The 144,179-nt window shown below is 38.6% G+C and overlaps 5 protein-coding genes across 6 annotated transcripts; all 5 read left to right on the top strand.

Moving 5' to 3' along the window:
• The first annotated feature begins 1,077 nt into the window (after window positions 1-1,077).
• Window positions 1,078-66,811, top strand: cdh24.S (cadherin 24 S homeolog). 2 transcript variants are annotated; one of them, XM_041580195.1, is made up of 12 exons: window positions 1,078-1,603; window positions 7,359-7,736; window positions 35,953-36,247; window positions 37,868-37,987; window positions 38,482-38,649; window positions 38,765-38,952; window positions 48,023-48,276; window positions 49,882-50,018; window positions 50,225-50,346; window positions 61,332-61,440; window positions 63,822-64,070; window positions 65,762-66,811. In XM_041580195.1, the coding sequence occupies exons 2-12, from the start codon at window positions 7,509-7,511 to the stop codon at window positions 66,277-66,279; spliced, it is 2,388 nt and encodes a 795-aa protein (XP_041436129.1). In that variant the 5' UTR covers window positions 1,078-1,603; window positions 7,359-7,508; the 3' UTR covers window positions 66,280-66,811. The 2 variants fall into 2 exon arrangements, with proteins under 2 accessions (XP_041436129.1, XP_041436128.1); XM_041580194.1 differs by having other exon boundaries at window positions 1,078-1,530.
• Window positions 66,812-68,831: 2,020 nt separating this feature from the next.
• Window positions 68,832-83,687, top strand: LOC108696851 (serine/threonine-protein kinase N2). The gene is made up of 14 exons (XM_041578708.1): window positions 68,832-68,891; window positions 73,181-73,237; window positions 74,260-74,347; window positions 75,750-75,865; window positions 76,322-77,178; window positions 78,574-78,640; window positions 78,733-78,824; window positions 78,967-79,143; window positions 79,529-79,591; window positions 80,158-80,234; window positions 80,861-81,003; window positions 81,271-81,378; window positions 82,452-82,532; window positions 83,172-83,687. The coding sequence occupies exons 1-14, from the start codon at window positions 68,832-68,834 to the stop codon at window positions 83,367-83,369; spliced, it is 2,184 nt and encodes a 727-aa protein (XP_041434642.1). The 3' UTR covers window positions 83,370-83,687.
• A 4,044-nt stretch (window positions 83,688-87,731) lies between these two features.
• On the top strand, window positions 87,732-99,004 carry LOC121398989 (RAC-alpha serine/threonine-protein kinase-like). The gene is made up of 12 exons (XM_041578711.1): window positions 87,732-87,748; window positions 91,344-91,392; window positions 91,769-91,825; window positions 92,847-92,934; window positions 94,318-94,433; window positions 94,888-95,744; window positions 96,495-96,561; window positions 96,654-96,745; window positions 96,888-97,064; window positions 97,450-97,512; window positions 98,079-98,155; window positions 98,782-99,004. The coding sequence occupies exons 1-12, from the start codon at window positions 87,732-87,734 to the stop codon at window positions 98,943-98,945; spliced, it is 1,824 nt and encodes a 607-aa protein (XP_041434645.1). The 3' UTR covers window positions 98,946-99,004.
• A 214-nt stretch (window positions 99,005-99,218) lies between these two features.
• On the top strand, window positions 99,219-101,879 carry LOC121399449 (serine/threonine-protein kinase N2-like). Its single transcript, XM_041580196.1, has 3 exons — window positions 99,219-99,299; window positions 100,374-100,454; window positions 101,102-101,879. The coding sequence occupies exons 1-3, from the start codon at window positions 99,228-99,230 to the stop codon at window positions 101,297-101,299; spliced, it is 351 nt and encodes a 116-aa protein (XP_041436130.1). The 5' UTR covers window positions 99,219-99,227; the 3' UTR covers window positions 101,300-101,879.
• A 33,530-nt stretch (window positions 101,880-135,409) lies between these two features.
• psmb5.S (proteasome subunit beta 5 S homeolog) lies at window positions 135,410-139,518 on the top strand. Its single transcript, XM_018243939.2, has 3 exons — window positions 135,410-135,666; window positions 137,074-137,380; window positions 138,939-139,518. The coding sequence occupies exons 1-3, from the start codon at window positions 135,487-135,489 to the stop codon at window positions 139,223-139,225; spliced, it is 774 nt and encodes a 257-aa protein (XP_018099428.1). The 5' UTR covers window positions 135,410-135,486; the 3' UTR covers window positions 139,226-139,518.
• Window positions 139,519-144,179: the final 4,661 nt, after the last annotated feature.

Here is a 144,179-nt window from a genome sequence, read left to right on the forward strand (position 1 = left end):
CTCTCATCTTAAAACTGCTGCACTGTAGGGCCTGCAAAGACAAGGGCCAATGGCAGTCTCTCCAGAGTCCCGCTGCCTCCCACCAGAATAGTTTAGTGTATGTAATGTGAGTTTAGTGTTTCTAGGTGACCATGCATTTTCTAAGGAGAGAATGTCTCCTTGTAGCACCATATTCTGCATTTATTTTGGTGTATTCTCCTGGTCATTGGTTTTTATATATCTCCCTGTTACAGCTTGAATGACCTAATTAAGGGCCTTCCAGTTCTGTTAAACACATTTGTTTCACTTGAAGTTGTTTTTGGTAGACGTGTAATATTTCCCGCGTGACTCTTTCTATTCACATATTGTAATGTATTAATTTCATAGCAGCAATACTAAATGTATGAGCACGCTTATCATTAAGCATGCCAATCTGTTCTTTATGCTTACCTTGCTTGATATATTTCTCTTTCCCTTACCTCTCTGCTATCCGTTGTCCTTTTCACAATATTGCATTTTAGTTTTTCCGCTCTCTTACCCTTCCTCTTCCCCCACCTATTAATGCCTATTTGGTCCCATCTGTGCATCCTTAGGCTGATGCTGGAACCAGGGCATAGAATTATATAGTTAGCCCAGATAAACAATGTCAGCCAACCCATACCTCCTGAGGCTTGACTCAACTATCTATCTATCTATCTATCTATCTATCTATCAATTATCTATCTATTCATCTATCTATCTATCTATCTATCTATCTATCTATCTATCTATCATCTATCTATCTATCTATCTATCTATCTATCTATCTATCTATCTTTAGAATAAAGAGTCTAAATACATATCTATCTATCTAGACTCTTTATTCAGTTTGTCTGTGTCCTCTGTAGCTATACGTGTCCTGCTGCTGTCTGACCGTTCCAGGCACTCTGTTTATCTCACTCCCTGTCTCACTGGTTTCTCACTATCACTTTGTCTCTGTCTCTATCTGTTCTTTGTGTCCTCTTGTATCAGTGGAAAAGGAGAAAAAGGAAGAAAGAGGAGGAGAGAGAGAGAGAGAGAGAGAAAAAGAGGGAAAGGGTGGGGGGAGGACAGGGCTAGTGCAGAGGATTTGGGGGGGTGTATGTCAACTCGTATTCTCAGCATCACTCTGCTCTAAAACCAGAGCAGCATCTGCAGAAACCTGTATCATCTCCCTTCCTCTTCCAGTGTGTCTCTCTCGCACTCTGCCATCAGTGTCTCACCCCATCTTTCTCCCACTTTAGTCCTTTCTTCTTGTCTCACCATTTATTTTGCCATCAGGACATCACTCTATTTCCATCTCTATTGCAGTCTGTTCATCTTTATCACATGGTCTCTGCACCAGGCACCCACAGATGCAGCAGTCTCGTAATTTCTTACCTTTTGGAGAACTCTCTGCAGGGATTTCTTTTGCATCTGATGTTTCCAAACATCTCCTTTCTTTATATACATCCTGAGTTGACTCTGAAAAGGTTTCACTCGCATCTGGAGCCATCTCTGCAGCAGTCTGTCTCAGGCATCTGGAGTTGCACGGTGCGTTGAAAAAACTTCTGTTTGTCTGTGAATGCCCAAATTGTGCATATATCGGAAAGTGCTTCTGCTTTGAGTAAGTGCTTATGGACTTTATTGTACGTGGGCATTGTTTATGAGTCTAGGTGTTTGCAATATGTGCCAGAAGAAGTCTAATGAGTGCATGTGTATGTCTGGATAACCAAAATACAGTGCTCTTATGCTGTATATGTGGGTGACAATAGGCAGACTGACCCAGAAGAACGCACACAATCAGATGCAGTGGTGTATGGAAATGTAATTCTGCACAGTGTGTTCATATGCATAGCAGCAAGTCTAGCCTTATAACCACTCTAATTACATTTCTCTTCTCTTTGATATTCCACACAGCCTCTTGGGCTTTACTGTTGGCAGTGAGCAGTTATATGGGGCCACAGGAGGAGACTGAGGGAGGGGGTAGCAGGAGTAGACGATTAAAGCAATATTGTGAGTTACAGGTATGTGAAGGTTGTAGTGTTTAATAGCAGGAGTTATAGAGACAAATGGGGGAACAGAAGCTGTTATGTGGTGGGAGGTGCTACATGGAGCAATAAGATGGGTAATAGTGTAGAATAGCTCTGCTGATCAATGGGAGGGGTTAAATGATGACTGCTTGTATGGAGTAATTATTGTTGCCATTAGCATTTACTGGAGCGCCAATATTTTCTGCAGAACTGAGGTGTAACTAATTTAAAACCAAAAGGGCAAAGCCTCATGTACCGTTTTTTTGTTTTGTTTCAAATACTTGCAACCAACCTTAGTTTTTTTTTAGTTTATTGGTTTGCGGTTGTGGTTTCCATTTTCCTTAATGCCATAGTCTTGGCTTCAAAATTGCAATTACTAAATCAGGAATAGTTCACAAATGTATGTATTTCCATTGGTAATAATTATGCTTCCCCTGTGGCTGCCTCAGATGGCAAGCACTTTCGCCTTGAAGCAGGTATAGATCAATAAATTAAAGCTGCATTTTGTTGCAGTGACAAGGCACCCGTGTGGCTTGTCGCTACTAATAAAACATATCGGTAAAGGGGAGTCAGATGGAATCAAGAAGATTCATTGGCAGAATTTGGTGCAGTCTCAGCTGTGGCAGGAAGCAGGTATATGAATAAATCGGAAATTCAATGGTGGGGGGGCCTAATATAGAACTTCACTGCTGCAAATGGGATGTTAAATTTGTGGCCCTTTAACCATTAAGGACTACACTGATTGGCCGAGGAGGCTGGGAACTGTAGTTTATGGCAGCACTGTAGTTTATGGCAGCTGGAAGGTTACAAATTTGTGAAACACTGGTATTTGGGAATTGGGTTATATGGAGATTATAGAGGCAAATTATCCATTCACTCTTTGATAAATATTTACTTTCCTTTTAAATGAAATATTGTATGAAGCAAATATATGGAAATATTTAGATTTAGATTACAGGTATGTTCAGATATATCTGCATTATTAAATATTAGCAGTAACAATAAAAAGGCTGTAGTACAAAGACCAATCACAGTAATTTTAAAGAGTATTTAGGGCTCCTTTACAGGTAAAAACACAATTCTGGTGCAGTTTAGTACACTGCTAATGGAACTAAAAGATTTTGGGAGTGTTCGTACTGCAACAGGTCTAAACAGATTTTCCCATTTTTAAGCTGGCCATGGATACAAAGATCTGATCGTTCGAATCCTCAAACGATCGGACTTCCCCATCTCCCAACCTGCCATTAACCATTTCGATCAAATAAAGTAGAAAAGCCGATGTTCTGCCCCTGACAGAAATCGTATGAAAGTTATGTCCGACAAAGCTAGTGACAGTCTCCCTCTGAAAATTATCCGATCTGCAATACATGCAGAGAAATTATTGGCAGGCGACAGAAATCTTTTAACCTGTCCGATCGACCAAACGAGCAATCTCCGTGGGACGAAAAATGTCGGGACTCTTCACGCACGGTCTGAAAATCATACGAATCGAGGATTCGTACGATCGGATCTTTGCGTCTATGGCCAGCTTTAGGGGTAGTTAAGCTGATGGGGGGACATTTGCAGTAATGTTGCAACTACCTGGAACTCCCAGACTACTGTTGCTGTAAGATTTTTGGAGCTAAAACACAATTTTACTGCAGTTTTTGTTCAATGACTAAGAATAGGTAAAATAATATACAGCCGTGTATGGTCACCTCAGACCCACAGGAGCTCCCATCTGTTTGAAAACTGCCCTAAAGTGAATAATGGAGACTTACTACAGTTATTTTTAGGTGATAATGGACATACCTCCCAACATTTTGGAAATAGAAAGTGGGTCAAAAAGAATTGGCAATGGACCAGCCCATTTTGTGGCCACACCCCCTAATTACCATGTTCATTTTACAAAATGTGGCTGGTTATGAAAGTTTGAACACATTTCTTTGGTTTTTATGTGTTATTAAAGTTTGTCATGGGAATACGTGTTTTGTTTTTCTCAAAACACATCAGTTAATAGTGCTGCTTCAGCAGAAATCTGCACTGAAATTCATTTCTCAAAAGAGCAAACAGATTTTTTTATATTTAATTTTGAAATCTGACATGGGGCTAGACATCTTGTCAGTTTCCCAGCTGCCCCCAGTCATGTGACTTGTGCTCTGAAAAACTTCAGTCACTCTTTACTGCTGTACTGCAAGTTGGAGTGATATCACCCCTCTCCCTTTCTCCCCCAGCAGTTTAACAACAGAACAATGGGAAGGTAACCAGATAACAGCTCCCTAACACAAGATAACAGCTGTCTAGTAGATCCAAGAACAACACTCAATAGTAAAATCCAGGTCACACTGAGACACATTCAGTTACATTGAGTTGAAGAAACAACAGCTTGCCAGAAAGCAGTTCCATCCAAAATTGCTGGCTCTTTCTGAAAGCACATGACCAGGCAAAATGACCTGAGATTGCTGTCTACATGCCAATATTATAAAGAAACTTTGTATCTTTTTCTGTATGTTCAGTGCTGGAGATCAAAGAGAAAGTCGGGACATTTCAGTCACAAATCCCGGGACTGCGGGTTGAGCTGTAAAAACCGGGACAGTCCCGTGAAACAGGTGGGAGGTATGATGTGAACAATCCCTAAAGAGGCTACATCAAGAGGCTACACGCGGCAATGCGTGCATTAGCACAGGCGACTTTTCATTTTAGCCTATTGGAAAAACCGCTGAGGCAGTTCGGGGAGATAGTCGCTCAGAAGACGAGGCGATTAGTTGCCAGGCGACAAAATCTCCCCGAATCTCCTCGTGTGGACTAACCCTAAAAGTGTGATGAGCAATTTCATTAAACTTGCAAAATAGGTCTTGTTGAAGTTTTAGGGGCCCTAAGATCAATTTGCTGTGGGGCCCAAAAAAAAGAGGGTAAAAAAGTCATACATTATTGCCTGAGATGTGCATTCACAGCAGTTCCATTCTTATTGGTTTAGTCAATGGACACACAGGCTGTTTTCAGCCTACGTATTTGGGCTGATCTCAGACTGTGTGTGACTGCACACAGGCTGATCTTATTCAAATCAATGGAGCTTCTCTCAGCCTGCAAAATTACTCAGGCTGAAAACAGCCTGTGTGTTCATAGCCTTAGGGTAGGACTTCACGAACGACTTTGTCACGATCCGACGCGCTGCGACAAAACGCATGCGACTGTTGGATGCAGACCCAGCATGCAGCCTCTGCATCAGACAGTCGTGTCGGGTCAACGCTGCGAAACCATGCGACAATTCTATCTCTTACCTTATTTTTGTTGCATACGTTTTGTCGCATCACGTTGGATTGCGGCGAAATCATTCGTGGAGTCCTACCCTTACAGTGTAAAAGTGTAATCAGTCTATACCAAAATATCAAAGTGCAATCAGTCTGTACCAAAATCACCAAAAACAATTTCACTAGCTGCATTAGGGAAGCAATAGTTCAACAGCATTTGAATTGCCTGAAGGTTGGGGAACCCTATTGACCCTCAATATTTCTTTGTTTTGTTATATAAATTTCCCCTAATGGACCAAATTGAAACTGGAGGCCAGAGTAATAGTTGGACCTACCCCAGCCCAAAAAATGCTCAAATGTCCCAGGTGTTGGAAGGTATATATAATCTTACATTGCTTGAAATTTTACTCCAGACTTATGCAGCCTCATTTTGTACCTCTAGTAGCTCATTAGCTTAGCAAGCGTATGTCGGGAATATCTAGGCAAGAACATTTCAAGTTTCCTATGTTAAAGTAGTACCCCAAAACCGCTGGATTTGTAAACAGGGCTACAGCATCAGTTTTTGGTTAAAGTATAATACTCTCTAATAATAATTCTATAATACTCTCTTCTGTCTATCAGTATCCACAAAGTAAATGAGATGTGGATAGTATAATCATCTGCTGGAGTCATAGTTGCATAGGACAGGGAAATACAAAAAGTGAGGCACTTAAAAAACAGCGTAGCATAACCTCGGGAAGCAGGAGAGACAGTGTTGCCATGGGACAGCAGGTATAACAGGGCATCTATAATACTATATCAGTGTTACTCAATTTTTAGATCATATAGAGGTACAATGCTCCCTGTAACTGCTTAAGTCTGCTACAGGTTTTTGGGAATGATAGTTCAAGACCAGTGGAAGGACCAACTTAAATAAATAATAGGACACCATCATGTGAGAGTCTATTTTGCCTTAGGCCTCAAAGTCACTAACGAGAACCCACGGTCATTCTCAAAGAAATACATGGCTGGATTCTCCTTGTTCACTATCATATCCTCAAGTCTCTGATGAGATACGGCAGGAGATATAATCATTGTGATGTGCCACCAGATGGCCATGTGGGTCCCTGGAAGCAGGAGAACTTCTGCAGTGAAAGACAAATTGTGTCCAAAGAGATGCCTTCTCCCCTGCACCAAGTTCATGTTTTTTCTGCATTCACTTGTCTCATTAATACCCCACCCTGTCCTTGTGTCCTTTAATGTTTCATATTCTCCTACATAATCTTTTTTTTAATGTATTTCACATTCCCTCACTTCACTTTGTCCCCCTCTGTCTTATTCCTCTCACAGTTTCTCTCCCTATGATTTCTTATCCTCTTCTTATTGCAGTAAAGCGTAAAGTGTTGAACATGATGGGCATACAAAGAGAGATGGGAGAGTGGAGAGCGAGAAGGGAGATGGGGGGGAAGGAGAAAGGCAAAGAGCTGGAGATGAGAGACAGATGGTACAATTTGTATGCAGAGAAATCCAAATGGGGAAATAACTAACAAAGCACAGGGCAAGGAGAGGTAGGCAGAGGAAATGCTAGAAGGCTGAATTTAAGAAGGAAAAATATAGATAGAAAGAAACAGTTTGAAGAGCAGTGGTAATATAAAGAGAGAGACTCAAAGGGAGAGCTATAGTGAGCCATGGAAAGAAAGAACTGCAGACAGGTTATAACCAGAACTGATGGAAAAGCAAGGCCACTTTTGGTCTACAGGGCCCAAACAGAACATAAAAGGGGCTGTAGATAGATAGATAGATGATAGATAGATGATAGATAGATGATAGATAGATAGATAGATAGATGTTAGATAGATAGATAGATAGATAGAGAGATAGATAGATGATAGATAGATGATAGATAGAGAGATATAGATGATGTACAAGGAGCTTAGGAACTACTTAGGCTCAAAAGTAACACTGTAAGGTCTAACATTAAATATTACAAATAAAAAAACAACAAGAAACAGACTGCAGTCCTATACTCTTCATATGCAGTTATCTAAAAACCCTGTGACACACAGACTTAGTGAATAAATGCAAAACAGAGTCACAATGCTTATCAATGTGAAATTTAACACTTGTGTTTTTATTTCAGGGATTTTACAAGTCTTGTGATTCATGGGATAAACTACATATCGATTATTCCATTATTTATCCACATGGAAGATCCCGGGAGCCGTGACTTAAGTCACAACCCTTTGTGACCTCTAATAAATTCTGCAACAGTGGGGTCCTTATATGCCCCATGCCTTCCATCTATTTGTCCTCCTTCTTCTGTCTCCTCCTCTGGGGCTGCCTCTCATCAGTCCTTTTAATGGGGGAGATGTCTCCTGGACTCAATGTTAATGGTGTCCCGCCAGCATTCCTTTCATCGGGTCACAGTCCTCCCCTCAGGACCAAGCGCAGCTGGGTATGGAATCAGTTCTTTGTAATAGAGGAGTATACAGGACCAGAGCCTGTTCTTATTGGGAGGGTAAGTACCTTTTATTTGAAAATGCTAACTTTATTTACACCCTACAGACCAATGTTTTTTTTTTGTTTTTTTTTATCAATGTCTTGCATGCTTCTGTAAAACATCACTAGCAAATTTAAAATGAGACAGAGTCTGCAAATGATACAGGAATGTTTCATTTTAGAAATATAAAGGAAATCTTTAGGATTTATATTTCAGTAAAATATTTCACTTAAGTGCAAAAATTGGCGAATGGCATTTTAGGGGCAATGGCACACATGTTGATTAAGGGTATTTTGTCAATTGAATGATTTCCAGCTCCGTAGGTGGGTCACATAATACACCCCATATCCATTCTAATGGGAACTGCCTGGACCTTCAGATACATTTGTGGGTCAGGTATCTGCTGCTCAAAAACACTGCTGCATTTTTAAGCAACTTTCACCAGACCCCTTGGGTCCAGGTAATTGCCACTGAAAAAGAATATGGGAAATTCCCAACTATTTATCACCCAACTGCTGAAAAATCACTCAAGCCACAAAAGGCCCGTAACTGCTCTTTCCATGGAATTGGAGTTTGGAGTTTTTCTTAAGCTCCTCCCAAGAAGTAAAAATGTGTGAAGCTAACCTCACAACTTGAGAGACCCTACTAGTATGCTTGAATGTTTTATCACCCTAAATCCACCAAGCTCTGCACCTTTAAAAATCTCTAGGTATATGGTTTCTACTTTCCATCAATGTGTTGCTGAGCCCATTATCAATATTATAGAATGGTCCAATCTCAATGATCAGGTAGCAGCCATGTCATTGTAGAGTTAACATGTGATTGAAACTGAGCACCTCTGAAAACCCCTAGGTCCATGTATCTCTTTTTCCACAGTCCCCCTTTTAATAGTTCTACTTAACTAAGGATTGGTGGAATGTGATTGGTCAGATAGGCGGGTGTGTCATTTGGAGGTAAAAGGATGGCTCAACAACTCTGAAAGGCCTAAGGGCAGAGACACATTTGGAGATTCAGGGAGATTCAGTCACCTGGCGACAAATCGTGTTTTCTTCAGGCGACTAATCTTCCTGAACTGCCTTCCCAACGGCTAGAATCTAAATCACCAGCGGGATGGCACAATCGGATCACTTTGTTTTCTGAAGTCGCCCGAAGTTGCCTCACAAGAAAACTTTGGGCGACTTCTGAAATTGAAGCGCTCAAAGTGCCATCCAGCCAGCGATTTAGATTCTAGCCGGCAGGAAGGCATTGCTGGAAGATAAGTCACCCGAAGAAGAGGCAATTTGTTGCTGGTCAACTGATCTCCCTGAATCGCCTGTGTCTCTGCCCTTAGTACATGTTTTGTTGCAATTGGTCATATTCTTTAGATTGCTATGGTTTGATTGATCAAATAGAATGGCAGACTGTTGCAGGTGAAAGGATGGTTCATGAAAAACTAAGTTCACTATTTTGCACCTCTTATTGCTCAAGCATATTTAACAGCTGCTGTGTATATTATAATATTGTTTGCAATAATGGTCAAATTAACCCTTTTGTGCACACACCAAAATTACAGACAACGGTGAGGTGTGAACGGTTACCCCCAAATGTAATAAAAGGCAAAACGTTTTTATACTTACCAACTGTCCCACTTTTTGCGGAACAGTCCCGATTTTGACTGCTTTGCCTGCAGTCTTACACCAGAAAAAGATTAAAAGTTTTTAAAACTTAAGAGGCTTTTTGGCATAGAGCCCAGTATACTCAGCACCTGCAGTAAGATACAATTATAACTATTGAAGATAAGAAAACATACAATTGTGACTGTTTAAGATAAGCAGGTCTCTTGGGAGTACTGTGACTGACAGCTTTCATTAGCAAAACTGTTCTAACACATAAAATGTGACCCTAAATCCCCCAGTAATGTGTTCAGATTCTCCAAAGCATGCCACATTTTGTAAAATGGACATGGTATTTAGGGGGTCCACAAAAATGTTGCCACTCTACATGCGGCACAACTTTTTATCCCTTTTACAATTATGGCAGTCTATTGTACACATACTGAAAATCTTACATTTGTTTCATATTGGTCGTGATATCTTCATTGGATGAAGAAACCAATCAAAAAATTGCTCATTGCATCTTGTGGTGAAAATGTCATTTAGACAATTAATTTTCTGTGAGCAGGTTGAAATAGCTGATCTTCACATAAGCATTAATACTTAACTTACTAATCATGCTGTAGTAGAGCACTTGCATCTGTTGTGTGAATGTTAGTATCACCAGACCTCCCCCGCCCCCCAGTACTAATTATTTGTGAAGGGACATGCAAACAAGAGTATAGGAAAACTGTCTTTGATCACGTACCTTGATAAAATATTCCTCTCAAGACGTATTGATCCCCATTGGTTTCTACTTAATTGGCTTCCTCTGACATGGTTGACTGTTTCTATGGATCCATACTGTGTTATGTAAAGAGGTACAGCACTGGCAAAACCTCTTTCGCTCTTATCTGATTTATCAAGACATTTCTGAGTTAGTGTTACCTAACCCTGCTAACTCTGGTAGTCATTTTCCATTTAAGTAGTCCATTAAGCAGTCTATCAAATCCTTCATGGAAAGATCAAGCAGTAGGGAACTCAAGAGCTTACTTTGCAGCAGTTTGTATCAAAGTAGAAAGGATGCCAATAAAGGCAAGTTTGCCAGCAGGAATCTTTGTTTTATTCGTAAAGGTCAGTCTTTGCAAAAACCTTCTCTGTGCTGATGAAGGTAAGCAAAGCCGATGAAAGAAAACAAACTCTCACAAACCTGGGAAAGATTCATCCCTGACCCCAAAGTTGGTAGTTGTTGAAATAATCCTTGATTTTACTTAACAATCACTTCAGCTTGCCTTCTTTTAACAGGGAGTTCAATGGTAAAACTTCTTTTCATCCCTTCTCATGGATTTCCCTTGTCACCAATATCTTATAGAAGGCATTTTATAAGATAAATGTTTATAGCGACTCTGTGCAATTTGATCAGGTAATTTCTTACATCTTGGCCACATAAGTGCAGCTTTATCATTTTCATTCTTTATATGCTGGTGCAGGGCAGGTCTGGACTGGAAGTCAAAATAGGCTCTGACATTCCAAGTACACAGAGGCCCAAATAGTCATCCACCATCCCACTAAATAGTGACTGTCTATGGGACCTTATAGCAGCACATCTTGCCAGAACTCGCAGATTGCCAGTCCGGGCCTGGTGCAGGGTAAATCTTTCACTGGGAGTTGAAGGGGCAAATGTGCAGGTTGGGGACAAGAACAAGATGAAGTTATATGAAGTTAACTTGTTCAACCTCGTCCCATTCAGCATCCATTGTCCCAAGTAAAGAAATATTCCCTGCTAGAGACCTGTGCTGGTGTTTTTGTGCAGACACATAGCCCTCTAAGAAGTGCTGTTTAAGTTATTTTTAAATGTATTTGCTCAAGCAGTATCTGCCTGTCCCTTGCTGTTCCCTGCAGGTCCTGGCTATATGTACCACTGAAACATGACTATGTAGCCATAGTCAGCTCTTCTCCTGCCAAGGTGTTTAAATTGCCATCATTTTCAGGGAAAAGAACAGCAATGAAAACACTTGGAATTGCAAACATTTCCAAGCAAGTGAAACTCTGCAATTTTTGGAATTTTGTTTGCCAGTGTTTTTCTAGGAAAAAGTTTGGGTTCTGACCTCTGTGTAGTTCATGTAAATAACTGAAAGGTATATCAAGCCTAATGAGGTTGCGTGATCACTTTACTGCCTGGCTCTTAGCTTCATTAATCTGTTCATATCTCAATCAGACACTATGTGGTGATAGGCACTTACATTCTGGGAAGAATGCACCTAAAAGGTTTACAGCTGTTTGAGCTCCGCTGTGACATTTCACACATACAAGAAATAGTTATGAGTGAGTTGGCATTCCTAATAATTGTTCCCAAAGTGCATCCTTAATCCAATGTAATCGTTCCCATGCACCCTCTCAGTCTTTGCCGCAACACTTTGCTTGCTGGAGGGTGCATTTCCATTTAAGGAGTACTGCCATTCAGGCTCTTTGGTGTAGAAGTTTTTCAGGTGAAATTATGAAGAATCTGCAACATCCAATTTTTTTGTGCTTTTCAACACTTTTGCACACTGCCATTGTACTAGGCAATGTGCCCCTATGCAAATATATCTTTTGACCCATATAGTAAGAGGAATGATTTTAAAACATAACCAGTACTACGATTGTGTTCACTAATAGTGACTGTTTGATTGTGCCAGTATCTTTTTCACCCATGGTGCCTTTTCCACTGCAACTGCAGGGGTTGCTACCGTACCTTGGTTTTATTGGCATAAGGAACTGTAGGTTTATTGTGGGCTTAATAAACTTCTGGATAAGATTGCATAAGTAACTGCATAAGATTTTACCAGCTACTCTGGTCTGTATGAAGAGAAGGCAGGACCCCATTCTTTATCTGGCCTTCAAACAAGTAAAACACAAGAGCCTTCAGTTGCTGGAGGGTACTTAAATTGATAATCCAAAAACAACTTGTATATTGCTCATAGATATTTGCTTCTGAACATCTGAGCAGTAAATGTTGCCTACTTTCTATGGGCTGCTAGATGTGTAGCTATCGCTAGAGCTGTAATGCTGGAGATACCTCCAACATTGCCATTGCCCTAACTTTTGCCCTACTGTTACTGCCTACTTCCCCCCATACCTGCATTTTGAAAGTCAAACCCTTCTGATAAGTTATCTCTGACTGTTACTAGTAAAAGTGTTGCTAGTACAGTAAGACTGAAATCAATATGTCCTAAATGTCTTACTACCTACAGCCGCTGCCAATTTTTTGATATCCCAGGACAGTTACCAAGGAACACATCTCTTTGTAGCTTATATAGCTACTTAAAGTCCTAATGGCTGAACACCTTCAAACATACTTTAAATTACAATCGGGTTCCCAAATTGTGGGGCTGATTCCCCCTGAGAGCGACTAAAGCAATGCATAGGAGGGCAAACCTAACTAGAGTAAGAGGTGGAATTAATGCATAAGTGCTGTATTTTTCACTCCTAGGACAAACATGTTAGAGGATACAATAGAGAGATGATAGATGATAGACTGATAGATACAGATAAATAGATAGAGATAGATAGATAGAAATATAGATAGATGATAGATGGATAATGGATAGATAGATAGATATATAGATAGATAGATAGATAGATAGATAGATAGATAATAGATAGATAGATAGATAGATAGATAGATAGATAGATAATAGATAGATAATAGATAGATAGATACAATAGAAAGATGATAGATGATAGACTGATAGATACAGATAAATAGATAGAGATAGATAGAAATATAGATAGATGATAGATGGATAATGGATAGATGATAGATAGATAGATAGATAGATAGATAGATAGATGATAGATAGATAGATAGATAGATAATAGATAGATAGATAGATAGATAGATAGATAGATAGATGATAGACAGATAATAGATAGATGATAGATAGATAGATAGAAATATAGATAGATGATAGATGGATAATGGATAGATAGATAGATAGATGATAGAAATATAGATAGATGATAGATGGATAATGGATAGATAGATAGATAGATAGATATATAGATATATGATAGATAGATAGATAGATAATAGATAGATAGATAGATAGATAGATAGATAGATGATAGACAGACAGACAGAGATAGATAATAGATAGATAGATAGATAGATAGATAGATAGATAGATAGATGATAGATAGATAATAGATAGATGATAGATAGATAGATAGAAATATAGATAGATGATAGATGGATAATGGATAGATAGATAGATAGATAGATAGAAATATAGATAGATGATAGATGGATAATGGATAGATAGATAGATAGATAGATATATAGATAGATGATAGATAGATAGATAGATAGATAGATAATAGATAGATAGATAGATAGATAGATAGATAGATAGATAGATAGATGATAGACAGACAGACAGAGATAGATAGATAGATGATAGATAGATAGATAGATAGATAGATTTTATTCCACATAAAATAACAAAGGCTGATGGGGCCTTTAGATTAGGTACATAATTATCACCAGAATCAAAATTTTCAGGGCTACAGTAATATTTATGGATGCAGTTATAGGAAAACCATGTTAAAAGTATTAGAGAAAAACTATTTTAGAAAAGAGAGAGAAGAGAAGCAAAACATACTTTAAATTACAATCGGGTTCCCAAATTGTGGGGCTGATTCCCCCTGAGAGCGACTAAAGCAATGCATAGGAGGGCAAACCTAACTAGAGTAAGAGGTGGAATTAATGCATAAGTGCTGTATTTTTCACTCCTAGGACAAACATGTTAGAGGATACAATAGAGAGATGATAGATGATAGACTGATAGATACAGATAAATAGATAGAGATAGATAGATAGAAATATAGATAGATGATAGATGGATAATGGATAGATAGATATATAGATAGATAGATAGATAGATAGATAGATAGATAGATAATAGATAGATAGATAGATAGATAGATAGATAGATAGATAATAGATAGATAATAGATAGATAGATACAATAGAGAGATGATAGATGATAGACTGATAGATACAGATAAATAGATAGAGATAGATAGAAATATAGATAGATGATAGATGGATAATGGATAGATGATAGATAGATAGATAGATAGATAGATAGATAGATAGATGATAGATAGATAGATAGATAATAGATAGATAGATAGATAGATAGATAGATGATAGACAGATAATAGATAGATGATAGATAGATAGATAGAAATATAGATAGATGATAGATGGATAATGGATAGATAGATAGATAGATGATAGAAATATAGATAGATGATAGATGGATAATGGATAGATAGATAGATAGATAGATATATAGATATATGATAGATAGATAGATAGATAATAGATAGATAGATAGATAGATAGATGATAGACAGACAGACAGAGATAGATAATAGATAGATAGATAGATAGATAGATAGATAGATGATAGATAGATAATAGATAGATGATAGATAGATAGATAGAAATATAGATAGATGATAGATGGATAATGGATAGATAGATAGATAGATAGATAGATAGAAATATAGATAGATGATAGATGGATAATGGATAGATAGATAGATAGATAGATAGATAGATATATAGATAGATGATAGATAGATAGATAGATAGATAGATAGATAGATAGATAATAGATAGATAGATAGATAGATAGATAGATGATAGACAGACAGACAGAGATAGATAGATAGATGATAGATAGATAGATAGATAGATAGATAGATAGATAGATAGATAGATTTTATTCCACATAAAATAACAAAGGCTGATGGGGCCTTTAGATTAGGTACATAATTATCACCAGAATCAAAATTTTCAGGGCTACAGTAATATTTATGGATGCAGTTATAGGAAAACCATGTTAAAAGTATTAGAGAAAAACTATTTTAGAAAAGAGAGAGAAGAGAAGCAAAACATACTTTAAATTACAATCGGGTTCCCAAATTGTGGGGCTGATTCCCCCTGAGAGCGACTAAAGCAATGCATAGGAGGGCAAACCTAACTAGAGTAAGAGGTGGAATTAATGCATAAGTGCTGTATTTTTCACTCCTAGGACAAACATGTTAGAGGATACAATAGAGAGATGATAGATGATAGACTGATAGATACAGATAAATAGATAGAGATAGATAGAAATATAGATAGATGATAGATGGATAATGGATAGATAGATAGATAGATGATAGATAGATAATAGATAGATGATAGATAGATAGATAGAAATATAGATAGATGATAGATGGATAATGGATAGATAGATAGATAGATAGATAGATAGATGATAGAAATATAGATAGATGATAGATGGATAATGGATAGATAGATAGATAGATAGATAGATAGATGATAGATAGATAATAGATAGATGATAGATAGATAGATAGATAGATAGATAGATAGATAGATAGATAGATAGATAGATAGATAGATAATAGATATATAGATAGATAGATAGATAATAGATATATAGATAGATAGATAGATAGATGATAGATAGATAGATAGATAGATAGATAATAGATATATAGATAGATAGATAGATAGATGATAGATAGATAGATAGATAGATAGATAGATAGATAGATGATAGATAGATAGATAGATAGATAGATAGATTTTATTCCACATAAAAAATAACAAAGGCTGATGGGGCCTTTAGATTAGGTACATAATTATCACCAGAATCAAAATTTTCAGGGCTACAGTAATATTGATGGATGCAGTTATAGGAAAACCATGTTAAAAGTATTAGAGAAAAACTATTTTAGAAAAGAGAGAGAAGAGAAGCAATACTGTGAAACTGCATAAAGTCTAACACACATTTCCATCTGTCCTGGCTTTGCAGCTGAATCACTTAATAGGTGGTATAAATGGAAGTGTGGATCCTAAAGTAATTTTATGGCAGCTGTGATGATTATCCATTTAGGACTGCTAAAAGCTAGCAAACACCATGCCCTGCCTTTGTTAGAGACCTTGCAGGCGACATAAACTACTGCAGATCATTACTATAGTACTGGCATTGAGATCGCACCACAGAACAGCAAACATCCTTCAAGAGAAGCATTAACACTTTTTTCATAATTACACCTATCATTTAATGTAATGAGACATCTTTAACATAAATAAAATTCATGTGTAGGGCTTCCTTTCAAGGACAAACAAGATTTAATAAAGGCAAAGTATTCTGTGCCCTGTTGTCACTAATACTGTTCTCATATAATTATTTAGCCTCTGAAATAGCTCCACAAACAATAGGATGTCTTTGCACAGCATTTTTGTTTGCACTGAGCTGCAAGAGAATATGTTTTGGGCTGGTTCTAGAAATAGGAATTCCTATATTTTAATCCAGGGCTGTCCAGTTTGTGGCCCACAGCCCAGATTTTTATGGTTCCAACCTGCATAAGAGCTCTCTTGACTTCTATGTATGAAATCATTATTTCAACTTATTTATATGGCACTATCATATTGTGCAATGTCTTATAGAGATTATACATCATTCACATCAGTGCCTCCCCCAGTGCCCTATATATATAAGGTGCCTATCACAATGACAAGACTCGCTAGGCTTAATTTCATCATGACTTTCTACTATTTTTTTTGGCATGAGGGAGGAAACTAGAGTTGTCAAAGAAAACCCCACACAATGGGAGAACACACAAACTACTTGCAAATAGTGCCCTCATTTTATTAGAATCTGCTCCCCAAACATGTGTTAATTGGTATTCTACATATGCTGAACTCTTTCACTTCCAGGCAATTTTTCACAAAGGCATTTATTATTTGCCAAAAATTCATATAGTTGTCCATGGCTATGGACTTTTATGTGTCAAAAACTCAGAACAGCAAAAAAACCATATCATTTTGGAAATGTTGCTTCTTTTTAGAATTCATATTGAGAAAATGCCTTTAAGCTCTAAAGCAGTAGTGTAACTAAAGAGGAAGCACAATTTTGCACTGAAGTGGTAGCCTGGGGGGAAAAATTGTGGAGGGGCCCCAAATTCCCAAATTGTGAACCTTTGCTTAACATAGTAACATAGTAACATAGTAACATAGTAAGTAAGGCTGAAAAAAGACACACGTCCATCAAGTTCAACCTTTTTTTTTTTTTATGTGCCTAACTGCCAGTTAACTGCTTAAATTAGTCTTTTTTTTTTACAAAATTCTGAAAATCTATTTGAAGGTTGCATTTAATATATCTTATCTCCCACATGTTGGGAAAAAAAGATGAAAGATGCAATATGCGTAGACTTGTCCAACTACATGGCATGCCTGCATTTATTGTGTGTAGTAAAAGCCTGAAACAGTAAGTTACTGTAACTTCGCAAATCCATATATTTTTGGAAAATATTTAAAGAGTTTTTGTACACAAATACATTAAAACAAAAAAGTGGATCAAATCAAAATTCACACCTTACTATCTCCCATATGCTCTGTTATAGAAAGAAAACCAATATAACTATGGGTACTGTGTCTTCTATATTGTTTACTACCCAATATGCCACATAGTTTAGTAAATGACTTAATAATCTAGTTAATCATCTAAACTTTGTGTCATGTAGAGACCCCCAAAATATAAATACCGGTAGTGCATACCATTATTTATGATTGATGCTTCAATCCAGGTAAACAAAACCACCCTAAGTTTGTGTAAGGTAAGCCAAGAATGCAATATATATTTTGGAAACATATAGAGAATTCAGAGGGGTTATATATTTTTAGGTAGATTTAACAACAATCATTTTATGAACTGACATTAGGGGGCAGATTCACTAAGGGTCGAATTTCGAAGTTAAAAATACTTCGAAATTCGACCCTCGAATTGAAATGGATTTAGCGCTAATCCTGCGATCGATCGATCGAAGGATTTTTCGTTCGATTGATCGATTAAATCCTTCGAATCGAATGATTCGAACGATTTTAATCCAACGATCGAAGGAAAATCCTTCGATCAAAAAAAGGTTAGCAAGCCTATGGGGACCTTCCCCATAGGCTAACATTGACTTCGGTAGGTTTTATCTGCCGAAGTAGGGGGTCGAAGTTTTTTTAAAGGGAAAGTACTTTGACTATCGAATGGTCGAATAGTCGAACGATTTTTCGTTCGATTCGTTCGATTTCGTTCGAATTCGAACGAATTTAACCAATTCGATGGTCGAAGTACCCAAAAAATACTTCGAAATTCGAATTTTTTTCATTCAAATCCTTCACTCGAGCTTAGTGAATCGGCCCCTAGATGTTCACAATGACTCCATATTACAGGTATAGGACCTGTTATCTAGAATGCTTGGGATCTGCGGCTTTCTGGATAAAGGATAATTCCGTAAATTGGATCTTCATACCTTAAGTCTGCTAGAAAATTATTTAAACATTAAATAAACCCAATAGGCTGGTTTTGCTTCCAATAAGGATTAATTATATCTTAATTAATACTTGGATCAAGAACAAGCTACTGTTTTATTATTACAGAGAAAAAGAAAATGATTTCTAAAAATCTGGATTATTTGGATAAAATGGAGTCTATGGGAGACAGCCTTACGTAATTCAGAGCTTTCTGGATAACGGGTTTCCGGATAACGGAAAATATATATACAAATATATAAATGTGGCAATAACCCAACATTAATCAACACAGTACATCATTTTCTTAGTATACAAAAACTAATTTTGAGTGAAGATCCTCTTTAACAAAATGATTTTGCATAAATAATGAATTTTGAGGTAAGACATTTCTTAAACACGTTGCACATTGATGCAAACTATAAAATACAGAATGTCTTGTTCGCAAAGGATAAATTGTTCACACAACTGAAACAATTATTCAAATTGTACATATTTTTCCAATATGACTTTTATTACTTTCCCCCACTTCCTTTTTGTAAAGTCAAGTGTAAAAACTACACAGGCAGGATTTTCCCTTAAAAAGTAATTGTCACATACATAAAAATGATATAGATAGAGGGAGTAACATGGGAAAAACCTAAACTTTATTGGGAAAAGTTCTACATGATTGAAAGAACGTTAATGCTTTATAAAATAAGGCAGATGTTTCTATAAATAAAAAAGAGATCTTCAATCCATATCAATGGTGCACAGCTAGCCATTAATTGCATAATACCCGCTAGGCACATTCCTGCATCATTGAATCTTTAATCGATTTGCTCTCAGTAATTACATACATACATTAGCTATATTCTAAAACTGTGTTCAATATGGCCTACCGATCCACAGAACAGCAGTAACAACCCCATGTCATTAGGTTGATAATGATCCACTGACATTGTCGAGACCTTCTTTTCATGTTCCCATTTACAGTGAAGAGAAGTTAGATTTAAAAAAAAAAATTAGGAATGGATCATTATCGACCTAAAGACATTGGGTTATTTGATATGCTTCAACTAGTACATGATTGTGCACTTCGCTTGTATGTTTGAAGAACATGAGCTAAACCATTATCTGCAATATATATTTTTACATACAGTTTTAGGTTTGGCTTTTGACAATAAGGGGCAGATTTATCAAGGGTCGAATTTCGAGGGTTAATAAACCCTCGAATTCAACCTTCGAAGTAAAGTCCTTCGAATTGGAATATCGAATTCGAAGGATTTTAGCGCAAACCGAAGTCGAAGGTCGTAGTAGCCTATTCGATGGTCGAAGTACCCAAAAAAATACTTCGAAATTCAAAGTTTTTTTTCATTCGAATCCTTCACTCGGGCTTAGTAAATGTGCCCCTAAATATACCTTACTATGAATTCCATCTACCATGGGCGGATTAATGAATATGCTACCCTAAATTGATTAAGGCCCATCTAGCGTTTTCAAAATTAATTTTTATTTTATTTTCTTTAATAAATTACATTTTATCTGCATTGCTAGGCCTGGGTCCAGGCGGGCAGAGTGCATGGCATCACCTGCTGGAAGAATAATAATAACCGGACCTAAGCCCAGCAGCACAGATAAAAAAGTAATAATACAATTAATAATTGAAAAAAGCTAAATCGTGGGCCCTTGTCTTCATGTGCACTCATGAGCCTGATTAGTTGTTATATTTATATTTCTAAACTTTTGGGAGTGGGAGTAGCTTAGCTGGACCTGGGAAATTGTAGCCTAGGGTCCTCTCATTTCATTAATCTGCCACTGCCAACTACTGTCCACGTATAATTTCACCGTTATTTCTATCAGGGCCTGGTCTCCGCACCAACGAATCCTCAGTGAAGCCACAGGGTGAGCTGCCTGTTCACAATATCCTTAGTGCAAACAGGGATTAATACTCAAGTAATTATCTCCATCGCATGCGGTCCATAAGCAGGTCACAGAATCATTCCTAGGCAACCGTATCCTAACTGGGTCATTTATTTTCTGCTCAGTGGGATCATTTTGCAATCCCATTACATTAAAAGATACTTACGTTTTGGGTGTGTATTCCTAAAATTGCACAATGAAAAGTATTTATTTAAATGTCATTGTCATTCCTTCTGGCCTGATAATTAATCATCTGACGTGTGTTCTTCCCTCTGCTATTTAAAATCTCACAGTGTGGGGACATTTTATGGAGAAGCTATTAATCTTGCTCCCCGTTTCAGCTGAACTGAGGCCTACAGAGAATCAGGATTATTGCATCACTGCACGGAGCTTGATGAAGAGCCACGATTAAATTCAGCTCTTATGCAGCAATGCAATGCCATCAAATTTGAATAGGTTTTCTTGGCACGTTGATAAAGGGTATTGTTGTTTTTATTTCTTTTTAACGTATCGATGCAGCAGACTACAATTACTTTTATTTAACTTTTGTTCTTCTAAACATCTAAAATAGACTAAGTGCTCAATATATTAAAAAGTTGGATGAATAAACCTCAAATAAGGAAAGCATTTTTGTTGCTGCTGTTCTGTTCACTAATGGCTGCAATGTAGGATTGCAGTAGGATTGACAGAATTCTGCTTTATTTCTTCATCTTTCATCAACAAGAGCTATCTGCATAGTGAGTGAATGTATAGGCAGGCGACCTCCTGACACCTTGTCCAGTTGGGGTGCTGCTAATTATTGCCCAGAATTCCACATAAGAAGGGTTAATATTTGAACATGAGTTGTTTTGTATTTCTATTTTTCCCAATGGAAAAGACAAAACACTGAGAACTGTCTATGAACAAGTAAATAGTGATAAGTGTGTGTGTGTGTGTGTGTGTGTGTGTGTGCGCTCAAGTGTGTGTGCCATAACCACAATGATTCATACAAAAATGCCACAAAATGACAATTGGGCAATAATCTATAATGATTACTGATGAACAAAGCAAATACCAGATTAAAAAGGGAAGAAGTTAGAGGAAGGAATGCAGAAATGAAAAATTATGGATAGAATGAAGACATAGAGGGGCAAATTCACTAAAGGACAAAGCACCTAACGCTAGCGTTAATTCGCTAGCGTAGCGCATTTTCATTAATTCTGGATTCACTAACGAACACTGGCGTAAATTCGCTAGTGTTACTTCGCACCCTTACGCCTGGCGCATTTGCGCAACGGACGTAACTACTCAAATTCACTGATGCGCGCATTTTTCTGAACGCTACCTTTTACGCCAGACTTCCTTTGCCACCTCAGACCAGGCGAAGTGCAATAGAGTAGATAGGGATTGCTTCAAAAAAAAGTTAAACATTTTTCTAAGTCCCAAAAAACGCTGGCGTTTTTTCTTTTTTTATGGGCGATAGGCTGAAAAAGATCGAAATTTTTTTTGGGGCTACCCTCCTTCCCCCCTACATTTCCTAACTCATGGCAACTTAACTATACAGTGGGCACATGTGTAGGGCAAAATAAAAAATGTATTTGCTGTGTAGTGATGCTACATATCCCTCCATTGTAACGTCAATTTGGCGCTGTATGCAAATTAAGCATCACTAGCGTAACTTCGCTTTGCTTGGCAAATTAACGCTAGTGCAACTTTGCAACCTTACGCTTCCCCTGAGCGCAACTTCAGATTTTAGTGAATTTGCGTAGCGCAGGTGAAAATACGCCTGGCAAAGTGCGGCGAAGCGGACGCTGGCGCAACTACGAATCTTAGTGAGGGAGCAAACATATAAAAGCAGAATGAATATGGGGAGACCATTGGTGCACCCAACACAACCACAGTTGGAAGCTTTCTCCTTTGTGGGAATTAAACCCTAAAAATAAATGTGGCTAAAAATGCCACATTTTATATACTGAACTTATTGCACCAGCTTGTCACAGGGGGTCACCATCTTTCAAAGTGTCTGCGACACTCACATGCTCAGTGGGCTCTGAGCAGCTGTTGAGAAGCTAAGCTTAGGGGTTGTCGCAAATTATCAAGCAGGCCTGTAATATAAGATGATGCTACAGGGCTGATTATTAAATTCTGATGCTAGTTGCAATGGTTTCTTTGCTGCCATGTAGTAATTATCTGTATTGATTACTAATCAGCCTTATATTGTGACATTTATATTCTATGTGTACTGTATATTGTGTCGGTCAATAAGCTCAGTAAGTGACAGCAGCACAGAGCATGTGCAGTGAAATTAGCAGAAAAGAAGATACTGGGGCATCTTTGGAGGCACAGATCTTCCCTAACGGGCTGTGGTTGCCTTGGGCCCAAAACATAATGTACAACATTTCTATCCTACTTCTTTAGTTAAGCTTTAGTTCTCCTTTAATTGAGTGCCCTGTTTATATTTAAGACAAAACATACTCTTTTTCTTTGAAAAAAAAGCACTGTTCTGTGCATTCATTGCTAATGGCTACAATGTAGGATTGCCAACAGTCTAAATGATTTCTTTATTTGTGCATATCAGCAGGATATTGCTGCATGGTGAGTAAATGTACAGGCAGGACACCTCCTGCTACCTTGACCATTAGTTGTGCTGCTTATTCTTGCCAGTGTTTCAAGAAAACGGTTCAAGATTGGACGGTATGATCTCCCTGTATACGGGAAAATGTCCTGCTACAGTTGAAAAACTATTTTATCAATATAAAGGGATGATTTGTGATGAAATCACTTAACTGTGACTGTATTTAGATTGTAAGCTCTGCAGAGCAGAGACATTCTTACCAAGCAATTCTCTGTATATCCCTATATATAATCAGTGCATAAAGAAGGATCCAAGAAGAAGTAACCATGATTGAAAGTGCTTTAAGAATAATAAATGCCACCAAATGTTTCGTAAATTGACTTCCATTCAAATAATGGGGTCGATCCAATTACTTCCTGAGTCTAGAGTGAAAAATAAGTCACTTCAAGAGCTTTATTTTTGTGAACGTAGCTGTGACTCTGCAAAAACAGAATTCAGTGTCACGTTTGACTATGGTGTTTATCAAATGACCCCTAGACCATATCCCTACAATATAATCAGAGACATCAACTAATTGTATGTTTTTATATTTCTGAGACTTTATTTCTTAACATTTAGGGGCTGATTTATGAAAGCTCAAGGTGAATTTTCGAATAAAAAAAAAAAATCAAATTCCGAGCTATTTTTTCTGTACTTTTTCTGTACTTCAAAATTAGATTCGAAAAAAAATGCAAAAATTAGAATATTGAAAAATTCGACTTCGACCATTCGGCATCTAAAACCTGCCGAAATGCTGTTTTAGCCTATGGGGGACCTCCTGGAACCTATTTGGAGTCAATTGATGGAAGGTTCTTTTTGGGAAAAACTTTGAATAGCATTTGATCGAATGCGCTATTCCTTCAATTCGTACGATTTGAATACGGCCAAATACGGATCGAAAACTACCCTATTAGACCAAAAAAACCTTCAAATTAATTTTGGTTGGTCTTTTTGAATTCAAATTTTGACCCTTGATAAATATGCCCCTTAAAGTGAAGGGGGGTTAAGTTTTAAAAAAAATCTAGGACAGGGTCATTATTACCCTAATAACATGGTACGGCTGGAGATAAACAGGAAAGGCACAGTGGAACAGGCAAGAGAAACTACAAAAAGATGACACAAGGACAAGAAGTGTGAATACCCCTGGTGAGCGTTTATATAATATGGTTTGTTTCAATCACTAAAGAAGCAAACACTGTATTAGCATGAAGTAAAGGAAAATGTCTCACCATAGCATACGGATCACTTCCCTTCTGGCTCCCGGAGAAAATTCAGTATTAATCCAAGTGTACAATGAGATCCTCTGCATGCAGACTCCAAAGTGGGTCAATCTTCAAATCTTCAAAGCTATATTGAAAAATTGTTAAAATCACAAAAGTCATGACTTCTGATGAAGTGACTTTCTTTTGTGATTTTAACAATTTTTAAATAAAGCTTTGAAGATTTTAAACATGGCGTTTGATTGACCCACTGTTTAGTCTGCATGCAGAGGATCTCATTGTGCGCCTTGGATTCATACTTTATATAATATGGTGCAAGATTTGACAGTGACAGGACAGACACAACAAAATGATTAATTTGGACTGAAACAGGCATTAGATATTGTAAAGCAGCAAGTGATAGACATGAATACAAATAAACTTTCCATCAGTTTGAATTGTTAGCAAACTTACAAAACAAATGTGAACCAACTATAAATTCAGTGAAGATGAATGTGTTAATTGAGCAGACAAACACCTTGATGCTGTACACAGAGCTCCATCTGCCCAAAAAAATTGAATGCCCAATGGCATCAACAAGGATTAAGAGTCCAACAATTTTTTTCATTATAGAAAAAAACATTCTAAAGTGGAAAATAAATTGTTGCATCTATAATTATGGTTATTTTGTTTTGTTGTAAAAATGAGAATTCCACATTCATTAGTACCCAGTTATTTTCTTTCTGTTGTACATGAGAATGTTTTAGCACTCTATTGGGGGAATGTAATAAAAGTTGAAAAGTTATGCCTCTGTGCGAACAAATTTGCCTTTGTGAGAATTTAATATAGCTTTTGTGAACCCAGAAACTGTTTAGCGACCACTTCCGACAGTGGAAGAAGGTTTGAGAATCTTATAGTTAGCGCCAGTGTGCAGTGAATGTAATAAAACTTCTTACTGAAAAAGTTATGTTTGCTCCAAAAGATTACGACACCTTCAAGCACGTCTTAAAAGTGTGCAATTAACATTTACAATGCAATAACAGTTTAAGGAAGAGTATTACGTTAGGAAATTATACTTTTTATTCTTATTTCTGCTAATTGTTTTGCTCCTTGTGACTTTTATTACACTCCCTCCTATATGAGAACCTGGTGAGGTTAACCACACTCAAGTGTAGAAACTCACCCTTGGCTACAGACTTGTTTCTTTTGTTTAATTCTTGGTGCCATTGGACTTATAGCAGAGGCAAAGCATGGACAGGGATGCCAGCGGAAGGGAGTGAAGTAACACACATACTTTTTGTCGTTGTGTCTCATATGTAGCTGTCTGGCAGTTCGGATAAAAAATTTGTATCCATAGACATAGCATCAAGTTTAGTCTATTGGCAGTGTTTTTCTGTATTTGGATTTATACTTATATTAAAAGTGTCCTTCCCTATACATAGTGGTTTCCCAACTTGAGGTGAAAGTACAACCACCTAGCTGCCACTTTATATAATATGTTCTTACTATGCACCTAATTTATTATTTCATTTATGAGCACTTCACTTCTTAAAGGAGAAGGAAAGTCTGTTTACACATGGGGGTGCTAAATGTTAGGCACCCCCAAGGGATTGTATTGAGTTACCTGAAACCCCAGGCCGGTGCTCCTATCAGCTGAAAACTGCACCGGCCCGGGGTTTTTCTAGCAAGCACCACTTCTTCCGGCTTCTTCTTTCTTCAAATTTCCTGGGGCAAACGCATGCGCAGTAGAACGAAATAGCCGACGTTTTAGTTCAAGTTTGGCTTTTCGTTCTACTGCACATGCACAACCATGCAAAGAAAGAGGAAGCAGGAAGAAGATCATTCCGTGGTGCTCACTGGTATAACCCCGGGCCGGTACAGTTTTCTGCTGATAGGAGCGCTGGCCCGGGGTTTCAGGTAAGTAAATACAATAACAAGGGGGCGCCTAACGTTTGACACCCCCAAGTGCAGGATGATTTTCCTTCTCCTTTAAGAAGTGAAGTGCCCATTAATGAAATAATAAATAAGGTGCATAGTAAGAACATATTATATAAAATGGCAGCTGGGTGGTTGCTTTATCTATACATTTTTATGCACTCAGTATACATGTGATTTTGTAGGGTTATCCCTGGGCCATGTCAGCTAGCCTTAATTAGTTAAGGCAGGTCTGGAATTGTATTGATTTTAATGTTGTGCTGTATTTGTATGTAAATTAAAAGTGTTCTTTCCTATACATAAGTGATTTCTCAACTTGAGGTGGAAGTATAACCACTTAGCTGCCACTTTATGTAATATGTCCTTATTATGCATCTCATTTATTATTTAAAGGGATCCTGTCATCAGAAAACAGTTAATAGTGCTGCTCCAGCAGAATTCTGCAATGAAATCCATTTCTCAAAAGAGAAAACAGATTTTTTTATATTCAATTTTGAAATCTGACATGGGGCTAGACATTTTGTCAATTTCCCAGCTGCCCCAAGTCATGTGACTTGTGCCTGCACTTTAGGAGAGAAATGCTTTCTGGCAGGCTGCTGTTTTTCCTTCTCAATGTAACTGAATGTGTCTCAGTGGGACATGGGTTTTTACTATTGAGTGTTGTTCTTAGATCTACCAGGCAGCTGTTATCTTGTGTTAGAGCTGCTATCTGGTTACTTCCCATTGTTCTTTTGTTTGGCTGCTGGGGGGAGAAGGGAAGGGGGAGATATCACTCAACTTGCAGTACAGCAGTAAAGAGTGATTGAAGTTTATCAGAGCACAAGTCACATGACTTGGGGCAGCTGGGAAATTTACAAAATGTCTAGCCCCATGTCAGATTTCAAAATTGAATATAAAAAAATCTGTTTGCTCTTTTGAGAAATTGATTTCAGTGCAAAATTCTGCTGGAGCAGCACTATTAAACAATTCTTTTTGAAAAAAATGTTTTTTCCCATGACAGTATCCCTTTAAGTTATGAGCATTTCTCTTCTTAACTATAAATTTTTATGAGCTCAATATACATGTGTGATTTTATAGGGTTATCCCTGGGCCATGCCAGCTAGCCTGAATTAGGTAAGGCATGTCTGGAATTGCATTGATTTTAGTGTTTTTCTCTACTTGTATTTATACCTATATTAAAGTGTTCTTTCCTATATATTAGTGGTTTCATTACTTGAGGTGGAAGTATATCCACCTAGATGCCACTTTATGTAATATGTTCTTACTATACCTCCAATGTATTATTTAATTTATGCGCATTTCACTTCTTAAAAAGGAGACGGACTGGCTAAAATTAAGTAAGCTTTATCAGAAAGGTCTATATGAATATATTAGTAAACCCTCAAAGTAATGCTGATCTGAGTCCTCTGTCAAAAGAAACACAAAATTTCTTTCCTTCTGTTGTGTACACATGGGCTTCTGTATCAGACTTCCTGTTTTTAGCATAAACCTCCAGGGTTAGGGCTTGAGCATGCTCAGTTTGCTTCCTTTTCCCCTCGCTCCTCCACTCTCTGCTGTAATCTGAGCCCAGAGCTATGAGCGAGCAGGGAGAGACTCAGTCAGGAAGTGATGTCATTCCAAGCTAATATGGCAGCTGCTATCTTAAACAAACAGAGAAAGCTTCTAAAGCTGTTTACTCAGGTATGGTAGAGCATTCTGCAGAATAAATATAGTGTTATAGCTTGCGCTATTGTGGCTAATCTTTTGGCAATAAACTGCTTCAGTAGCTTTCATACTCCTTTAACTTTACATTTTTATCGGCTCAGTATACACATGTGATTTTGTAAGGTTATCCCTGGACCATGCCAGCTAGCTTAAGTTATCTAAAGGAGGTCTAGAACCACAGTGCAGTAAAGTAAACTGAAACAAAGCCAAATGCAAAATGTCCACAGACTGGAACATACAAAGAACAGAAATATGTAGAGACATCCACGAATGGATGGATATGTAAAATATAATAATGCTTAAACCCCACCCTATGCATGCATGCTATACCAGTCATTATTGATGTTATAACCTTCTCCCCTGGATATTGATCAACTAACATAAGAAATTATCCTAATCAGTCTAAAAAATAACATCTAACCAATTTAAAATCCAACCATTGAATCACTGTGTTAAAGGGGACCCATCACCCAAAAATAATGTTCCAAATCCTATTTCATCACATTAGTCCGCAAAATTAACTTTAATTACGCTGTATAAATTATTTGACTTTTGTTTCCTTCAGCCTAAGGCATAGAGGAGGGGCAGGCAATATTTGATTGACAGCTGAGATTTTTAAATGAGCTATGAATGCTTTAATAGAAAATAAAACTTGGATTTCATGTTTAATTTGAAAAAGACTTTTATTATACAGCTTTTTATGTCTAGGTGACAGGTCCATGTTCTTTAGAAGGCCACACCTTTTTAGTAACGAAAATAATTATATCAATGATTATACTAATACCTCAATATATTCAAAATATGCAAATACGGGCGAGAGTTCACCATGTTTGTTTTCCACAATAAATTGTTTTTAAAGGAGAAGGAAAGGCTTGCAGCACTTGGGGTGCCAAAATGTCAGGCACACCCAAGTGATTGTATTAACTTACCTGAAACCCCGGGCCGGTGCTCCTATCTGCAGAAAACTGCACCGGCCTGGGGTTATACCAGTGAGCACCACGGAATGATCCTTTTCCATCTACCTATTTATTTGCGAGGCTGCGCATGCGCAGTAAAACGAAAAGCCGATCTTTAACTAAAAAGTAGGCTATTTTGTTCAACTGTGCATGCGTTGGCCCTGGAAAATTTGAAGAAAGAAGAAGCAGGAAGTGGAGCCTCAGTGGATGCTGGTTCTGATAAATTTTGCCTCTGCTGCTTACTATGCTTATCCCATTTTCATAATTTTGATATATATGTATATAGATGGCATCCAAGAACTGTAATCATTCCAACACATTACTTATATAAGTGTGTCTGTTTCCTGGAAGTGTCATTATCACTAATTGTGTGCGATCTACTAGGGCTTAACCCAACCATTTCCTTCTTTCATACAGTAACCCATTTCTACGCCCCTTTGTAACTTTTATAGACAGGCACAGAAAAAGACTATCCGGATGATGCAGTATAATGGTGATTTAATAATAGTTGATGCTGCAGCAGAATTATATTTGCTGCTTTTCCATGCTTCGCTTTTTATGGATGCTTAATTTCATTAGTCATTGTAGCAGCTTTATGACTTTAAATCATTTTGCAGTTCTGCTTTTCATACATTTATTTAATTCAGTTTTATAAATTGCAGGCCTGTTAGTTTAGCCTAGGTGTACCTTTATTGCATTTCACCTGCACACTACAACAGGGTAGGCAAATCTTTTAATGGAGAAGTGGCACAGTTATAAAAAAATGCACCCAAACATTAGTAAATGTTTAATAAGTCTGTTTAACAAATAGCTTGCCTTTTCTTTCTAAAACAATTCATTAATATTGCAACCAATTTAATCATGAAACCTAAGCATTTTTAAATTGGTAAATTGTGTGCAGAAGTGAAATAAACTCATAAAACATTAAATTCTTCATAAACTTTTAAGGAACAGAAATAATAAACAACATAGGTTTCATTTAAAAAGTTCAAATTCACAGTGCTCCATATATTTACCCAAAATGCAACTTCCCTCCCCAGACCAGAATTCAAGTGTTATTGTTCTTGTTGCAATTAGGCACTACATTTTGCATAAGGAACAGGAGGCCAAAATAGGGTTAGAAAACAGTGAGTAAGTGGCACAGTTTATATCTGTGACACTTGGGCATGTACACACACTTACATTCCTTTCAGTTGCATGTAATTCAACTGCTGCAACAGTCTGCACGTATAGGTGCAACAACCAAAGGGAGGCCTGCTATGAAGTTTCATAGCATGAACCGTAAGACAACATGAAACTATGACTTAAAGGAAAACTATACCCCCAAACAATGTAGGTCTGACAAGGATGGCTGATTCAGTTAATGCCTTTAAGAATGGCTTGGATGATTTTTTGGACAGACATAATATCAAAGGCTATTGTGATACTAAACTCTATAGTTAGTATAGGTATGGGTATATAGAATTTATGTGAAAGTAGGGAGGGGTGTGTGTATGGATGCTGGGTTTTCATTTGGAGGGGTTGAAATTGATGGACTTTGTCTTTTTCAACCCGATTTAACTATGTAACTATGTAACTATCTCTGTTTGTTTAGGATAGCAGCAGCCATAGCAGCGTGGTGTGACATCACTTCCTGCCCGAGTCTCTCCTTGCTTACTCATACAGTACTCTGGGCTCAGATTACAGCAGGGAGGGGGAGAAGAGCAAATTGAGCATGCTCAAGTCCTAGCCCTTGAGGTTTATGCTGAAAACAGGAAGTCTGATATCGAAGCCCATGTGTACACTATAGAAGGAAAGAAATGTGGTGTTTCTTTTGACAGAGAGAAGCTTTACTTTGAGAGTTTACTGGTGTATTTATATAGACCTTTTTGATAAAGCTTACTTAATTTTAGCCCTTCCTTTTACTTTAAATCATACAAGTTAACATTCAGGTGGTACACAATTACCATAGCTCATACCAAAAGATCAAGCATGGATTACAGGTGTGGGGGTCATGGGGCTCATATTCTGGGTGTATCTCCAGCCAGGGGGACAATATTTTCTCAAATTTTTTGGGACATCCTCTAGCTTCATATGTCCACTTCATGACCATGAATTACTTAGCATAGTATATGACAATTTTAATAAGGATTCTAGTCCTAACTAGGGGGAGTATGCCCTCCACTACACCCAGTAAGCACACTTCCAGCATGCAGGCCCCAGGGAATGCCATCTGCTTTTACAGGTACCCTATTACCCTAGACCAAAACTAGGAGATTTGCGGGCACTCCCAAACCATGTGATAAAATGCAGTATCTGGTTGCTGACATTTGGGGCATCTGGCTTCAGCCGATCTGCCAAACTTCTTTAATTTACTGTAACTGGTGTACAGTACAGTTTGTGAATAAACTTAAGTTGAATAAGTTGATCCCTGTTATAGATCAAGAAATCATAGAGACCCTCCATGGCCTCTTTCCAGTCATCTGAATCTAGTGATGGGACAGCAGCCTGACACCTTTGCTGGGCTTTCTCGAATGGGGCAGGAAGGTAGACTATCAGTGCTCTATAGAGCCTAGAGACCAGTTTGTCTTTTCTATCATCCCATTGTGATTCCTTAAACATGGGGGTTGCATATGTAATCTGAAGGGAAGAGAATTGTGCTCAGAAAAGCCTCTCTAAACTGGATATACCTGAACCATTGGATTGTTTGTTGGGCAGTTTGTTGCTTAAAGTTAGTCCAAAGTAGGGAATTTGGAGTCTACCAGTAGGTCACTAAGGAACCTGATCTTCAATTGAGGCCAGTACTGGAAGTCCTGCAGCTCCCACAGGTGGGGAGGTTTGTGTTCTTCCAGAGAAGTAGGTGAGGGTATTGGATGGGTGCAACCACTTTTGAAAACTTGCATGCTAGTCTCTATGCGAGGTGCGGGGTGTGTTTGGAATTGATCCATAATCCATAAAGTTTCTATAGTGGACATTTCAGGGTGCCTCACGTGAGCCCACCAATTTACCCAGTAGCATGCTGTTTGGATTTCCCTCATCAGGGTGAAACCACATATGGACATGGTATAGCTGGCCTGCTATGTAGTAAAGGAAAACGTGGGGAGACTGAGGCCCCCATCAATGGGTGATGTTAAGTATATTCATGAGAGCCTGGGTGGTTTATTGTCCCATAAAAAGGGGATAAGTAAAGAGGTTACTCTCTTGAAGAAGGAGGGTGGGACCTGCACCAGCAAATTCAACAGCACGTATAGAAATGTTGGCTAATATATAATTTTGTACTTATTTACCCGCCCCCAAATGGTCATCGGGAGTTTAGTCCATGTTGTGAGAGCTTACTTAAACCGTGCCAGGATTAGCTTTAGGTTGTTCACTGTGAAGGAAGTGGTGTCCTTGGTGATATTAATACCTAGGTATTTAACTTTAATTGTATCGGCCTGGGTTGGGAGGGGGTCCAATGGCATGATCACTGATTCCTCTCTGTTCATAGCTAGCCCAGAGAAATCCTGAAATCATCTAGTACTTGCAAAATGTTTTCTAGTGACTGGTTAGGGTCAGCTAGGAACAGCAGCAAATCATCTGCATTAGGGTAGGACTACACGGACGTTTTTGGCGCGATCCGATGCGCTGCAACAAAACGCCGGCGTCAAATCGCATGCGACGGAAATAAGGTAAGTGAATGTATTGTCGGATACAGTCGCAGCATTGAGCCGTTGTGACACAACTGTCGGATGCAGACACTGTATCCAGCAGTCGTGTCGCGTTAGATCAAAGCTTCGACTTCATCCCACATTTCTATCTCTTACCTGATTTCTGTTGCATGCGATCTGACACCGGCATTTTGTAGCAGCGCGTCCGATCATGCAGAAAACGTCCGTGTAGTTTTACCCTTAAGGCACCTATGCAAAACCCTTGTAATGTTGTTATCTGACAGAGCTTGAGGGCTAAGGGCTCTATGGCCACAGCAAGAGGACAAAGGAAAGGCCTTGGAGTTGATATTGTTTACTCTAATTTGGGCCAAGGGGTGAATTATAGCGGCAATCTGGTGACAAGGATCTTTACAAATTAATATAAACACTCCTCTAGAGTAAACTGAGTATGTGGCATGATCGGAATGTGCTACCCAATGCATACCTCCCAACTGTCCCATTTTGAGCGGGACAGTCGCTATTTTGCCAGCTCAGCCCACAGTCCCGGATTGTTACTGAAATGTCTTGACTTTCTATTTGATCTCCTGCACTGAACAGCCAGAAAAAGATACAAAGTTTCTAACTCAATTGGCTTTTGGCAGAGAGCCCAGAACAGCCACCAGGTGCACTTGGATACTTTTGTAACAAATGAAGATAAGTAACAAAATAATTGTAATTGTAACAATTTAAGATAAACAGGTCTCTTGGGGAAACTGCCTTGCAGCTTAAAGGGCAATTCGCCTTCATTAGCAAAACGGTAATAACACATAAAAACCACAGAAATGTGTTCAAACTTTTATAACCTACCAAATTTTGTTAAATAAACATGGTAATTAGGGTGCGTTGTAAAAATGGGCGTTGTCAAAATCTTTTTATCCTTCTTTCTATTTCAAAAATGTTGGGAGGTATGCCAATGTTTTTTAAGAGCTAGTAGTTTTTCTCCTATTAGGTAGGTCTCTTGAAGGAATAGGGCAAGGAGTTAAATAGTTTTACATAATCAAATAGCGAAATGCGCTTGAACTTCAAGTTGAGGCCCCTGGTGTTCCAGGAAATTAGTGTGGGAGGGCCCATGATAGAGGTGGGGTATTTGGTAGTCCTTGCAGTGTCAGAGGCAGTTTACCCGCTCTATTGGGAAGCAGAGAGATTAGGTCCAGGCAGGTGTCAGCTAAACTAGAACCAAACAGGTTGACCTGTATGTGGTCTGAAGCCAGTCCTCTATGAATTTCTCAGGGGCCTTGACCACCACCCCCTCTGGGAGTCCAACCAACCTCACATTGTTGCAGTCAATTTTCCAAATCATTGGCCGTATCAGCCATGCCGGAGAGTTCCTATTTGATCTGGGCCAGGTCTGCAGGTAGCGGTGCAGCAACGTCCTCCAGCTGGGACATGCACTGCTCAACCTCCGTAGTGCATTTGCGCAGCTTTTGCAGGTCTTGACGTATGTGGGAGATGTTGATTGTAATAGTGTCAAGCTGTGCTGTAGTACTAGCTTGCTCAGCAGTTCCTTGTTTTATGGGTCAGCCGGGGCATTTTGGTCTTTGCTGGAGCCTTCTGGCGGAGGGTTTGCAGCAGGCCTGGACTTGTAATCTGGGTTCTGGCAAATGCCAGAGGGGCTGCTGTAAGTTGCCATAGACAGTCACTATTTATTGGGCTGGTGGAGGGCTGTTTGGGCCTCTGTGTACTTGGAATGACAGGGCCTATTTTGAATCCCAGTCCCGAGCTGGTTTGCAGCCTGTTCAGGTTCTGAGTCCGAGTCAGTGGCTTGCTGCAAGGAGTGTAAGAAGCAGTCCAACCACGTGTTGGTTTGTTTCACTCTGTGCTTGCCCATCTTTTGAAGGATTTTGCCAGGTCACAGTTGGGTGTTTCTCAGTGTTCCAGCTGAATAACAAGCGTAGAATGGATACCGGATGGGTCACCGTGCAGGGAGCTCCTTCAATGTGTGTGTGCTCAGGCAGTTTTATCTTGACTCCGCTTCCCAGGTAAACTACTTGTTAGTGTCAGGTAACCCCTGTATAACATCAGGGCACTTTGTTGGATGGACTTTCCTTCACTTTTATGTCACATGATATACTGTATATATACTTCTGTCTCATTGCAATACATTGGATCCGCCCACCAGCATTTGCTAAAGGCAAAGTCTCTGTGAACTAAATGCTTGCCTATACTTCATGCACGCACTGCTTTGCCCATGGTGTGGAGGACAAATAGTCATTAAGAAAAAACAGACATGATGTAATACTGCTGCAAAGAAGTAATTAACAATGATCTATAAATAAAGGATAGGACAGCAGACACAAGACAATGGACTACGTTTAGCTATTAGATTCTCAGCAGACTTGCCCATCAGGTATTTTTCAGGAACAGGACACCTATAGATCTGAACAAATGGATGTTACAGAGAAAATACCATATTCACATAACGGAATTAAAGAGTGTGGAAGTTCCCCTATTTAATAAAGTAGAACTAATTCATAGACATACACTGACATTTCAATTTTGCACTGATGAAGAGACCTTATGCTGTATCTCTCCTTGAGCAAATAGTGTTCTATAGCCTTTGGAAGTATTGTTATAACCTTTTAAAATGTTTCCTACTTTTGATGCGAGACTTACAGTTTTGCATTGCCTTGTAATCTTGTTTTGTTTTTATTTTAAATATTCCTGGTGAGCTATAAAGATAAGGAAATTCTGGTCATACTGAGTGAAGGGTCAGTGAAACAATGAGCATTCTAACATGGTTCTTTTATAGATAAGACACTGGCAGTATATCTGTACATATCTGTACATTTTCCACTGAATTAAAGGAGACATTTTGTGTAAAAAATAAGAATGTACCAGTACATTATAATCACTTAGATAGAGAAGAATTTTGCTTAAAAAAAGTAGTGTTTCAGACTGATTTATTGAATATTTCGGCAAAAACCCTAACAGTCCCTCCCTTCTCTTCTACTTCCTGCTCCCTGAATTCCCAGGCTGTGCAGGGGAGCCGGCAGCTCTGAGCTCACTGAACTGTAGGACAGGAACCAATCAGCAGCTAGCAGGACCTGATAGGGAACTGAAGCCTGTCTGTGCTTGTGTGACTGCAGTGCTGTGATTGGCTGTCCCCCTCCTACTGTGCTTTTGGCAGGGACTGTTAGGACACACCCACCCCTCATTTGAAACATAGACAGGGACCAGAGAACATCTACAGGGAGCTCCAATAAAGGGACTATTTTTAAACATAATATTAATTTTCAGCACCATGTAAAAGCAACACCATATATTACTCATAATTGCCTACACAATTAGGGGTTTTTCCCATTTATCCTACATGTCTCCTTTAATATACATATGGCTCCACAGCTGCATACGGACGCAGACCGAGGTGAAGGGAGAGCAAAGTACCTGTTGACTGGGGAAGGAGCCGGTTCGGTGTTTGTCATTGATGAGAAGACAGGGAACATCCATGTAACCAAATCCCTCGATCGTGAAGAGAAGGAGGAGTATGTGCTGCTGGCGCAGGCTGTTGATAAGCTCACCCATCGACCCCTTGAGCCTCCTTCACAGTTCATCATCAAGGTGCAAGACATTAATGACAACCCCCCTGTCTTCCTGCACCCACCCTACAGGGCCACTGTACCGGAGATGTCCAACGTAGGTGAGGGGTAAATAGAATCTTGGCATAAATGCATTATCTTCAGAGTGGTCAGAAAGAAGCTATCACATCCATATTCATTATAATAATTCAAGGTCCACAACAGAGTGTTAGAAAGCTCCTTGCCTTTATAAAGTAGATAATATATATATAAACACTTATAATATGCATACTGTGGAAATGGAAAAATGCATCCCTGCTTTACATTATAAAGACATCAGATGTTACGTGTAAAGAAGAAGAATATGTCACGAAGAAGTTATGTGACTACACAAAGGCCTTATATACTAGTAATCGTATCATTTCGGGTCAGTAATTTAGGTTTAGTCTTACAGAGAGATGGGTTAAAGATGCATTAGTGGTGACTATAATCATCATCATGCTTTCTTTTTAATGTATTCCACTGTGCTTTACAAAAAATGCTGTAAGTGCTTACAATTTCCCTATGGTCAGGGTCTCTAAGTGATAAATAACATATTGGAATGTCTTTGGAGTGTGAAACACACACAAAGACTGGGGGAACATGGAAACTTCATGCAGATAGTGCCATAGCAAATATCAAAAAGAGAAGTCTGCACTGTGATGTAGTCATTTAATCTCTTTGCAATCCAGTTATTAAATTAATTTGATAATGGAAGGGCAAAACTTTACAAAACCCTCCTTTCTGGTCACTTGGCTGCATACTAATGCCTTCATACACGTTATAGTAATCCAATGGCCTATCTTATATCTTAACCCCCATATGTAATATAAGGCCCTACGTTTGCCAAAGAGCATTAACCTATAGTAACCAATAAGATGTTTGGATTTAAACAGGTGACCAGGAAATTCTATCTGCTATGGGTTGCTGCCCCTGGGCAAACTTAGTGACATCTATTACATAATCCCATTAGAGTTTTAGTTGATGTACTATCAATCTTAATCACATCCATTAAGTGCTAGACTTCAGAGATGGATACGTCTACCATGGTTCAAGTTTCTCTCTGAAAGGGTCCAAAACTTAGCTTCTTTATGGGAAAGTTTACAAGACTGTCAACTGAGTTTATAAAACTTAGTTTATAAGCACGGTTGTGAACATTCCCCAGTCCTCAGTATGTACTGCTGACCATAAGCCTTCGCAACAGATTTCCCAGATGGACATAAACTGCATGTAACAATATTTGTATTCATCCACTCATATAAGTCCCGCATATGATGATGATTATAAGGCTCATATGCCTGTCTCAGGGCCCAGGGTTTAACTAGAGATGACGCAGACCCTGCAGTTGCAGGAAGACCCAGGAATGTAGATGACCCAGTAAGACCCTAAATGAGGAGCAATTTAAATATATCTTGTTAACTTATCAATGTTTTGGGGCCCTAAATTGAATTTGCTGTGGATCCCATGACATCTAGTTAAGGCACTGCTCAGCACCACCCATCTGGCTTCGCTACAAATGCTGTTCAATGCAGTTGAATCCTTAGAATCCAACAAGCTCTTCCTTTAGCTTTTGCTTTAGTATGTATCCCTTTAACTTCAAATTGAGCAACTTGTTAGACATAAACAGCAAGACATAAACTTGGAACATGTTGATTTAACAATGAAGGAATTGGAAGGTAGCTGATAGCATTCTTTACCTACAGGTACCTCTGTGATGCAAGTAACAGCAAGTGATGCAGACGATCCTACTTATGGGAACAGCGCTCGATTAGTGTATACTGTTCTGGAGGGGCAACCATACTTCTCTGTAGATCCTCAGACAGGTAACTCCAAAGGCCTATGTAAGGATATTGACTTATAACAAAGACTAAGGCCATGTGAAATGTGTGTATAACAGGACAAGAAGGTCCCCTATCACATACACATACTCACTGGGGTACATTTTATGAGGAGTCAATAAACAGGCCAGTATATTCTTTGGAGTGTGGGAAGAAACCAGAGTATAGCCATATAACTAGACAATTATCCAACAATTGACACAATTAGCAATAAGATCCTAGGGACTTGTTTGTTGACCTGCACCCTCTCCAATCATGCATCCCATTATTATGGAAACAGAAATGCTTCTTTGTAGACCCCTGTAGCATTATATTTTAGCCTTAATGGAAGGAAGCTTCCAACTGGCTTCCTTAGTCAATTAGCAAAAGACCCAGTAAGTGAGAAATTCTGTTTAAGTTGAATATTTGTCTCTTTTAATGCACTCTATAATCAGGCATCTCCTTCTGAAGCTTCCAGATCATCTTTTGTTTCTTCACAGGTGTCATCCGCACAGCCATTCCCAACATGGATCGTGAGACTCAGGATGAGTTTCTAGTGGTCATCCAGGCAAAGGACATGGGAGGCCATGTGGGGGGTCTCTCTGGCTCCACAACAGTTACTGTAACATTAAGTGATGTCAATGACAATCCCCCCAAATTCCCTCAAAGTAAGAACCACAGTCTTTCCTCAAATTCTGTCACAGGGGAATTAATAAGTTGTGGTTTTACAGGAAAGTTTAGCTATGAATGCTATAAGTGATCTTCATTGGTCTCCTTTCACAGATCTGTACCAGTTCACTGTTCTTGAGGACATTGCTCCTGGTTCTGTCATTGGCCGTCTCAGAGCACACGATCCAGACATTGGAGAAAATGCAGTCATGTCTTATAGTATCCTGGAAGGTAATGCTGGCGAAACATTCAGTGTGATGTCAGATTCAGCAGGACAGGATGGCATTCTGAGAGTCCGAAAGGTAAAGTGGCAAACAGAGATAGTTGTTAGAAAAAGACAAGATCTTTGACTGAAGCAGACAACTTAAGTGTCAGTGTCTGGTATTCGAGAAAGCATTTTTTTATTGATGCAGATGACACTGCGTACGTTGTGTTCAGAATAATAGAAGTCTGATATCACTAACCTGATCAATCACTGTTTTTGGTAGAAATTTAATTTATACATGGCAAATAATTTACTAAATAATTTAATAAATAGTAGGTGTAGTAGAGTAATAGAAAACCAACAGACCCAACAGTCATGACATGCATGCTGCTGATTCTGTGTAATTGAATTATTAATTGAGGCTTTTTCAAAATAACAATAGCTTGTTCCAAATAATAGCAGTGTGGAGTTCAATTAGGGTGGTCATTCATTCTGTAAAAAAAAAAAAAAGATGTCAATTACGGCCCTTATTTAAGGAAGGAAAGTAGAAAATGTTGTGCATGCTGGTTAGTGTATTTCTCTGTAACAAATGGATTTGGGTCATTTCAGACATTAGAAGAACAGCGTACTTTGATTAAAAATTTGATTGGAGAGGGGAAAACATATAAAAAAAAGTGCAGAAAATGATGGGCTGCTCAGCTAAAATGATCTCAATTAAAATAACAACCAAAACCTGCAAGACGTGGAAAAGATGAAAATAACCATTCGAATTACTAGAAGAATAGCCAAAATGGCAAAGACTCCGCCAATGATCAGCTCCAGAAAGATCAAAGAAGGTCTAAAGTTACCTGTGAGTTACTGTTACAATTAGAAGATGTCTATGTGAAGCCAGGCTATCAGCAAAAAGGCCCCACAAAGTCCCATTGTTGAAAAAAAGATGAACTGAAGAGATTACAGTGACTTGCCTAAAGAGAAATGGTTTGTCAGACAATCCCCAAAAACTGAATTAAAGTCACAGTACAAGACAGTGAATTATAGTGGCACAAGCATTATGATATGAGGATGTTTCTCATACTATGGAGTTGGGCATATTTATCACATACCAGGGATCATGGATCAGTTTCAACACATCAAAATACTTGAATAGGTCACGTTGCCTTATGCCTAAGAGGAAATGCCCTTGAAATAGATCTTTCAACAAGACAACAACCCCAAAAACACCAGTAAAAGAGAACATCTTGATTCCAGACCATCAAGATTGATGTTATGGAGTGGCCAGCCCAATCCCTGTACCTTAATCCAATAGAAAACTTGTGGGTTAACATAAAAATGCTGTTTCTGAGGCAAAACCAAGAAATGCAGAAGAATTGTGGAATGTAACAGGTGCCAGAAATTGGTTGACTCCATGTAACACAGATGTGCAGCACTTCTCAGAAATACGGCTTATACAACTAAATATTACTTCAGTGACTCAAAGGAAAGCAAAATCTTGAAACATTTTTCAGTTTATACTGTGAATGTTTGAGTTTGTAAAAAAGAATGCAGATATTGCTATTTTATTGAACAGCCTAATATTCCCTTTTCCTTACTTTCTGTAAAGGGACAACACAATTTTGATAAATTCTTAATGTTTTGATTCGGAATCGAATGTGCAGTGTTCCCTATCGTGTATTGAAATAAAAGCTATTATAAGGATGTTGAGCTTTATTCACTTTATTCACATTCAGCTTTATTTTGAAACACACTGCTTTTATTCTGAACACAACTGTATGCATGCAGTGTCCCATGAGTATTTAGTAGTTCAGATTGCTAGATAAACAGAGACCATGTTGCTAAGACTTATATTCCTAGAATGTTAGCAGATGACCAGTTGATATCTTAAACTTCTGGCAGTGTATGAACAGATTAGGAAGTGATGAGGAGCCACATATGTCTTCACTTCCTGCTGGTCCAATTGTTCTGCCCAAATGAACAGAACAATAAAGAGGTAACTATACAGGTATGAGACCTTTTATCCAGAATGCTTGGGACCTGGGGTTTTTCTGTAATGTGAATATCCATACCTTTAGTCTGCTTAAATATAATTTAAACATTAATTAAACCCCATAGGATCATTTTACCGTCAATAAGGATTAGTTATGTGTTCGTTTTGATCAAGTACAATGTACTGTTTTATTATTATAGAGAAAAGGGAAATCATTTTAAAAAAATTGATTATTTGGATAAAATGGATTCTATGGGAGACGGCCGTCCCGTAATTCAGAGCCTTCTGGATAACAGGTTTCCATATAAAACATCCCATACCTGTACTATGTATGGCTACTCTTATGGTATGCTTATGGTATGCAGGCTAGTTGGCCAGAAACTGTGCAAAATGGCATGCTGGGTATTTGAGAAAGATCAAATGTTTTTGAAGTCCTACAGTAAAAGAAATTCACCTCTGGAGGCAGCAGCCCACGAGTTTCCAGGGGTGCCAAAAAAGCAGAAATTCATATCAGAATTTCAGCTTTGCTAGTGTAGAGACCACAATTGCACTCGCTGCCCTAGCGATGTGCAGGGGCGATCCTGGCCCCTTCGCCGCCTGAGGCAGCTTGGTGTTGGTCCCCCCCTCCTCCCCGGTGCGCTCACCTTTTTGTTCCGGGGGGGTCCACTAGGGCGGCGGAGAGGGCCAGGACGCTAGCGCAGAGAGCATGATTGCTCTCTCTGTGCTAGAAGAGCCCAATTTCTGGTTTGAAAACCGGAAATTCGGCTCTCAAAATACCAGGAGTGGTATTTTTGCCAGCCGTGGTACCTAGTGGGGCACTGCTGCCTGAGGCGAGTTACTCAACTCGTCTCATTGGCGGAGCGCCCCTGGCGATGCAACCCCCTCTACACCCACTCCGATACTCAAAATGTTATGCGCTGGGTGCGAGGTGGGGCGACATCAGAAAGGCTGCCTCAGAGTGGCAAGGACCTCAAAAACGCCCCTGCTACAATACAAATATAGATGAGAGAAGGCATATTTTCTGTATGGCTAAAAATAGGCTCCAGTTTTAACCCCCTCTCTTTGCAACAAAGGGCTTCCCAGCTCAGTATAAGTGTTGCCTCTAAGATCTAAAATTCTTCAATAATGAACAAGGTTCACAGACTAACTTGTGGACAAATGCCCTACATATTTTATTCAGCAGCTGAAGTTGCAGAATCTTTAAAATGATTTAATTTCTCAGGTGAAATCTTGCTTACAAGTTAGTCTGTGTGCCCTATCTGTTTTCGAAGATGCTGCATTGTAAATATAGAGTAGCTGTGGACAAGGCTGCACCTGCAACATCTGACTTGGGCAGTACATTTTTTAAGGAAGAGTGAAAAGACGGAGATGACCATAAACTTTACTGTAGTACTGACCAGGGCTGGAACTAGGTGTAGGCAGCAAAGGCATGCTCAACTGGAGGTGGCAATCAGTAAGAAGGGCAGGCAGAGGGACAGGGAGGCCGTGTCAAAGACACGCAAGTTAGGGGACATGTAGGGGATGAGTAGAGAGTGGGGTTTGGGGATGCCTACATGCTTCCCTCTCCCACCCATCATGAATACAGACCTGCTAAACACAGGTCTCTGTGCTCTGAAACAAAATACTTAAGTACTATTTTTCTGAAGTGATTGACAATGCAGCTACAGGCAAATGCAGATTAGAGTGGATCTGCTTCACCCCGCCTGATTACAAACCACTGGCTGAGAGCTGTGGAGCCAACGCTCCATGTGACCATGCTTTAAAGGAAAAGTCCAGTGTAAAAATAAAAACTGGGTAAATAGATAGGCTGTGCAAAATAAAAAAATATTTCTAATATAGTTAGTTAGCCAAAAATGTAATGTATAAAGGCTGGCATGCATGGATGAACAGAACACTACTTCCTGCTTTTCCTCTCTCTAACTCTGAGTTAGTCAGCCACCTTAAGCGGCCAACATGGGACATAACTAAGGATGGGCACATTTTTTTGCCTTGTTTCTTCGGGGAAATGACGCACATAGACATGTATGGCGTTGTGCGTCAAAAAAAATGACCCCCAAAAAATTTTTGCCCCTAGACTTGGGCGTCGGCAACATTTCACCAACAGCGAATTTTTGCTGAAACTAAACATAACATAACTGTTCAGTGAGATTGCGAATTTTTGCTGAAACTAAACATAACTGTTCAGTGAGTTTGCAATTAATCCTTAGCATGCAGCTCAGATTCAAAAGCAACAGTTATGACCCATGTGGCCCCACTTCAAGTCTCTGATTGGTTACTGCCTGGTAACCAATGAGTGGAAACCAAGAGAGGAAGTAATGTTCTGTTAGACATCCAGTCACTCCAGCCTTTATACATTACATTTTTGACTAACTATATTAGAAACATTTTTTTATTTTGCACAGCCTTTCTATTTACCTAGTTTTTATTTTTACACTAAACAATTCCTTTAATGGTTTGAAAGTTTGGCATTTAAAAAAAAATAAAAGACTGACTCTTACTAGTTCATGACATGCTTAACAGTTGGTTTGAAAGTTGCTCTTCATCTCCTCTTTTCTCATGCCTTCTAGCTTTTCGGACCACCAACTTCAACAAAAAACATTGTTCTTCAGGTTGCCCACATGCAGTATTTTGAACTGTTTGAAATATACTATTTATCTGGTCTTCTTTTTGTTCATACCTTGTCTATGGCCCCAGGCCTTTTGCTTGAGTGTTGTTGTTACGCAGCATTCTCCAGCCTGAGGATAACCTCTGACAGATGCCTTCTCAGTATAGTATAATATTAGCTCTTAACTAAAGCTGCATACAGAATTTTCAACATCTTATCCACTTTCATGTGCCAAATGGATCAGTCCCTAGTCAACATGCAACTGTAATTCCAAGGACTCTTAAGCTTGTACATTCTTTTCTTCTTTTTGTATATTTCCTTTGGAGCAGTTCTCTAAACTGAATTGTTTATTCATGAATGGGTACACTCAATTCCACTGTACAAATCCTGACGTTTGCAAGCCTTTTCATGATGTCCGTTATCCCTTTCTGTAACCTGCTCACGCAAATTCTCCACTTTCCAAGGGTTGTAATCAAATGAAATATTTGAATGGGACCCTTGGAAAGTGGATAATTTGCTCTGGAACTCCTCTCCCATGCACCTTATACACATATTACACGTATAAGGGCTCCTTTAATATTAACCCATGAACAAAGCACTTGTATTTGTCTTTGCTGGGTGCACTCTGCATTGCTTTTGAGCACAAGGCAGAGCAAGGAACAGCTCAGTGGAACTCTGCTTTTATGTTTTCCCGGGTGACCACAAAAAAACTATGCAAAACAATATGGGCACCGGACCAAGATGTTAAGGCATTATATCTGGCAAAATGCACAATCGTGTTACAATATGGGTCCCACTGGAACTGCTTTGTTCCCGTCTACATCTGATAAATGGGCATGAGTATTCTTTCTGTGCCTGCTGTACCACACTCAGACTAAGGATGGATCATGGAAAATAATTTCAGCAGGGTTACCATCAGAAATCTACAAATACAACTAAATGGTCAGAGCCCTCTGTGACAAGCGCAGCAGGCCATTTTGTAAGCGATACTAAAGCACAGGTTTTAAGGGTCATTTACAATGACCTCAGCAGAAGTGCAAGAGCACTAAATGGCCTTGGGTCAGGCTGCTCCCTGCACCTCACACGAGATATACAAATCTGATATAAGGTCCATCTGACACTGCTCCCTAACTTGCACATTTTGGAGCACATAGACCCATGGCAAGGACTGCCTTCCATATTGTGAGTGAGCACTGTCATCTGGCAAAAAGAGAGCAGGAGAAAACATTGAATAATGTGATAAGAAATAAGCCAAAACGAAATATTCTCTATTCTGTACATCTGATTTCATAGGCAGCATGGTGCATGATGCTGCACTGTCCATCAGCATATTCATTGGGTTCTTGAATAGGCTGATGCACAATGCTATCTTAATAAATGTCTCTGCTCGTTCATGCTTGTGTTTAAATGATGTCTTGCACAGTGCCGTAGGTGTCTGCCTCATCTCATTATTGCAGTCCTAGCTCTGTCCCTGTAAGGATTTATACAATGATCATTTAATAGCTACAAGTCTCTCACAGTGCTAAGTGAAATATTATTGTATGCTGGAAAGGTTGGTATATAAACCAAGGTTATAGCCCATTGCCATACCAGTGCCAGGACAGTACAGTTAACCGCATCTGTGTACTTATTAGGAAAACTAGCAGTAGCCTGGATTTAAGTTGTAGTGTGTAGGGTTGCTTTATGATCCCCAACTACAGCATCAATGCAAGATCTAGTGATTTGCTTTCATCTGATAATTCTTTACCCTACCTCCTATCAGTAATGGAACAAGTAGTTCCTGAGAGAAGGTGCAGGCTGTGCAATTGCACCTGCCGCACCTCAAGTAGTTCTACCCCTGCTCCCTTTCTCCACTTCTTATCCTGTGCAGCAGCGCTATGCATCCAATTGTTTAGTATAGTTCTGCAAGAAACAAACGGATCACCATAATAAAGTGCCAGGATGGGGTGGTGGACTATACACTGAGAAACAATATATATGAAGAAGAGGGTAGACACATCTTGCCTATACAGGATTGATTTAGCTGTAGGATAACACACAAGCTCTATACAGAGCTACAAGTATAACAAAAGTTATCCTGGTGCACTGTTTTTTTAAGTATTATGATAAAACATATGTGTAGGCATTTCTATTCCACACCAGATTCCTAGGTCTTAGAACCTCCTCTGTGTTGTTGCCATGCTTTTTTTCTGTTTAGTGACAATAGCTTTTGATTGTTGTTAACTGTTAAGGAACAGAGACACCACTGATTGGACCCTATAGCATATTTTACTTTGGCACATTGGAACTTTCTTTTAACATTGTTAGCCACTTTGCTATACTCAACACTACATTTTAATTACCCCTTTGATGGTTGCTTATGACGCTTCTTTTTTTTTTGTCAGCATTGTAGGTCGGTGCTTTTCATTTTCACAACAAAGTGATAATTGCTTGCCGTGATAAGCAGTTTCTCCTAGCAAAAAAGTGTTTTTTAACTGGAAGACTTTTGTAGTTGTATTGTTTATATTATGTAATACCTTCAGCAAACGCATGGCTGGTTCAAGGACGATTTGGTACCTTTTTTGGCACTCATTTGCAGTAAATCTTTCTTTGATTTCATCCCTTTTGCTGAAGCTTTATTTTGGCTGCCGCTGTGCTTTCCAACTGCAACTGTAAATAACATTTCAGAATTACTGCTCTGTACTATATCTCTTGAAAAACGTCACATTTATCTTTTGGAGAGCCCCATCCCATATTGTCTATTTCAAATTTTAACACCCAGAAATTATTAGTGTCCTCCAGGGTGGGGTGGTTACAGAAGAAAGGCTGGCAAATTAAAATGAATTAGGGCTATTAGTATTCTTTATTTATAAAGCACTGAAATATTTTGCAGAGCTTTACATAGATTATACATCATTCACTGGCACAGTGGTGTTTATAATTTAAAGAGAATTTGTCATACAATAAATGTTTTCATTTACCAGAGGTGTGGGATAGTAGAGCAGTTGGAGGAAACAATAGTATTTTGCCATGAAAATACCCATCATGAGCACTATGCCACCTGCACTGTGAGGGAGTCCCCAGGGTGGGAGACTATGTTAGGGCACACACATGTTGACCAATACTATTTCACACACATGTGTATAACGAATTATCATGACAGTGTTTTTCAAAATGCTATTGTTTCCTTCAACTGGAGTCCAGACTCTATTAGTCTGACCACCGGTGGGGACACCATTTTTGTAAGATATGTGCCTTTATGTTTTTGTGTTTTGGAGAAACAAACACGGCAGACACAAGAACATTTCCTCTCCTGACTAGAATCTAAACCTAGTTATTTTATAGACCGTGTCTATACTACCCTTTTGGTATACTAGGGAAAATGCCATTGTGCCATTATCCAAGACCTTGCACCAACATATTTCAAAATACACAATAAAAACTGGGAAGATAATTGCGGGCTCACCATTCTAGAGCAGTATAAAACCACCATGGGGTTTATTTATTTATTCATTCATTCTCTCACCACCACAACGAAAGAATATACCAGCTCATTGGCAAACTATGATTTTTGATATGACTGTACTAACTTACTATTTATCAAAGCATTGTTATGCTGAAGCCCAGATGCCTCATTTGTCAATTAATTAGCCTTATCATATATCTAATGAGAATCTAGGCCTGACCACAGATCAGCACCTGCTTCTGTGCCAAAGAAATCAGTACAGCAATTGATAGAGAATGCACAGCAGTTACATGCAAACCCATAATTGTTGCTTTGTTTTTGTTAACAATACCTTTATACTGTGTATAATTATATATTCAGAGTTCCTGATGTTATCTTTTTATCTTTTAGCCTTTGTCTTTACTGTATCTCTCTCCACTTTACCCTTATCTATAGTTTTTCTACTGCCTTCTCTATGTGTTTATTATCCACTCATTCATGCCTATTCTCTGCACCTCGACTCATTCCTCATTACATACTATATTAATTGTGTCATTTGCCCATGCTCTTGGTTCCCTACTACAATTGTGCCCATTCCTGCTTCTCGACTTCTTTATAATGAGTTTATTTCCACATTATTTCTATATTCTAATTTTCTTATAATCCCTACTTTCTTATCATCCCTACTTATCATCCCTGCTATCATCCTGACCCCCAGCTTGTACTTTGCTTCTGCATCTCTGTGTCTTTTTCTATGTTTTTTCCCTGGCATTCCACTCTTCCCTGTAGTATGAGTCCTTCAGTTCTCTCTTATTTATAACCTGCTTTTTAACTCTATTGTGTCTTTTTTTTTTTACTAGTCCAGAGCACTGAGTTGCTTTTCTTTATGTAGTTTCACTATTTGCTTTCAAGACCCTTCACATCAGTGCTTCATTTCAATCCTTGTTTTCTATATTGCTTCTTTCTTCTTTCCCCTTTATCAACTCATTCTCTTTTGCTTGCCTTTTATTTTCCACCCACTCATTTACATTTTATTGTATCTTGACTATATTTTACCTTTTCCCGAAATATACTGATCATCCCAGCATCTCCCTGCTCTCACATGACACTACACTGTGTTACTATATTTATATGATCCTTCTATTTCACTTTAGTCCTTGGATTTTGAATCCCAGCGCTCTTTTACCTTCCGTGTTGAAGTAATGAACACTGTGATAGACCCCCAGTATATCCGCCGCGGGCCATTTAAAGATGTAACCACTGTGAGAGTGACAGTTGTGGATGTGAATGAGCCTCCCCTATTCTCACAGGAACTTTATACTATGAGTGTGTTGGAGAATCTTCCCTTGGGAGCCATTGTGGGAGTGGTCGAAGCGCAAGACCCTGACCAACACAGTAGCTCCATCAGGTGCCTAATTTTGTGTTACAGTTTCATGTTGTATAACTATGCTTTTTCATTTACACTAGTTTAAAGCTATGCATTGAGCAAAATACAATGTTCCCTCTTTATACCACCCTTGCTTACTGCCAGGTTAAAGCTCATGATGTGTTTTAAATTATAGCAGTTCAATAAATATCACCTTTCTTAAAGTCACCCTTTTAATAATGCCAGTGGTAGATTGAACAACCATTGTATGCCTAGGTTTGTTCTATTGTAATGGTATGGGACCTGTTATCCAGACTGCTCGGGACCTGGGGTTTTCCTGATGGGGTCTTTTCGTAATTTCGATCTCCATACATTAAGTCTACCTTAAAAAATCATGTAAACATAACCCAGTAGGATTATTTTGTGTCCATTAAAGATTAATTATACCTTAGATGTGATCAAGTACAAGGTACTGTTTTATTATTACAGAAAAAACTAAATAATTTTGAACATTTTTAATTATTTGATTAAAATGGACTCTATGGGAGGTCACCATACCATAATTCGGAGCTTCCTGGATAATGGATTTCGGAATTCCATACCTGTACTAGTAAATAGTGAGAAATGCCTTTTTGTGAAAACTGCCGACACACACATTTGACCATTTGATATTTGTCAAATATTCACTTCCTCCACCCCCCCATGTTTTGACTCAAAGCAATTTGATCTGAGAATTCAAATCACATGGAGGGGCTTTTCAGTAATGCAAAATGCTTACAAGATCAGCGCAGAAAAATGTTTTATACCTCAGTTTTACAGAACAGCATTCCATAACAGTTTCCAGGGGCTGGAATGATTATACTGGAAATTGGGGACCACCCCTGCTTTTAAAAATCTCTAATTAGTCTGCTGATCTGATGTACAGATTTTTCAGTGTTTTTTAAACTGTAAGACATTATTATCCCATTTTGTTTACCTGGCCTAAAGGTCCCCATAGACGCAAAGATCTTTCGTTGGTGAATGATCGATTTCAGTGCAATCCGACCAATCCGTCAAATTATCGTGAGGTTATTGGGAATCGAACGATTGTGCATTTTACGATTTTTTGTCCGACATCTGTCATAAAATTGATCGGCCAGGTTAAAACATTTTTATCAGTCCCAGTGCAATCTATCTATGTTTGCGAGGCCAAGCAGGCAGCTACCCAGTTTTCCTGGCAATATCGCTTGAAATGGTCTTTTTAGTTGATGGACACATCGTACATTTAAATGATTGTTTCGAGATAATGGTGGTCTCACGATAACGAAAAGATCTTTACATCTATGGCCAGCTTTAGGCTAATATTTGCAGCAGCATGTTTGTAGTGTAACCATCTCTTATTCTTGTGTCTGCTTGCTACTACTTCTATCTCCCTGGCAATTCACATAAACAAAGGAAAGGGTTAAAATCAATATGAGCTAGGACTTGAGGTTTCATGAAGGCTGCTTCATCATTCTGCACTAACATTACATGCCTGGGAGAAAAGGTTGATTTGGGAAGTGAATATGTTAATAAACTCCCTATTATCCTCGGTTTTCTCTCTCTCTTAGTCATGCTTTTTTTATATATTATGTTTTTGCATGGAAACTGATCTTTTTCTCCTTACAGCTATTCCATTGATCCCCTTTCGGACCCAGAGGTGCTTTTTTCTATTCACCCTGAGGATGGGACCATACGCACGAGCGTTTCATTAGACCGGGAGGTGAGGGGAGAGCATAGTATCACTGTGAGGGCCAGTGAGTCCGGTGAGTGGGATTAACCACCAGGGAGTGGGAAATATTCTACTAGTGAAATGCACAAACTCATTCCTGTTTTCTGTTTCATGTTCTTTCTTGTATTGTGTGTTGTTTATTTGTTTTGCATGTGTTTGTGGCTTTCCTGTGTTTCTGTGATTTGCTATGTTTTGTGCTGCGTCCCTTTGTTGTGTCTCTGTGTTGTGTTGTTGTTCCAGACAGCTCTTCCCATGTGTCACAAGCTGGAGTTTTGATTAAGGTGTTAGATGTGAATGATAATCCCCCAAGGTTGGCAGAGATGTACAAACCGCACGTGTGTGACCATGCTCAGCCTGGACAGGTGTGTACAACTACACTTTAAAATTCCTCCTACTTTTTTATAAAGCTGCACGTAGCATTTTCTCCTTTGAGATCCACTATTCTTCACATGTATGATCCTCCACCTTTCCATATACTGTAACCTGTATTTTTAACTCACAACACTTCTCATTCTGATATACTCACCTGCTCCCTAGACTCTTCTCCTACAGAGGCATGCATTTGCTGCTTGGGAAATCCCTCCTACTGATTTATGCACCTGCTCCTTAAAATTCCTTCTACCGAGTTCTGAATCTGCGGCATGTATTCTCCCTCTAATGATTTCTGCATCTGCTTCTTTAACTCTATCACTGATATATACATCTGCATATTTTAACTCCTCCCAATTCCCAACCCCTGGTTCCGGCCCTGAGCATATTCAACTAGTTTCCTATAATTTCACCTGATTATATAAGCACATGTATGCACCACCATCCTATTCCCTACATAATAAAAGGCACAGTGTTTGTCCAGAAGCAGTAAGACCTGGGTCAGTGGAGCTGAGTGGGCCCATGGGGTTTTTTACCAGTGTCCCACAGGCCCAGTTCAACCCTGGTGACTAAAAACCTCAAAACAAGCCAACAACAAATAAACTCAGCTCTCTAAGTCCTGCAAAAATGATTTTCATTTGTCAAGGCTGGCAAGTACTTTCAAACATACAGTATAGTTGAACAATGTAACCTTTCTCCCTAACGCCTGTAGCTGGTTTTCACAGTTCCTACTTATATACTTTTTCTTTGATACAAATAAAATCAAATTACCAAAATTGCCATTCTAAGCTTATAGCACTACATCATTTATTTCCCATTATTATAGCATGAAAACACTCTTATGTGTCTGTACTGGAGACCACAATAGGCTTTCTCTAGTTAACTGCAGGCAGCCTTCTATCATTCCTTTCTTCCATTTGTTACGCAAGACTTGGTGCTGAAGAATACTGATATATGTGAAGTTTTCACAGTAATTTGTGGTCTCATTCAAGGAGAACGTGAATTGTGAGGTCATTTCAGGACAGTAAGTCCTGAGTCTGTTGCTGTGGTGGCATTCATTGCACTTTGTTGTGGTGTCTCAAGAAGCCTGGAAAACATAATGCAGATTTTTCCAATATTCTCTATTTCAGCTTTCCCTGAGCAAAGCATTTGCACGCAGCCTTATTCTTTTCTTACCCATGGTCTCAGTAATTTGATCTCCCCACTTTTCCTCAGAATAAAGCAATAAAAGCTGGACATATTCCCCATATAAAAATGACAGTATAACAATAAACGGGTGATGCACAAAACAAAATGGCAATTTGTATGTTAATTTTATGGCACAGCTGCAACAAGGTGGTCAGGAACTGCAAACTGATATTATGTTGATGCTTTGTTGTGCCCAAGACAGGCTGAAGGTTATATTCATCCTTTCTATCCTTTGAACTTAGAACAATGCATTATTTCTAACTGTACAGTCATATTAAAAAGTTTGGGAATCCCTCTCAGCCTGCATAATAATTTACTCAACTTTCAACAAAAAATATAATAGTGGTATGTCTTTCATTTCCCAGGAACATCTGAGTACTGGGGTGTTTTTTTTAATTAGATTTTTAGTGAAGCATTATTCAGTTGTATGAAATTAAATCAAATGCGAAAAACTGGCTGTGCAAAAATTTGGGTACCCTTGTAATTTTGCTAATTTGAATGAATGTAACTGCTTAATACTGATTACTGGCAACACCAAATTGGTTTGATTAGCTAATTAAGTCTTGAACTTCATAGGCAGGTGTGTCCAATTATGAGAAAAGGTATTTAAGGGCTCTTACTCACAAGCGTTTTTACCTGCGCTCCCCTGCGTTCCGTTTTTCTGCATTCAGCCACAGGGGAGCGCAGGAATAGACGCATTACATTTTTTCCAATGGGGCTGTACTCACACAGGCGCGTGTAGGCACCAAACGCAGGTTGAGACGCAACATGCTGCATTTTTCCTGCGTTTGGCGCCTACACGCGCCTGTGTGGGTACAGCCCCATTGGAAAAAATGTAATGCGTCTATTCCTGCGCTCCCCTGCGGCTGAACGCAGAAAAATGGAACACAGGGGAGCGCAGGTAAAAACACTCGTGAGTTATAGCCCTAAGGTGGCCGATTGCAAGATGTGCTTCTGTTTGACTCTCCTCTGAAGAGTGACATCAACTGTCAAAAGATCTGAAAACAAAGATTGTTCAGTATCATAGTTTAGGGGAAGGCTACAAAAAGCTCTCTCAGAGGTTTAAACTGTCAGTTTCAATTGTAAGGAATGAAATCAGGAAATGGAAGGCCACAGGCACAGTTGCTGTAAAGCGCAAGTCTTTCAGGCCAAGAAGAAGGAGCGGCATATGCGGAGGATTGTGAGAACAGTTACAGACAACCCAAATATCAGCTCCAAAGACCTGCAAGAACATCTGCTGCAGATGGTCTATCTGTACATCGTTCTACAATTCAGCACAATTTGCACAAAGTACATCTGTATGGCAGGTGATGAGAAAGAAGCTCTTTCTGCACTCACGCTACAAACAGAGTTGCTTGTTGTATGCAAAAGCTCATTTAGGCAAGCCACAGTCATTTTGGAACAAAGTGCTTTGGACTGATGAGACATTTAGTTATTTGGTCATAACAAAAAGCACTTTGCATGGCATAAGAAGAACACCGCATTTAAAGAAAAACACCTGCTACCTACTGTCAAATTTGGTGGAGGTTCCATCATGCTGTGGGGCTGTGGGACTAGTTCAGGGACTGGGGCCCTTGATAATGTCAACGGTCAGATGAATTCAACCCAATATCAACAAATTCTTCAGGGTAATATTCAAGCATCAGTCACAAAGTTGAAGTTACGCAGGGGTTGGATAGTCCAACAAGACAATGACCCTAAACACACTTGGAAATCTACAAAGGCATTTATGCAGAGGGAGAAGTACAATATTCTGGAATCGCCGTCACAGTTCCCAGACTTGAATATCATGGAAAATCTATGGGATGATTTCAAGCAGGCTGTCCATGCTCGGCAGCCATCAAATTTAACTGAACTGGAGAGATTTTTTTATCTGTTCCATCCAGAATCCAGACACTCATCAAAGGCTATAGGAGGCGTCTAGATTCTGTTACATTTGCAAAAGGAGGCTCAACTCAATTTTGTTATGATGCATATTGCATATTTTCTGTTAATCCAATAAACGTTATGTCACTGCTGAAATACTACTGTTTCCATAAGGCATGTTATATATTAAAATTAAGTTGCTACTTTGAAAGCTCAGCCAATGATAAACAAAACTCCAAAGAATTAAGAGGGGTTCCCAAACTTTTTCATATATACAGCAACATAGGCAGAAAAGAAAAATAACTCATAACTCAATAATTCAAGAGGGAATAAACCTTTATTAGTCTCTGCATATAAGTGTAGGCAAATCAGTGAGTAGTGCAATTATATCACTCAGCATGTCCCAAGAATTAAGAGAGCTACTTTATTAACCTGGTAAATTATGGGATATAAATACCTGGTACAGTGTTATGGCTATAATGTGGGAGTTTCTACTGCAATGACTGCATAATTCTAGTCTACCTACCCTTTGGCTGAGAGGTCACTCTCTCATGTGGCTTCATTTAAGGAAATTTGACAGGGTCAAAACTGAATTCTGAATTCTGATACTACAGGACTATAACAGGTGTTAGAGAAGGTTGTTTCTAGGCAGACTGCGAACAAGAAGGTTGAAACAAGAGCAGAGACAGGATAAAACAAGGACTATATAAATGAACATGAATAAGAATATATATATATATATATATAGTCAAATACAAGAGTCCTCTGTACTCAACCCATTATCAATATATTTAAGACAGCAACATTTTGTGCATACTGCTACTAAAAAATGCCTTACCCTTTAAACAAAACAGGGATTGTTTGTCCATATATTGCAATATATTTAAGCTGGCCAACTACGTCAAAGTCATCCCATATCTGGCCAGTCCTATGCTCAATTTTCATCTGATTCATTAAGAATTCTATTGCTTCATTATACATTTTACAAAGGGACTAGGTATTACCTGCAACTTAACTTGCTGCTTTCAAAGTAAAACTCCCAAACTTGGCTGCCCTTTTATTAGACACCAGTGGGATCACCTGACTATAGCTGGGAAGGGTGGGAGCTACAACATGGAGCTGGTCACTGCTCCTGTATAAACTATAACAAACAAGGGAAAGTTGTGCTCACCACTAATTTTTAAAACCATTAGGCGGGGGTGCAATGAGGCTGTGACCACAAAATACATATAGTCAAATACAAGAGTCCTCTGCACTCAACCCATTATCAATATATTTAAGACAGCGACATTTTGTGCATACTGCTACTAAAAAATGCCTTACCCTTTAAACAAAACAGGGATTGTTTGTCCATATATTGCAATATATTTAAGCTGGCCAACTACATCAAAGTCATCCCATATCTGGCCAGTCCTATGCTCAATTTTATCTGATTCATTAAGAATTCTATTGCTTCATTATACATTTTACAAAGGGACTAGGTATTACCTGTTTGCTTGTTTGCTTGTTTGTTTATATATATATATATATATCTATATATATATATATATATATATATATATATATATATATATATATATATATATATATATATAAAATATAATCCACCAGTATGATTATAAGGTGTTTTTAATCAGATATCAAACACAAAAAAATATACATTTACATGGCTCTTTTACTATGGCTAGACACAAGTACTGGAGTATTAAGAGGTGCAAAATGACACCCCTTACAGTGTTTTACATAGGTGCTACCCAAAATGCAGTGCTATGCGTGCTCCTTAAATTGTTGGCAAATAACATTGTGCTTTGTGCCAGTTTTTGTGCTTATTGTCTTGTCCAACTTCATAAATAAATGCTTTTTTTTTATTTGCAGTGAATGGAGTTACATAAATCTTGTGTTTATTAATACCAATTTTCATTTGACCGCAGTTTCTCTTTTATTTCTGTATGCCAGTAAGTAATACTGTGAATGGCAGGGAAAAAAGGGAAGGTTAACTAATAGCATATAAAAATACTCATTATGAGGACAAAAGTCAGATATGTCTTTACTGCAAAAAGACAAACATTCATATCTTCAAAGCATGTCTGTTCCTATGTGGTGGTGCAGTTACACCCCCTGTGCCACCCAGAATTTATGCCAATATATTAAACAGCTGGTATACTGAACATGGCATGAGGAAGCCAACTGCATCTTAAAAAGTGGAATCATTTCTTTTGCATCTTTTGGAGGATTCCAGGAACATGTAATACCATATGTACTTTACAAAATCAATATTAACCACAAATATTAGGAAGAGAGAAGAATATATACAAACAAATTTAAACAACAGGCTCTAAAGCTATCTTCTTCTAGGAAAAAAATTGGCGACAAGAAGGTATTGTTGCAAGTCAAGAGGTGCATAAGTGCTTTAATGTTAATTGACCAAAAGGACATTTCTTTAAGATTAGTCAAATGATGAGGCTTCTCCTTCATTGAAAGTCCCTTTTTAAGTAGAATGGCAAGGGTGTCTAGTCCTCTCACAGAATAGGTCATACAATAAGAATAGATTATTTATTTTATATAACTCTTTATTTATGGTAATTATAAGTATATACCAACAAATGAATAAAATCATAAAAGGTAAAGAAGGAAGTAATTGAAAAGTACAGAAAATAATATAAACAAAATAAAGTCAAATTAAATCAATGTGTAGTTTGATCACAGTTACATTATAAATGCTATCATTCCTATTCCAGATTAGTAAGAAATTTTCCCACAATGACCAGATGGATGTATGGAGATTGTGTTTATCCTCCAAGAGGGCTGATAAATAGTGCATAGACTGAATAAATTCTAAGTCTGTTGATAACAAGTAAGATAGGAAGGGAGGGAGCCAACCTATGTAGGGCTATGAGCCAGTGTGTGGCTGCTAGTATTTGGGATACAAGTTTGCATGGGTGTAGAGCTTGGTTAGGATAGGGCAGGAACAGTAATGCTGACTCCATGGTTGGTTCAATAGTTACCCCTACTATCTGAGAAGCCATTTTATACACTTCAGTCCATAACTCTAAAACGATGGGGAAATGCCACCAGGCATGAAGATAATGCTCTATGATAGCAGGCATATCATATAATTGGGGAAAGGATTTGAATTAGCCCAGGGAGAATGTCTGGGTTGCCCATTAATGGTTGCATATGACTACAGGAGGTGTGCAGGATACATTTTTGCTTCAGGGTTTTCCATAACTGTAGATGAAACTTAATTACGGGGGTTTATAATCTTATATTTCTGAATCACATCTTGATTGGCCCATAAAAGAGAGGAGACCCTCAAAGGATGAATACTGTCATTTTCAAAATCAACCCACTTGGAGTGGCCTGATTTTAGGTGCCATTGTGTCATTTGTGCAAGCCTTGTAGCTTTAAAATATTGCATCAAATACAGGACCCTCAAACCTCCCTGGCTATAAGACTTATATAACACATTTTTGTTGATCCTGTGTGTTTTGTTGTTCCAAATAAAGTTCCAGACTTGTCTCTGTAATTGGGTGGGGCCTGTGCTATTAATATATTTTGGGAGTAGCATCATCTGACTTGCAGCTATGCAACCCAGCCAAGAAATAGAATAATCCAAAAACCTGTGTAATGTATTTATGAGAGGGGGGAAATTTGCTTTGTACAAGGTGTTGAAGGATTTAGTGATTTTGACCCCAAGGTAGTCTACAGAATGCTTTCTCTAATGGAAGCGAAAGCTCGGTTCCTGGAATTTGAAGTGGTGCTTAGGGATGTTAAGGGGGAGTGCTTCCGTTTTGGAGATACAAACTTGAAGACCCGAAAGCTTATAAAACTTATCCATGGTGTTGAATAGGTTAGGGAGGCTAGTCAAAGGCTTGGTTATTGTGAGTCTAATGTCATCGACGCACATACTCATTTTGTAGGTCTGGTGGGATTTGACATAGCCTGAGATATTACTGTTTTGTCGATTAGCATGGCCAGAGGCTCGATGGCTAGGGAGAAAAGAAGTGCCGACAAGGGTCATCTCTGGCATGTGCCCCTTGCAATAGGGATGGCTAAGGTCTGTCTCCCTAAAATTTAAGTAGGCTATTGGGTGTCTGTATAGGACTCAGATGGCATCTAGGAAATGGCCTGTGATATTGTATTTTGTGAGTATTTTAAATAGATATGGCCAAGAAAGAGAATCAAACTCCTTGTGTATGTCCAGCATAATTGTTAATAGTGGGGTTTTCGTGATGTTGGCATCTTCAATAATGTTGATAAGTCTATAGGTGGCGTTTGTAGTTTGTCTACCTGGAACGAACCCTGTTTGATCTGGGTGGATCAGTTGAGGAAGGTATGTGTTTAGCTGTGCTGCCAATATTTTGAAGAATATCCGGATATCTACATTGAGTACAGAAATTGGGCGATAATTTTGAATATAAGTCCTTATGGGGTTTCGGAAGGAGAGAGAGGTTGGCAAATAACATTTCCTGAGGTAGTGCATGACCTTGTAGCATCTCATTAAAGAGAACCAGTAGATGAGGTAGCAAGAGGCTCTGGAATTTTTTATAAAAGGAAGGGGGAAAACCATCTGGGCCTGGGCTGGAACTGTTCCTTAATTGTCAAATGGCTATTTCAATTTCCTCTATGGTGATGGGAGCATTTAGAGCAGTATTGTCATCTAAGGATAATTTTGGGAACCTGACTTGTGATAGTAGCGCTTCGCTATTTAATAGGGGGTGTTGGGGCTAAATGCATATAGCATTGTATAAAACTCCTGGAACTGAGAAATTATTATTATTAACTGAAATAAAGTGTGTTGCATATGCCCAATGGATTTGTCAGCTTTTTGGTACAAGAGGGTGGTTAGATTCTGACAGGCTTGTACCAGAGCCTCCAAGGTTTGTAGGTTAGGGGTATGTTTATGTAACCGATCTTGGTTTGCCACCTCCTGTTCTAAGCTTATTATCTGATTGTGGAACACTTTATTTTTATGTGCTGCTAAATTTATAAGCACCCCACGAATGGTAGCTTTATGGGCTGCCCAAAGCGTGTTGATGGAAAGTGATTCGTCCAGATTTTCTATCCAATAATTTTCAATGCATCCGTAATTCTGCTACCTGGGAGGCGGTCAGGAAATGAAACGAAAACCAAAGCATGGTCTGACCATGCTATGGCCATAATTTTGGCTTCTGTAACATTGGTGATAGCTGATCCCACTCTAGTCTATGCTAGAGTGGGAGTTATGCGGTGCTGAGTAAAAGGTAAAATTGCTTGCTCTAGGGGGCAAGCATCACTTTAAAGAAAGGTCAGGGAGGCTTTGCTTTAAGTAGTAAGTGGCTGATGCAGATGTTGAAAACCTTATGGAGGCCTACAGGGGGGTGCATATATGTTCATGGTGGTAATAGGTCTACCTAACATAGTACCACATAATAACAAATATCTGCTTTCATGGTCAGATGTTACTGTTTCTGGAACAAATACAACATGGTGATGGAACGCCACTGCCACCCCTCGTTTTTTCCTCCGTAATTGGTAGCAAATATTTGCGGGTAAAATTTGTGTAAATAAGGCACAGGTCCTTTCATGGCCCAGTGTGTCTCTTGCAAGGCAACCACATCAGATTGAGATTAAGTAAAATGAGGCGGCAACTTTCCATCTACTGGGGGAATTTAGGCCCTTAACATTTTGGATAACTATAGTAATTTCAGTCCCCATATTGTATACATCATTATACATTTCAATGTTAGACAGGTGTTATCAGTTATATTCTGTTGCTGTGTTACCATATTATATAAGGTGGGCCTAGAGCGATGAAAATTACAATCAAAGATGGTAATTACTTTCCCTTCAAACTGCTTAGCTAGCATCCAAAGATGCAAATCCATGTTGTTGTTCATATACCTGGAATAAGTCGTAGCGATATGTCTTAGTACTTGGCTGTTGTGATCAAACATGTTAGGTATAGCAAAAAAAAAAGGAAAATCAAAATAAAATGTGACATTAATAGATGATTTTTTTATCAAAAGACAAACTAGATTTATTAGTGCTAGTAGTATATCATTGATTTAAGCATTGGTCTGATTGAAATTTTGCAGTCAGGAAGACTTTGATATATTTTCTGTAGCACCAGCCTCTAGTAACTAAGTAGGGATTATTTGAGCAAAGTGTTATACTTGATGGATTTGTCTTTATAAAAGCTTAGCTACTATATTAACATCTCTGTGAGAGTTGATCTCAGTATACAATGGCATTGTACATAGTGATAAATTCTTGTGCTGCTGGGCACTAAATAAACAATACCTTCCTAACTGAATATTATGTAGCGCACAAGCCAGCTTGTCAGGAGAACAGAATTTATAGGCAACGGCTCTAATGTTAGTGCAGTTCCAAGAATCCACAGCTTTAACCAAGAAAAGCCTCATTATTATTAGTGTTTGTTCTCCAAGGATACATGATGGGTTAGTGAAGGCCAAATAGACATATGAACTGTAAATCTCTTACTGATTTGGTCAATTGAGCATATAACAAATAACAGCCTGTTTTAAAATATGGCAAATGAATAAACATTAGTGTTGGCAATTGACATGCAAATCTCACACATTTTCGCACTGATGTTTAACCTTTATTGAAAGCATTGTTTTGTTAACAAACCATCAGATTGTAGACACTGATTTTAAATAAACTGTTGATATTAGCTAGGAGTTCTGATATTTGTTTTTTTCCGTGTCTAGAAGTGTCTGGAGTGGTTTAAATACCCAGGAATAACACGAGCCGTTAAAGAAACAAAAAACAGAAATTTGCAGTAGATCCAAGTATAGAGCATAAGAGTAAATTAAGGGAATATTAAGGTTACACTTGTAAAACTTGTACTGATTGCTTCCACTTATCCAGCAATGATTAAAGGGGCCGTATAGGCCCTTGTTTGAGACAAGTTCATTGAACAGGGCTTGCATTGATCATACTTTTTTATGTTTTGAATAATGAAAGAAAATGGAATTTTCCAATACACATTAATTGTAATTACAATAATAAATAAATACAATTCATAAATGTGATAATAAATGCAATTACAGTTGAAATTGAAAACAGTATTTGCTTATCCATTTCTTTTATGTCATACTGAATCTCAAAATAATGTAGCAGAAGCCAGTTTTAGTCCAGTGCTGTTTGGTTGGCAATGCAAAGAATATAAACAGTGAGAAATATACTGCTTGCAACAGCAATTACAAATGTTGTAATGTATATTGAAAAGTTGCTTTTACTTCCATTTTCTTGAAGTATGCAAAAAAGAATTTTTGGAGTGGAGTTCCCCTTAAAGTGGAGAAGTGAATGATTCCAAGTAAAAGTGGATAGGGTGGATTGTAATAAACTATCATACGAACAATGCATTTTAGCAAGTTCCTTTTACTTTGTCTAATTGAATATCAGATTCCAATTCCAAATGACCAAATTAATGTAATCTTTAAATTAAATATAGATGTCTGCCTTATGTCAGTTGCTACCCAAATTACATTTTTCCCAAAAACTTCCCAATCAATCCTAATTGTAACAACGCCTCATACAGAGCAATACATCCCACCAGAATCTTATATTTTCCCCTACAGCCCCTGTAGCCACTTAGATTGTTCACTACATATTTATCCCTTACCTAACTCCTTATACCCAGCCATATAACTTTACCACATAACTTTTACTTTATACACCCAGCATCTCTTGTTTGCTTTATCGTTGTTGGAATCCTACTGCTAAACAACTTCTCATGACTCCCTTATCTCCATATAACCACACTACTCATTTCTCTTCTTTATGCTTGCACTGAGCAAAGCTTATACTCTTATTTATCAGCCACTCTCACTGCTGTAACTTTAATTCCCCATGTCTCTTTGTGTTTTTCCCTGTTTCTTCTTGACCTATATTGATCTCTCTCTGTGTGTTGCTGAAGGTTATTCAGACAGTTAGAGTGAGAGATGCAGACAGCGAGAACGGTATTTTCTCTTTTCAAAGTCCTGCAGCTATTTCAGACGGAAACTTCACACTTAGAGATAACAAAGGTAACCTTTAAATGTTTTTTATGCTGTGACTTGGTCATCTCTGATGATTTCCTACATGGTCTGAGTGGGTATATGCACCAAGTGCTTACATTCCATTAGCTGTACATTTCTATGGACATGAGAAGTGGGCAAATCCCAGTGGGAATATCTATATTTAAGCTCTCTCCATTACTGCGCATTTGTCTTCATCAACTTGTATTTCATCTCAATGCCTTGTATCATATATTTTTAAAAAATATAAACTCAGGGCCATATATGGTATGTAACAAATGTAATTGAAATATAAACTGAACAAAATCACCTTAAAGGAGAAAAAAACCCTTAATAAAAGAGATCCCTTCCCATCATAGACCCCCTCAGCCTAGCTGCCCCCCGGGCAAATGCCCCTAACTCTTTACTTACCCCTCTGTGCAGATTCTGTCCAGTGGAGTTCACGGGCGCCATCTTCAGCCGCTTCGGTAATTTTCGTAATGAGAACAGCGCTTCAGCAATTTTCGTGAGTTTCGGCATATACACAGTTGTCGCAAAACAGAAAAATGTTCCAACTTTGCATGTGCCGCTTGGCCGGTCTCATCCCGAAGATTACCGAAGAAAATGGTGCCTGTGAACTCCGCTGGACAGAATCTGCACAAAGGGGTAAGTAAAGAGTTAGGGGCATTTTCCTGGGGGGGGCAGCTAGGCTGGGGGGAGGAGGGAGGGGGGTCTATGTAGGGTAGGGAAGTAGGGGTTTATTTTATTAAGTTGTTTCTCCTTTAAAGGGGATGTAAAGGCAAAAAAATTAAATACAATTCTTACTTTCTTTAATGAAAAAGAAATCTATCTCCAGTATACTTTAATTAAAAAATCTGTATTGTTTTTTTAATAAACCTGACTGTATGCAGTGAAATCCCCCCCTTCGCTTTACTTGCTCTGACTGCTGAGGATAGGAAACTTCAGACGGTCCCTAACTGCTCTGCAGGGAAACGTTAATACTTTCAAACGGCATGGGGGAACCCCCCTCTCCTTTTTTCCCAGAACTCAAGCAGTTATGTTTGTTTCCCTGTAGAGCAGCCGATGACCATGTAGAGATTTGTATCCAGTGCAGTCTGTATATTCTGATTATTAATCAGTCTTGCTACTATGGCAGAAATTATTTGACTTGTGCTGTCTTGATAATTTAAGACGATCCTTAAGCTTAAAGGAATAGTTCAGTGTGAAAAGAAAAACTGTGTAAATAGATAGGCTGTGCAAAATAAAAAATGTTTCTAATATAGTTAGTTAGCCAAAAATGTAATATATAAAGGCTGGAGTGAACAGATATCTAATAAAACAGCCAGAATCCAACTTCCTGCTTTTCAGCTCTATAACTCTGAGTTAGTCAGCGACTTGAAGGGGGGCCACATGGTACATTTCTGTTCAGTGAGTTTGCAATTGATCCTCAGCATTCAGCTCAGATTCAAAAGCAACAGATATGACCCATGTGCCCCCCCCTCAAGTCTCTGATTGGTTACTGCCTGGTAGCCAGGGTAACCAGTCAGTGTAAACCAAGAGAGCTGAAAAGCAGGAAGTAGTGATCTGACTGACATGTTATACATCAAATCACTCTAGCCTTTATAGATTACATTTTTGGCTAAGTAACTATATTAGAAACATTTTTTATTTTGCACAGCCTATCTATTTAACCAGATTTTATGTTTACACTGAACAATTCCTTTAAGCTCCCAACAGAAGGCCAGACCACACTCAGCATGGTCTTGGTCTTGCAAAGATGTTCAACAAAGTAACAAGATGATGTCCCCCTGCGGCCAACTTTGAAAACATAAATCATTTGTTTAATTAGGCTTCTGGTGCAGTAAGTTCATGTTTATGTTTAGTATATAAAATACAGCATTTTTAGCATTATTCTATTTTAGACTTTAATTGCACCATATAAAATTCCATATATTTATATTGCCATGTATTGGTTTTATGTAAATATGTAGCTGAATATAAAAAAAACGTGTTGCGTGAATTGAGCCACATTAAGGCCAGAGTTGTATGCTATCACTTTTTACGGGATTTGTTTTGCTAAGATTTCTCTGCCACCTGACTTCAATGGGTTCCTCCAAGTCTGCGGTGGTGGAAAAACTGGTGTCATTTTAGTCAGTAGCATAGACACATTTATAAACAGATGTTTAGAAAGACGTTAATAAATAGCACTTACCACTTAGTAATGGAGTACTTCTGTGATCATGATGTGTGCCATTAACTCATATATCAGTGGAACAATGCAGTTTGATTAATACTCCATTTGTTTTTCACTACTTTTTACTGCTTTTTTAAGCATAAACTTTTCTACAAACCTGTATGAATATGCTACATAACTGTCACTGTTTTTCCTTCTTGCATGTTGCCATTGATAGATGGAAGTGCTTCTCTCCTGGTAAGACACAGCAGCTTCTGGAGGTCTCAAAAAGACATATTTTTGGTGCCAATTGAGATTATGGACAATGGGAACCCTCCACTGACCAACACAGATACTCTCACAGTATCTCTCTGTCACTGTGAAACAGGTGGGGCCGTCCTGACCTGTCACCTGACTACAGGGTCTGCGGCTGGACTCAGCACCCCAGCTCTTCTGGCCATTCTTGCCTGTGCTCTGAGCCTTCTTGGTAATAAAAACTTTTATATACCTTTTATAGTTCCCAATTTACTGTCACTGACATTGGCCAAGTGTTTTTGTCTTGAGCCATAAAAATTCTATTGCCAGACAAAAATATTTTTCAAGCATCTGCCTATTTGTGTGTCATACCTTCCACTGGCCCTCATTTTATTATACCCCTGACCTTTCATTAGTGCTAATTTCCCACTTTCATCATAAAGCATTTTTGCTTATACCTGAAAATAATATTATATAAAGTAGTATAGTTTTGGGGTCAAATTTGCATTAATGCAAAATAACTATAGTTTCCTAGTATTTCTGATTCTTGGGATAGTCAAAATACACTCAAAGTGGAACGTGGAAATACCTTTCTCTTGTTTACATTTATTGCTGCATAGGAGGTCTTTGTTAACTTTGCTATGAGAGTCGAAGGGACTTCAGACTAGCTAAGCCAAAACAAACACTGCATTATTAAATATCAAAACAACAACCTGAACCTGGGGGTTTATCAACTGTGCCCTTCCTATGTCAAAAAATGTATATTTCAGCCCTGACCACACCGCCTGCTCCTCTCCCATTGAGAATATAAAAATGAGTGATTCCCAATAGAGCGGCTCCCTTTATCCCCACCATTTTCCAAAGCTCTGCTTTTCCTACTCCATCTGCTCACTATTTGTGCTTAAAACCTGGACTTAAAAACTGTCAGTAGCTAGTTGTGAAAGCTGCACAATCTCCTACCCTTCCAGTGTTGTAGGAGAAGGTTAAATCAAATGCATTACATTCATATTAACTGAATGACATTTGATGTGGCTGGGAATTGTGTCATGGTCCCTGGGGCCAAGCATCCTATAGGTTGCTCCTCTATAGTCACTTCTGCCTGTTACAATTATTATCATCCCAGTAGAGGTAGAGTTTAAGTTTGAGTTCTATGAATAAGGAGAATAAGAATAAGGAATAAGGAGAATAAGAATAAGGAAATCCATTAAAGATGGCAGACTATGGAGGATATACAGTATATCTAGTTGTAGTACATCAAGGTCTTGATATCATGACTATTTTTGCTGCTACAAATATTTTAGATTATAACCACTGCTGCAATGCTAACATAGACATTTTGGCCACAATCTTAAGACACATTTTAAGTCAAATTGCAGTGTCATCCCACCAAGGTGAATCAGCATTGTACATGAGTAACAACTTTAAAGGCTCCAACTCATGCACACTTCAGCTTTGATATCCTTATCAAATGGGCCTACTGGAAGACGTTGCAGTATATTACCAGTATATTATTTCCAGAAGGCAGAGTTAACTTGGGTTGCAAAGCTAATGTGTGCATGAGTGAGAACAGCCTTTGTGTCAAAAACCCCTCTGTGCCTGAGGCCCTAATTGCCTTACAGTGTTAGGTGGTAATGGGACTGTTAACAGCATTATAATGGGAAATCAGTGGTGCATGAGGCCTAACGCAAATGAAACTACAATTAATTTGCAATGCGACAAAATACTCTACTTCTACTGAAAATGTTAATTTTTTTTATTTATTCCTCCCCAATGTCCCATTTTTTTTCTTTCCTCTGTTATTTATACACTCCATGTTCTTCACTTTATTTGGTTTTTCCTTTTTATACCTGACTCCTTTTTTTCCTTAACCTATCCTTTTTATCATTTTTTTTCCTCAATATCTTCCTCATCCCCATCCTGCAGCCCTAGTGTTCCTTTTCTCTTTACAGCGCAGACATAAGCCTTCACCTTTGTCTCTGTGTGAGGATGAGGATATCAGAGAAAATATCATTACCTATGATGATGAAGGTGGCGGAGAGCAGGACACCCAGGCTTTTGACATGTCTGCGTTGCAACCCCCGCAGACTGGCCTAACTGGAGGATTCTTTCATCCTCCCCGAATGGATGTTCTCCCTAGAGTTCCACCACGACCAACCACACACTCCCCCCAACCTGCCTCAGTTGACGTTCATCGATTTTTAGCCCATCGCCTTAGAGAGGCAGAAAGAGACCCAACTGCTCCACCTTATGATTCTATTCAGGTTTATGGGTTTGAGGGGGGCGAATCCTCAGCAGGATCCCTCAGCTCATTAACAAGTAGTTCTGTTGGGGCAGGGGAGGAAGATACAGGGGTAGAAGATATTTGGGAATGGGGCCCTCATTTCAGGACACTGGCAGAGATCTATGGATCAAAAGGGAAAAGTCCCATAGGGGAGGGTTAATCCTTTAACAAGCAGTGACTAACCCAGACATTTCCCATGCTGTGATTATACATTTTCCTTCCTGACAGATATACCAGGCGGTGATTAACCTTTTTGCCACTGCCAAAGGTACCTGCAGAACATCATAAAACATCTACATGCCATAGCGAAATATGAAATAGTGATTAACCTCTCCCCTGCCACACAGAATTGCAGAGGAAAGCTTAACCATGTTGGAAAAGCTTGCAGAGCCATATATAAACCCTTTCTGCCAGCCAACAACCTTCACAGCATCAATTAGCTAAGTCATTTCTGAAAGGAAACATGAAGATGAATAATCCCATTTTCAACCAGAAAAATAGACCTGCAGTGTTTCTGCATGAAGACCCTGAGGGGGCTCGTGAAATGTTTATAGGATTTTGTGATTTTTCTGATTCATATTCTTCCAATCTTCCCACCCCTGTGTTTTGCTGCAAGTCTCTCAGACACAGTCTGATATTTGTCATTTGTGGAAAGCAAACATTTTATTTTCTAAATAAAGTATCCAAAAGAATCAGTGTGTGGTTGTGTGGCAGAGCTATGTATTTGGCGGGTGCGGTGGTAAGTAATGCACATGTGCAATGGGCAAGTTCACCACATAGTACAACTATCATCAGAATAAAAATGACCTCATTTATGTTATGAATACTTTTTCAAAATACTTTTAACAGAAAATGGGCTCCTTGTATATCCAAGAGAGCAAATAGATATTCTCACCAAATCATACCATAACTGCCTTTGAGCTTGGCCCCCTGCCACTGCTCCAGACCCCCCAGGAGGACCCACAGCTTAGGAACTTATGCCTTAGGTTGGGTGATTGGCTGTATATGTGACTAAGCAACTACCTGAGACTCCCCTTGGACAGGTATTGATTAAATTCTGTAAGGTGCTTCCTAACATATTAGAGCTCTTTAAATAAAGATCACATTCATGCAAATTGTCCATCTTTCACTCACTGCCTTACTAATTAGGGGTTATTTACTGCTTGTGCTGCAAGTGCAGCATCCTTAAGGGTGGAAAATCACAACCCTTAGTGCTCGTTCACGTTGGACTTGTGGCTCTCTGCACCTTCTACCAGATTAAAAATACAGAACAAGGATGCAGAGCTGTAAGCCCTGCCCTTATCTCCTGCTATAGACACCTTGCACCCTACCAGTAATGAGGCCTATGGATTTCTATTATATTCACACTAGGGTTAGGTTCATCAGGATGTTACTGTTGTGTTTCGTCTTGTGCAATTTTCCAGTTTGGAATTAAAATGCTCTCTAATTTCTAAGCTCAATGAACCAACCTACCAAGTGCTTGCCTGAATGTCAGAAACAGGGATGAATAGGAGAGGACTTGAATGGAAAGATAAGCAAGTAATATTAACAAGAGCACTTTAGCCTTGCAATCACCTTGCTTTCAGGTAGCTGAAGGCTATTTGCATAGCTGCTTGGATTGCTTTAGTCAGCATTGCACCAAAGCTATTTAATTTAAGTGACCTTCTCCTTTAAATTTATTTTTACAAATATCACTAATAAACACATGCAAAGGAAAGATAATATTTTTGTAGCACTACCTACCAGCAGCTAATGCATTTAACTGCCATACCCATAAATGGGTATCATTTCTTATAGAAGATAGAGTGTTAATTTTACAGTGACATGACATATAGATTTTGTTGGTCAGTACAAGAACAAATAGAAAATGCAACATATGAATTTTGACATTTCTTACCAGGGGGAGCTTCAAGCCCTAACTATTTGTATATTGATCATAGCATCAGTATATAACAACACTTGCCATTAATATCTTCTTTTTATGCTATGCCTGGGTTAGAATGTGGGTTATAATGGTGTTGGCATGGCAGACATGCAGCTGTAGGAGAGACACTGATTTCTTACCAGCATTGTGTGGTGTTTGAAGGATGCTGGGGGCAGTAGTTCTGCAATTGCTAGAGTCCCTCTCATAAGCCAACACTGATTATTGAACATTTGCATAACCTACAGAACAAAAAAATATTAAGAATTCATATAACTGGGAAAATAAATGTTTTAAATAAACATAATTACCGTATGAAATACTGGAGATAGTAGGAAACACAGAACAGACTAAAGCTTTTATTAGCCGTTGCATACATTTAAAGAATGCTGCCCATAACATAGTACCCTGCATAGTAAACAGATAAACAAGGCAGCCTAGTAAATTAAGCAAATTAATATCTATATACTGCTGTACCATGTGCTAATGAACAATATTCAGTACAATGCAATGCAGTAAATGTGACCCAGGATAGTAAAACCCAAACAAATGCTGGAATCTGGTGTTACCAGACAAAGAGCCATTAACATATATTGTGACTCCTGTTACACGCCACATTTTATAACCTGGTTATTTTACCATTCTAATCATCCAGCAAAAGTATCACATTAAATATAAATGCCGAGCAGTAAAAACAGTTGGGACCAGCCTGATAATGGCTACTGTAATGCGTTTTGTTAAAATGAGAAAAGTCATGTGAGAAGTCTGGCTGTGTTGGGATCACGGTAGGAATGCTACAGATGGGCAAGCATAAGGACTGTGTGCAGAAGAAGAGAAGGTGCAGAACTGCAGTGAGTGGAGAAGATGAGAAGCATAAATATACAGAACAATGGATGAAATGCAACTGTTTTAGTATTTTAGTATTTTCAAAACTGCAGTTCTACAGTAAAAGTGCACCCTGAAGTACAGCTGAAAGTGTCTACATTTTTACTTTTCCCATTTCATTTGTACCCATTTTATCTGTCTCTTCTTGAAATAGTTTTTCATATAACTGTACCAGATCCTCCCTAGGGTCCCGCTCACATCCGCCTTCTCTAATCCAGTATACATCCACTGAACCACCAGAGTAGGCATCTCTCCTTCAAGCATGGCAAACTGCCCTCCTAGCTAGTTGATGGGCCTCCTCCTCCCCCATGTCCACTCTGTATCCATCGTCTATAATGCTGTATGCATACGGGGATCCTGATCCTACAGAAATTACATTAGAGCTGATATGAGTTCCATAGTTGTACACATAGCAAATGCAAGGTCCATTTCTGTCCCAACCAGACAGGGTAATGGCAGCACAAACATCGGTGCCACGGAAAGGCATCATCATCATACTTAAGATAAAGGCTCCCAATTACCAGGGCAGTAAAAGCAATTTCTTGCAAGGTGAGACTTTGATAACACTTGGCAAACAAAACAAGGAGTCACATAGTGATTAGCAGCAGATATGCTCAATACCAGTGGTCCCAAACCAGTGGCTCATGAGTAAAATGTTACTCACCGACCCCTTGGATGTTGCTCTCAGTGGCCTCAAAGCAGGAGCTTATTATTGAATTCCAGGCTTGGAGGCAAGTTTTGGTTGTATAAAAACCAGTTGTACTGCCAAACAGAGTCTCAATGTAGGTTGCCAATCCACATAGGGGCTACTAATAGCCAATCACAGCCCTTATTAGCCACTCCCTATGACTATTTTCATGCTTATGTTGCTTCCCAACTCTTTTTTACATTTGAATGTGACTCACGGGTGAAAAAGGAGCCCTGCTCTATACATATATACATTTATACATATATACTTATATATAGATATGGGGTTCTCTGTATGGAAAAAAGTAAGAATGTTAGCCATGGTTACAATTTCCAGTTGGAGTTTCCATTGGTTTATTTACCCCGAGTACTAATTCCCTTAGCACTTAGCCCAACTGGAATATATTGTGCCATTGTCTAGAATCAATTTTGCCTAAAGTTTCTTCTTCTTCTTCCAATTGATGGATTTGTGCATCTTCGTTACCATCAATCAGAAGGTTTCTTTTTGCTGAAATCAAATGATTTGCTTCAAACTCTATGGAAAAAGCCATTTGTGAATATTAGGTTTGTGGTTAATAAATGTGATCCCTGATCAATAGAGAGGGATGAAAAGACAACAGGTGTATATGCGTATCATATCTTCATCCAAGAATAAAGTGCTGAGATGAATTCATTGGATAAATCCATTGAATTTACTGAATTCTGCTGAAATGACAAGTAAAAATGTCTTGTGCAAGACTTCAATTCATAATCCAAGTGCTGATGAAATCACTTGAAATCACTTGAATTCACTGCAATCCATGAAAAGATCATCAGGTAAACTGAAAAAAAGTTCTGCATGAAGGAAAGTTAAAAAGATGAAAGTTTAAAAAGTAGAAGAAGTTGTAAAATAACAAATAGTGGCCTATGCTCATATGCAGGGGACTGGGATTTTTGTGGGTAAGTTGTGGCAATTTTGTGGGTGGGCTTAAGCATACTCAGCACATACACACACATACACAGCACACAACTGTAAAGATTAAACATACACATATACACATATCCACTTTTGTTTTGTATAAAGTATTAGCCTAATAATAATAATCAAAAGCAGTGATGTCATAATGTTCAAAAGCAGGAAGTGATGTCAGATTATCATGTTCCAAAAGAAGGAAAGTGATTCATAATGTTCAAAAGAAAGGGGATGTCATAATGGTTAAATAAGTGATGTCATAATGGTCAAAGCAGCATGTCATAATGGTCAAAAGCGAAGTGATGTCATAATAGTCAAAAGCAAGCTTAGAGCATTCAGTTCTAATCTTGTCATCATTTGCGGTTTAGCTTCTGACCAGACTGGTTGCATCATCTGATCAGTGTTAATCGCATTTACTTTGTTTTACTATATATATATATATAATCTATATCAAATATAAATATATATATATCTATACTATATATAAATATATATATATCTAAACAGAGATTTTCATCTTGTTCATCTATTAACAACAATCAGTAAGTATATCGCTTTATGTAGCAAAATTCCTTTTTTACCTGAGATATACAATTCTATATTATCCACACCTACTATATTTAATATAAATTTACCAACACCAACATTGATTCAGCAGACAGAAGCATTTCTCTCCGGAGAGATAAAACAGTGTTGGTAAATGCATAATAATCACAGTGTGTTTAGATTTAGGCTTGGGCTCACTTCTGGTTAATACATTAGGCAAATTGCATGGCACTGAGGGGTTATTTATCCAAGTTCGAATGTCGAGTTTTTTATACCCCGATTTAACTCGAATGACCTTGAATAACCTTGAATGAAATGAAATGAACTCTAATGAACTCTAATGAACTTGAGTGAACTCTAATGAACTCTAATGAACTCAGAACTTGAATGGTATCTTATTTAAAGGAACAGTAACACCAAAGAATGAAAGTGTTTTAAAGTAATGGAAATATCACATAGGGGCATATTTATCACAGGTCTAGGTGAATTTTCAAGTGAAAAACAATTGAATTTCAAGCTTTTTTTTTCGATTAGGGCATAGTACAAATTCAATTCGAATTTGAAAAATATTCAAAAATTCAAATATCGAAATTTATCATGTACTGTGTTTAAAAATTAGACTTTGACCATTCGCCATCTAAAACCTGCCAAATTGCTGTTTTAGCCTATGGGGCACCTCCTAGAACCTATTTGGAGTCAAATGGTGGACTTTGAAAGATCAAAGTTTTTTTTTCGGAAAAACTTTGATTTGAATTCGAAGAAATGTGCTATTACTACGATTCGTACAATTCAGATTCAGCCGAATACAGACCTATTCGATTGAAAACAGACCTATAAGGCCAAAAAAAAACTTTGACCTAATTTCAGTTGGTCTTTTTGAATTGAATTTCAAAATTTTTTAAATTCCACATTCGACCCTTGATAAATATGCCCCGTAGTGTTGCCCTGCACTGGTAAAACTGATCTGTTTGCTTCAGAAACACTACTATAGTTCATATAAACAAGCTGCATTGTTTGATGTTACTCTTCCTAATAAAAAAACTCTAATGGAAAAAACTCGACTCAACGAGTTTCAGTTGTGAAACCCAAAAAACTCAAATTGATAGAGTTTTCAGTGGGAAAAAATAGCTTAAATTGATTAAGTTTTTAGGCAAAACCCTCAGATAAAAACTTGAACATCATGAAGGCTATTAACATTAAATGGTTCAAGGGACCTCCATCATTGAGTCCTACATGACCTCGACAGGTTGTATTTTTGGATTTCAGCTATTTCCTTGGTTGGGGTATAATAAATCTCAAAATTCAAGTTTTTCGTAAAAAACTACAAAAATCTAAGTTTTTTAACACAAAAAGTTTTGGGCCAAAATAACCTCAAAAACTCAAATGTTCGTGGAAAACATAAAACTCAAACCTTACTAAATATGCCCCGTTCATTGAAATCAACTTGATATAGTGAGATGAGGCTTTATGAAATGCTCACGACTGTGAATAATAAATAGAAATATTATAGTAAATGTTGGTTAAAGAACATTTATCAAACCTTATTTTAGTTTATTGGATTCTGCGGGGTCTATTTGCCAACAATCAAATCACAAGTTTTCCACTAATCATAAAAATGTGTAATTTTCCTACATTTCTAAAAAGGTCTAAAAAAGCCTTTAATGCCAAACGTCAGCAAGTACAAGTTGTGGAGGTGCAGTAGAAGTCAATGGGAGGTGTGCTGATACTATTAGACCATTTTAAGCCATTTTTTAACAGAATTTTATAATTTTCTAGGTATTTAAATTTTTTTTGCTTTCAATTTTCTGAAAAATGCTAATTTTCAACGGTTTTTACAATGTCATACTTTTATAATTGGAATTTTTTGAATTCAATGACAATCGTGATTTTAAAGTTTAGTGGTGGTTTCAAAAACCCTCTAAAACCATTAAAATCTGACATTTAATAAATAAGCCTCCACAACTGGTGCTGCGGAACTTCCATATCAAATGTTCATTATTTCCAAAGAAAAATAAAGGTAAAAGTCTGACATAAACTAACTGCTATATGTTTCTATTCTTTATGTTACAGAAAATGTTTCGAAGACTTCGCAAAGCTTTGAGCAAGTTTTTCAGACCCCGCAGAAGGGTGAGTTTACTAATAGAAGAAAATGCACTAGGAACAAATTGTTTGCAATAGGAAAAGAATGTTTTACTCTTTCACTGTAATGAGCAGTGATGGGCGAATTTCTCCCATTTCAGAGAAAAATTAGGTGAAAAAATTCATGGAAAATAGTGAAATTGGAAAGTTTTACATAAAAATCATGAAATTCAGATAGTTTCACGAAAAAAATTTGAAATTCTGACATTTTCACAAAAAATAGTGAAAATCGAACATTTTCACGAAAAATCCTGAAAATCGAAAATTGACGCCCGCGTCCAAGCTGACACTGACGTTAAAGTCAATGGGTGTCCAAATATTATTGACATGCACAGATTTTGATGCGAGCGACTTTTCGTACTCATGTCCAAAAAAAATTAACGCTGGAAATTCGCTGCGAATTCGTGCCAGGCGAATTTATTCGCCCATCACTAGTGATGAGTGATTGCACCGGGGAAAATTGATACTTATAACTGTATTATTAGTGAATTCATTAAGAATAATTAATATATTGGGAAAATCATTTATTGCTAAGATGAATAATAAGTGATAGTGGTAATAAATACTATTTTATATAAACTCATTCATATATACACATCCCATAATTATACTGGCATGTACAGTTATGTGGCCCTCAATAGATAGAAAATGAGCAGTGATGGGCGAATTTATTGGGCAGGTGCAAATCCGCAGCGAATTTCCTCGTTTTGCAGTCGGTGAATAAATTAGTTAGGCGACAATTAATGGTGCCCATTGACTTTAATGCACGTTGGAATTGTCGCCAGCGGAAAAAACAATTTGCCACTGGCGTCAAAATTTGTGTTTTGTGAACTTTTCTTTTTTTTTGTTTTTTTCATCGAAGCGAAACCGGAGAAATTTGCCTATCACTATTACTCTGCTGCTTTACGTCTTTCAATAAAATAGTTCCTGAGTTAAAGTGACTCTGACCAATAACAAAGTCAAATTTAAATGATGACGTTATTAAAAAGTATCTTTTTTTATCTTTATAGGAAAATAAAAGCAGGAAGAACGATCCACCTGTTCAACTTCCTGAAATTCCTGAGATTTTACTGACGGAAGAACCTGTGAAACTTCCAGGTATCAAATTGTTGTGACTGGTTTCCTGTTTGTTATTAGTGTTTGTGATAATATTATTATGACCAACTTTTCATCACTTCCTAGAGAAAGTAAAAATTCTCCTTAAGGGGCAAGTTAACCCCAAAAATAAAAATGTGCCGATTAAAAAAAAACCAACTTTCTAAAATACATTTTATACATATTTTCAGTGCTTTTAAAGTTATTTATAAAATAATTGCTATTAGAAGCAGCATTTGCTTAACTCCTGCTTGTTACTTTCTAAACAATGTTGCAAAAGTCTTGGATCCCCAGAGACAGGTCTGATAATCAGCTGATGAACAGTCTGAGCCGTCAGGGCAGAGAATAGAAAGGGACAAACACTGCTTTCAATAGCAATACATAGACACATAACTGGACTCAACAGAACGGATAGTGCAAAGTTGCTTACAATTATGTTTTCTTTTATTAGGCAAAACATTGTTTTTTGGGTTTACCTTCCACTTAACGTTAAATGTGAGTGTGAAAAAGACACTTGTTTTGCGAGATGTTTCATTATTACAATTCAAACAAGAGTCATTTGCACAGTATTCTGTCCCAGGCACAACTACTTCTACACCACGGGGCAGATTTACTAAGGGTCGAATATCGAGGGTTAATTAACCCTCGATATTCGACTAGGAACTAAAATCGTTCGACTTCGAATATCGAAGTCGAACGATTTAGCGCAAATCCTGCGATCGAAGGATCGAAGGATTATTCGTTCGATCGAACGATTAAATCCTTCAAATCGAACGATTCGAAGGATTTTAATACAACGATCGAAGGAATATCCTTCGATCAAAAAATCACAGGCAAGCCTATGGGGACCTTCCCCATAGCCTAACATTGAGTTCGGTAGCTTTTAGCTGCCGAACTAGGGGGTCGAAGTTTTTCTTAAAGAGACAGTACTTCGATTATCGAATGGTCGAATAGTCGAACGATTTTTAGTTCGAATCGTTCGATTCGTAGTCGAAGTCGTAGTCGAAGGTCGAACTAGCCCATTCGATGGTCGAAGTAGCCCAAAAAACACTTCGAAATTCGAAGTTTTTTTTATTCGAATCCTTCACTCGAGCTTTGTAAATGTGCCCCCACATGTCTGATATAGCACTTCAATCACTGGACTATTACTTCCAGCATTTATTGTTGGTTGAAGCCAGTCTATTTAATATTCATATTTCATATTAATATTCTCTTTTTTATGCCACTATGTCTTCTAAAAATAAACAGGACTGGCTTAATATATATATAATGAGTGACATTAGACTGAACCAGGTATTAAGTTAACCAGTTTTCTATTTGTAGACCTGGCACACCAGTATGTGTTGTTATATAGATTATTAGATCCCATGCATAGTTATTAAACAATATTATTTCATATTTTCAGAATATCCAGTGCATGCAGCTACTCCTGCAGTAGAAGTTGAAAACATTGTGTCATCACAGGAGCACAAGGATGTAAAGAGGAATTCATTAGAGAGTGTTGCACTCAAATCTACTAGTGTAAGTGCATTGCATTCATATTTAAAGGCCATTTTCCCTATACAAGTGACTTTGATTAAGAAAACTGCCGAGTTAGATCTTAAGCACAAGAGCAAGAGCAGGTGTCTGTAGGGGCCTATGGCTGAAGCCAATTCTTATAAAAGGGGGTCATTAACTGTAAAATCAAAGCACATTGCTGGTGAATGGTTCTCTCGCTCACCACTATATGCATTATGCAGGAAATATAAATAACATACAAATCAGTCCCATGTGCTAGGTTCTGGGATATCAGTCAAACTGGCAGCAAATAGGCAGAACCCTTTGATTTCTCTACTTACTCCCCTGTTTTAAGAGGAAAGCCATGTCTTGATAAAAGTAAACCCCTAGACTGGATTTTTCTCTGAATAGAGACACAACATAAGTTTACAGGATTGTATAATATATATATATATATATATTCCTTTTTGATCTTTATAGGATTCCATCAGCAGCTGTGAAGCTGCTCTTATCAACCCTCATGGAACCCACCATGAGAAATCTGAGAATAAGGAAACTTGCAGTGATCAAGAATATAGTCATATAGATATCGTTAGCACTAAGGGATTAGTGAATGAAGAAGGAGACAGAAAGAAAGAAGAGAATGTTGAATTAGAAAATGAAACACCAGAGAGTGAGGAATTAGTGAGTGAAGGAGAAGTGGTAAAGGAACAACAGGGTGTAGAAAAGGAAACACCAGAGAGTGAGGAATTAGTGAGTGAAGGAGAAGAGATAAAGGAACAACAGGGTGTAGAAAAGGAAACACCAGAGAGTGAGGAATTATGGAGTGAAGGAGAAGTGGTAAAGGAACAACAAGGTGTAGAAAAGGAAACACCAGAGAGTGAGGAATTATTGAGTGAAGGAGAAGTGGTAAAGGAACAACAGGGTGTAGAAAAGGAAACACCAGAGAGTGAGGAATTAGTTAGTGAAGGAGAAGAGTTAAAGGAACAACAGGGTGTAGAAAAGGAAACACCAGAGAGTGAGGAATTAGTTAGTGAAGGAGAAGTGGTAAAGGAACAACAGGGTGTAGAAAAGGAAACACCAGAGAGTGAGGAATTAGTTAGTGAAGGAGAAGAGTTAAAGGAACAACAGGGTGTAGAAAAGGAAACACCAGAGAGTGAGGAATTAGTGAGTGAAGGAAAAGATCGAAAGGAAGAAAAGGGAGAAGAAAATAAAACACACGAGAGTGAGGAATTAATCAATGATGAAGGAGGTAGAAAGGACGAAGAGAGAGTTAAAATAGAAATTGAAACACCCAAGAGTGAGGAATTAGTGTTCCAGCAACAGGAGAAGACTAAGTATGTTCTACTAGTGCCTTGATTTTGGTTGCTTTTCAATCCTTTTTGTTACACTAAGACAAACACATAGCAGCTCTTTAAGAGGAATAATCCTTTTGTAGCACATAAACATTAGTTTCAAGTGTGACAGTGGCCCATTTATATTTATTGCACTGCAAGCACATTTTGGGGTTGGAGCTTTAATTCATCATTTATAGAAGGGAGACACCCCCAAAAATGGTTGTGGTTCTCATCACTGGCCTCTCTGCACCTTCCCACTATTTGTTACAAAGGAGACTGTTGGGATCAGAGGGGCCAAGTGATAGAACTAAGTTACATAAAGTTTATCACTAGATGACCAGGATGATTTCACATTAAAGACCAGGCAAAGATTTTAGAAGGCATCATATGTTTTGGATAAATACATAGGTTGCATTGCACTGGAACATACCAGTAAATACAAATATTCTGTCATATAGTGAATAATCTACCCCTATCATAAAATAGAAGAATAATTCATCAAACACTTCCATGACCAGGTAAACTGGCCATTGGACTCCAAGGTGATTTCTAGTATCCTCATAGTTAAAGGGATACTGTCATGAGAAAAAACATTTTTTTCAAAATGAATCAGTTAATAGTGCTGCTCCAGCAGAATTCTGCACTGAAATCCATTTCTCAAAAGAGCAAACAGATTTTTTTATATTCAATTTTGAAATCTGACATGGGGCTAGACATTTTGTCAATTTCCCAGCTGCCCCATGTCATGTGACTTGTGCTCTGATAAACTTCAATCACTCTTTACTGCTGTACTGCAAGTTGGAGTGATATCACCCCCTCCCTTTTCTCCCCCAGCAGCCAAACAAAAGAACAATGGGAAGGTAACCAGATAGCAGCTCCCTAACACAAGATAACAGCTGCCTGGTAGATCTAAGAACAACACTCAATAGTAAAAACCCATGTCCCACTGAGACACATTCAGTTACATTGAGAAGGAAAAACAGCAGCCTGCCAGAAAGCATTTCTCTCCTGAAGTGCAGGCACAAGTCACATAACCAGGGGCAGCTGGGAAATTGACAAAATGTCTAGCCCCATGTCAGATTTCAAAATTGAATATAAAAAAATCTGTTTGCTCTTTTGAAAAATGGATTTCAGTGCAGAATTCTGCTGGAGCAGCACTATTAACTGATTCATTTTGAGAACATTTTTTTTTCCCATGACAGTATCCCTTTAACAGGGGCTACATTATTCATTATAAAGTACAAGTGCCAGTGAGTCGTGTGACAGAAATGACATCACTGAGCAGAGATTATAACTGATGACATCACTAAGCACTGTTTAGAAGGATATCATTTACAGGGTTTCTCTGGCTGTTGTGTATTATATATGTATTAACACTTTTCAATGTGCTTTCAGAGTGTCCAGAACATCCATCGAGGACTATGACTTGCAGAAGTTACTTGGTGAAGGCGGCTTTGGAAAAGTGAGTTGATCTGTCCTTAAATAAGATAAAAACACAAATGAGCAAATCTCTGGTTACTGAATGCATTTTCTTCACTGTTTCTATCACTCCAGGTATACCTTGCCCAGCACAAATCTTCTAAGGAAAAGGTTGCCATCAAAGCATTAAAGAAGGAAGGCTTACAAAGATCCAAGCATGTTATGAGGTGAGTTATAGGGGAATGAATAGGGATATTTTGTATCTGTTGGGGGCCAAGCAGTTGGACATTATGCAGTTTAAATGGAGGGCCAATCATTTAGCCAATGAGTGGAAATTTAATCATATTCTTGTATTTGTTTCATTTTTAGGCTAAAACTAGAGAAGACCATCCTTGAAGAGGCTAAAAGAGAGAAGAACCCTTTCCTTGTTGGCCTATATGCCTCATTTCAGACCAAACACCACTATTGCTTGGCAATGGACTACTGTGCCGGTGGTGAATTAACCACCTATATGAAACCCGCAGCCTTTCCAAAGGAGACAGCTGTGTAAGTAACATTCTACTGTTAGGGACCTTCTAAGGGGTAAGATTTATGCAGCACAATAAGTCCTGTACCCATGCAGTGCCATTGGAATGGGACCTGCTGAACATCTCATGCTGAGCTGCATATAGGGGGCTTCTGTTTGCCGCCCGGAAACTTTCACAGACAACTTTCTGTTTTTCATTTGGAAGTCTGCTCTTTATGTTTAATAGGGTAACCCTGTGCCCATTTGAGTGCAGGGAAAGTAATTGGGAGGAAATGGAAGTGGAAATAGAGAGCCTGGCTCAGTGAATAGAGATTCAGCAATAGTCACATTGTGCTGCATTTCTACATCAATAATATTATGTTTAGGAAACAACTCACACAAGTCTTTTTTGCTTTTTCTTTGTAGATTTTACGCCGGTTGTGTTGTTTTAGGCTTACAGTTTCTGCACGAAAGACACATTATTCACCGGTAAGTATGAATGAAATTTTACTAGCCACGTGCCCTTAAGGCAAACATGATTTATTCTCACGTGTTAATCAAGTGCTGTGAGTCCCGAAGCTGTTCCTATTGAGAAGGGCTCAATCTGCCCTTGTTTCAAATATAATGCTCCCCCTGCTAGTGACTCCCATTTCCATCCCCTTTAAAGACCCCCGTTCCTATACCCGGGACAGATGTGATGTCACCGACTTCATAAAAACCAGCCCCTACTCATTTTACAGATGAATATAGAAAAGTCTCTCTGTACTTTGTTACCGTCACATAGTGCAATTATTTATTCCCAATCAACATTTTTATAAAATAATCTAGTGTTCAGGAAAAAATGGATTCAGCTCAATCACTGCCTTTTTCATGATCATGTTTTGAGAAAATTCATATTGAAAACCCCACAGTGCAACTCTGCAGTTAGAGAGAGCTGGAGGTTTAGTTCTCCTTTAGATATTATTATAGTTAATTCCTTTTTCTTAAATCTGTGATAATCCTGATTAAATAGTGTCCCTGTGCTAAAGTAATAATGTTCTTTTGTATTATTGCAGAGATATAAAGCCAGATAATATCTTGCTGGACCGTGATGGCTACGCCAGGCTCGCTGATTTTGGCATCTCCAAGAAAAGTAAGATTTGGATCTTTCTGGGTGGAGGGTCAAGCAAATACATCTGTCCAGGGCCTATCATATTTGAGACCCACATACCACATTTAAGTCTATCAGTCTTGGTACAGCTCACTGTTTTATATGTAGCAATTTATCTTACCATGCACCTGCCACCGTAACTAGTAACAAGCCTAAATAAGAGGAAAACACATATTGATTTATAATACACAAAAGCCATGAATATCTTGCAAATGATATCCTTATAAACAGTGAGTTCTGATGTCATCAGTTATAAACGGTGAGTTCTGATGTCATTTCTGTCACATGACTCACTGAAACATGCGTATTATAATAAATAAAGTACCCCCAGTTGCAAAATATGAGGATATTAGAAGTTACCTCTGAGTTTCATGACCTCTATAAAAACACTCGGCCTTCTGCCTCATACTTTAATATGGTCATGAAACTCCTCAGTAACTTATAATATCCTTATATTTTACAACAGGAGGGACCTTATTCACTATATATTCATCTATTAAGATTTCTAGTAGACAAGAACATTGGGAACATGAATTACACAACAGTAAAAATGTAATGTATAAGGGGATGCTGATTTCCAGCTACATTATGTTTTGTCTCTGTTTCAGCTATGGGATTCGACGGCAGAACCTGCAGTAATATAGGAACCTGTTACTATATGGCCCCTGAAATCCTCTATTACCATAGCTACAATAAATCCGTGGACTGGTGGGCCATTGGGGTGATGATTTATCAAATGCTCCTCCACAAGGTAAGTGTCTGTTTCCAGTAGAATTGTTACTAGTTTTGCATGGAAAGTAGCGCTGCTAATGTGCATCTTGTGTGATTAGTACATATTAATTGTGTCCGTGATGTCAGCACCTTTTCTTTGGCCTGTCTATACTTATATATGAGCCAATAGTGCAGCATCATTGGAACTGAATGATCAGCTTCATGTAGTATTAAACTGTAGAACACTAAAACTTAACCTGTTAATGCATTGTTTCCTTTGTAACCAAATACCATTGTTCTTCTGTAGAAACCATTTAATGGACGTAATATAGAACAGATTTTTATGAACATCAAAAACAAGGAGCCAAAATTCCCAAAAAAACTGGATGAAGACGCCACTAGTCTTATACGTAAAGTAAGTGTCAGCCATTTGTATACTGGGGCTGTTAGTCTTTGTGTTAAGAGATATTCACACAGTCAGGGTGCGAACCCGCAAAGGGCCTCAATACATTTTGGAATGTTGGAGCCAAACATTAGAAATTCTACAATAGTACAACTATGGGATCTTATATCCAGAAATATATAAATTACTGGAAGTCCATTTCCATAGACTCAATTTTATGCAAATAATTCTAATTTATCTGTCATAACAAAACAGAGCCTTTTACTAGATGATAACTAAGCAGCACAAACCCATATTGGTGGCAAAACAATCCCAGTGGGTTTTAAAAGTTGATGTAAATGTCATTGCTATATAAAGTCAGTGTTTTCTGACCAATGAAACCATGTAGCAGGTTGGCTTGTGAATTCAATGCAAACAGATGGGCAGATCCTGCTTTTGATAACAATGACATTTACTGTTTAACTGAAAAGCATTGAATAAGTGTAAATGATATATATACCGGGAAAAATCACGGTGGGCCCAGGTGTCAGTTGGCCCTTGTGCTGCTAAATAAGCCTATTTCATGGCCTTTTCCTATTTCTTTGAGAACAAAGAGGCTAAATATGGAATAATAGATATAATATGTAAAGAATAGAGATTAGGAGAATAGAGGTTGAGTGAGGAGAAGAAGAATAGTAGTACTGAGAGTGGTCTATGGGCTCCTGGTATAAGGTTTTTGGGTGGGCCCCTGGTGTCTCAGTCCAACACTGCATTTGCTTCTTGGTGTATAACGTTATATGCACTGCCGGGGATGTTGTGATGGCTGATTCAGTTAATGCCTTTAAGAATGGCTTGGATGATTGTTTGGACAGACATAATATCAAAGGCTATTGTGATACTAAACTCTATAGTTAGTATAGGTATGGGTATATAGAATTTTAATTAAAAGTAGGGAGGGGTGTGTGTATGGATGCTGGGTTTTCATTTGGAGGGGTTGAACTTGATGGACTTTGTCTTTTTTCAACCCAATTTAACTATGTAACTATAAATATGTAACTATGTAACTATATACTTATATATATTAATATACAAATATATATTTATAGCTCTTGAGGAAACAACCAGACATACGGCTTGGAGCAAGCGAACGTGATGCAGAAGAACTAAAGGAATGTTCGTTCTTTAAGGTAAATTTATATTTAACACATTCAGCATAAGATAAATCAGTATATAGATTGTGACTGTTTGTCAATTTATTGCCCCGAGGGAGGGGTAGAAATCATTACAGATCAGCCCCCATATTTATAGCAAATGAGAATTGTCATGATCAAGCAGGGCAGGTGCAATAGGAGTGATTCATATTTGTAGTGCTTTGTCCCCCTAAACCCCTACTCGAAATACTGTCAGATGATTCTTGATTCTGGAATCAGTTGTAGAATATGACATAATTAGAGACTTTTACCTGAAGACATTAGTCTCAGTTATCAGCAGTTTTTAGATTTTAGGTCCATCTGAGCCAGAGACGCACACAGCATAATATCTATGGGTGATGTTAACATATATATATATATATATATAGATTGGCAAGGCTAAACCCACTTAAACTGTACAACATGTGCTCCAACTTGACTACATTATTAAAGTTGTTGTGTCCCAGCAGCCATAATATTGTATTTATTGCCATTGATGAGAACTCTAAATCCCATCATGGAACATATGGATCATTTGGCTAATGCCATGTCTGCTTGCTATTGACTTATAGCTGTGAATTATAATTTAACATGCACAGGATAGTAACCTTTTTACATTTATACCCTATTTTGAAGGAACTGGACTTTAACGCCCTTTCGAAAAAACTCATCAAACCCCCGATCATTCCCAAACAGAAAACACCCGGATGTTTCCGTAGAGTATTTTCTAGAGGTCCAAGACAGGCTGTATTATCAGGAGAACGATATAAACCAGCACTTAAATTTGTGGAGAAGGAATTAGGAAACTTTGCTTGTTCTCCACTTTCACAATGATGGAATGCAGACCATCTTCACCAGGGTTGGACTGGGGGAACCCCCTCTGTCCTCCCTTTCTGAGCCGGCGTGCTGTGCTGCATGTGCATGAGCGCCGCGTGTGTTGTCCTTTGTCAGGCAATAGCAGCAGGAAGAAGGTGCGGATCTGACCCACAAGGGCCAGGGGCCCACCGGGTTTTTTCCCGGATGTCCCACCCGACACTGAAATCCTGGAAAAGAAAAGGTACAGAATATCATTGTGGTAAAGAACGGGACATCGATGTGGTCAAGATTAGACTAGAAGAAGAGCTTACAAGGTGGCCAGGTGTAGAAGACAGGCCTAGGAAGAGGAACAAGCTACTATGACTTACAATAATCCCCATTTTTATTTAAAAAAACCCTCCCTAACCCCCCCTTAGCCTACTGTTCCCTCTAATGATTGGCACCATTACTGCCCAGTGGCCTCTCAAGCAGTCGGCTGAGGGGGTGTTGGTGCAATAAATCAATAGGTTCTCCAACCTGTTGATTCATTGCAACGACCCCCAAACCCAGTTTAATGGCAGGCCATAGAGCCAAAGCAACTGGGCAACATTCAAACTCGTGCTGGGTGAGGGGGTGGGTGTGTGGGTGGGGGGAGGGTAAAAGCTTTTGCTTTGCAGCAAGGGTTAAACAAAGAATGTACTTTTGGGGATTATTGTAAATTCTATTAAAAAGTCTTATTATCCTTCTTAAATTACTCAACGTTCAATAAAAATTGTTTTCTTTACAATAACCATGTGACATTTATTGTGATGATTCATCATTTTAGGAGCATTTTAGTTGGGGGGAACTTTGCCAATAATATATAGTTCTGTGTATATGCTACAGACACAGTTCTAATAACCTTCTTTCAGTAGCACATGGGACATCCAACAGTATTTCACACTTGATTTGTACTTAAAAAAAAATGTTGTGCTCTCTTTATAGGAAATATCTCTAAGGGGGAGGGTTTTAAGTTTGTATAATTCAGTTTCTGTAACAAAACTTAGCCTTTTATTTTATGTACAAAAAGGCGACTGATTTGGAAAGTCCCAAATCTCCAAAATATGGCAATTAGAACTTTGCACCTCGCTGTGCAGGCAATTTGCAACATTTATTGCTCCCACACTTCTGCCCGTGCTCTTTGTAAATGATAAAGGAATCCCAAATTTAATAATTGATGTGGATTAAGCTCTGCTATAGTTCAGCACCACCATAGTGATATTCTATGATTCAAGTGTGGTGATGATTGAAAAGTAAAATGTATTGTCCTCTTTTAAAGAGTTATGGAAGCCACACAAAAACACAATAAAAAGAATAACTGCTGGGTTGGTCACTTTGGGTATTGAGGGGCAACCATAGGCAGCAGAAGTTGGATTTGGTAGGGGGGCCCAAGAAGAAGAACACGTAAAAAGACACGTCTACCCTTTTGGCTGAAAGCGATACTGACACGTTCCTATTTCCTATAAAAATCATAGGAAAGTGTCATAGGAACTGTTTTGGTGACGCTGGGCTGGGGGCGGAGCTATTCTTCCGTAGGCTGATTACGAATGAAAACAGGACTTCAGCCTATGGAAGGGTCGCTCCGCCCCCAGCCCAGCGTCACTGAAGCAACACGGAAGATCTGTTAGTGGTTTCAGTTGGTCGGCTACACACAGGTTCGCGGGGCTGGGACGGCTTTGCGGGGGGCTTTGTGGGGAACGATTACAGGTGTAGCATTTAATTGATACTGACACGTTCCCACAGCCTCTTTGGCCCCCCTGGTTCCAATGCCTATGGTGCCAACTATCTGTGTGGATGCAAGTGAAGAGGGGTGAACTTGAAAAACACTAAGCCAGCCCTGTTTATGTCCAGGAGGCTTCTCGAAAGAAGTGCGTTTTAAGAGATGTCTTGAAAGCAGAAAGGTTGGGAGAAAGTCTGACAGACCGTGGGAGAGAGTTCAAGAGGAGGGGTGCAGCCCTTGCAAAGTCTTGAATGCGAGCATGTGAGGAGGTAATGAGAGAAGAGCTGAGTAGCATGTCAGTAGAGGAGCATAGTAAGCGGTTGGGTGAGTATATAGAGATGAGTTCAGAGATGTAGGGTGGGGCATAGTTATGAAGTGCTTTGAATGTCAGGGTCATTAATTTGAATTTGATTCTGAAAGGTAACGGAAGCCAGTGCAGGGATTGACAGAATGGCGAGGCAGAGGAGAAGCGGTTGCTGAGGTGTATGAGCCTCGCAGCAGTGTTCATTATGGGCTGGAGTGGTGACAGTCTCTGGAGGGGAAGGCCAATTAAAAGAGAGTTACAGTAGTCTAGATGTTATATGATGAGAGAGTGAATAAGAATTTTGGCAGCATCCTGGTTGATAAATGATCGTATTTTGGACTGGATAAGTGACTGGATATGAGGAGTAAATGACAGGGCAGAATCTAGGATAACCCCAAGGCACCGGGCCTGGGGAGAGTGGGTGATAGTGGAATTGTTAACTATGATGGATACTTCTGTGATGTTACTGGTGTTAGTTGGATGAAAGAGAACCATTTCAGTTTTAGAGAGGTTTAATTTAAGGTAGCGTTGCGACATCCAGGTCGAGATAGCGGACAGGCAGGAGGAGACAAGAGTTAGGAGTTCTGGGTTGAGATCAGGAGATGAGAGATAGATCTGAGTATCGTCAGCATAGAGGTGGTAGTGGAAACCATACGAGTAGATTAATTTGCAGAGGGAGGAAGTATAGAGGGAGAATAGTAATGGTCCCAGGACAGAGCCTTGAGGAACTCCAACAGAAAGAGGTAGGGGAGAAGATGATACTCCATTGTAGGAGACACTGAAGGAACGATTTGTGATGTAAGAAGAGAACCAGGACAGGGCTGTGTCACGAAGGCCAAGCGAATGGAGGGACTGGAGGAGGAGAGGGTGATCTACAGTGTCAAATGCAGCTGAGAGAAAAAGCAGTATTAGTAGTGAGAGATTATTGTTAGCTTTAGCGGTTAAAAGGTAATTAGTTTTATATATTTATATATATATATATATCTATATATATATCTATATATATATCTATATATATATATATATATATATATATATATATATATACTGTATAGTGATCTTTTAAAGGGCTCTGCTCACAACACTGAGTCCATTTTATGCTTCCAGTACATTCACACCAATAAAGTTCATTTAATGAAGAACTGAACCTTTTTGTCATTCTGTAAAATGAGTCTAAACAGCCCCAAAATAACACACTGTGATTTTAAGCTTTATTAGAGCAACGGGATTGACAAGCAGCTAATATACTAGAGCTTGGGTTACATTTGACTCTATGGGGCATATTTATCAAGGGTTGAATCTTGAATTGAAAAAACTTCGAAATTCAAAAAAACTAACTGAAATTAAGTCAAAGTTTTTATTTGGTCGAACAGGTCCATTTTCGATTGAATAGGTCCGTATTTGGCCGAATTCAGTAACAGTATTCAGCTCATTCGATCGAATTTGATTCAAAGTTTTTCCCACAAAAAACTTTGATTTTTCAAAGTCCACCAATGGACTCCAAATGGGTTCTAGGAGGTCCCCCATAGGGTAAAACAGCAATTCGGCAGGTTATAGATGGTGAATGGTCGAAGTCAAATTTTTGAGACAGTGCATGATAAATTTCGATATTCAAATTTTTTTCAATTTCGAATAGAATTTGGACTATTCCGTAGTCGAATTTTTTTTCATTCGAAAATTCACCTCGACCTTTTATAAATCTGCCCCTAAATCTTAAGGCTGGGCCTTCGCAAAGTAGAAGAAAAGGAAACGTGGTGTAGTGAAACTACAACTCCCACAGGCTACTGTGTATAAACTGAATAAGAAGAGGAGGTTGTTTCAAATCAACAGAACAGGCTAGGACAGAACATCAGAGACAACTGTATATGAATTCCCTGAGGATGTAGTCAAGGCAGTACAGCAAATGTTTCAAAAACTATAACAAAAGAAATAATGAAGGCCAATTGAAAAGTTGCTTAGAATTAGCCATTCTATAACATAATAAAAGTTAAAGTAAAGGTGAACCACCCCTATAAGAAATGTATCTCATCTATAAATTTAGACCCCCCTCCCAGAGCTGCTTTAGAAAGACACAACAAGGTGAAAAGTTACACTTTCAACTTCAATATTAGAAAAACAGTGACAAATAGAAAGTATTAATGTATAGAGCCCAGCGAGAGAGCCTTTTCCATGCATGTGTTGTTCTATAAACCAGCGGTCCCCAACCTTTTTTTGCCCCAGGGACTAGTGTAAAGCCCTAATTTTTTGCAAAGGCCAGAGATGGGGTGCAAACTGCTCAAACCGAGTCAAATTCGGGTGCACCAGCATCAAGTCTCGTGCGTCTGCGTCAAATTCGGACATGGCGGCCCAGTTCAAGTATGTCCGTGGCCCGGCAGTTTGGGACCCCTGCTATAAACAACATAAGAAAAAGTCCTGTCCTATTAATGGGGCTTATTTTAACCACTGGGAATTCATTCTCTTTAAGATAACGGCTCCCAATTACAATTTCTTGCAAGGTGAGACTTTGATAACACTTGGCAACCAAAAGAAGGATTCACATAGTGATTAGCAGCAGATATGCTCAATACCAGTGGTCCCCAACCAGTGGCTCATGAGTAAAATGTTACTCACCGACCCCTTGGATGTTGCTCTCAGTGGCCTCAAAGCAGGAGCTTATTATTGAATTCCAGGCTTGGAGGCAAGTTTTGGTTGTATAAAAAACAGTTGTACTGCCAAACAGAGCCTCAATGTAGGTTGACAATCCACATAGGGGCTACTAATAGCCAATCACAGCCCTTCTTAGCCACTCCCTATGACTATTTTCATGCTTGTGTTGCTTCCCAACTCTTTTTTACATTTGAATGTGACTCACGGGTGAAAAAGGATCCCTGCTCTATACATATATACATTTATATGTATATACTTATATATAGATATGGGGTTCTCTGTATGGAATAAAGTAAGAATGGAACTGTAGCCACAGTTGGAGTTTCCATCGGTTTATTTACCCCGAGTACTAACTCCCTGTGCTTAATACATATTCACACTGGGGATTGCTGACATTTTGTTCCTTCCTTGCCACAACACTTAGCCCAACTGGAATATATCGTGCCATTGTCTAGAATCAAATTTGCCTAAAGTTTCTTCTTCTTCCAATTGATGGATTTGTGCATCTTTGTTACCATCAATCAGAAGGTTTCTTTTTGCTGAAATCAAATGATTTGCTTCAAACTCTATGGAAAAGGCCATTTGTGAATATTAGGTTTGTGGTTAATAAATGTGATCCCTGATCAATAGAGAGAGATGAAAAGACAACAGGTGTATATGCGTATCATATCTTCATCCAAGAATAAAGTGCTGAGATGAATTCATTGGATAAATCCATTGAATGACTATTCAGGAGCTCAGTAATTTACTGAATTCTGCTGAAATGACAAGTAAAAGTGTCTTGTGCAAGACTTCAATTCATAATCCACGTGCTGATGAAATCACTTGAAATCACTTGAATTCACTGCAATCCATGAAAAGATCATCAGGTAAACTGAGTGTTCTTATGAGAGTAGAAATTCCAGAGATTCTCTCAGCAGCGCCACCAGTAAAAAGTCCACGTTCAAAAAGTTCTGCATGAAGGAAAGTTAAAAAGATGAAAGTATAAAAAGTAGAAGTTGTAAAATAAAAAATAGTGGCCTATGCTCATTTGCAGGGGACTGGGATTTTTGTGGGTAAGTTGTGGCAATTTTGTGGGTGGGCTTTAGCATACTCAGCACATACACACATACACAGCACACAACTGTAAAGATTAAACATACACATATACACATATCCACTTTTGTTTTGTATAAAGTATTAGCCTAATAATAGTCAAAAGCATTGATGTTATAATGTTCAAAAGAAGGTAGTGATGTCATAATGGTCAAAAGAAGTTATGTCATAATGTTCAAAAGCAGGAAGTGATGTCATAATGTTCAAAAGAAGGTAGTGATGTCATAATGGTTAAAATAAGTGATGTCATAATGGTCATAAGCAGCGATGTCATAATGGTCAAAAGCAGGAAGTGATGTCATAATGGTCAAAAGCAAGCTTAGAGCATTCAGTTCTAATCTTGTATCATTTGCGGTTTAGCTTCTGACCAGACTGGTTGCATCATCTGATCAGTGTTAATCGCATTTACTTTGTTTTACTATATATATATATATCTATATCAATATATATCTAAATATATATATATATATAAATATATATATATCTGAACAGAGATTTTCATCTTGTTCATCAATTAACAACAATCGGTAAGTATATCGCTTTATGTAGCAAAATTACTTTTTTACCTGAGAGATACAATTCTATATTATCCACACCTACTATATTTAATATAAATTTACGAACACCAACATTGATTCAGCAGACAGAAGCATTTCTCTCCGGAGAGATAAAACAGTGTTGGTAAATGCATAATAATCACAGTGTGTTTAGATTTAGGCTTGGGCTCACTTCTGGTTTAGGGGATTAAAATAAGATATGGGAATACATTAGGCAAATTGCATGGCACTGAGGGGTTATTTATCCAAGTTTGAATGTCGAGTTTTTTATACCCCGATTTAACTCGAATGACCTTGAATAACCTTGAATGAAATGAAATGAACTCTAATGAACTCTAATGAACTTGAATGAACTCTAAAAAACTGTAATATACTCTAATGAATTCTAATGAACTCGGAACTTGAATGGTATCTTATTTAAAGGAACAGTAACACCAAAGAATGAAAGTGTTTTAAAGTAATGGAAATATCACATAGGGGCATACTTATCACAGGTCTAGGTGAATTTTCAAATGAAAAAAACATTGAATTTCAAGCTTTTTTTTTCGACTAGGGCATAGTACAAATTTAATTCGAATTTGAAAAATATTCAAAAATTCAAATATCGTAATATATCATGTACTGTTTGTTTAAAAATTAGACTTTGACCATTCACCATCTAAAACTGCCGAATTGCTGTTTTAGCCTATGGGGGACCTCCTACAACCTATTTGGAGTCAAATGGTGGACTTTGAAAGATCAAAGTTTTTTTTCGGAAAAAATTTGAATTGAATTCGAACAAATGTGCTATTACTGCGATTCATACAATTCAAATTCAGCCAAATATGGACCTATTCGATTGAAAACAGACCTATAAGGCCAAAAACAAAACCTTTGACCTAATTTCGGTTGGTCTTTTCGAATTGAATTTCAACGTTTCGACCCTTGATAAATATGCCCCGTAGTGTTGCCCTGCACTGGTAAAACTGATCTGTTTGCTTCAGAAACACTACTATAGTTCATATAAACAAGCTGCATTGTTTGATGTTACTCTTCCTAATAAAAAAACTCGAATAGAAAAAACTCGACTCAAAGAGTTTCAGTTGTGAAACCCAAAAACTCAAATTAATCGAGTTTTCGGTGGGAAAAAATAGCATGAATTGATCGAGTTTTTAGGCAAAACCCTCAGATAAAAACTTGAACATCATGAAGGCTATTAACATTAAATGGTTCAAGGGACCTCCATCATTGAGTCCTACATGACCTCGACAGGTTGTATTTTTGGATTTCAGTTATTTCCTTGGTTGGGGTATAATAAATCCCGAAATTCAAATTTTTTCTAAAAAACTAAAAAATCTAAGTTTTTTAACCCAAAAATGTGAGTTTTGACCAAAAAAACTCAAAAACTCAAATGTTCGTGGAAAACACAAACCTCAAACCTTAATAAATATGCCCCATTCATTGAAATCAACTTGATATAGTGAGATGAGGCTTTATGAAATGCTCACGACTTTGAATAATAAATAGAAATAGTATAGTAAATGTTGGTTATAGAACCCTTATCAAACCTTATTTTAGTTTATTGGATTCTGCGGGGTCTATTTGCCAACAATCAAATTACAAGTTTTCCACTAATTATGAAAAGTTTGTAATTTTCCTAAATTCCTAAAAAGGTCTAAAAAAGCCTTTAATGCCAAACGTCAGCAAGTACAAGTTGTGGAGGTGCAGTAGAAGTCAATAGGAGGTGTGCTGATCCTATTGGACCATTTTAAGCCATTTCTTCAAAGAATTTTATAATTTTATAGGTATTTAGATTTTTTTGCTTTGAATTATCTGAAAAAATGCTAATTATTTAGAGGTTTTCAATGCATACGTTTTATAATTGGAATTTTTTGAATTCAATGACAATCGTGATTTTAAAGTTTAGTGGTGGTTTCAAAAACCCTCTAAAACCATTAAAATCTGACATTTAATAAATAAGCCTCCACAACTGGTGCAGCGGAACTTCCATATCAAATGTTCATTATTTCCAAAGAAAAATAAAGGTAAAAGTCTGACATAAACTAACTGCTATATGTTTCTATTCTTTATGTTACAGAAAATGTTTCGAAGACTTCGCAAAGCTTTGAGCAAGTTTTTCAGACCCCGCAGAAGGGTGAGTTTACTAATAGAAGAAAATGCACTAGGAACAAATTGTTTGCAATAGGAAAAGAATGTTTTACTCTTTCACTGTAATGAGCAGTGATGGGCGAATTTCTCCCATTTCAGAGAAAAATTAGGTGAAAAATTCATGGGAAAATAGTGAAATTGGAAAGTTTTACATAAAAATCATGAAATTCAGATAGTTTCACGAAAAAAATTTGAAATTCTGACATTTTCACAAAAAATAGTGAAAATCGAACATTTTCACGAAAAATCCTGAAAATCGAAAATTGACGCCCGCGTCCAAGCTGACACTGACGTTAAAGTCAATGGGTGTCCAAATATTATTGACATGCACAGATTTTGATGCGAGCGACTTTTCGTACTCATGTCCAAAAAAAATTAACGCTGGAAATTCGCTGCGAATTCGTGCCAGGCGAATTTATTCGCCCATCACTAGTGATGAGTGATTGCACCGGGGAAAATTGATACTTATAACTGTATTATTAGTGAATTCATTAAGAATAATTAATATATTGGGAAAATCATTTATTGCTAAGATGAATAATAAGTGATAGTGGTAATAAATACTATTTTATATAAACTCATTCATATATACACATCCCATAATTATACTGGCATGTACAGTTATGTGGCCCTCAATAGATAGAAAATGAGCAGTGATGGGCGAATTTATTGGGCAGGTGCAAATCCGCAGCGAATTTCCTCGTTTTGCAGTCGGTGAATAAATTAGTTAGGCGACAATTAATGGTGCCCATTGACTTTAATGCACGTTGGAATTGTCGCCAGCGGAAAAAACAATTTGCCACTGGCGTCAAAATTTGTGTTTTGTGAACTTTTCTTTTTTTTTGTTTTTTCATCGAAGCGAAACCGGAGAAATTTGCCTATCACTATTACTCTGCTGCTTTACGTCTTTCAATAAAATAGTTCCTGAGTTAAAGTGACTCTGACCAATAACAAAGTCAAATTTAAATGATGACGTTATTAAAAAGTATCTTTTTTTATCTTTACAGGAAAATAAAAGCAGGAAGAACGATCCACCTGTTCAACTTCCTGAAATTCCTGAGATTTTACTGACGGAAGAACCTGTGAAACTTCCAGGTATCAAATTGTTGTGACTGGTTTCCTGTTTGTTATTAGTGTTTGTGATAATATTATTATGACCAACTTTTCATCACTTCCTAGAGAAAGTAAAAATTCTCCTTAAGGGGCAAGTTAACCCCAAAAATAAAAATGTGCCGATTAAAAAAAAACCAACTTTCTAAAATACATTTTATACATATTTTCAGTGCTTTTAAAGTTATTTATAAAATAATTGCTATTAGAAGCAGCATTTGCTTAACTCCTGCTTGTTACTTTCTAAACAATGTTGCAAAAGTCTTGGATCCCCAGAGACAGGTCTGATAATCAGCTGATGAACAGTCTGAGCCGTCAGGGCAGAGAATAGAAAGGGACAAACACTGCTTTCAATAGCAATACATAGACACATAACTGGACTCAACAGAACGGATAGTGCAAAGTTGCTTACAATTATGTTTTCTTTTATTAGGCAAAACATTGTTTTTTGGGTTTACCTTCCACTTAACGTTAAATGTGAGTGTGAAAAAGACACTTGTTTTGCGAGATGTTTCATTATTACAATTCAAACAAGAGTCATTTGCACAGTATTCTGTCCCAGGCACAACTACTTCTACACCACGGGGCAGATTTACTAAGGGTCGAATATCGAGGGTTAATTAACCCTCGATATTCGACTAGGAACTAAAATCGTTCGACTTCGAATATCGAAGTCGAACGATTTAGCGCAAATCCTGCGATCGAAGGATCGAAGGATTATTCGTTCGATCGAACGATTAAATCCTTCGAATCGAACGATTCGAAGGATTTTAATACAACGATCGAAGGAATATCCTTCGATCAAAAAATCACAGGCAAGCCTATGGGGACCTTCCCCATAGCCTAACATTGAGTTCGGTAGCTTTTAGCTGCCGAACTAGGGGGTCGAAGTTTTTCTTAAAGAGACAGTACTTCGATTATCGAATGGTCGAATAGTCGAACGATTTTTAGTTCGAATCGTTCGATTCGTAGTCGAAGTCGTAGTCGAAGGTCGAACTAGCCCATTCGATGGTCGAAGTAGCCCAAAAAACACTTCGAAATTCGAAGTTTTTTTTATTCGAATCCTTCACTCGAGCTTTGTAAATGTGCCCCCACATGTCTGATATAGCACTTCAATCACTGGACTATTACTTCCAGCATTTATTGTTGGTTGAAGCCAGTCTATTTAATATTCTCTTTTTTATGCCACTATGTCTTCTAAAAATAAACAGGACTGGCTTAATATATATATAATGAGTGACATTAGACTGAACCAGGTATTAAGTTAACCAGTTTTCTATTAGTAGACCTGGCACACCAGTATGTGTTGTTATATAGATTATTAGATCCCATGCATAGTTATTAAACAATATTATTTCATATTTTCAGAATATCCAGTGCATGCAGCTACTCCTGCAGTAGAAGTTGAAAACATTGTGTCGTCACAGGAGCACAAGGATGTAAAGAGGAATTCATTAGAGAGTGTTGCACTCAAATCTACTAGTGTAAGTGCATTGCATTCATATTTAAAGGCCATTTTCCCTATACAAGTGACTTTGATTAAGAAAACTGCCGAGTTAGATCTTAAGCACAAGAGCAAGAGCAGGTGTCTGTAGGGGCCTATGGCTGAAGCCAATTCTTATAAAAGGGGGTCATTAACTGTAAAATCAAAGCACATTGCTGGTGAATGGTTCTCTCGCTCACCACTATATGCATTATGCAGGAAATATAAATAACATACAAATCAGTCCCATGTGCTAGGTTCTGGGATATCAGTCAAACTGGCAGCAAATAGGCAGAACCCTTTGATTTCTCTACTTACTCCCCTGTTTTAAGAGGAAAGCCATGTCTTGATAAAAGTAAACCCCTAGACTGGATTTTTCTCTGAATAGAGACACAACATAAGTTTACAGGATTGTATAATATATATATATATATATTCCTTTTTGATCTTTATAGGATTCCATCAGCAGCTGTGAAGCTGCTCTTATCAACCCTCATGGAACCCACCATGAGAAATCTGAGAATAAGGAAACTTGCAGTGATCAAGAATATAGTCATATAGATATCGTTAGCACTAAGGGATTAGTGAATGAAGAAGGAGACAGAAAGAAAGAAGAGAATGTTGAATTAGAAAATGAAACACCAGAGAGTGAGGAATTAGTGAGTGAAGGAGAAGTGGTAAAGGAACAACAGGGTGTAGAAAAGGAAACACCAGAGAGTGAGGAATTAGTGAGTGAAGGAGAAGAGATAAAGGAACAACAGGGTGTAGAAAAGGAAACACCAGAGAGTGAGGAATTATGGAGTGAAGGAGAAGTGGTAAAGGAACAACAAGGTGTAGAAAAGGAAACACCAGAGAGTGAGGAATTATTGAGTGAAGGAGAAGTGGTAAAGGAACAACAGGGTGTAGAAAAGGAAACACCAGAGAGTGAGGAATTAGTTAGTGAAGGAGAAGAGTTAAAGGAACAACAGGGTGTAGAAAAGGAAACACCAGAGAGTGAGGAATTAGTTAGTGAAGGAGAAGTGGTAAAGGAACAACAGGGTGTAGAAAAGGAAACACCAGAGAGTGAGGAATTAGTTAGTGAAGGAGAAGAGTTAAAGGAACAACAGGGTGTAGAAAAGGAAACACCAGAGAGTGAGGAATTAGTGAGTGAAGGAAAAGATCGAAAGGAAGAAAAGGGAGAAGAAAATAAAACACACGAGAGTGAGGAATTAATCAATGATGAAGGAGGTAGAAAGGACGAAGAGAGAGTTAAAATAGAAATTGAAACACCCAAGAGTGAGGAATTAGTGTTCCAGCAACAGGAGAAGACTAAGTATGTTCTACTAGTGCCTTGATTTTGGTTGCTTTTCAATCCTTTTTGTTACACTAAGACAAACACATAGCAGCTCTTTAAGAGGAATAATCCTTTTGTAGCACATAAACATTAGTTTCAAGTGTGACAGTGGCCCATTTATATTTATTGCACTGCAAGCACATTTTGGGGTTGGAGCTTTAATTCATCATTTATAGAAGGGAGACACCCCCAAAAATGGTTGTGGTTCTCATCACTGGCCTCTCTGCACCTTCCCACTATTTGTTACAAAGGAGACTGTTGGGATCAGAGGGGCCAAGTGATAGAACTAAGTTACATAAAGTTTATCACTAGATGACCAGGATGATTTCACATTAAAGACCAGGCAAAGATTTTAGAAGGCATCATATGTTTTGGATAAATACATAGGTTGCATTGCACTGGAACATACCAGTAAATACAAATATACTGTCATATAGTGAATAATCTACCCCTATCATAAAATAGAAGAATAATTCATCAAACACTTCCATGACCAGGTAAACTGGCCATTGGACTCCAAGGTGATTTCTAGTATCCTCATAGTTAACAGGGGCTACATTATTCATTATAAAGTACAAGTGCCAGTGAGTCGTGTGACAGAAATGACATCACTGAGCAGAGATTATAACTGATGACATCACTAAGCACTGTTTAGAAGGATATAATTTACAGGGTTTCTCTGGCTGTTGTGTATTATATATGTATTAACACTTTTCAATGTGCTTTCAGAGTGTCCAGAACATCCATCGAGGACTATGACTTGCAGAAGTTACTTGGTGAAGGCGGCTTTGGAAAAGTGAGTTGATCTGTCCTTAAATAAGATAAAAACACAAATGAGCAAATCTCTGGTTACTGAATGCATTTTCTTCACTGTTTCTATCACTCCAGGTATACCTTGCCCAGCACAAATCTTCTAAGGAAAAGGTTGCCATCAAAGCATTAAAGAAGGAAGGCTTACAAAGATCCAAGCATGTTATGAGGTGAGTTATAGGGGAATGAATAGGGATATTTTGTATCTGTTGGGGGCCAAGCAGTTGGACATTATGCAGTTTAAATGGAGGGCCAATCATTTAGCCAATGAGTGGAAATTTAATCATATTCTTGTATTTGTTTCATTTTTAGGCTAAAACTAGAGAAGACCATCCTTGAAGAGGCTAAAAGAGAGAAGAACCCTTTCCTTGTTGGCCTATATGCCTCATTTCAGACCAAACACCACTATTGCTTGGCAATGGACTACTGTGCCGGTGGTGAATTAACCACCTATATGAAACCCGCAGCCTTTCCAAAGGAGACAGCTGTGTAAGTAACATTCTACTGTTAGGGACCTTCTAAGGGGTAAGATTTATGCAGCACAATAAGTCCTGTACCCATGCAGTGCCATTGGAATGGGACCTGCTGAACATCTCATGCTGAGCTGCATATAGGGGGCTTCTGTTTGCCGCCCGGAAACTTTCACAGACAACTTTCTGTTTTTCATTTGGAAGTCTGCTCTTTATGTTTAATAGGGTAACCCTGTGCCCATTTGAGTGCAGGGAAAGTAATTGGGAGGAAATGGAAGTGGAAATAGAGAGCCTGGCTCAGTGAATAGAGATTCAGCAATAGTCACATTGTGCTGCATTTCTACATCAATAATATTATGTTTAGGAAACAACTCACACAAGTCTTTTTTGCTTTTTCTTTGTAGATTTTACGCCGGTTGTGTTGTTTTAGGCTTACAGTTTCTGCACGAAAGACACATTATTCACCGGTAAGTATGAATGAAATTTTACTAGCCACGTGCCCTTAAGGCAAACATGATTTATTCTCACGTGTTAATCAAGTGCTGTGAGTCCCGAAGCTGTTCCTATTGAGAAGGGCTCAATCTGCCCTTGTTTCAAATATAATGCTCCCCCTACTAGTGACTCCCATTTCCATCCCCTTTAAAGACCCCCGTTCCTATACCCGGGACAGATGTGATGTCACCGACTTCATAAAAACCAGCCCCTACTCATTTTACAGATGAATATAGAAAAGTCTCTCTGTACTTTGTTACCGTCACATAGTGCAATTATTTATTCCCAATCAACATTTTTATAAAATAATCTAGTGTTCAGGAAAAAATGGATTCAGCTCAATCACTGCCTTTTTCATGATCATGTTTTGAGAAAATTCATATTGAAAACCCCACAGTGCAGCTCTGCAGTTAGAGAGAGCTGGAGGTTTAGTTCTCCTTTAGATATTATTATAGTTAATTCCTCTTTCTTAAATCTGTGATAATCCTGATTAAATAGTGTCCCTGTGCTAAAGTAATAATGTTCTTTTGTATTATTGCAGAGATATAAAGCCAGATAATATCTTGCTGGACCGTGATGGCTACGCCAGGCTCGCTGATTTTGGCATCTCCAAGAAAAGTAAGATTTGGATCTTTCTGGGTGGAGGGTCAAGCAAATACATCTGTCCAGGGCCTATCATATTTGAGACCCACATACCACATTTAAGTCTATCAGTCTTGGTACAGCTCACTGTTTTATATGTAGCAATTTATCTTACCATGCACCTGCCACCGTAACTAGTAACAAGCCTAAATAAGAGGAAAACACATATTGATTTATAATACACAAAAGCCATGAATATCTTGCAAATGATATCCTTATAAACAGTGAGTTCTGATGTCATCAGTTATAAACGGTGAGTTCTGATGTCATTTCTGTCACATGACTCACTGAAACATGCGTATTATAATAAATAAAGTACCCCCAGTTGCAAAATATGAGGATATTAGAAGTTACCTCTGAGTTTCATGACCTCTATAAAAACACTCGGCCTTCTGCCTCATACTTTAATATGGTCATGAAACTCCTCAGTAACTTATAATATCCTTATATTTTACAACAGGAGGGACCTTATTCACTATATATTCATCTATTAAGATTTCTAGTAGACAAGAACATTGGGAACATGAATTACACAACAGTAAAAATGTAATGTATAAGGGGATGCTGATTTCCAGCTACATTATGTTTTGTCTCTGTTTCAGCTATGGGATTCGACGGCAGAACCTGCAGTAATATAGGAACCTGTTACTATATGGCCCCTGAAATCCTCTATTACCATAGCTACAATAAATCCGTGGACTGGTGGGCACTTGGGGTGATGATTTATCAAATGCTCCTCCACAAGGTAAGTGTCTGTTTCCAGTAGAATTGTTACTAGTTTTGCATGGAAAGTAGCGCTGCTAATGTGCATCTTGTGTGATTAGTACATATTAATTGTGTCCGTGATGTCAGCACATTTTCTTTGGCCTGTCTATACTTATATATGAGCCAATAGTGCAGCATCATTGGAACTGAATGATCAGCTTCATGTAGTATTAAACTGTAGAACACTAAAACTTAACCTGTTAATGCATTGTTTCCTTTGTAACCAAATACCATTGTTCTTCTGTAGAAACCATTTAATGGACGTAATATAGAACAGATTTTTATGAACATCAAAAACAAGGAGCCAAAATTCCCAAAAAAACTGGATGAAGACGCCACTAGTCTTATACGTAAAGTAAGTGTCAGCCATTTGTATACTGGGGCTGTTAGTCTTTGTGTTAAGAGATATTCACACAGTCAGGGTGCGAACCCGCAAAGGGCCTCAATACATTTTGGAATGTTGGAGCCAAACATTAGAAATTCTACAATAGTACAACTATGGGATCTTATATCCAGAAATATATAAATTACTGGAAGTCCATTTCCATAGACTCAATTTTATGCAAATAATTCTAATTTATCTGTCATAACAAAACAGAGCCTTTTACTAGATGATAACTAAGCAGCACAAACCCATATTGGTGGCAAAACAATCCCAGTGGGTTTTAAAAGTTGATGTAAATGTCATTGCTATATAAAGTCAGTGTTTTCTGACCAATGAAACCATGTAGCAGGTAAGCTTGTGAATTCAATGCAAACAGATGGGCAGATCCTGCTTTTGATAACAATGACATTTACTGTTTAACTGAAAAGCATTGAATAAGTGTAAATGATATATATACCGGGAAAAATCACGGTGGGCCCAGGTGTCAGTTGGCCCTTGTGCTGCTAAATAAGCCTATTTCATGGCCTTTTCCTATTTCTTTGAGAACAAAGAGGCTAAATATGGAATAATAGATATAATATGTAAAGAATAGAGATTAGGAGAATAGAGGTTGAGTGAGGAGAAGAAGAATAGTAGTACTGAGAGTGGTCTATGGGCTCCTGGTATAAGGTTTTTGGGTGGGCCCCTGGTGTCTCAGTCCAACACTGCATTTGCTTCTTGGTGTATAACGTTATATGCACTGCCGGGAGATGTTGTGATGGCTGATTCAGTTAATGCCTTTAAGAATGGCTTGGATGATTTTTTGGACAGACATAATATCAAAGGCTATTGTGATACTAAACTCTATAGTTAGTATAGGTATGGGTATATAGAATTTTAATTAAAAGTAGGGAGGGGTGTGTGTATGGATGCTGGGTTTTCATTTGGAGGGGTTGAACTTGATGGACTTTGTCTTTTTTCAACCCAATTTAACTATGTAACTATAAATATGTAACTATGTAACTATATACTTATATATATTAATATACAAATATATATTTATAGCTCTTGAGGAAACAACCAGACATACGGCTTGGAGCAAGCGAACGTGATGCAGAAGAACTAAAGGAATGTTCGTTCTTTAAGGTAAATTTATATTTAACACATTCAGCATAAGAGAAATCAGTATATAGATTGTGACTGTTTGTCAATTTATTGCCCCGAGGGAGGGGTAGAAATCATTACAGATCAGCCCCCATATTTATAGCAAATGAGAATTGTCATGATCAAGCAGGGCAGGTGCAATAGGAGTGATTCATATTTGTAGTGCTTTGTCCCCCTAAACCCCTACTCGAAATACTGTCAGATGATTCTTGATTCTGGAATCAGTTGTAGAATATGACATAATTAGAGACTTTTACCTGAAGACATTAGTCTCAGTTATCAGCAGTTTTTAGATTTTAGGTCCATCTGAGCCAGAGACGCACACAGCATAATATCTATGGGTGATGTTAACACACATATATATATATATATATATATATAGATTGGCAAGGCTAAACCCACTTAAACTGTACAACATGTGCTCCAACTTGACTACATTATTAAAGTTGTTGTGTCCCAGCAGCCATAATATTGTATTTATTGCCATTGATGAGAACTCTAAATCCCATCATGGAACATATGGATCATTTGGCTAATGCCATGTCTGCTTACTATTGACTTATAGCTGTGAATTATCATTTAACATGCACAGGATAGTAACCTTTTTACATTTATACCCTATTTTGAAGGAACTGGACTTTAACGCCCTTTCGAAAAAACTCATCAAACCCCCGATCATTCCCAAACAGAAAACACCCGGATGTTTCCGTAGAGTATTTTCTAGAAGTCCAAGACAGGCTGTATTATCAGGAGAACGATATAAACCAGCACTTAAATTTGTGGAGAAGGAATTAGGAAACTTTGCTTGTTCTCCACTTTCACAATGATGGAATGCCGACCATCTTCACCAGGGTTGGACTGGGGGAACCCCCTCTGTCCTCCCTTTCTGAGCCGGCGTGCTGTGCTGCGTGTGCATGAGCGCCGCGTGTGTTGTCCTTTGTCAGGCAATAGCAGCAGGAAGAAGGTGCGGATCTGACCCACAAGGGCCAGGGGCCCACCGGGTTTTTTCCCGGATGTCCCACCCAACACTGAAATCCTGGCAAAGAAAAGGTACAGAATATCATTGTGGTAAAGAACGGGACATCGATGTGGTCAAGATTAGACTAGAAGAAGAGCTTACAAGGTGGCCAGGTGTAGAAGACAGGCCTAGGAAGAGGAACAAGCTACTATGACTTACAATAATCCCCATTTTTATTTAAAAAACCCTCCCTAACCCCCCCTTAGCCTACTGTTCCCTCTAATGATTGGCACCATTACTGCCCAGTGGCCTCTCAAGCAGTCGGCTGAGGGGGTGTTGGTGCAATAAATCAATAGGTTCTCCAACCTGTTGATTCATTGCAACGACCCCCAAACCCAGTTTAATGGCAGGCCATAGAGCCAAAGCAACTGGGCAACATTCAAACTCGTGCTGGGTGAGGGGGTGGGTGTGTGGGTGGGGGGAGGGTAAAAGCTTTTGCTTTGCAGCAAGGGTTAAACAAAGAATGTACTTTTGGGGATTATTGTAAGTTCTATTAAAAAGTCTTATTATCCTTCTTAAATTACTCAACGTTCAATAAAAATCGTTTTCTTTACAATAACCATGTGACATTTATTGTGATGATTCATCATTTTAGGAGCATTTTAGTTGGGGGGAACTTTGCCAATAATATATAGTTCTGTGTATATGCTACAGATACAGTTCTAATAACCTTCTTTCAGTAGCACATGGGGCGTCCAACAGTATTTCACACTTGATTTGTACTTAAAAAAAATGTTGTAATCAAATCAAATCAGTAAGGTGCCACACTCACACCGAATCACCTTTTGCAGCGTCGGGTGAACAGCTGTGTTCCTCTCTGCCCGAGGAGAAATTCAAATGAAAAGCTTGATAAAGGGCTGGAATAGCCCGAAACGTCGCTCTGCTAATGGCATGAATAAATAACCTTTGATTCACACATCGGAGTGCTGCTGGAGTTATTACTTTTCATTTAAAAAAAATGTTGTGCTCTCTTTATAGGAAATATCTCTAAGGGGGAGGGTTTTAAGTTTGTATAATTCAGTTTCTGTAACAAAATTTAGCCTTTTATTTTATGTACAAAAAGGCGACTGATTTGGAAAGTCCCAAATCTCCAAAATATGGCAATTAGAACTTTGCACCTCGCTGTGCAGGCAATTTGCAACATTTATTGCTCCCACACTTCTGCCCGTGCTCTTTGTAAATGATAAAGGAATCCCAAATTTAATAATTGATGTGGATTAAGCTCTGCTATAGTTCAGCACCACCATAGTGATATTCTATGATTCAATCTAAGTGTGGTGATGATTGAAAAGTAAAATGTATTGTCCTCTTTTAAAGAGTTATGGAAGCCACATAAAAACACAATAAAAAGAATTACTGCTGGGGTGGTCACTTTGGGTATTGAGGGGCAACCATAGGCAGCAGAAGTTGGATTTGGCAGGGGGGCCCAAGAAGAAGAACACGTAAAAAGACACGTCCACCCATTTGGCTGAAAGCGATACTGACACGTTCCTATTTCCTATAAAAATTATAGGAAAGTGTCATAGGAACTGTTTTGGTGACGCTGGGCTGGGGGTGGAGCTATCCTTCCGTAGGCTGATTACGAATGAAAACAGGACTTCAGCCTATGGAAGGGTCGCTCCGCCCCCAGCCCAGCATCACTGAAGCAACACGGAAGATCTGTTAGTGGTGTCAGTTGGTCGGCTACACACAGGTTCGCGGGGCTGGGACGGCTTTGCGGGGGGCTTTGTGGGGAACGATTACAGGTGTAGCATTTACTTGATACTGACACGTTCCCACAGCCTCTTTGGCCCCCCTGGTTCCAATGCCTATGGTGCCAACTATCTGTGTGGATGCAAGTGAAGAGGGGTGAACTTGAAAAACACTAAGCCAGCCCTGTTTATGTCCAGGAGGCTTCTCGAAAGAAGTGCGTTTTAAGAGATGTCTTGAAAGCAGAAAGGTTGGGAGAAAGTCTGACAGACCGTGGGAGAGAGTTCAAGAGGAGGGGTGCAGCCCTTGCAAAGTCTTGAATGCGAGCATGTGAGGAGGTAATGAGAGAAGAGCTGAGTAGCATGTCAGTAGAGGAGCATAGTAAGTGGTTGGGTGAGTATATAGAGATGAGTTCAGAGATGTAGGGTGGGGCATAGTTATGAAGTGCTTTGAATGTCAGGGTCATTAATTTGAATTTGATTCTGAAAGGTAACGGAAGCCAGTGCAGGGATTGACAGAATGGCGAGGCAGAGGAGAAGCGGTTGCTGAGGTGTATGAGCCTCGCAGCAGTGTTCATTATGGACTGGAGTGGTGACAGTCTCTGGAGGGGAAGGCCAATTAAAAGAGAGTTACAGTAGTCTAGATGTTATATGATGAGAGAGTGAATAAGAATTTTGGCAGCATCCTGGTTGATAAATGATCGTATTTTGGACTGGATAAGTGACTGGATATGAGGAGTAAATGACAGGGCAGAATCTAGGATAACCCCAAGGCACCGGGCCTGGGGAGAGTGGGTGATAGTGGAATTGTTAACTATGATGGATACTTCTGGGATGTTACTGGTGTTAGTTGGAGGAAAGAGAACCATTTCAGTTTTAGAGAGGTTTAATTTAAGGTAGCGTTGCGACATCCAGGTCGAGATAGCGGACAGGCAGGAGGAGACAAGAGTTAGGAGTTCTGGGTTGAGATCAGGAGATGAGAGATAGATCTGAGTATCGTCAGCATAGAGGTGGTAGTGGAAACCATACGAGTAGATTAATTTGCAGAGGGAGGAAGTATAGAGGGAGAATAGTAATGGTCCCAGGACGGAGCCTTGAGGAACTCCAACAGAAAGAGGTAGGGGAGAAGATGATACTCCATTGTAGGAGACACTGAAGGAACGATTGGTGATGTAAGAAGAGAACCAGGACAGGGCAGTGTCACGAAGGCCAAGCGAATGGAGGGACTGGAGGAGGAGAGGGTGATCTACAGTGTCAAATGCAGCTGAGAGAAAAAGCAGTATTAGTAGTGAGAAATTATTGTTAGCTTTAGCGGTTAAAAGGTAATTAGTTTTATATATATATATATATATATATATATATATATATATATATATATATATATATATATATATATATCTCATTTAATGAAGAACTGAACCTTTTTGTCATTCTGTAAAATGAGTCTAAACAGCCCCAAAATAACACACTGTGATTTTAAGCTTTATTAGAGCAACGGGATTGACAAGCAGCTAATATACTAGAGCTTGGGTTACATTTGACTCTATGGGGCATATTTATCAAGGGTTGAATCTTGAATTGAAAAAGTTCGAAATTCAAAAAGACTAACCGAAATTAAGTCAAAGTTTTTATTTGGTCGAACAGGTCCGTTTTCGATTGAATAGGTCCGTATTTGGCCGAATTCAGTAACAGTATTCAGCTCATTCGATCGAATTTGATTCAAAGTTTTTCCCACAAAAAACTTTGATTTTTCAAAGTCCACCAATGGACTCCAAATGGGTTCTAGGAGGTCCCCCATAGGGTAAAACAGCAATTCGGCAGGTTTTAGATGGTGAATGGTCGAAGTCAAATTTTTGAGACAGTGCATGATAAATTTCGATATTCAAATTTTTTTCAATTTCGAATAGAATTTGGACTATTCCGTAGTCGAAGTACATAAAAAATAGCTCGAATTTTTTTTCATTCGAAAATTCACCTCGACCTTTTATAAATCTGCCCCTAAATCTTAAGGCTGGGCCTTCGCAAAGTAGAAGAAAAGGAAACATGGTGTAGTGAAACTACAACTCCCACAGGCTACTGTATATAAACTGAATAAGAAGAGGAGGTTGTTGCAAATCAACAGAACAGGCTAGGACAGAACATCAGAGACAACTGTATATGAATTCCCTGAGGATGTAGTCAAGGCAGTACAGCAAATGTTTCAAAAACTATAACAAAAGAAATAATGAAGGCCAATTGAAAAGTTGCTTAGAATTAGCCATTCTATAACATAATAAAAGTTAAAGTAAAGGTGAACCACCCCTATAAGAAATGTATCTCATCTATAAATTTAGACCCCCCTCCCAGAGCTGCTTTAGAAAGACACAACAAGGTGAAAAGTGACACTTTCAACTTCAATATTAGAAAAACAGTGACAAATAGAAAGTATTAATGTATAGAGCCCAGTGGGAGAGCCTTTTCCATGTATGTGTTGTTCTATAAACCAGCGGTCCCCAACCTTTTTTGCCCCAGGGACTAGTGTAAAGCCCTAATTTTTTGCAAAGGCCAGAGATGGGGTGCAAACTGCTCAAACCAAATCAAATTCGGGTGCACCAGCATCAAGTCTCGTGCGTCTGCGTCAAATTCGGACATGGCGGCCCAGTTCAAGTATGTCCGTGGCCCGGCAGTTGGGGACGCCTGCTATAAACAACATAAGAAAAAGTCCTGTCCTATTAATAGGGCTTATTTTAACCACTGGGAATTCATTCTCTTTAAGATAACAGCTCCCAATTACAATTTCTTGCAAGGTGAGACTTTGATAACACTTGGCAACCAAAAGAAGGATTCACATAGTGATTAGCAGCAGATATGCTCAATACCAGTGGTCCCCAACCAGTGGCTCATGAGTAAAATGTTACTCACCGACCCCTTGGATGTTGCTCTCAGTGCCCTCAAAGCAGGAGCTTATTATTGAATTCCAGGCTTGGAGGCAAGTTTTGGTTGTATAAAAAACAGTTGTACTGCCAAACAGAGCCTCAATGTAGGTTGACAATCCACATAGGGGCTACTAATAGCCAATCACAGCCCTTATTAGCCACTCCCTATGACTATTTTCATGCTTGTGTTGCTTCCCAACTCTTTTTTACATTTGAATGTGACTCACGGGTGAAAAAGGATCCCTGCTCTATACATATATACATTTATATGTATATACTTATATAAAGATATGGGGTTCTCTGTATGGAATAAAGTAAGAATGGAACTGTAGCCACAGTTGGAGTTTCCATCGGTTTATTTACCCCGAGTACTTACTCCCTGTGCTTAATACATATTCACACTGGGGATTGCTGACATTTTGTTCCTTCCTTGCCACAACACTTAGCCCAACTGGAATATATCGTGCCATTGTCTAGAATCAAATTTGCCTAAAGTTTCTTCTTCTTCCAATTGATGGATTTGTGCATCTTTGTTACCATCAATCAGAAGGTTTCTTTTTGCTGAAATCAAATGATTTGCTTCAAACTCTATGGAAAAGGCCATTTGTGAATATTAGGTTTGTGGTTAATAAATGTGATCCCTGATCAATAGAGAGAGATGAAAAGACAACAGGTGTATATGTGTGTCATATCTTCATCCAAGAATAAAGTGCTGAGATGAATTCATTGGATAAATCCATTGAATGACTATTCAGGAGCTCAGTAATTTACTGAATTCTGCTGAAATGACAAGTAAAAGTGTCTTGTGCAAGACTTCAATTCATAATCCACGTGCTGATGAAATCACTTGAATTCACTGCAATCCATGAAAAGATCATCAGGTAAACTGAGTGTTCTGATGAGAGTAGAAATTCCAGAGATTCTCTCAGCAGCGCCACCAGTAAAAAGTCCACGTTCAAAAAGTTCTGCATGAAGGAAAGTTAAAAAGATGAAAGTATAAAAAGTAGAAGTTGTAAAATAACAAATAGTGGCCTATGCTCATTTGCAGGGGACTGGGATTTTTGTGGGTAAGTTGTGGCAATTTTGTGGGTGGGCTTTAGCATACTCAGCACATACACACATACACAGCACACAACTGTAAAGATTAAACATACACATATACACATATCCACTTTTGTTTTGTATAAAGTATTAGCCTAATAATAGTCAAAAGCATTGATGTTATAATGTTCAAAAGAAGGTAGTGATGTCATAATGGTCAAAAGAAGTTATGTCATAATGTTCAAAAGCAGGAAGTGATGTCATAATGTTCAAAAGAAGGTAGTGATGTCATAATGGTTAAAATAAGTGATGTCATAATGGTCATAAGCAGCGATGTCATAATGGTCAAAAGCAGGAAGTGATGTCATAATGGTCAAAAGCAAGCTTAGAGCATTCAGTTCTAATCTTGTATCATTTGCGGTTTAGCTTCTGACCAGACTGGTTGCATCATCTGATCAGTGTTAATCGCATTTACTTTGTTTTACTATATATATATATCTATATCAATATATATCTACATATATATATATATATATAAATATATATATATCTGAACAGAGATTTTCATCTTGTTCATCAATTAACAACAATCGGTAAGTATATCGCTTTATGTAGCAAAATTACTTTTTTACCTGAGATATACAATTCTATATTATCCACACCTGCTATATTTAATATAAATTTACGAACACCAACATTGATTCAGCAGACAGAAGCATTTCTCTCCGGAGAGATAAAACAGTGTTGGTAAATGCAAAATAATCACAGTGTGTTTAGATTTAGGCTTGGGCTCACTTCTGGTTTAGGGGATTAAAATAAGATATGGGAATACATTAGGCAAATTGCATGGCACTGAGGGGTTATTTATCCAAGTTCGAATGTCGAGTTTTTTATACCCCGATTTAACTCGAATGACCTTGAATAACCTTGAATGAAATGAAATGAACTCTAATGAACTCTAATGAACTTGAATGAACTCTAAAAAACTGTAATATACTCTAATGAATTCTAATGAACTCGGAACTTGAATGGTATCTTATTTAAAGGAACAGTAACACCAAAGAATGAAAGTGTTTTAAAGTAATGGAAATATCACGTAGGGGCATACTTATCACAGGTCTAGGTGAATTTTCAAATGAAAAAAACATTGAATTTCAAGCTTTTTTTTTCGACAGGGCATAGTACAAATTTAATTCGAATTTGAAAAATATTCAAAAATTCAAATATCGTAATATATCATGTACTGTTTGTTTAAAAATTAGACTTCGACCATTCACCATCTAAAACTGCCAAATTGCTGTTTTAGCCTATGGGGGACCTCCTAGAACCTATTTGGAGTCAAATGGTGGACTTTGAAAGATAAAAGTTTTTTTTTCGGAAAAAATTTGAATTGAATTCGAACAAATGTGCTATTACTGCAATTCATACAATTCAAATTCAGCCGAATACGGACCTATTCGATTGAAAACAGACCTATAAGGCCAAAAACAAAACCTTTGACCTAATTTCGGTTGGTCTTTTTGAATTGAATTTCAACGTTTCGACCCTTGATAAATATGCCCCGTAGTGTTGCCCTGCACTGGTAAAACTGATCTGTTTGCTTCAGAAACACTACTATAGTTCATATAAACAAGCTGCATTGTTTGATGTTACTCTTCCTAATAAAAAAACTCGAATGGAAAAAACTCGACTCAACGAGTTTCAGTTGTGAAACCCAAAAACTCAAATTAATCGAGTTTTCGGTGGGAAAAAATAGCATGAATTGATCGAGTTTTTAGGCAAAACCCTCAGATAAAAACTTGAACATCATGAAGGCTATTAACATTAAATGGTTCAAGGGACCTCCATCATTGAGTCCTACATGACCTCGACAGGTTGTATTTTTGGATTTCAGCTATTTCCTTGGTTGGGGTAGAATAAATCTCGAAATTCAAATTTTTTCTAAAAAACTAAAAAATCTAAGTTTTTTAACCCAAAAATGTGAGTTTTGACCAAAAAACCTCAAAAACTCAAATGTTCGTGGAAAACACAAACCTCAAACCTTATTAAATATGCCCCATTCATTGAAATCAACTTGATATAGTGATATGAGGCTTTATGAAATGCTCACGACTGTGAATAATAAATAGAAATAGTATAGTAAATGTTGGTTATAGAACCCTTATCAAACCTTATTTTAGTTTATTGGATTCTGCGGGGTCTATTTGCCAACAATCAAATTACAAGTTTTCCACTAATTATGAAAAGTTTGTAATTTTCCTAAATTTCTAAAAAGGTCTAAAACAGCCTTTAATGCCAAACGTCAGCAAGTACAAGTTGTGGAGGTGCAGTAGAAGTCAATAGGAGGTGTGCTGATCCTATTAGACCATTTTAAGCCATTTCTTCAAAGAATTTTATAATTTTATAGGTATTTAGATTTTTTTGCTTTGAATTATCTGAAAAAATGCTAATTATTTAGAGGTTTTCAATGCATACGTTTTATAATTGGACTTTTTAATGAATTCAATGACAATCGTGATTTTAAAGTTTAGTGGTGGTTTCAAAAACCCTCTTAAACCATTAAAATCTGACCTTTAATAAATAAGCCTCCACAACTGGTGCAGCGGAACTTCCATATCAAATGTTCATTATTTCCAAAGAAAAATAAAGGTAAAAGTCTGACATAAACTAACTGCTATATGTTTCTATTCTTTATGTTACAGAAAATGTTTCGAAGACTTCGCAAAGCTTTGAGCAAGTTTTTCAGACCCCGCAGAAGGGTAAGTTTACTAATAGAAGAAAATGCACTAGGAACAAATTGTTTGCAATAGGAAAAGAATGTTTTACTCTTTCACTGTAATGAGCAGTGATGGGCGAATTTCTCCCAGAGAAAAATTAGGTGAAAAATTCATGGGAAAATAGTGAAATCGGAAAGTTTTACATAAAAATCATGAAATTCAGATATTTTCACGAAAAAAATTTGAAATTCTGACATTTTCACAAAAAAATAGTGAAAATCGAACATTTTCACGAAAAATCCTGAAAATCGAAAATTGATGCCCGCGTCCAAGCTGACACTGACGTTAAAGTCAATGGGTGTCCAAATATTGTTGACATGCACAGATTTTGATGCGAGCGACTTTTCGTACTCATGTCCAAAAAAAATTAATGCTGGAAATTCGCTGCGAATTCGTGCCAGGCGAATTTATTCGCCCATCACTAGTGATGAGTGATTGCACTGGGGAAGATTGATACTTATAACTGTATTATTAGTGAATTCATTAAGAATAATTAATATATTGGGAAAATCATTTATTGCTAAGATGAATAATAAGTGATAGTGGTAAAAAATACTATTTTATATAAACTCATTCATATATACACATCTCATAATTATACTGGCATGTACAGTTATGTGGCCCTCAATAGATAGAAAATGAGCAGTGATGGGCGAATTTATTGGGCAGGTGCAAATCCGCAGCAAATTTCCTCGTTTTGCAGCCGGTGAATAAATTAGTTAGGCGACAATTAAAGGTGCCCATTGACTTTAATGCACGTTGGAATTGTCGCCAGCGGAAAAAACAATTTGCCACTGGCGTCAAAATTTGTGTTTTGTGAACTTTTCTTTTTTTTTTGTTTTTTTCATCGAAGCGAAACCGGAGAAATTTGCCCATCACTATTACTCTGCTGCTTTACGTCTTTCAATAAAATAGTTCCTGAGTTAAAGTGACTCTGACCAATAACAAAGTCAAATTTAAATGATGCCGTTATTAAAAAGTATCTTTTTTTATCTTTACAGGAAAATAAAAGCAGGAAGAACGATCCACCTGTTCAACTTCCTGAAATTCCTGAGATTTTACTGACGGAAGAACCTGTGAAACTTCCAGGTATCAAATTGTTGTGACTGGTTTCCTGTTTGTTATTAGTGTTTGTGATAATATTATTATGACCAACTTTTCATCACTTCCTAGAGAAAGTAAAAATTCTCCTTAAGGGGCAAGTTAACCCCAAAAATAAAAATGTGCCGATTAAAAAAAACCAACTTTCTAAAATACATTTTATACATATTTTCAGTGCTTTTAAAGTTATTTATAAAATAATTGCTATTAGAAGCAGCATTTGCTTAACTCCTGCTTGTTACTTTCTAAACAATGTTGCAAAAGTCTTGGATCCCCAGAGACAGGTCTGATAATCAGCTGATGAACAGTCTGAGCCGTCAGGGCAGAGAATAGAAAGGGACAAACACTGCTTTCAATAGCAATACATAGACACATAACTGGACTCAACAGAACGGATAGTGCAAAGTTGCTTACAATTATGTTTTCTTTTATTAGCCAAAACATTGTTTTTTGGGTTTACCTTCCACTTAACGTTGAATGTGAGTGAGAAAAAGACACTTGTTTTGCGAGATGTTTCATTATTACAATTCAAACAAGAGTCATTTGCACAGTATTCTGTCCCAGGCACAACTACTTCTACACCACATGTCTGATATAGCACTTCAATCACTGGACTATTACTTCCAGCATTTATTGTGGGTTGAAGCCAGTCTATTTAATATTCATATTTCATATTAATATTCTCTTTTTTATGCCACTATGTCTTCTAAAAATAAACAGGACTGGCTTAATATATATAATGAGTGACATTAGACTGAACCAGGTATTAAGTTAACCAGTTTTCTATTAGTAGACCTGGCACACCAGTATCTGTTGTTATATAGATTATTAGATCCCATGCACAGTTATTAAGCAATATTCTTTCATATTTTCAGAATATCCAGTGCATGCAGCTACTCCTGCAGTAGAAGTTGAAAACATCGTGTCGTCACAGGAGCACAAGGATGTAAAGAGAAATTCATTAGAGAGTGTTGCACTCAAATCTACTAGTGTAAGTGCATTGCATTCATATTTAAAGGCCATTTTCCCTATACAAGTGACTTTGATTAAGAAAACTGCCGAGTTAGATCTTAAGCACAAGAGCAAGAGCAGGTGTCTGTAGGGGCCTATGGCTGAAACCAATTCTTATAAAAGGGGGTCATTAATTGTAAAATCAAAGCACATTGCTGGTGAATGGTTCTCTCTCTCACCACTATATGCATTATGCAGGAAATATAAATAACATACAAATCAGTCCCATGTACTAGGTTCTGGGATATCAGTCAAACTGGCAGCAAATAGGCAGAACCCTTTGATTTCTCTACTTACTCCCCTGTTTTAAGAAGAAAGCCATGTCTTGATAAAAGTAAACCCCTAGACTGGATTTTTCTCTGAATAGAGACACAACATAAGTTTACAGGATTCTATAATATATATTTATTCCTTTTTGATCTTTATAGGATTCCATCAGCAGCTGTGAAGCTGCTCTTATCAACCCTCATGGAACCCACCATGAGAAATCTGAGAATAAGGAAACTTGCAGTGATCAAGAATATAGTCATATAGATATCGTTAGCACTAAGGGATTAGTGAATGAAGGAGACAGAAAGAAAGAAGAGAATGTTGAATTAGAAAATGAAACACCAGAGAGTGAGGAATTAGTGAGTGAAGGAGAAGTGGTAAAGGAACAACAGGGTGTAGAAAAGGAAACACCAGAGAGTGAGGAATTAGTTAGTGAAGGAGAAGAGTTAAAGGAACAACAGGGTGTAGAAAAGGAAACACCAGAGAGTGAGGAATTAGTTAGTGAAGGAGAAGAGTTAAAGGAACAACAGGGTGTAGAAAAGGAAACACCAGAGAGTGAGGAATTAGTTAGTGAAGGAGAAGAGTTAAAGGAACAACAGGGTGTAGAAAAGGAAACACCAGAGAGTGAGGAATTAGTGAGTGAAGGAGAAGTGGTAAAAGAACAACAGGGTGTAGAAAAGGAAACACCAGAGAGTGAGGAATTAGTTAGTGAAGGAGAAGAGTTAAAGGAACAACAGGGTGTAGAAAAGGAAACACCAGAGAGTGAGGAATTAGTGAGTGAAGGAAAAGATCGAAAGGAAGAAAAGGGAGAAGAAAATAAAACACACGAGAGTGAGGAATTAATCAATGATGAAGGAGGTAGAAAGGAAGAAGAGAGAGTTAAAATAGAAATTAAAACACCCAAGAGTGAGGAATTAGTGTTCCAGCAACAGGAGAAGACTAAGTATGTTCTACTAGTGCCTTGATTTTGGTTGCTTTTTAATCCTTTTTGTTACACTAAGACAAACACATAGCAGCTCTTTAAGAGGAATAATCATTTTGTAGCACATAAACATTAGTTTCAAGTGTGACAGTGGCCCATTTATATTTATTGCACTGCAAGCACATTTTGGGGTTGGAGCTTTAATTCATCATTTATAGAAGGGAGACACCCCCAAAAATGGTTGTGGTTCTCATCACTGGCCTCTCTGACTGTTGGGATCAGAGGGGCCAAGTGATAGAACTAAGTTACATAAAGTTTATCACTAGATGACCAGGATGATTTTACATTAAAGACCAGGCAAAGATTTTAGAAGGCATCATATGTTTTGGATAAATACATAGGTTGCATTGCACTGGAACATACCAGTAAATACAAATATTCTGTCATATAGTGAATAATCTACCCCTATCATAAAATAGAAGAATAATTCATCAAACACTTCCATGACCAGGTAAACTGGTCATTGGACTCCAAGGTGATTTCTAGTATCCTCATAGTTAACAGGGGCTACATTATTCATTATAAAGTACAAGTGCCAGTGAGTCGTGTGACAGAAATGACATCACTGAGCAGAGATTATAACTAATGACATCACTAAGCACTGTTTAGAAGGATATAATTTACAGGGTTTCTCTGGCTGTTGTGTATTATATATGTATTAACACTTTTCAATGTGCTTTCAGAGTGTCCAGAACATCCATCGAGGACTATGACCTGCAGAAGTTACTTGGTGAAGGCGGCTTTGGAAAAGTGAGTTGATCTGTCCTTAAATAAGATAAAAACACAAATGAGCAAATCTCTGGTTACTGAATGCATTTTCTTCACTGTTTCTATCACTCCAGGTATACCTTGCCCAGCACAAATCTTCTAAGGAAAAGGTTGCCATCAAGGCATTAAAGAAGGAAGGCTTACAAAGATCTAAGCATGTTATGATGTGAGTTATAGGGGAATGAATAGGGATATTTTTTATCTGTTGGGGGCCAAGCAGTTGGACATTATGCAGTTTAAATGGAGGGCCAATCATTTAGCCAATGAGTGGAAATGTAATCATTTTCTTGTATTTGTTTCATTTTTAGGCTAAAACTAGAGAAGACCATCCTTGAAGAGGCTAAAAGAGAGAAGAACCCTTTCCTTGTTGGCCTATATGCCTCATTTCAGACCAAACACCACTATTGCTTGGCAATGGACTACTGTGCCGGTGGTGAATTAACCACCTATATGAAACCCGCAGCCTTTCCAAAGGAGACAGCTGTGTAAGTAACATTCTAATGTTAGGGACCTTCTAAGGGGTAAGATTTATGCAGCACAATAAGTCCTGTACCCATGCAGTGCCATTGGAATGGGACCTGCTGAACATCTCATGCTGAGCTGCATATAGGGGGCTTCTGTTTGCCGTCCGGAAACTTTCACAGACAACTTTCTGTTTTTCATTGGGAAATCTGCTCTTTATGTTTAATAGGGTGACCCTGTGCCCATTTGAGTGCAGGGAAAGTAATTGGGAGGAAATGGAAGTGTAAATAGAGAGCCTGGCTCAGTGAATAGAGATTCAGCAATAGTCACATTGTGCTGCATTTCTACATCAATAATATGTTTAGGAAACAACTCAATAAAGTCTTTTTTGCTTTTTCTTTGTAGATTTTACGCCGGCTGTGTTGTTTTAGGCTTACAGTTTCTGCACGAAAGACACATTATTCACCGGTAAGTATGAATGAAATTTTACTAGCCACGTGCCCTTAAGGCAAACATGATTTATTCTCACGTGTTAATCAAGTGCTGTGAGTCCCGAAGCTGTTCCTATTGGGAAGGGCTCAATCTGCCCTTGTTTCAAATATAATGCTCCCCCTGCTAGTGACTCCCATTTCCATCCCCTTTAAAGACCCCCGTTCCTATACCCGGGACAGAAGTGATGTCACCGACTTCATAAAAACCAGCCCCTACTCATTTTACAGATGAATATAGAAAAGTCTCTCTGTACTTTGTTACCGTCACATAGTGCAATTATTTATTCCCAATCAACAGTTTTATAAAATAATCTAGTGATCAGGAAAAAATGGATTCAGTTCAATCACTGCCTTTTTCATGATCATGTTTTTAGAAAACTCATATTTAAAACCCTTACAGTGCAACTCTGCAGTTAGAGAGCTGGAGGTTTAGTTCTCCTTTAGATATTATTATAGTTAATTCCTCTTTCTTAAATCTGTGATAATCCTGATTAAATAGTGTCCCTGTGCTAAAGTAATAATGTTCTTTTGTATTATTGCAGAGATATAAAGCCAGATAATATCTTGCTGGACCGTGATGGCTACGCCAGGCTCGCTGATTTTGGCATCTCCAAGAAAAGTAAGATTTGGATCTTTCTGGGTGGAGGGTCAAGCAAATACATCTGTCCAGGGCCTATCATATTTGAGACCCACATACCACATTTAAGTCTATCAGTCTTGGTACAGCTCACTGTTTTATATGTAACAATTTATCTTACCATGCGCCTGCCACCGTAACTAGTAACAAGCCTAAATAAGAGGAAAACACATATTGATTTATAATACACAAAAGCCATGAATATCTTGCAAATGATATCCTTATAAACAGTGAGTTCTGATGTCATCAGTTATAAACGGTGAGTTCTGATGTCATTTCTGTCACATTACTCACTGAAACATGCGTATTATAATAAATAAAGTACCCCCAGTTGCAAAATATGAGGATATTAGAAGTTACCTCTGAGTTTCATGACCTCTATAAAAACACTCGGCCTTCTGCCTCATACTTTAATATGGTCATGAAACTCCTCAGTAACTTATAATATCCTTATATTTTACAACAGGAGGGACCTTATTCACTATATATTCATCTATTAAGATTTCTAGTAGACAAGAACATTGGGAACATGAATTACACAACAGTAAAAATGTAATGTATAAGGGGATGCTGATTTCCAGCTACATTATGTTTTGTCTCTGTTTCAGCTATGGGATTCGACGGCAGAACCTGCAGTCATATAGGAACCTGTTACTATATGGCCCCTGAAATCCTCTATTACCATGGCCACAATAAATCCGTGGACTGGTGGGCACTAGGGGTGATGATTTATCAAATGCTCCTCCACAAGGTAAGTGTCTGTTTCCAGTAGAATTGTTACTAGTTTTGCATGGAAAGTAGCGCTGCTAATGTGCATCTTGTGTGATTAGTACATATTTATTGTGTCCGTGATGTCAGCACATTTTCTTTGGCCTGTCTATACTTATATATGAGCCAATAGTGCAGCATCATTGGAACTGAATGATCAGCTTTACGTAGTATTAAACTGTAGAACACTAAAACTTAACCTGTTAATGCATTGTTTCCTTTGTAACCAAATACCATTGTTCTTCTGTAGAAACCATTTAATGGACGTAATATAGAACAGATTTTTATGAACATCAAAAACAAGGAGCCAAAATTCCCAAAAAAACTGGATGAAGACGCCACTAGTCTTATACATAAAGTAAGTGTCAGCAATTTGTAACTGGGGCTGTTAGTCTTTGTGTTAAGAGATATTCACACAGTCAGGGTGCGAACCCACAAAGGGCCTCAATACATTTTGGAAATTCTACAATAGTACAACTATGGGATCTTATATCCAGAAATATATAAATTACTGGAAGTCCATTTCCATAGACTCAATTTTATGCAAATAATTCTAATTTATCTGTCATAACAAAACAGAGCCTTTTACTAGATGATAACTAAGCAGCACAAACCCATATTGGTGGCAAAAAAATCACAGTGGGTTTTAAAAGTTGATGTAAATGTCATTGCTATATAAAGTCAGTGTTTTCTGACCAATGAAACCATGTAGCAGGTTGGCTTGTGAATTCAATGCAAACAGGTGGGCAGATCCTGCTTTTGATAACAATGACATTTACTGTTTAACTGAAAAGCAATGAATAAGTGTAAATGATATATATACCGGGAAAAATCACGGTGGGCCCAGGTGTCAGTTGGCCCTTGTGCTGCTAAATAAGCCTATTTCATGGCCTTTTCCTATTTCTTTGAGAACAAAGAGGCTAAATAGATGGAATAATAGATATAATATCTAAAGAATAGAGATTAGGAGAATAGAGGTTGACTGAGGAGACGAAGAATAGTAGTACTGAGAGTGGTCTATGGGCTCCTGGTATAAGGTTTTTGGGTGGGCCCCTGGTGTCTCAGTCCAACACTGCATTTGCTTCTTGGTGTATAACGTTACATACTTATATATATTTATAGCTCTTGAGGAAACAACCAGACATACGGCTTGGAGCAAGCGAACGTGATGCAGAAGAACTAAAGGAATGTTCGTTCTTTAAGGTAAATTTATATTTAACACATTCAGCATAAGATAAATCAGTATATAGATTGTGACTGTTTGTCAATTTGTTGCCCCGAGGGAGGGGTAGAAATCATTACAGATCAGCCCCCATATTTATAGCAAATGAGAATTGTCATGATCAAGCAGGGCAGGTGCAATAGGAGTGATTCATATTTGTAGTGCTTTGTCCCCCTAAACCCCTACTGGAAATATTGTCAGATGATTCTTGATTCTGGAATCAGTTGTAGAATATGACATAATTAGAGACTTTTATCTGTAGACATTAGTCTCAGTTATCAGCAGTTTTTAGATTTTAGGTCCATCTGAGCCAGAGATGCACACAGCATAATATCTATGGGTGATGTTAATATATATATATATATATATTATATATATATATATATATATATATATATATATATATAGATTGGCAAGGCTAAACCCACTTAAACTGTACAACATGTGCTCCGACTTGACTACATTATTAAAGTTGTCCCAGCAGCCATAATATTGTATTTATTGCCATTGATGAGAACTCTAAATCCCATCATGGAACATATGGATCCTTTGGCTAATGCCATGTCTGCTTACTATTGACTTATAGCTGTGAATTATCATTTAACATGCACAGGATAGTAACCTTTTTACATTTATACCCTATTTTGAAGGAACTGGACTTTAACGCCCTTTCGAAAAAACTCATCAAACCCCCGATCATTCCCAAACAGAAAACACCCGGATGTTTCCGTAGAGTATTTTCTAGAGGTCCAAGACAGGCTGTATTATCAGGAGAACGATATAAACCAGCACTTAAATTTGTGGAGAAGGAATTAGGAAACTTTGCTTGTTCTCCACTTTCACAATGATGGAATGCCGACCATCGTCACCAGGGTTGGACTGGGGGAACCCCCTCTGTCCTCCCTTTCTGAGCCGGCGTGCTGTGCTGCGTGTGCATGAGCGCCGCGCGTGTTGTCCTTTGTCAGGCAATAGCAGCAGGAAGAAGGTGCGGATCTGACCCACAAGGGCCAGGGGCCCACCGGGTTTTTTCCCGGATGTCCCACCCGACACTGAAATCCTAGCAAAGAAAAGGTACAGAATATCATTGTGGTAAAGAACGGGACATCAATGTGGTCAAGATCAGACTAGAAGAAGAGCTTACAAGGTGGCCAGGTGTAGAAGACAGGCCTAGGAAGAGGAACAAGCTACTATGACTTACAATTATCCCCATTTTTGTTTAAAAAACCCTCCCTAACCCCCCCTTAGCCTACTGTTCCCTCTAATGATTGGCACCATTACTGCCCAGTGGCCTCTCAAACAGTCGGCTGAGGGGGTGTTGGTGCAATAAATCAATAGGTTCTCCAACCTGTTGATTCATTGCAACGACCCCCAAACCCAGTTTAATGGCAGACCATAGAGCCAAAGCAACTGGGCAACATTCAAACTCGTGCTGGGTGAGGGGGTGGGTGTGTGGGTGGGGGGAGGGTAAAAGCTTTTGCTTTGCAGCAAGGGTTAAACAAAGAATGAACTTTTGGGGATTATTGTAAGTTCTATTAAAAAGTCTTATTATACTTCTTAAATTACTCAACGCTCAATAAAAATCATTTTCTTTACAATAACCATGTGACGTTTATTGTGATGATTCATCATTTTAGGAGCATTTTAGTTGGGGGAAGCTTTGCCAATAATATATAGTTCTGTGTATATGCTACAGATACAGTTCTAATAACCTTCTTTCAGTAGCACATGGGGCATCCCACATTATTTCACACTTGATTTGTACTTAAAATGTTGTGCTCTCTTTATAGGAAATATTTCCAATGGGGAGGGTTTTTAGTTTGTATAATTCAGTTTCTTTAAAAAAAACGTAGCCTTTTATTTTATGTGCAAAAAGGCGACTAAAGTCCCAAATCTCCCAAATCTGCCAATTAGAACTTTGCACCTCGCTATGCAGGCAATTTGCAACATTTATTGCTCCCTCACTTCTGCCCATGCTCTTTATAAATGATAAAGGAATCCCATATTTAATAATTGGTGTGGATTAAGCTCTGCAATAGTTCAGCGCCACCATAGTTATATTCTTTCTATCGGTCTGCTGCACACAGGTTTGCGGGGCTGGGGCAGCTTTGCGGGGGGCTTTGTGGGGAACAATTACAGGTGCAGCATTTACTTGATACTGACACGTTCCTATGATTTTTTTTATAGGAATGTGCCAGTATCACTTTAAGTAAAACCTGTCTAACTTCTAGCTGATACAAAGGAAGGAGAACAACCCCTTCTAAAGCTTCTCCAATTTGCTTCAAAATATTTTTCCTGACTCCAAGATGCAATTGGACCATTTTCAGGATTAACTTTGTACGAAGATCTTTAACCCTGTATTTCCTGTATACCCCCCACCCAGAAAGCAGGATGGCACAGTATAATTCCATGTATAAATACTCTTAGAACTCATAGAAGAATGGCAATTCCAAGTATAAATACCCCCAGAACTTATATCAAGATGGCACAGTTCAATTCCATGTATAAATACCCGAAGAACCAATAGCAGGATGACAAAGGGCAAATTCCATGTATAAATGCCCCCAGAATTGATAGTAGGATGGCAAAGGGGAAATTCCATGTATAAATGCCCCACACTGCCCATAGCCAGAGAAGAGACAAATAGATTAGTACATTGACAAATTGGCAGTGATGATCAGCCACTCACCGTCACCTAGAACCATTCACAAGGGTGCCTGGTGGAGAGGTGGAATCCCAGTCGGCCACAGATCAGTCTCAAATGCAGCAGTGTGCACACAACCCACAAAGCCCACCCATATACAGCCCACATAATCCTGCAATAAACAGGCCTTATAACCCAACAATATACAGACCACTTAATCCACTAATATATAGCCCACATTATTTTCTGAAATTCAGGGTTTTTGTTTCCCCAGTGTATAAATAAGATCACATTAGATCCCTATTACCCAGGGGTTCAATGACTTGCACATTTGCTATAAGTTCTGAGTCATTAGAGATCACTAGATACAATATAGCATTTTTCTGGTTGGTTCCTCCTCAACAATTTGTGCCATAAAATTGTCATGCAATAAATGTATAAACTTATTCCCATTAACTGATCTGGCAGAACTGTTGCTCCAGTCAATATCTGGGTAATTAAAATCCCCATTAGCATTACCTTCCCCAAACTAGCAGCCTTTTTTATTTGCATCCGGAGGTTATCTTCCTCCTTGTCACTTACATTAGGGGGTCTATAGCGACTCCAACAATTAATTTGCTGAACTCTTTACAATCGGTGAAGAACTTCACCCATAAGACTTCTGCCCCCTCATTTTCTCATCACCTAAAGTGTAAATAATCAGTATGGAGCAAGGTCACCTCTATTCAAGAATTCCATCTGTATCAATCTACCTCTATCCAAGATGGTAAATTCGGGGACAAGACTCCTTAACTAGAGAACTGGGGTGACCAGTAGCACAGTTGTGTCACTCCCAGACAGAGGCTTACATAGGTCAGAATAAAATATGTCTACAGGGATGTTTGTACTAGTTCTACTGTTCCACTAGGGAATTGGGTCTGGAATTCATGGAGAAAAGCTCTATAGTATGGGGGGAGGTAAATTTGTAATACCAGCCCTGGCCTTGGCAGGTGAATAACTGACTGATAAAATATAACCCTAGCCTCAAATAAACCCAAAACCACAGTTTCTAAGATGACTGTCTGATCATCTATTGTCCATGACAAGCACCAGTGTGTATATGCCAACTGCCAGGCTAAAAAATAGAGTATGAAGTTGGGCAATGCAAGGCCACCTGCCATCACGGGGGATTGTGAACTGCTAAATGGGGTCAATCCTCTGCCCCTATGAATTTTGTACTATACTGAATAAATCACTGTAGTCAAGAAGATTTGGCGGCACCTACAGGAGCTGTCACGCAAGGTTTTCTAAACCTAGAACAAGAGCCAAGGTTCAGGTCAAGGCTCATACTGCCTATAACAGTCGCCTTTTGGTCTGGGAGGAGCCCCCGCTTATTGGATGGCACCTGTTGTTAAACTGAGAGAACCCGGGCACAGGTTCTGGGCACGCAATGGAACCAGAGCGTAAACAGGAAGAACTGGGTAGAAGCAGAATGTAGGACAGGCCGGGGTCAGAACCAGGAGAATAGTAAAGTATCAAGTCAGAATCCAGGAACACAGTGTAAGTGCAGGCAAAAGGGTCAGTACAGGCAGCAGTTGTCAAGGTCAGAGTTAGGGACAGGTCAATATACAGGAATCAATACAGAATCACACCAGGAATCAATACAGAATCACACCAGGAGTGTCACGGTCGGCACCCTACACCAGTACAGATGCCAAGCACTTGGTCTCGGCTCGACTTCACCAGTTAAGTGACCGCCTTTGGCCTCGGGAGGAGCCCTCGGCATACTCAGATGCCACCTGGACTTAACGAGAGGTGCAAGGCATAAGTTCTGGCAGGCAATGGGGCACGACTGTTCTACAAGAATGCTGGAAGATAGGAAGCCACAGGAACAGGCAGGCCGGGCCAGCCCAAGCAGTAGAATAGTCAGATCAGACTTAGGATCGAGAGCGAAGAATAGTCGATGGCCAGGCAAAGGATCAGGATTGGAGAGTTCAGAGTAGTCACAGACAGGCAGGATCAGGATTGGAGAGTTCAGAGTAGAATTCAGGCAGGCAAAAGGTCAAACACAATAGATCAGTCAGAAGAGGTAAATACAACACCCAGGAACAAGGCAAATTGAACCTAACAACGGGCAACTTGCTAAAACCTAAATTCCCCTTAAATACATTTGAATTTGGCGCCATTGCCGAAGGAGCGGCGGTGGACCCCGCTGCCCACAAGACCACCAGGGTAAGTCCTGACAAGGAGCTATACAAGACAGAACCTATGTTGGGCAGCAAGAAAGGGACGGGTGCCCTTAAATATTTGAATTTCACACCAGCATGATGATGTATAAAGGGGCGCACACGATCGGTGCACAAAAGGGGAGGAATGGGTGTCCCCCACTTCCCCAGGTAATATTACAAAAGCTTAGGGAGGTAGATCAATAAGTTTATCATTGTTTACTCTGCCTCTCATAGACCCACAAAGTTACATATATAACAATGCTTCATGACTAACAGCATAACCTCTAGCTACTAACAGCTAAGGGCAAATGAATAATATAACACTGTATGAATGGGGATATGAGACATAACTAAAGTGGTGAATTAAACTTTCAGAACATTTCAGTCCTTCATCAAAGCTAATTACCTAAAGTGAACGCTTGCTATGATTATCATCTTAGCCAATAAAGGTATCACCTTTTTACCACCTTTGTTATGCCTCATATCAAATGTTTTACCCTAAACCTGCTATAAGAGAAATATAAGAGAAATATAAGAGAAATAAGGGGACAGTCCTCCTTGTTGGCTAGAATTCACTAAGTGTCAGTTCTTCATGGAGTCTGCTGTGCAGCAATATCTCCCACATATAAGGTTGTGCTGATACACAGAAATACCCATAGTAGGCAATCCCTAAGAATTCTATAGCTATAATTGGAAAATGGGTGGTTTAAGTGGAATATGATCTATACTTAAACTGTTTAAAACAAGTCTAATTTGAAAAGAGAGAAACAAGAGGACGGGAGAGAAGAGACTCCCATGAGAGGAGGCCAGAAGGAACATCAAGGCCTTCAACATCAGGGTCACATAAGAGAATAGACCTGACAACTTAGAACATCTTATTAACATTTTAGCTGCTCCTCGAACACTAGGCAGAGCCTGCATTCTCTGGCTAAAGCACAACCAAAGAGCTGACAGTCAGCTGAACTTGTGGATGAGGGTGGCTTTACGGCTGTCTGGGCTGCAGACCAGATGTCCAGCAGAGGATCTTGTATCAGTAGCAGCCACAACCCCTCCTGAATAGATGAAGGCAAGTGTAGTAGTTCCATGTGCTGGAGGTGGGGGGCCTTCTGGATGCCTGGAAGTGGCAGACAAACCATGTTGTGAAAGGAGAACATAATGGGAGTTTGCAAATTTTAAAACAGGAAAGGAGTAGAGGTTGTGTGGCATAAGCTCTTCTATGGGGTTGGAATCCCAGCCACAAACACTCTGAAGAGCCATGGAATACACAGATCTAGTAAGAGAGAATGTGTGAGAGATTCTGACTAAAGCAGAATACTGGGGGTGGTTTACATTTATATCTCTTTTGGAGGGGGGGATTTGTAGTTGCTGTTATATTAGCCTCTGTAAGTACTCAGCCATGGAGGAATATAGTAAATTCTGGCTAAGTGCATCAGAATCTGGAGTGAATTTTCTTTTTTCTTGTTTTTGGATACCTGTGTCTGACGCTGGTGTGGAGCTTCTATGATGGGCACAATAGACAAAGTTAGATGATAAATGACAGAGAAGCAGCTTCATGATGCTGGGATATGAGCAGCTTCACTGCCTAATAACTCTGGATCCGTTCCTTCATCTCAACTTAGTGGAGAAAATGTTTTTTTAATCTTTTGGAGTAAGACATTTTTAATAAATGTATACCTGTACTAAAACTTCTAATCAGTCAGTGCCACACTGGGCCCCTTTACACCTACTGCCCCTCTTGCAGTTTCAGGGACTGATTCCTCTTTGGTTATATCCCTGCCCACACCAAAAGTTTGTTCTATGGATACTGCATAAAACAGCTCAAATATAAAACACTGCTTCATGTAAATTTTCATAATAATATACTGTTTTAGTAGTATGTGGTTAATCATAAATAGAAAAATGCCAAATGAGCGGATCTCTACACACATGGCCACATTTAGAGCTGCAATATTTCTGGTCAGGTGATGTCTGAAGCAGCACAGAGACCATCACGAAATAGTGGTTCAAGGCAAGATATGTAAAAGGAGAACATTTACTTAAATATATACATTATACCTATTTGGTAAGATTCTTTAATATGGCAGAGGATTCACTGGCACACGGGTAATGCTGGCAGGGTGATACCCTTGCTTTAAATTTATTTAATGCAGCATGCATCTCACCGTGCACCGGGGCTTCGCATTTGGCGGACTAGGGAGTGCATCTGTATTGAACTTTTCCATAAGATTCTTTAATATGCCACTTAATTTGATATAAACTATCTGTTTCTTAAGTATTCATTTCAGGGGTATAGTTTTCCTTTAACAGCCATTTCGAGTTGTGTTAAAAATTGCAGAGCTTACTTAACTTTATCTCTGAAACCACAAATTTTAACCTGTCACTTAACAACCATGGGCTCTGAAAATAAATAGATTTGAAGACTATAAAATTATTGCAAAATGCTTCCAGGCCACAACTTTTACTCTCTATAATGTAATAAAAAAAAGCAGTTAAAGGAAAGCATGAAAGTCAAAGTGAGCTCTGAAAGGCCAAGAAACCTTCAGAATAAACTCTTACAGAAGCTACAGGAAGGTTTGGCTGACACCAGAGTGGTGCTGCACCATTTGACAGGGCAGCGTTGCTTTGCACAAACATTATCTACATGAAGCAACCTTCCGGAGGAAGCCTTACCTGCACTTCAAATCTAATGTCAATGTCTGTAGTATGCAAAACAGCATCTAGACGAGCCAGAGACCCTTTGGAACAAGTGCTGTGGATTGATGAAGTACAAATTGAACTCTTGCACCAGAGACATTGTATTTGTAGAGGGATGAATAGATTTCAATAAATATTAGTAAATTCCTGATGCCATCCAGTCAAGAAGCTGAAGATGAAATGAGGATGGCTTCAAGACAACAAGACATTGATCCTAGAAAGCCACCGTGAGTTACTTAAAGAAAAGTGAGTTAGAGCTGTCCCTTACAGTCCCCTGACTTCAGCATCATTGGAAATCTGCGGGTAGATCATAAATAAGCAAAATAGCCCAAGAAGATCTGGGAATTAAATCTGCAAAGAAGAGTGGCCAATTTTTGTTCCTATATTGGGTGAAAACAATAAATACGCTTGTTAAATAAAATGTAACAATGTGCATAAATATTTGCAAATGTGTTGTTTTTTTGAACACACTGATACCTGCATTAGCTTTTTACTACTTTTCACAAAAATTTAACAAACTGACTACAACTAAATTTGTAATTTGGCGCATTAGGTTCACATACGTTTGCGTTCAACTCGGGGCCGGAACTAGGGGTAGGCAGAAAAGGCACCTGCCTAGGGCGCAATGAAAGGGGGGGCGCTGGGCAAGTACCTGTCTTCTGTCTACCCCTGGTGCATATTCACTGCTCTACCCTACCCTCCACTCTGGTGCTTTCCCTTCCCCATGCTCTGGCGCTCTGCCCTCCCTCTCCCCTCTGGCACTTTCCCCTCCCTCTCCCCTGTGGTGTTCTCCCCTGCCCTCCCCTCCAGTGCTCTGCAAAAAACTGCATTTGGGGGCACACGCAAGCACGGAGGGAGTACTAGTTCAATTGAATATACTTATATGTTATTCTCTTATATTAAAAGCAGCGGTGTAACTAGTCTACACTAGGACCCCAGCAGGCCTGGATTTGTGGAAAAGCCACCTAGGCCTGGGCCTAGGACGGCAGTATTTTATGGGGGCGGAATGCTGCCCAACCACACCCATATTGGGTATGTGCTGGAGATACAATCATTTTTTAAATTTCCCGTGCGCCAATCCCCATTGCTCCAGTCCAGATGATGAAAGGGGAGGGGACAGGGGCGACGAACGGCAGTGGGGCCTGACACACACCAAATACTACTACACAGTTCACTGCCCACTCCTCACCCCCTCACATACCTTGCTCCCTGCCCACAGGTAGGAGGGCAGCAGTGGAGGGGGGATTTCTTTAGGCCAAGGACAGATGCAGTGTTGGCTGCACTTGGCCTGCATATTTTTTTCAGGCGGAAGTGTATCTGCCCCATCTCCATTTGAATAAGATCCGCTTGCTTTCAGTCACATGTAGCAGAACAGAGCAGAGGTTGACCCAAATATGCTAATAGAGGCATTTTCAGGCCAATCTCTGCTCCACTCTGCTCGGTGTGACTACATGCAAGGGGCATGGCGCTGATTCGCTTCTTTCAGCCTGAAAAAATACACAGGCTGAGAAAAGTGCTCTTTCTGGCTTTGCAGAGAAAGCACACCCTGAGGTCTGTGCCCTCTATACCGTGCTCTGCTTCCTCTATAGTTTCACCAATGATTAAATGATTTAAGCAAGTGACATATTAGGCAGATGCGTTCCGTACACGCGAAAAGGATTCCCATGCAAAAATGCATACTTTAGTGCTTCTATGGCAAAATCTCTATTGTACGCTAATGTGAAAATACAGGATTTTTCTCTTTCTTTCTTGTTTATTCATTCTATCAATTAGTTTTAATAACTATGTGTATTTTAAAGTGCAAGACATGCCACCTTCATTTCATCTGTATATCTGTAATAAGAAGACAACATATTATTTACCTGGTGGTATCTAGCATACATCCATGTTGATAGCATTAAAATCTGCCTAATTGTTTATTTAAATGTTAAACTTTAAGGCACAGAACTTCGTAAGGTGGAATGATCCCTTATCTGTGTCATTGTCCCCAAGCATTCCATAAAAGGACTCCTTGCCAGCTTTTACTTTTTATCTGCAAACAAGGAATTTTTCATAATATTTATTCATGATAAGTTACCTTACACTGCCTTTGGGATAGAATACTATAAAATCCAAAACATAATAGATGCATGTGCAGAAATACCCTTGTCCTGATTTGTCACCTCCAAGGTGAAGCCCACATTTTATTAAGTCAATATGAAGATGAAGAGTCCCTGCAGTCACTCTGTAGCAGGAATGACAAGATTGTGAATGTGATAAATTAATGCTGTACAGTTTTTATGCATAAATGAAATTACAGACCTCTACTTTAAAACACCAGGAAGACCACTGCAGCATAACGTTTCGTAGAAAGGAAAACAAATGGAAGATAAAAGGAATGCCACATTCTCCGGAACATATGTTAGTGGATGGCATTTGTTGTAAGATCCTTGACAGCTCTATTAGTCTTCACTTGTGTTTTAGGTATGGAAATGGTTCTGTAAAAAAACAGATTTCTCTGGGCTGCCTTCTGTGTTAACAACTGCTATTTGTCATTATTGTGAATACCTTGTCTCACTAATACTATTAAGACCCTAGCTGTAGGTCACTATCTAGCCAGGGCAATATTGATAAGAATACAAGTGGGCATTGCTCATTTGTGGATGTACTGATATCCTTAGTAGAACCCCCACCACTTCTATAGAGAAGTGCAGGTAGAAGAGTACATGATCCAGGACTAACAGACAGCAGGGTAGTAGAGATACTGGAATGTTCCCTACCTTTGCATTCAGTCATGCCACTATTTTTCAGCTTTTGTAAAAGCAATCTATACCATACTTTCAGGTGTCTAACATATATCAATGCTAGTGCAATTGGTAGACATTTTACTGCAGAGACTCAATCCATGGGTGTGACCCCAATGCGGTGCTTGAGGGACTTGTGCTGTGCAGTGCACAGCAGACTGCATTGATAGAGTGCACATAATCAGAGTACAAACAAAATGGGCTAGGACAATCTGGTTATTTCGCCCTTATTGACACAGTTCATATCTCCTTGTGATACAAGGCAGCGTTTTCTCTTGCTGTGAACAAATACAACAGAGCTTTTAGAAAATCTGTTTCTTTCATACATTAATTTTACCATCTTTCTGCATTATACTGGTGTCTCGGTTGTTAAAAATGGATCCACTGCAGGGCTAATGCTCACACAGGATGTAATATAGTTTCACTTCAGATCGAATTAGACTTGTACTGGTAGTGTATCACATTGTCACTGAAGTGCTAATAGACACTTATTGAAGATCTATCAAACTGTCACTGCAAATTTTTGCACCTTCCAAAAACCGACTACTGCAGCTACTTCTGCTTCTGTGAAAATAAATGGTACAATGTTGAATGGCTGCCCATGCATGCAGATTTATAACTCCTCCGGGGTCAGAAATTGTATCGCTTCTGCTGGCTCAGGGCATCCAGTTTTAGGCTTTACATAAGAACAAACAACCCCAGCTGCAGTGCCTGGAGCCTCTTAAGCAGGACTCTGCATTTCTCAAGGTCATTTGAGAATGGAAGACATTATGTGGGTTTTCCAACTAGATACTGTTTCTGCATAATGAAAGAAATGTAACTTTCCAATATACGTTAATTAAACTTGTTTGTTGTTTAAAGTTGTTTGTAAATGTAATTGTAATTGTATTTGTGTATCCCCTTTCTGTTCTCTGGTGCTGACTCAAACAATGGAAGAGAATTAAATTCTGTTCTAGGGCTATTAATCAGAGCCTACATTGTTTCATGGGCCAGAATCAGGAGTGTGGAAAATATAAACAGCCAGACCATAGTTACATAGTTAAATTAGGTTGAAAAAAGACCAAAGTCCATCAAGTTCAACCCCTCTAAATGAAACCCAGCATCCATACACACACCCCTCCCTACTTTCACATAAACTCATACCCTAACTATATAGTTTAGTATCACAATAGCCTGGGATATTATGCCTCTTAAAGGCATTAACAGAATCAGCCATCACAACCTCACTGTCAAGAACCACCTACGTTGCTTCAAATGAAATTTATTTTCCATTAGTCTAAAGGGGTGGCTTCTGGTGAGGTGATCTTCTTTAGGGCAGAGACACACAATTCGATTCGGTGAGATTAGTCACCCAGTGGCAAATCTCCTCTTCTTCGGAGCGACTAATCTTCCCGACCGGCTAGAATGTAAATCGCCGGTGGGATGGCAATCAGTTCATTTCGTTCTCCAAAGTTGCCCGAAGTTGGCTCACGAGGAAACTTTGGGCGATTTCGGAAAACTAAGCGCTCTGAGTGCCATCCTGCTGGCAATTTACATTCTAGCCGGCAGGAGGCAGTTCAGGGAAATTAGTCGCCCAGAAGAAGAGACAATTTATCACCAGGCGACTAGATCTCCCCGAATCTGAGCGTGTGTCTCTGCCCTTATGGGTAAAAAGGTCCCCTGCTATTTGTCTATAATGTCCTCTAATGTACTTGTAAAGTGTAATCATGTCCCCTCTCACGTGTCTTTTCTCCAGAGAGAACCATCTCAATATTACTTTCATATTCAGAGACAGTGGTATACTGCAAAGTTTCATGAGAAATGTTTCAAACCTGCGGCAGGCACACCACATTCTGAACATTAACTATTTACACATAATATCCTCAGTAAACCTCATAAACTTACTGACAGTGTGACACACACTACATGCCACAGACTCCCCCTCGAGGGCTCATCCTTAACTGCAGTTAGTTCTCATTATCAAGACTGATTTTCTACACTCACACCAGACACAGCAATAACTGCAGAATAGTCAAGAATGCTAACCCTATATCATCTCTATACAGTTAATAGTTCTTGTATGGTTTTAGGATAAATTCCACAACAGTGTAAAACTTGGGAAACATAAAAAACATATACACATTATTGTATTTTAAACAAAAAGCCACATCATATTAAATATTGATGTGTTTCAGTACAAACATTTACATTAATATGTTATGGAATTCACTGCTGCTCTTTATTTTATATACATTTTTTTAACATATTTTTAATTTTTGACAAGTACTGAATGCAAAATATAAAAATACAAAAAATGAAAATGAAAGTACAGAGACAGAATCAAGTACAGGTCATCATTTCCCAAACATTATCAATGTGAACAGGCATTCCAAGTTATTGTCTATAATAATACAGATATTGCATCATTCGTGTTAGTTATAGAAAAAAGAGGGAGATGAAGAATTCCTCTGCCTCTTTATATTTAAGGGGAAATAGAATACTACATCCAGTAAGACGCTGCATCATTCTTATATTCCTCTGTTCCATATTATAGTGTTAACACAGCCTAGATTGCTCCTGAGTACAATCAAATGAAAATTAAGCTCTATCATATTTAAGGAAGTAACAGAATACATCTATTGAAGGGGCTGTTCACCTTCCAAACACCTTTTTTCAATTTAGTTGTTTTCAGATTGTTCCACAGAAATAAAATACTTTTTTTAAATTACTTTTCCAATATTTATTTTTACTGTTTTTTTTTCAAAATCTAAGTTTAAAGTTGAATGTTCGTGTCTCTGGTGTTTCAGACTGGCAGCTGAGTAATTCAGGTGCTGATTCTGAACAGTTACAGTTTTGCAACATTGAGTTGATACATTTCTCAGCAGCATCTCTGGTGTATTAGTAACTATTGCATCAATTCTAACAGCTGCCTTTAACCAAACTCAGGGATTCTGCTCAGCAGGGACATATATTGTTGACTACATATTGTTCTTGAGTACAAATTAACATATTAACTCTTCCATTCTCACTATGATTCATTTCGCTCATCCATTCCTTAGTCAAAAGGGAACTTTACTGTTTTCCAGTGCCTGAGAATGACTGTCCAGCAATGTGTCCTGAAGTACCCCTATCCTTGCAGGACCTCTAGAATATATCTGAAGTGGTAGTTCAACCCCAGATAAACAGATATAGCATCTTCAGATGATTTTTAAATTTGTCTTCTGCATGTTAGTACAAAGGCCTTCTGCCAGGCTGCATCAGAAAATGGACAACCCAATTCTTTTTCCCAGTTTGGCATACATATGTTTTATGTATCATTTTTACCCCAACTGAAATTATGTGTGTTTGATGACTGGCTGGCAGTATCAGGGCATCAAAGGACATCATACGGTCCATCTGTACTTCTCCTTTTATAGCTTTATGAGACCAATGAGATACCACTGAGATAGTTGAGCATAATGAAACTGATGAATCAGTTTTAGGTCTTCTTGTGATACGTTCAAATTGAGGGGAAGTAGTCTTTTATATGTTAAAATCTCATGCAACCTCATGCATTTTCCATATTTCATGTTTAAGAAGCTCCCGTTTATCAATCCTGGTGGGAATAACAGATTTCTACATGAGTAAAGTTCACTGTCTCAAAGTTGTCTACACAATCAATTGATATTTTCCATAAGGGTGAGAGGTGATCAGTCTTACTTAATCTGGGCAATGCAGACAGTTGCGTTCTATGTGTAACTTGTGCTTACTGTCAGAATGATGTTGCCAGTATAAAATACAAACAAAAGTACTGTAATTGCTTTAGAACAGTGATCCCTGACCAGTGGCATGTGTGCTAAATGTTGCTCTCCAGTTCCACTGATGTTGCTACCAGTGGCTTTGAACTAATGGCTATTCTGAAGTTCCTGGCTTAACTTCAAGTTGTAGAGGCATAAAGACACAGGTTTACTACTATAGAGCACCTTGTATGCTAGAAGTCCACACAAGGCTATCAATTAGCCTACCACAGCCCTTATTTGGCATCTCAACAGTTTTTACATTTGAGTGTGGCTCACGTATGGAATAGGTTGGGGATATTTGCTTTAATTACATATGCTGTGTTTTCTGACAACCTCAGTCATCCCATTGATTTTGGCTCTTATCAAAATCAGTCTAGAGATTCTGCTAGAATGCACCTGTCAGTCAATAATATGATCAATATACAAAAGTGGCTCATATATGGAGATGGATTGATTATGTGGCCTAAAATGACTCCCTGATGCTTTATTTGCTGGGTACTTAGCACAGAGCAGGCTTACTATAAGGCTGAATGTTAAATTAATAGTAGTAGAAATTTCCAACAGATCATTCAATTGAATATATTAAACCATTATGATATACAGTATATGTCTATACCTATTTTTTTTTCTTTTAGAGCACTTGCTTCATACTCTTGAGCTTGAGTGCAGTGCTGAACATTGATCAGCTCTCATTTTGTATGTAAGGAGAAGATATTACCTGTAGTGCTGAGACCGACTGCAAATCTGGTAGACTTATTGTATATGAATCAGAAAGACAAGGGGGCTCAAATCACAGAATGTACTACTACAATAAAATCTATACCTCTCACACTGGAGCTAAAAACTCAATGCATATCTAAACATGGTCACTCCTGGGCTAGCAAAAAACATTCATATAACGCATACAGATTTTACCCACATGCATATTTAAACTAGATTTTCACTACAGTTTGCATAGTTTGTGCAATCATACTGCTTGCATCCACTTGTATAGAGTTTAAAGCAGATCAGATACAATTTCCTTGCTTGACTGAGCCCATTTTATATGCAAAGAGAAGTAACTGCTTTAGCTACTGTATATATAAAATACAGGCAGTCCACGGGTTACCTACGAGATAAGGTCTGTAGGTTTGTTCTTAAGTTGAGTTTGTATGTTGAAACATATACATTTACCTTTTTAAATGCAACAAGACAGATGTTTGTCTCAAGATAGTATTTATTTTTACCCTTCTGTGCTCTGCAGTAGACAACACATGCAAGAGGGGATTGGGGGCAGGTGGTTTATTAAAGCTAAATGCTAATAAAGGCCAAGCAAACCACAGTATGTTACTGTAATAGCTTCTGTATGTAAGTATGGGTTGTATGTAAGTCAGGTGTATGTAACTCGAGGACTCCCTGTACTGAAAAAGGAAAATGACAAATATAAGGCTCATTTATGAATGCATGTTCAAGGGTAAAGTGCTAAAATTATTTCCCCCAGTTTAACCTGTATAGGTGCCCATATCTGGGAAAATTGGCCCTTCCAGTGCCTGACTATAAAGCTCTCTGTTTTTTTAGACTGCCAGATAAACAAGTATGGTAAGTCTCTATTCTGGGACTTTCCCTTCACCAGTGTGTTAAAACCAGTGAAGAAAACATCACACTTTATGTCTGGCAGAATGTAAACTTGCCATAAAATTGCCTTATTTGCATTGTGATAGTTGACACATGTTATACAAGTGTAACAACTCATTTCAGTTTTCTGGTAGTAAACATTATATCCTACAAATAAATCTTGAAGATTTTGGCACCATTGCAAAACACAACATAAATGATTAGATTCCACAACAGACACCGTCTTCACTTATAGTCAGTTTATTTACACAGAGGGTGACCATTTAAGGATACAAACACAAATCATAAAAATAAATCCTGCACACTGGGCACTACCTTCACACATTTGATGAATTCCCTCAATAAACTGGGCCTCTTGTGGACTACCAGAAAAAACACATATGTTGGGGAACCCCTACACTCACGATACTTCTATGTCAGATTGCTCACCCTCCTATCTTTCCTCAGTGTCTCACTCAGACAGACTCTGGAATCACTTGGTCACAGGCTCCCTCCACCTTGCAGAGGCATGCAGCACCCCCAGCCCCTCTGGGAGTTATTTACATAGGCAGGTAGCCTTCATGCTCTGCGCCCTGCTCTGAAAGACTTGCCTAACAGTCTTATTAGAATGAAATACTTTTCTACAGGACAGCTCTCCTATGGAAAGTGAGTTCCAACATGCGAGCTGGACTTACAGAATGGAGTATCTGGCCTGATTGTTCCTTCCAGAATACTCCCTGGCCATGAAAGTATTTAAACACTTTAAACACTTTTTACCCATTAACTTGTCCACTCTACATCGCATGAAGGACAGGTATTTCGCTGTAGAATGTCCTAAAATGCGTTCTGTAGAAGACAGCTGTACGGAACGCATATTATGACATCGTCAGGGGAAATCCTGTATGCGATCTCCTATGCTAAAGGAATGCAACGTCGCCTTCTTTTTCACTCACCCCTCAAAGCAGACTATAAACCTCGCTCCTCCCTCCTCAGCTGTCAGGTCCTGCTCCTCACTCCTCCCTCTTCAGCAATCTGACCTGGGTCCTCGCTTAGGGTTGCCTCCCGGGCGGTTGCCCCCAACAGCCGGTAAAGCATTTTAAAAAAGGTGGCAACCCTATCCTCGCTCCTCACTCTTCAGCCATCTGATCTGGGTCCTCGCTCCTCCCTCCTCAGCCATGCGTCCTGGGCCCTCATTCCTCTCTCCTCAACCATCCGACCTGGGTCCTCGCTCCTCACTCCTCAGCCATCTGTCCTGGGTCCTAGCTTCTCCTTCCTCAGCCGTCAACTGTAGCTCGAATTTGACTGCTGCAATTAAAAAACATAAAACTCCGGTTGGCTAAAACAAATGGCAAGAACAAGTAACTAAAATCAGGGCGAAGGGCTGAATATGCGCACCCTGAGGAGTGAGGAGCAAGAGCTGATGATTGAGGAGTGAGGAACCAGGACCCAGGACTCATGACTGCCGAGGGAGGGGTGAAAAGCAAGGACCCAGGATGGATGGTTGACAAAGGAGGAGTGAGGGGCTAGAGCTGATGGCTGAGGAGGGAGGAGCGAGGTGTGACATCAGCCTCAGTGGATGGGTGAGTAAAAAAGCATGCCATGTTGCATTCCTCTTGCTTAGGACAGCGCATGCAGGACAACGATTTCCCCTATGTCCTAAAATGCGTTCCGTACAGCTGTCTGTTGATACAAAGTAACAGTAGTCACCCAGCTCAGCAAAGTAGTCAGAGGGATCAGCAGAAGAGCAGGGGGTGAAGTTTAGGGAACTGTCAGAAACCATAAAAAATCATGAAAAGTCTGCATATTTTTTAATTGATGTATTATGGAAAGTTGCTTGAAATTATGTTTACTTTTCAAAAAGCTCAAGAGTTCCCCTTTAAGGATTTTTTTCTTTCAACAACACGCTAGCACCATTTAATAGAAGGAAAATGTTTATAAGTTTACCATGTATAAACCATTAAAATTAAGTTTGAACTCATCTTAAAAGAATATACACTTCTACTTAAATCGCATCACATCCACAACTGCCGGAACTTCCGGAAGTCATCCCCGGCAATTCCAGAGGTTTATTTACTGGCACTCATGCCATCATTTAAAATGGCTGACTAGTGCAGCGTCATGGTTATGACGTAACTGACCGGTGTCGCGGAGGAAGATTTGCGCGCATACTGCTTTCCATTGGTTAATATGGCGCTTGCAAGTGTGTTGAGTTCGGAAGATCTGTCTTGGAACCGTCCACGGGATAGACCGGTCCACTGCGGCCTTGACCTTCATGGCACGAGTTTTCAAGTACTTCCCGGGGCTGGCGAAGGAACCGCGGAGCCTGGGATCGAGTTTCTGCACGGAACGACCACTCTGGCCTTCAAGGTGCTGAGTAACGATGGATATGGAGCATTGTTAATGTAGTGATGTAGTGTGGTGTGCGTATCGGAACGCAAGGCTTTTGCTGTGTCACATTAAATACCTTTGCGAGTGTATAAATTGAATTTTCGATATTATACTTATGAACATTTTGCCGTACAGTCTGTCCCTTTGACAGCACTGAATTCTCAGCAAAACATAGAGTAACGGTACCAGATTCTTCTCAGAGTGAAATCTGGGGCCTAATATATGTTTATTTAGGCTGTGCCTGCTTTTGGACAACTGCCCATTCACTGCTTATCAAAATTGTTACAAAAGTATCTTATCTGCAGCTGTGGCTTTTCTTGGCTCTCTGCCAAAAGCTAATTAAGTTAGAAACATTGTTTCGTTTTCTGCCTGTTCAGTGCAGAGAAAATCGGGACTTTCCAGTAGAACCGAGAGACTGCGGGTTGAGCTGTCAAAAGAGGGACTGTCCCTCTAAAAATGGGACAGTTGGGAGGTATGATATATATAGGGTTGCCACCTTTATTAAAAAAATTTACCGGCCAGTGGGGGGCGGGTACCAAAAGGGGGCAGTCCGTGACGCTAAAAAGGGGCGGAGGTACGTGACGCAAAAGGGGCGGAGCAACATCACACAGCGCTGGAAAAAAGGGGCTTTTTTTTAAAGGGTATTACAAATTACCGGCAATTGCATTGCTGGTAAATTTGTAATACCGGCCCTGGCCTTGGCAGGTGTTTTACCGGCTAGGCCGGTAAAATACCGGCCGGTGGAAACTCTAGATATATATTGCCATGTTATACTTTGCCGCTGCAGTCTCTATCTGTTAATGTAAACCCCAAAAAATGGGCACATTCTGAAGCCAGTACTGAGGCAAAGAGGCTGTACCTGGTCCGGAACACTTTTCCTTGGGGTTCAAAGTCCTGAAGAGGGGCTTGATAGGAACCCTAGGCAAGAAACGTGGCAATCTGTAACCCACCCCAATTGTTACTATCACACCATTACCTGCTGTTTGGCAACATAAGTGTCTGCATTTGCTCTCATTTGTAACCCGTATACTTATGCAGTGTATTGTTAACCATGTTGTAGGCCATTCTCATTTGTTTATGTACCATTGGTATGTTACACAGTTCTTTACTGTATTAATAAAGAATGAGACTGGAGGACTGAAGGGTCCTGCTTGCAAGAGCTGGCTTCTTGGCCAAACTTAAAGTGTAGCCTGGTTGAACAGCAGAATCTGTTTAATAGCGAACCATGACTGGCCTGTTTTGTAGTATACTGTTCTTTCTGATTCTGGTTAGTAGGGTAATCTGCCTTTTACTAAGCGTGATCCGAGCATTTCAGAGTATTTTGTAAAAAACATAAATGTAGGCCTGTTTTGTCATACTTACACACTGATTTCTGTCTCTCTTCAGTTCCGTCATGGAGTTATTGTGGCTGTGGACTCCCGTGCTACAGCTGGCTCATACATTGCCTCACAAACCGTGAAGAAGGTGATTGAGATTAATCCGTACCTTCTGGGTACTATGGCAGGAGGTGCTGCAGACTGTAGCTTCTGGGAGAGACTGCTTGCCCGCCAGTGTCGCATTTATGAGCTGAGAAACAAGGAGCGCATTTCAGTGGCAGCTGCATCAAAACTGTTGGCCAATATGGTTTACCAGTACAAAGGCATGGGCTTGTCCATGGGAACGATGATCTGTGGCTGGGATAAGAAAGGGCCTGGTAAGTGATATGCAACCTTTTATTTTTTTCTGACAATTACATTTATATTGTAAATTCCATTCCAGTTCTTGATTAAAATATGTACTTTGAAATGCTATAAAAACAATAGCACATTAGTAGTATTTGAAGTGTTGTGTGAAACATGAAGGGCAGAACATCAAAAATAGCCCTAAGAGGAATACCTGAAACCATTATCACAGTTGAATGTTAGACAATTCTTGTGTGAATGTGTGGCTGTGAATACATTCTATATTGTAATATAAACATTTAGGCAGAAAATAAGTTTGTTTATGTATGAGACTACAGCGGAATTCCTAGTTGTAGCTAAGGCTCCTCCTAAGTCACTGTCAGGAAGCAATGGACTTTATATGACACCATAGTGCTGCAAGTGTTTATATTTTGTAATTTAATTTTTTTTTTACATATTTTCATTTTTTAAATATAAATAGCTTCCTATACAATGTGAATGTGTGTGTGTATATATATATATTTCTACCTATCCATATCATATATTTATATAGCGCCAACATATTTTGTAGCGCTGATCTGTATGTATGTGTGTGTGTGTGTGTGTGTGTATATATATATATATATATATATATATATATATATATATATATATATATATGTGTGTGTGTATATACACACACACACACACACACACACACACACACACACACACACACTGTATAGGAAGCTATATAGAGAATACTTTACATCTGCAATACCATGTACTTATAACCTTATTATGGGATTTCCTGGCGACTGTGAAGTAGGCTATTTAAAACATGATTTTTTTCTCCATTGTCCATAGTCTCTGAGGCACTGCAGTATTGGGGTTTGGGCTGCATTACAAATGTGGAATACTAGTACAATGATAATTTAAAATATATTTGGGTGAATTTTACATGTGGTTAAATTATAGATTTTCTTTTACTGTAAAGGACCATACAAAATATTGTTTTTCTGGTGATATTTCTCCAACAGGAGGAGTGCCATGTACAAAAGTGCACTATAAAGACTATTTGCTAGGTACCCAGGGAAGCAGTAGCTTATACTCTCAAATATCCCTAGTCAAAGGCATGGAAGCTTTTGTAATACAAAACAAAATATTTTCTATTTGTGATACAGTGAATTTGTCTTATCTTCATTTAAAGGTATAAGTATATTTAAAGCTATGTCATCTTACAGTATTCATTTACATTCCGATTTGTCTTAGAAAAGATTCAATTTGTAACGATGTTTGGAAACACTCACAAACGCAGGTTAACTGCAATTAGGCTTTTATTCCATTGACACACGTGTGGCAATGGAATAAAAGCCTAATTGCAGTTAACCTGCGTTTGTGTTTCCAAACTACGTTACAAATTGAATCTACAAGGGATGCCAGAGGCGGAGAATCCAAGGAACCACCACAGGAATCGTTTGAACCTAACGCTAATCAGTGTAAAAAGCCTTTTCGTTTTGTCTTAGAAAAGATGTTCTTATTTTTGTGGCTATATACCCTGGATTTTTGGAATTTCTGTATTTGAATTAACTTTATTTGCTTTCTCCACAGGTCTCTACTATGTGGACAGTGAAGGGAACCGTGTGTCGGGTTCAGTGTTTTCTGTAGGCTCTGGCTCCATGTATGCCTATGGTGTTCTAGACAGAGGATACAACTATGAATTGGAGGTAGAAGAAGCCCAAGAGCTGGCTCGACGTTCCATTTACCAGGCCACATATCGTGATGCTTACTCTGGTGGAGTGGTAAACTTATACCACGTGCGAGAGGATGGCTGGGTGCGGGTGTCCCAAGATGATGTTGCAGATTTGCACCAGAAATATCAGGGTCAAATTAACTAGGTTTTGGGACTCTTAAGGGTTGTTAATCCAGTATAAGTAAGGTTGCACCGGCCAGGCCGGTAAAAATGATTGTTGATCTTAATCATTTATATGATATATAGGAATGCCGGTATTTTTTTCCAGGAAAGGTGGCAACCCTAAGTACAAGTGACCAACTGACAAGACATACTGGAGTGGAAGAAAATTAGTGAGGTCAATCCCACACAAATTTTAGTTAAGAGTTCTGTGTGGTGCCTGAACGTTTGGGTTGCTGTCCATATTGTCACATTAAATCATCTTTGTTTCAAAAGTTACCATGTGAAGTTTTGTCATCCCCTTTTCTTATTTTGGGAGTTTTGTGGTATCATACATTACATTGGGGTGGCGGAGAAAATTCTTTAGCAGGCTTCACTGCCAATTGCCAAGTATGTACAATGATTCGGCTTCCCTGTCATGATCCAATGTTCTTTTTAATATATGCAAAACATTATACAGGTATAGATATATGTATTACCCAGAATGCTTGGGACATGCAGTTTTCCAGATAAGGAATCTTTTTGTAATTTGGATCACCATACCTTAAATCCGCAAAAAAGAAAGTCAACATTAAATAGACCCAGTAGGATTTTTTTTACCACTGGTATAGCTACATGGAGCTTTATTACCATCAAGGTTCTGTCTTATTATTATTATTACAGAGCAAAAAGAAATACTTTTTAATAATTTGAGTTACAGTACAACCCCCATTTTACATTTTTCAGGGGACCAGAAGAAAATGGCATATAATCAGAGTACTGTATTATGCATAATATATTAGTTGGGACAACAAATTAAGGGATGTAAAATTAAGGTTTCACTGGATTTCCTTAACAAAAATAGTCTAGTCCCTCTCTGTTTGATGCTTCTGTATTTTAATTTTCATATCCATTCAGTGTGTTAAAGTCTTTCCAAGCCACTGCTTTCAAAATAAGGGATGCTGTGTGTGCTTTCTGACGTGTTTCCACCCGCCCATAATAATGGAGTAAGTTAAATGGTGTGTAAAACTGCTACCACATCTTGTTTTTTTTTTTTTTTTAGTGCAGCACTTCTGCATCACTTAATGGCAGATGGAATTACCCATTAAGAACTGCCACGTAAGCCTTAAAATCAAATCTAGTTCTTTATGTTGGCAATTGGAGCTGCAGATGGAAATGTCATGATTTTTTTTTTCTTAGCGTAAAAAGGTCACAAATGTAATCTGCGTGTAAGGTATTTAGGCTGGTTTAAACCACACTGCATAAATAATTCAGCATACAATTACTTCTTTAGGCTTTATTCATTATAGTAATATTACAACACCTATCTTCATGCACTGTACATAGATGGACTGAGCTTACATTACAGTACACTTTGGGCTGAGCTGTGCTCCTGGATCTACTTGGCAGTAATGGTACAAAAATCATATTTGAATGAGTCCTTAAGTTTAAGCAACTAAGGCACATATTAATTGTGTTGTCAAGATGACCGTTATAATAATTGTCACAGCCTTGTGAGTACAGGGTTCACTAACCTTTTTTTACCCATGAGTAAAATAATGTTGGAGAGCAACATAAGCAAGCAAAAAGTCCATGGGGTGCCAAATAAGGGCTGTGATTAGGTATTGATAGCTCCTATGTGGACTTGTAGCCAACAGGAGGCTCTGTTTGACAGTAGACATTGTTCTTGGGAAACTAAATCTTGCCTTTAAGCCAAGAATTCAAAAAAAAAAAAAAAGGACCTACTTGGAGGTAACTGGGAGCAACATCCAAGGGGGTTAAAAAGCAACATATTGCTTATGAGCCACTGGTTGGGGATCACTGTTCTAGTATCTGGCCAGAAGCTTGTGATTCCCTGCAATGAATAGGTTAAGAGACTGCATTGCAGATCTGTGGAATAGGCAACATTTTATGTGCTAGACACGTAAAATATAGCGAGGGAAAAGACAGTGGGATAAGCTGTTAGTAGAGCAGTGAGGAGGTAGTATAGAACACGCTCCAGTACTCCGAAGCCACAGAAAAGAAACCATTAAGAATTATTCCCCGGTTCCCATAAACTTCACCGTCTTACACTCTTTCTGCAATTTGCAAAGTGAATCAAAGAGAGGCATCAAGCAAAGCTAATTTCATGGGCTTTACAAGTGCAGTTAAATATCAATATAATATTCAACAACTTTGGTGTTGCTTTGTGTTTTACCAAGGGATGCACCGAATCCAGGATTTGGTTACAGATTCGGCCAGGATTTGGCCTTTTTCAGCAGGATTCGGATGCAGCCGAATCCTTCTGCCCGGCCGAATGGAATCTGAGCCTAATTTGCACATGCAAATTAGGGACAGGGAGGGAAATCGCGTGACTTTTTGTCACAAAATAAGGAAGTAAAAAATGTTTTCCCCTTCCCATCCCTAATTTGTATATGCAAATTCAGAATCGGTTCTCTGCCCACTCTTTCATAAAGGATTCAGGGGTTCAGCTGAATCCAAAATAGTGGATTTGGTACATCCCTAGTCTTACCCTATAATCACTAATATAGGGGTCCTTGATGTTTTTTCTAATTTAGCAACTGGGCCTTGCTCATTTAAACTTACCAATGAAATTAACATGAGATATTTCTGCTGTTATCCAATTGATCGCCTTGCTGCTCCACACACACTACCTCTTACTGCTCAACACTGTATAAAAGGCAACATTCTGTACTATATAATACCAATCTGTCCAGACAAAAACAAATGATGGGTCTGCACTGAGCTATTAAAACTTTAAATAAACAAAGTTTAATAATGGCCCATGCCACTATTAGATTACAGGTGCCAGTATTACTCAAACATGGTACTCGTCTACTACTAATGGACCTATTTATTGCAGACTTTAAAAGTATCTGAAGCTCTATTAAAATGAACATAACCCAATTTTTATATGATAAATTACAGTTGACCTGTTGGTGAAAATGCTATCTCAGTTATTCATCCTGGCTGAGATCTGTTGACTGGGACAAACATAAGAAGTGTTATTCGTGGTTTTACACCTATCAACCTATTTAGGAACCACTGTGGCTCTCTGGATGGGGATTTAGGCTTAAAAATATAATACTCCTGGCTAAAATAATCTTTCAAATGAGCTACAATGAGCCTGTTTACAATCTTAAAGGGGCAGTAACCCCTTTGCTCAACATGCATGCAAGGATGATGTATTGTGCATCAAAGTAATTTAAATATGAGAAAAATCTCTGATCTACCTCACAAGAGCCAAACATGGCAAAGCTTTAATCTCCCTGTTTGTACTTTTTAGCTCATGCAATAGCTAAAACCAGAGATTTTTCATGATTAAAACAACAGGGATTTAGGCTGCAGCTAGTTTTTGGAAGCAGTCAGCAGTGGAATTTCTTGACTTCCCCATGGAGTTTTCCAGTCTGCCCTGTGCCCTTTGGTCTCTTTGCCAATCAACTAATTTGGGTATGCAAAGGAAACACACTCACTGGCCTAATGGACTGGTAGCCATAGCCTCGATATGCTATTAGCTCCTTGAACCAGAACATTTTACCAATGTGAAGTTATGAGCTGATGTTGCAGCTCAGAGCCCTCCAGGCATGCTCCTTGACTCCATTCTATCTATAATATAAACAATCCAATTTTTTTATCCTGCACTTAACAATGGCTGCAAGCTGGCCATAGACGCAAAGATCAGATTGTACGAATCGAGGATTCGTACGATTTTCGTACCGTGTGTGGAGAGTCCTGACATTTTTCATCCGGCGGAGATCGGACAGGTTTAAAGATTTCTGTCAACTGCCAATAATATCTCTGCATGTATTGCCGATCATATGATTTTCAGAGGGAAACTATCACTAGCTTTGGTCGGACTTAACTTTCGTACGATTGCTGTTAGGGGCAGAACATCGGCTCATCTGTTCTTTTGTACTTTATTTGATCTCAATGGTTAATGGCAGGTCGGGAGATGGGGAAGTCCGATTGTACGATGATTCATACGATTGGATCGTCTATGGCCAGCTTTAGTTTAAAAGGTGACAAAGGGGGTTGGCACAGGTAAGGTTTTCTGAGATACAACCCCTAATATATGGAGATCCACTTAAGACAGAAATGAGGCTATTGTGCTCTGTTAGCTCCCCCCTTTACAAACCTTCTGCTTGATGTCTGCCTTGGTTTTATGGAAATGTACAGATGTTGGCAGCCTGTGTACAACTTGTGAAGATCCAGGCTCAGCCTATTAATGGTGTCTTTGTGGAATGCATCAATCCTTTCACATGGATGTGCCAAACATCCAAAATGATCCACTTTTTCGATGAACGAAAGGAGAGCTCTCACCCGCAGATTAACTGCTGATAATTATTTATTATTCAGACTGCTCAACAACTAAGATGTTGGCAGCCATTGTGAGTGTGTGTTTCTGCATCAGACAGGTCCAAAGGTGCACTTGATATTAGCCAGGAAAAAAGTGGAAATAATGTGAACATTTTATAGAGGGAAATAGGTCAGCCCTCAGTTAATTTGCAGCTGCTGCCATTGGCTGTGCTTTAGGAAACTATGCACACTGAAAATAAACAGCAGAATGCTCAGGTGTACCACAGTGTTTAGAACATATGTCTTTTTTTTCCTTGTTATTGCTCTGAGGTGGACACTTCCAGTGGGGTTTATTTCGAGATGTATTTCTGAGTTTCAGCACACCACCGTTCACAATAATGACTGACCTTTGACATAAAATATAGAACTAATCTGTTAACGCGGGAAATTATAAACACCCCTAAAGGGCCCCTGTGTATTCAGCCGAATGCCGCCTCCCCTGACCCGTGTCCACCAAACGGGATCCAGAAGAGGCGTGTACGTGTACCAGTTGTGCACACACACACAGCTCCAACTCCAAGAATACAAATGGGGGACACGCTGACCTTAACGTATCCTTTTTAACATAAATGAGCCGTTTATTTCTTATCGGGGCACAAACCTAT

The sequence above is a fragment of the Xenopus laevis genome, chromosome 1S (assembly GCF_017654675.1).
Source record: "Xenopus laevis strain J_2021 chromosome 1S, Xenopus_laevis_v10.1, whole genome shotgun sequence".
In the NCBI taxonomy this organism is placed as follows: domain Eukaryota; kingdom Metazoa; phylum Chordata; class Amphibia; order Anura; family Pipidae; genus Xenopus; species Xenopus laevis.

What these genes read in the sequence shown, in the direction of transcription:
- cdh24.S (XM_041580195.1), top strand. Translation starts at nt 7,509, where the DNA reads ATGCCTTCCATCTATTTGTCCTCCTTCTTCTGTCTCCTCCTCTGGGGC. An exon ending in ACCGGAGATGTCCAACGTAG is followed by an intron (nt 36,248 to 37,867) that starts GTGAGGGGTAAA and finishes CTTTACCTACAG; the next exon opens with GTACCTCTGTGATGCAAGTA. An exon ending in CAACACAGTAGCTCCATCAG is followed by an intron (nt 48,277 to 49,881) that starts GTGCCTAATTTT and finishes TTCTCCTTACAG; the next exon opens with CTATTCCATTGATCCCCTTT.
- LOC108696851 (XM_041578708.1), top strand. Translation starts at nt 68,832, where the DNA reads ATGCTACAGATGGGCAAGCATAAGGACTGTGTGCAGAAGAAGAGAAGG. An exon ending in TTGCACTCAAATCTACTAGT is followed by an intron (nt 75,866 to 76,321) that starts GTAAGTGCATTG and finishes TGATCTTTATAG; the next exon opens with GATTCCATCAGCAGCTGTGA. An exon ending in GAAAGACACATTATTCACCG is followed by an intron (nt 79,592 to 80,157) that starts GTAAGTATGAAT and finishes GTATTATTGCAG; the next exon opens with AGATATAAAGCCAGATAATA.
- LOC121398989 (XM_041578711.1), top strand. An exon ending in TTTCCAAAGGAGACAGCTGT is followed by an intron (nt 97,065 to 97,449) that starts GTAAGTAACATT and finishes TTTTCTTTGTAG; the next exon opens with ATTTTACGCCGGTTGTGTTG. An exon ending in GAAAGACACATTATTCACCG is followed by an intron (nt 97,513 to 98,078) that starts GTAAGTATGAAT and finishes GTATTATTGCAG; the next exon opens with AGATATAAAGCCAGATAATA.
- LOC121399449 (XM_041580196.1), top strand. Translation starts at nt 99,228, where the DNA reads ATGAACATCAAAAACAAGGAGCCAAAATTCCCAAAAAAACTGGATGAA. An exon ending in CCACTAGTCTTATACGTAAA is followed by an intron (nt 99,300 to 100,373) that starts GTAAGTGTCAGC and finishes ATATATTTATAG; the next exon opens with CTCTTGAGGAAACAACCAGA. An exon ending in AGGAATGTTCGTTCTTTAAG is followed by an intron (nt 100,455 to 101,101) that starts GTAAATTTATAT and finishes CCTATTTTGAAG; the next exon opens with GAACTGGACTTTAACGCCCT.
- psmb5.S (XM_018243939.2), top strand. Translation starts at nt 135,487, where the DNA reads ATGGCGCTTGCAAGTGTGTTGAGTTCGGAAGATCTGTCTTGGAACCGT. An exon ending in CGACCACTCTGGCCTTCAAG is followed by an intron (nt 135,667 to 137,073) that starts GTGCTGAGTAAC and finishes GTCTCTCTTCAG; the next exon opens with TTCCGTCATGGAGTTATTGT. An exon ending in CTGGGATAAGAAAGGGCCTG is followed by an intron (nt 137,381 to 138,938) that starts GTAAGTGATATG and finishes CTTTCTCCACAG; the next exon opens with GTCTCTACTATGTGGACAGT.